This window comes from Aquarana catesbeiana, linkage group LG05 (assembly GCF_042186555.1).
Source record: "Aquarana catesbeiana isolate 2022-GZ linkage group LG05, ASM4218655v1, whole genome shotgun sequence".
In the NCBI taxonomy this organism is placed as follows: domain Eukaryota; kingdom Metazoa; phylum Chordata; class Amphibia; order Anura; family Ranidae; genus Aquarana; species Aquarana catesbeiana.
Window position 1 is genome coordinate 630122427 of NC_133328.1, and position 144179 is coordinate 630266605.

Consider the following 144179-nt stretch of genomic DNA (forward strand, 5'->3'; position numbering starts at 1 on the left):
GTTTTTTTTTCTGCATCAAAAAACGCATAGAAAGTAGGTTATATGGTTTTCAATGGCATCGTTCACACCAGTGCTTGCAGTTCCAGTGCGTTTCAGTTGCAGAAAAAAAAGTAGAAGATGCTGCATTTTTTCTGCACTGGACTGTACTGGAACGCTGTAAAAAGCATCAAAAACTCACGGGAACGCACCAAAAACGCACTGCAACACCCATGTTCTTATTTAAGGTTAAGAAAAAAAAGGAGGGGAACTGGACTGGACTGCATCAAAAATGCGCATTTAAAAAAGCATCTGGAGCGCATCCGGACTGCGTTTCTATGATGTAAACTGGCCCGGATGTGTTCCAGGTGCTTTTCTGCATGTGCGTTTTTGATGCATTCCAGTGCGTTTTTGATGCAGTCCAGTGCTTTTTTTTCCCCCCACTTTTTTCTTAACCATAAATAAGGACAAGTGTGTTGCAATGCGTTTTTGGTGCATTCCGGTGCGTTTTTGATGCGTTTTACAGCGTTCCTGTTCAGTCCAGTGCAGGAAAAATGCAGCATGTTCTACTTTTTTTTCTGCAACTGGAACGCACTGGAACTGCAAGCACTGGTGTGAACGATGCCATTGAAAACCATATAACCTACTTTCTATGCGTTTTTGATGCAGAAAAAAAAACGCACTGGACTGCATGTGGTGTGAACCGGCCCTAAGTGTTAGTGGTCAGGATAAGACTATTATCATTGATTATAATTTGAATGATTATTCTAAATTTGCAGAAAATGTAATGTACACTATTGCAGCTTGCCAATACTTAGATGTGCTGACTGCATTGGTTTTCATTTTTCAGTCTTTTTTTTTTGCAGTTTTTACCTAGAGATCCTGCCAGTAACACACTTCCTGTCCTAGGATGACACCACTCACTCATGGTACTGTACACTGTAGATTTTTAGGTACTGTCGTTTTTTGGCGCCATTCCACGAGCTTACGCAGTTTTAAAGCGTGACATGTTGGGTATCTATTTACTCAGCATAACATCATCTTTTATATTTCACCATATGGGTAATATATTGTGTTTTAAAATTGTGTGTGTATTAAAATACATTACTTTTTTTTTTTCTCAAAAAAATTTGCATTTAAAAAGACGCTGTGCAAATATAAAAATATGCAACACCCACCATTTTATTCTCTAGGGCCTCTGCTTTAAACAATCTATGATGTTTGGGGGCAGTTTTCTAGCAAAACAATGCTGATTTTTACATATAGGAGAGGAATGTCAGAATTGGCCCGGACTGGAAGCGGTTAATATCAGACTGCAGAGTGCACAGGACAGCACTGGATTTCTGGCAGGATTCACAGGGTGATTTGTACACTAATTGAATAGTTATAACAATATTCTTTCAAGTGTATATTTAATAGACCAAAGTAAAGGAAATAAGTGAAGTTGGTTGTTATCTTCATTGTAGTTTATTGTTGCTGTCAGACAGAAGTGTACAAAGCTGTAAAGCTCTAATTGGCTCAGAGTGCTGCCCCTCCCCCCCATGCTGCTGTGTAGGTGATTACAGGAAGTGATATCAGGACCAATTCAGATATATACAACAGTTCTATGCTTAAAAATAAGCTTTTTAATGAATACATAATTGCATTAAAGTAGAACTGAAGGCAAAACTTGTTTTTTCATTTTGGATAGATCAAGGGAGGGTTATAACCCCGTCAGATTTTTTTTTTTTCTGCCATCTGTGTCCCATTGTTGAGATTTCCCTTCACTTCCTGTCCCATAGCCAAACAGGAAGTGAGAGGAAATCCCTGTAAATCAAGGGAATTTCTTGGGACCCCCCCAGGTCACGGCGATTTTTTAGTAAAATACGTGCATCCCACCCCTGATGACTGGCAGGAAACCAAGAAACGCGTCGGGTTATAAACTAAGGGTGCCGAGCTAAGCCTATTATTATCTTGAGTTCAATTAACTTTTTCTCTGATTTTGTATTCTTATCGTGTGATTTATGTAAAATTTGGATTGTCATATATTTTTTGACTCTCGTATTTTTCTGCAAGAATTGTATCAGTTTATGTCCCTTGATTTGTCTGCATAAAATTGTGATTATTAATACAAATATTTCATCTTTTATGATTATGCCTGTATTCTATTTATTCTACTTGTGTAGGCCTAAAACAATCATGGACAACCCGGACGGGTTAACGACATCAAACTAAATCCAAATGAATATAATTTAATGTATATTTATCACCTACAATGACATGCTTCATTTAAAGTCCCATCTCCGTTCTCCAATTTTCTGTAATATAACCAGGGATGGAAGCATGCCATTGATACATGAAGGTAGTGACAGGCCACGTTTTCCTAATTAGAATCAAAGCAGGTTTAAGAATTCGGTTAAATTCAAATTTGAATTACGTTATTTCGGACCAATTTTATTTCATTATTTTGGAGGATTCCTTTACATTTGCATTACTGATAAGGTTTATTTCAAATATGTGAAGTGTTCAATATTATAAAAGAAATATCTAAATTCAACATTTTGCTGCGTACATGTACAATACTGTGCAAAAGTTTTAGGCAGGTGTGAGGAAATAATGTGAAGTACAAATGCTTTCAAATATATACAATACAGCCGTGGTCAGGGGCGTTGCTAGGTCTACAAAAGATCTGGGGCTAGAGCCCATAGCAATGTAGTAAAGAAAGTCATACTCTTGGGCGGGCATACACATGTATATAATATACGTGTGTGTGTATATATCCCCAGAGAGCCCCGCCTTACATCAGGGTCCCCAGGGAGCCCCCCTACATTAGGATCCCCAGAGAGCCTCTCCCTTAAATTGGGGTCCCCAGAGAGCCTCCCCCATGCATCAGGGTCCCCAGAGGGCCCCCCACTTACATCAGGCTCCCCAGAGAGCCTCCCCTCCCCTTGGAGACCCCTGCAGAGATTCGGAGCTATAGCCCCAAAAGCCACCCCCTAGCGATGCCACTGGCCGTGGCCAAAAGTTTTGAGAATGACATTTTCACAAAGTCTGCTGCCTCTGTTTTTATGATGGTGATTTGCATATTCTACAGAATGTTATTTAGAGTGATCAGATTTGTCCCTCTTTGCCATGAAAATGAACTTGATCCCATAAAAAAAACATTTCCACTGCATTTGTGAAGAAGACTTCAGGGCGTCCAAGAAAGTCCACCAATCGCCAGGACTGTCTTCTACAGTTGATCAAGCTGGGGGATCGGGGGCACCACCAGTGCAGAGCTTGCTCAGGAATGGCAGCAGGCAGGTGTGAGGACATCGGCACACACTGAGAGGAGAAGACTTTTGGAGGATGGCCTGGTGTCAAGAAGGACAGCAAAGAAGCCACTTCTCACCAGGAAAAACATCAGGCAAACTGATATTCTGAAAAAGGTACAGGGATTGGACTGCTGAGGACTGGGGTAAAGTCATTTCCTCCGATGAATCCCCTTTCTGGTTGTTTGGGGCATCCGGAAAAACCTTGTCGGGAGAAGAAAAGGAGAGCGCCACCATCAGTCCTGTGTCATGCCAACAGTAAAGCCTCCTGAGACCATTCATGTGTGGGGTCGCTTCTCAGACAAGGGAGTGGGCTCACTCACTATTTTGCCTAAGAACATGAATAAAGAATGGTACAAAAACATCCTCCGAGAGCAACTTCTCCCAACCATCCAATAATAGTTTGGTGAGGAACAATGCCTTTTCCAGCATGGTGGAGCACCTTGCCAAAAGGCAAAAGTGATAACTAAGTGGCTTGGGGAACAAAACATCAACATTTTGGCTCCATGGCCAGTAAACCCCCCCCAGACCTTAATCCCATTGAGAACTTGTGGTCAATCCTCAAGAGACAGGTGAACAAAACAACACAAATTCTGACAAACTCCAAGCATTGACTAGACTCCAAGCATTGACAAGAATGGGCTGCCATTAGTCAGGATGTGACCCAGAAATTGATTGACAACACTAACCCCCCTAATAAATTTTTAACCCCTTGATCACCCCCCCGTCACCAGTGTCACTAAGCAATCGTTTTTCTGATCGCTGTATTAGTGTCACTGGTGACGCTAGTTAGGGAGACAAGTATTTAGGTTCGCCGTCAGCGTTTTATAGCGTCAGGGACCCCCATATACTACCTAATAAAGGTTTTAACCCCTTGATTGCCACCTAGTTAACCCTTTCACCAGTGATCACCGTATAACTGTTACGGGTGACGCTGGTTAGTTCATTTATTTTTTATAGTGTCAGGGCACCCACCGTTTATTACCGAATAAAGGTTTAGCCCTCTAATCGCCCGCCGGTGATATAACTTACGTTTTAGGGTCAGATAGGGTCTGCGCCGCCCCAGGCAGCGTCAGGTTAGTGCCAGTACTGCTAACACCCACGCACGCAGCATACACCTCCCTTAGTGGTATAGTATCTGAACGGATCAATATCTGATCCAATCAGATCTATACTAGCGTCCCCAGTAGTTTAGGGTTCTCAAAAACGCAGTGTTAGCGGGATCAGCCCAGATACCTGCTAGCACCTGCGTTTTGCCCCTCCGCCCAGCCCAGCCCACCCAAGTGCAGTATCGATTGATCACTGTCACTTACAAAACACTAAACACATAACTGCAGTTCGCAGAGTCAGGCCTGATCCCTGCGATCGCTAACAGTTTTTTTGGTAGCGTTTTAGTGAACTGGCAAGCACCAGCGGCCTAGTACACCCCGGTTGTAGTCAAACCAGCACTGCAGTAACACTTGGTGACGTGGCGAGTCCCATAAGTGCAGTTCAAGCTGGTGAGGTGGCAAGCACAAGTAGTGTCCCGCTGCCACCAAGAAGAAGACAAACACAGGCCCGTCGTGCCCATAATGCCCTTCCTGCTGCATTCGCCAATCCTAATTGGGAACCCACCGCTTCTGCAGCAGCCGTACTTCCCCCAAAAGTGGGGAAAGATGGTAGTTGCGCTGTGATGAAGGGGGGGAAGCTACAGAGATGACTAAAGTGGCAAAGTGAACTAAAAAAGCAGAAACGGGCCAATGCATGAATGGATCCTACATGCTAAAAGAACATGGTGGGGATGCAGTGCAGTGCAACGTAGCTGATCAACATGACTATAATGTTGCGGGCAGACAAAGCCTAATATATAAAGGTAATTGTGAAACAGTGACTTCTTGAATATAGCAAAGCAAAAATGCATATACTAACACAAATAGGATGAATAATGACACAATGCAAAAAAAAATATATATATATATATATATATATATATATATATATATATATATATATATATATATATATAATGCAAGAAAAATATATGTGAGCTAGTGCCCCATTAGCAAAAACGTGCCAAATCCTGGTGAACTACAAGTGACAAATCCCTAGGGCAAACATGAATATTAGTTCTATCATCCAGTCCAAAAAACAAAAACTCGTGATGAGAAACACAAAACAAGTCCAATCGTGAAGGGAAGGGGGATCTTCAGTGAGGACACCTCCGTGTTTGCAAGCCGCTTACCTTACAGCTGTAAGGTGTACAGCCTGTGTTGCAAATGACCCGCAGGTGTAGACGTACTTCCCCCATTCACATCCCCAACCAAATGCAGTCGGCTGCATGAGAGGCATTTTCTTTATGTCCTCCCGAGTACCCCTACCCAACGAACCCCCCCAAAAAAGATGTCATGTCTGCAGCCAGCGCGGATATAGGCGTGATACCCGCTATTATTGTCCCTCCTGTCCTGACAATCCTGGTCTTTGCATTGGTGAATGTTTTGAACGCTACCATACACTAGTTGAGTATTAGCGTAGGGTACAGCATTGCACAGACTAGGCACACTTTCACAGGGTCTCCCAAGATGCCATCGCATTTTGAGAGACCCGAACCTGGAACCGGTTACAGTTATTTAAGTTATAGTTACAAAAAAAAGTGTAAAAAAAAAAAAAACACAAAAAAATATAAAATAAAAAAACAAAAATAGTTGTTGTTTTATTGTTCTCTTTCTCTCTATTCTCTCTCTATTGTTCTGCTCTTTTTTACTGTATTGTATTATGCAATGTTTTATTGTTATTATGTTTTATCATGTTTGCTTTTCAGGTATGCAATTTTTTATACTTTACTGTTAACTGTGTTTTATTGTTAACCTTTTTTTTGTTTTCAGGTACGCCATTCAGCTGCAGCGCGGATTTATTTATCTTGACAGCAACAGCGTTTGCTCCAACGATACATAAAGCCGTGACTCCAGCGCTGTCGGAGGTGATATATGCCGAAGCATGGGGGCAGCAGTCACGGAGGAGCGATTTGCTACTAACTTTAGGGGCGGATACCCCCATGCTTTGGCATATATAAACGGTGCATGTATGCCCATCCTTAGAAGTGGGTGGATGAAGGGAGGTATTCTAATGGTGGGCATACCCACCGATCAATCTCTTTTTTTCCTTCAGCCCACAGTATATGCCCAACAAGGACCAGCAACGTACTGGTATGTTGCTGGACTTTGAGTGGTTATACCAGAATGATGCCTGCAGGTTTAGGTATCATGTTGGCATCATTCTTTTCAGCCAGCGGTCGGCTTTCATGTAAAAGCAATCCTAGCAGCTAATTAGCCTCTAGACTGCTTTTACAAGCAGTGGGAGGGAATGTCTCCCCTCCCACCGTCTTCCATGTTTTTCTCTGGCTCTCCTGTCCCAACATGGAACCTGAGAATGCATCCGGTGATTCGGCCAGCTGACCATAGAGCTGATCAGAGACCACAATGGCTCCAATCATCTTTATGGACTAAGAAACCGGAAGCTACAAGCATTTCATGACTTAGATTTCGCCGGATGTAAACAGCGCCATTGGGAAATTGCAAAAGCATTTTATCACACTGATCTTGGTGTGGTCAGATGCTTTGAGGGCAGAGGAGAGATCTAGGGTCTAATAGACCCCATTTTTTTCAAAAAAGAGTACCTGTCACTACCTATTGCTATCATAGGGGATATTTACATTCCCTGACATAACAATAAAAATGGTTAAAAAAAAATAAAAAATGAAAGGAACAGTTTAAAAATAAGATAAAAAAGCAAAAAAAAAAAATAAATTAAAAAAAAAAAAAAAAAAAGCACCTCTGTCCCCCCCTGCTCTCGCGCAAAGGCGAACGCAAGTGTTGGTCTGGCGTCAAATGTAAACAGCAATTGCACCATGCATGTGAGGTATCACCGCGAAGGTCAGATCAAGGGCAGTCATTTTAGCAGTAGACCTCCTCTGTAAATCTAAAGTGGTAACCTGTAAAGGCTTTTAAAAATGTATGTAGTTTGTTGCCACTGCACGTTTGTGCGTAATTTTAAAGCATGTCATATTTCGTATCCATGTACTCGGCCTAAGATCATCTTTTTTATTTCATCAAACATTTGGGCAATATAGTGTGTTTTAGTGCATTAAAATTAAAAAAGTGTGTTTTTGCCCCAAAGAATGCGTTTGAAAAATCGCTGCGCAAATACTGTGTGAAAAAAAAAATGAAACACCCACCATTTTAATAATGTTTGGGGGTTCAAAGTAAGTTTCTTGCAAAAAAAATAATTTTTTTCATGTAAACAAAAAGTGTCAAAAAGGGCTTTGTCTTCAAGTGGTTAGAAGTGTGGGTGATGTGTGACATAAGCTTCTAAATGTTGTGCATAAAATGCCAGGACAGTTCAACCCCCCCCCAAATGACCCCATTTTGGAAAGTAGACACCCCAAGTTATTTGCTGAGAGGCATGTCGAGTCCATGGAATATTTTATATTGTGACACAAGTTGCGGGAAAAAGACAATTTTTTTTTTTTGCCACTAAATGATATATTGCTCAAACATGCCATGGGAATATGTGAAATTACACCCCAAAATACATTCTGTTGCTTCTCCTGAGTATGGGGATACCACATGTGTGGGACTTTTTGGGAGCCTAGCCTCATACGGGACCTCAAAAACCAAGCACCGCCTTCAGGCTTTCTAAGGTTGTAAATTTTTGATTTCACTCCTCACTGCCTATCACAGTTTCGGAGGCCATGGAATGCCCAGATGGCACAACCCCCCCCCCCCCAATTGACCCCATTTTGGAAAGTAGACACCCCAAGCTATTTGCTGAGAGGTATGGTGAGTATTTTACACACCTCGCTTTTTGTCACAAAGTTTTGAAAATTTAAAAAAGAAAAAAAAAAGACATTTTTCTTGTTTTTCTTCATTTTCAAAAACAAATGAGAGCTGCAAAATACTCACCATGCCTCTCAGCAAATAGCTTGGGGTGTCTACTTTCCAAAAAGGGGTCATTTGGGGGGGTTTGTGCCATCTTGGCATTTTGTGGCCTTGGAAACTGTGATAGGTAGTGAGGAGTGAAATAAAAAATTTACACCCTTAGAAATCCTGAAGGCGGTGATTGGTTTTCGGGGCCCTGTACACAGCTAGGCTCCTAAAAAGTCCCACACATGTGGTATCCCCGTACTCAGGAGAAGCAGCAAAATGTATTTTGGGGTGCAATTCCACATATGCCTATGGCATGTTTGAGCAATATATCATTTAGTGACAACTTTGTGCAAAAACAAAAAACAAAAAAAAGTTTGTCATTTTCCCGCAACTTGTGGCAAAATATAAAATATTCCATGGACTCAACATGCCTCTCAGCAAATAGCTTGGGGTGTCTACTTTCCAAAATGGGGTCATTTGGGGGGTTTGAACTGTCCTGGCATTTTATGGCCTTCAAAACTGTGATAGGTAGTGAGGAGTGAAATCAAAAATATACGCCCTTAGAAAGTCTGAAGGCGGTGCTTGATTTTCGGGGCCCCGTACGCGGCTAGGGTCCCAAAATGTCCCACACATGTGGTATCCCCATACTCAGGAGAAGTAGCTAAATGTATTTTGGGGTGCAATTCCACATATTCCCATGGCCTGTGTGAGCAATATATCATTAAGTGACAACTTTTTGTAATTTTTTTTTTTGTCATTATTCAATCACTTGGGACAAAAAAAATGAATATTCAATGGGCTCAACATGCCTCTCAGCAATTTCCTTGGGGCGTCTACTTTCAAAAATGGGGTCATTTGGGAGGGGGGGGGGTTTGTACTGCCCTGCCATTTAGCACCTCAAGAAATGACATAGGCAGTCATAAACTAAAAGCTGTGTAAATTCCAGAAAATGTACCCTAGCTTGTAGACGCTATAACTTTTGCGCAAACCAATATACGCTTATTGACATTTTTTTACCAAAGACATGTGGCCGAATACATTTTGGACTAAATGTATGACTAAAATTGAGTTTATTGGATTTTTTTATAACAAAAAGTAGAAAAATTCTTTTTTTTTTTAAATTTTTGGTCTTTTTCCGTTTATAGTGCAAAAAATAAAAACCGCAGAGGTGATCAAATAACATCAAAATAAAGCTCTATTTGTGGGAACAAAAGGACGCAAATTTCGTTTGGGTACAGCATTGCATGACCGCGCAATTAGCAGTTAAAGGCGACGCAGTGCCAAATTGTAAAACGTGCTCTGGTCAGGTCGAACTGAGCAAAGCAAGCAGGTACTTGCGGTTGGCAGACAGGCAGAGTGGTTCTATGACAGTCCAAGTAAAAGGCTGGCTGAGCTCAGGAATAGTCCAAAAATCCGGTCCAAGGTCATACACAGGGAAATCCAAGCTGGCAGAACAGGGCAGACAGAAAGGGGGGCTTGATCAGGAATTACACACATATCACTCTCTATCACAAGCATGCGAGTGACTGTTTGGCTGGCTTATAACAGGTTTGGTTTCCACCCAGAGACTGACCACATCAATCGCCTTTGATTGACAAAGACACGGAGAATGCAAAAGCCAAAACCAGGATGCTGGAATGAGGAGCAGGAGCGCTAGTTGCTCCTGACAGGGATGCAGAACCTGATTGCCTCCTGCAAGCTTTGCATGAAAAACCACCACCCCTCCCTTAAGGTCCCCCAGACATGATAAAAATTAATTGATATGTGGCACTAACTAACCTGTCTAACAATATGATGATATAAAATATATACATCAAAAACAATCGATGAATAAACAATGAATAATAAATAATGGATATAGCAGCTGAATAATTAAATGCAAATGAATAACCAAATCTTAAGAAATGAAATAATAGATAACCCTCCTACATTGAGAAATTCTTCAAAAGTGCAATATAAAGTGTATAAGTGAGTGACACAGCTGAAAAATATATACCAGTGAATGTCCAAAAAATTCCAATACAGTGCAATTAAAAATAAAGTGAAGACAGAGATCCACTGAACCATATAGTAGAAATCCCAAGAGCAGGGATCAGAACTCCTTGCGGCAGTCCATATGTGAAAAAAAAGCGCAAGTGCAACTAACGATCGATGTGAAAGAAAAAAGAACAATGTCTATGCCATCCAATCACAATCTGGAGTGCGCCACCTGTTTCCCTCAGCCTCTCACCTCTAGCAGCGCCCCCCACGAGCCAAGTTGAGCTTGGATCAGCAAACAGTGCAGATTTCCTCAAACGATCGACCGCCAATGGTCACCTCCAAGGAACACACGGTATCTAGGTATCCAGAAAATAGCTTCTGTCTCTGATCTCCAGACTCAGCGGCTGTAGTGAGGGTATGTATTAAAAGAAAAAGGTGGCTCCATTGTGTAGTACTTTCAATACAATTTTTTTAATCCAGCACACGTAGTAACTTACATTTAAAAACACGGAACTCAGCAATAAGAACGAATACTTCTGGTCTCGGCCGTGACCAGAAGTAGTGATACCCGGCTCCTCTCTGACGCGTTGCGTGACTGCTCACGTGATTTTATCAAAGGGTCAAGGAGTCAGGTGTCAATGTGCCAGTTTATATGGTCTCTTCCGCTGTCATGGCAACAGCGAATACAATAAATGACATATCTTCAATTAATTCAATAAAAAATAAAACATCATAAAAAGTAGAATATTCACTAGGAATTAAAAATAAATATAAATATTAAAAAACTGATAAAAAATTCCGACATGTTGATTTTCTAATCAATCACATAGTGAATTCATACAACACATTACAAGCGCCATCTGGTGGTTGGAAGGATAAATAGAAATACAGAGAATCCTCCAAGACTCACTGATGACATCTAGTGGAAATGTGATACCTAACACTTCTAGAGGAAATTCTTAAAAATAGAAATAACTGAGACCTCCAGGTCTCACTGATGACATCTAGTGGAAATGTGATATCTAACATTTCTAAAATTAAATCCCTAAAAACCTAAAGACGTCATCCAATAACCAGTAATATAAACAACAATAATAAGAACTGGTCTGACTGATGACAACTACTAAAATAAGGGTCTAGCAGCTCAATAGCTCAGGGCAAAACTCTCCAGCACCATCTAATGGTAGAATAACGAATTCCACCAAAAGGACAATATAGACAATATATATATATTTTTAAAAAATAAAAATGCATAATATTAATAATTTAATAAAAAACTATTTAAGTCAAATTCGACATTATGTCCTAGTGGTGTCAAGGTACATAATTCATATATCCATCGGGACTCAGCTTGGCTAATCTTAATTACTTTATTATCACCCCTCCAGTGGGGTTTGTATTTTTCTATTCCACAGACTTGTACTGATGAGGGGTCACTATTATGATATTTTGTCTTGACAGACTATGCTTCTCAAAGCCTTTTTTGATGTTCTGGACATGTTCCCTCAGCCTCTTCCATAATTCCCTCTTCGTTCTGCCAATACATTGGATATGACAGGGACACTACAAAAGATATAGGACACCTTCACTGCGACATGATATAAAATCTTCTATTATATCGTTTTTTGAAGTCACAGTTGACGTGAAGCTAGATTTCTTTTTCTTGCTTTCTTTTGTGTGTCGACACGTGTAACAACTTCTACAAGGGTAGCAACCTTTACCTTGAAAAAGGAGAACCTTTTCTTATGCTGGGGGGTCAAGGGCATTTTTTGCCAAATAGTCCCTAAGGGTTGGAGCCCTCCTATAGGTAAATTTTGGTCTTTCCGGGAGAATAATGCCTGTATGGCGATCTGCTCTAACAATATTCCAATACTTTTTGAAAATTCTCTCAATTTGCTTGTGTTGGATGTTGAAATCCATAACAATAGGTACCTTATCTTGATTGGCTGTATTTTTTATGTTATCTTGTATCAATTTTTCTCTAATAGTGAGACATCCCGTATTTTTTCTTAAATAAACTCAGCATAGTAACCTTTTTGAACAAATCTCTCCCCAATCATTTCTGTTTGTTTCAAAAATACTTTCCTAGTGGTACAGTTCCATCTTAATCTGATTAGCTGACCCTTTGGTATATTATCTAGCCACAGGGTATGATGACAGCTATCAAGGGGCAAATAGCTGTTCCTATCAACTGTTTTAAAATAAGTTTGTGTAATCAATTTGATTCCTTCTCTTTCTATTACTAAATCCAGCAATTTGATTTTTTCATCACTTCTCTCCCAAGTGAGCTTTATATTTGTATTGTTGGTGTTTAAATTAAAACAAAAATCAATGAGGCTCTCTCTGTTGCCACTCCAAATTATAATAATGTCATCTATATATCGTTTGAATAATGTAAGTTGATGCGGTACATTATTATATAGTGACACTTCTTCCCATTCTGACATGTACAGGTTGGCAACACTGGGCGCATACTTTGCGCCCATTGCAATTCCACAGATTTGCTTAAAATAGCTGCTATTATACCAAAAATAGTTGCAATCTAGGCTGTATCTCAAACAGTCTAGCAGGAACCTCCTTTGTTTACATTTCAAATCACTTAAACTTCTAAGGGCCCATTTGGTTGCTTGAATGGCCTCCTTGTGATTAATAATTGTATAAAGGGATGCAACATCAGCTGTTGCTAGATAAACAGGTCCATCCATCAAGGTAATATCATTTAGCAGTTGAATGAGATATTTCGTATCTCTCAGGTATGACCTGGTTTTCTTCATCACAGGTTGTAGAAACCAATCAATGTATTCCCCGATTCGTGCACCCACAGAGTTGATCCCATTTATGGGTCTACTTGGGGGTTTGGCATTATCCTTATCAATCTTTGGTAGTGTATAAACAACAGGTACCCTACATACATTCGGCTGTAGATATTTAATTTCTTTTTTATTCAACAGACCCTTTTCTGATCCCTTCTGGATCACCTTGGCCAAGACCTTCCTATATCTCATAGTGGGATTACTTGGCAATTTCTGATACGTTCCAACATCACTCAACTGTCGATTTAATTCATCATTATAGTCAACTTTCGATTGGATGACTATGGCCCCTCCTTTATCCGCTTGTCTAATCACAATATCTTTTCTTGATTCCGTTTTTTTTATACCACTCTTTATATCTCCTGGGTCAAAGGCCTTTTTTAATTTCAAATCTTGTAAGTACTTCAAAACCATTCTTTTAAATACCTCAACATGTCCATCATTCCCAGCCGGTGGATTAAAGAGAAATTTGTTCCTGAGATTGCTGAATAGCATACCGTTGGTTTCCGGTATGTTCCTACCTCTACCTTCTCCAGGGTTACTGAGCATGTATTTTCTTATGTTGAGATTTCTAACAAATTTGTTGATATCAACATAAGCATTGAATTTGTTAAGATTCTTTTTAGGAGCGAATTTTAACCCTTTATCTAATACTTTGATTTCTTCTTGTGTTAATTCTTAATTTAAACACCAACAATACAAATATGAAGCTCACTTGGGAGAGAAGTGAGGAAAAAATCAATTTCCTGGATTTAGTAATAGAAAGAGAAGGAATCAAATTGATTACACAAACTTATTTTAAAACAGTTGATAGGAACAGCTATTTGGCCCTTGATAGCTGTCATCATACCCTGTGTATAGATAATATACCAAAGGGTCAGCTAATCAGATTAAGACAGAACTGTACCACTAAGAATGTATTTTTGAAACAAGCAGAAATGATTGGGGAGAGATTTGCTCAAAAAGGATACCATGCTGAGTTTATTGAAGTAAAAATATGGGATGTCTCACTATTAGATAGAGAAAAATATACAAGATAACATCAAAAATACAACCAAACAAGATAAGGTACCTATCGTTATGGATTTCAACATCCAACACAAGCAAATTGAGAGAATTTTCAAAAAGTATTGGAATATTGTTAGAGCAGATCGCCATTTAGGCACTATTCTCCCGGAAAGACCAAAATTTACCTATAGGAGGGCTTCAGGCAGTGAACTATGTTGGATTGTGTGGGTCACAGCATCGGAAGTCTATGAATACTATATTCTTAACAGTTAACTTTAAACTTAACAGCTATCAGGTAAGAAGACTCAGATAAGTTTGGAAATACAATCGGTTTTATTTAGAGTGGTAATACACAGCCACGACAGGGAGCTTCAGAAGCAACTTAAGCTTAGTAGCACTACACAGGGATAAAGTTTATAGAAAACGTAAAGATACTTGCAGTGAGTGGATCCCTGGAGATGGGGTCACCCAGTGGCTTCTTGAGAGATGTACTGGTCTCCTATGTGGAAAGGAACAGGTAAGGTTTTCTTCGGGCAAAGTAAGTAGACTGTGGGTAGGGCAGAGGAGAGTCTCTGACTACTAGAGATGAAGGGGCTCTGTCCGGCCCAACAAGTGGAAGTTGGAGGGGCTCTGGCCAGCCCAAAAGTGAGGTGGAAAATGGGGCTCTATCGGCCCAAAAGAGAGATGGTAGTCGGGGCTCTGACCAGCCCAATAGAGAGAGATGACGGCAGTCTTCTGTTGGAGATCTTTACCTGGCATCAGGTTCTTAGCACAAATGTCAAGGAAATGGCATCGGCTGTTTAAGTAGGGACAAGAGGAGGAGCCGGGTGATGTCGTTGTGACGTCCTCAATCTGCAACGGAGTTTGTGGAGATATCAGAGCTCCCAGTGGAAAGATAAGAATATTGCAGGAGAAATGTTGGAGCCTCCAGTGGAGGGATAAACACATTACAGGAGAAATGTCGGAGCCTCCCTTTGAGGGATAGAGACATTACAGGAGAAATGTTGGAGCCTCCAGTGGAGGGATAAAGACATTACAGGAGAGATGTCGGAGCCTCCAGTGGAGGGATAAAGACATTACAGGAGAGATGTTGGAGCCTCCAGTGGAGGGATAAGCTAAATGGAAATTGATCCTCTTACGGGACTTTAAAGGGAACACCTACTCACGGGTCGTAAAGAGTATGAAAGATATAAGATTGTGTTGAAATTAATTAGGTGTTTAATAATAGTATAGATCTTCAAATAGGTCTGTGGTACATAGGGTAAATATGCAGCATGCGTGATACATACAAAAAAATAGCAATACAAGATGCAAAAATTCACAATCATAGAACTCCAATACACATGGAACACATATGCGGGGAGTACCCGACGCGTTTCGAGATATACTCTTCTTCAGGGGTATCAGATTGGAATCAGCAAACAAAGGGTATGTCTATAAATTAAGAAAACAATTATAAACCAATTGTAAGGATATTGTGATCAAATATAAACATAGATATAAACAATCAGAGAGGTGATTGTTGTGGTACAATTGTGTGGTGCCGGCAGGAGGATTGTTCAGGGCACTGGAGAAGTAAGGTGCCTAACCAGGGTGCACGCCCTCTGTTGGGGAATTTCCCCCTGGTGACTGCGCCATGCGTGGGCATACAAGCTTTGCGGGTGGTGGACTAGGAACAGACCATACCTCTACGTTCAGTGGTTTTACGTCCCCCCCATACCCCTCTCCTTTTTTAATATGGATGCAGCATTAGACACATGCCCTCCAAGCAATACTATATGGTCAGTATCTACTATTTTTCTCCATGTATATTGTATATTTGTACCATAACAATCACCTCTCTTCATATATCTATGTTTATATTTGATCACAATATCCTTACAATTGGTTTATAATTGTTTTCTTAATTTATAGACATACCCTTTGTTTGCTGATTCCAATCTGATACCCCTGAAGAAGAGTATATCTCAAAACGTGTTGGGTATTCCCCGCATATGTGTTCCATGTGTATTGGAGTTCTATGATTGTGAATTTTTGCATTTTGTATTGCTATTTTTTTGTATGTATCATGCATGCTGCATATTTACCCTATGTACCACAGACCTATTTGAAGATCTATACTATTAATAAACACCTAATTCATTTCAACACAATCTTATATCTTTCATACTCTTTACGACCCGTGAGTAGGTGTTCCCTTTAAAGTCCCGTAAGAGGATCAATTTCCATTTAGCTAGTCAAACTTGGGATGTGGGTTCACCCTACCCCTTAGACCAACTCAGCACCAATCCTTGTTTATTCAGTGGAGGGATAAGGACATTACACTCCAACCCTTAGGGACTGTTTGGCAAAAAATGTCCTTGACCCCCCGGCTAAGAAAACGTTCTCCTTTTTCAAAGGTAAAGGTTACTACCCTTGTAGAAGTTGTTACACTTGTCGACACACAAAAGAAAGCAAGAAAAAGAAATCTAGCTTCATGTCAACTGTGACTTCAAAAAACTATATAATAGAAGATTTTATATCATGTCGCAGTGAAGGTGTTGTGTATCTTTTGGAATGTCCTTGTCATATCCAATATATTGGCAGAACGAAGAGGGAATTATGGAAGAGGCTGAGGGAACATGCCCAGAACATCAAAAAAAGGTTTTGAGAAGCATAGTCTGTCAAGACAAAATATCATAATAGTGACCCCTCATCATTACAAGTCTGTGGAATAGAAAAATACAAACCCCACTGGAGGGGTGATAATAAAGTAATTAAGGTTATCCAAGCTGAATCCCAATGGATATATGAATTAAGTACCTTGACGCCACTAGGATATAATGTCGAATTTGACTTAAATTGTTTTTTATCGAATTATTAATATTATGCATTTTTATTTTTAAAAAATATATATATATATATTGTCTATATTGTCCTTTTGGTGGAATTTGTTATTCTACCATTAGATGGTGGTGGAGGGTTTTGCCCTGAGCTATTGAGCTGCTAGACTCTTATTTAGTAGTTGTCATCAGTCAGACCAGTTCCTTATTATTGTTGTTTATATTACTGGTCATTGGATGACGTCTTTAGGTTTTTAGGGATTTTATTTTAGAAATGTTAGATATCACATTTCCACTAGATGTCATCAATGAGGCCTGAAGGTCTCGGTTATTTCTATTTTTAAGAATTTCCTCTAGAAGTGTTAGGTATCGCTCCGGCACCTTCAGGGCTTAAAGCCACTTAAATGGGGTCATAAACTCATAAAAACTGCCTGAAAGTAAGTTAACCCCTCGGACTATCATCTGTGCATGCCGAATTCTCAAAAAAAGAGACGGAAGAGTCAACAGAACTCTCTCACTCACTATCTGCTCAGATCAAAGGAGAAGAGCATGGCTAAATATGGGCTGGCACCCTGCCTACATCATCTGCCGCCCATCCCCCTGCTAAAGACCTACAACAGACGGACACAGGATCTTCAAAAAGCAGTGAGTACTCACCCTTATCTAAATCAGATTTGGACAACAGCTTAGAAGCTTTATACTCTAAACTGCTCACTAAATTCCAAACAGAGATACAGAAATCCACTTGTACCTTATCCCAGGAAATAGCAGCAATAGGAACACGTACTGACCTGCTAGAAAATAAGCATGATGAACTATCAATTGCTTATAATGATCTCTCCAGAGAACATGAATCTCTTGCATCAGCTTTTTCCCAGTTGCAGGCGCATGTGGAAGATTTGGACAATAGGAACAGAAGGAACAATCTTAGAATAAGAGGAGCTCCAGAATCTGTCACAGATTTAATCGCATACTCCACAAAATTATTCCAGTCTCTATTACCAGAGCAAAACCCCGAATCCTTCAAATGTGACCGCATACATCGTGCACTTAGAGCTAAACCTCCGCCTGATAAACCCCCCAGAGATATTGTACTTTGTATGAAAGATTTCCTAATTAAAGAAGAAATAATGCGTGCCGCACGGAGCACCAGAAACATCACGTTAGATGGAGTCCAGCTACAGATTTATCCGGACATCTCGCAAGCAACGCTTGATAGACGCAGAAAAATGAAAGAAATCACCTCAGTTCTCTCTACAGCAAGGATCCGCTACAGATGGGGTTTCCCCTTTAAATGAATAATTCCTCATAACGGTACCACCTACGTAGCCACCAACATCACCGAAGGTCAAGACATCCTGATAAAATTAGGTTTTCTAAACCCCAGCAACCTCCCACATACTCCTTCTACAACCCGCCCAGCACCTATTTGGAACACCCCGGCTTCACGTGGAGACAGACGCAGATACAGACACGATCCCGCTCAATGGAGCTAGAGAAGAGCTACTAAAACTTTTTAGTTCCCCTTTTCATTTTCTCATAAAGCTTTAACAGGAAGACAATTTTTTTTTTTTTTTTTTTAATTTTCAATTTTTATTTTTTTATATTTTTATATTTTTTCTGGAGTTTTTTCTGTGTGTTTTTTTTCTACTTCCTCAATACACTGCTTATTATAGGTAATTGTGCATCAGCCACTATATTTATGCAGATGTGGGAATTTTGACACATGCATTTTTACGTATTTTTGCAAACTCATATTATTTTATTTTATTTAATTCTATTTAAATTTTTTTATATATATATATATATATATATATATATATATATATATATATATATATATATATATATATGTGTATGTATATATGTATATATATATATATATATATATATATATATATATATATATATATATATTTCAGTATTATTTACAGTTTATTACATAACTGGTATGTGTCTACTCAACCTTACTAATTATCGAGGCCTTGCAATCACATACATCTATGAGTAACTAATGGTAATTCAGTATTAATTCAATGTATGTCATCATAATAAGGCAAATATATTCAGATGGACTTTCTAAGCTCATCTGAATAATGGCACTACACTGACATCTACTGTTGCTGCATGGCACTACAAGCCTTAAATATCTTAGTCTCAATGCAGTTTTGTTATATATTATACCATACCATAACACTGCCATCTTGTGTCATATATTAGAAAGACATACCAATTAAAAGAACCATACCATAGGCACTTTTTGCTCTCTTACAGGTATGCTTCTCACAATCCTCACTAGACATGTGCCCATGCAGCAACATGGTTTGCATCTCTTATACTAACCAACAATTTGGCCGGACCTTTAGTAGATCAATATACCTATTGGATATAACAGTTAATACTACTATTACACACTTCATTCCCCGGTATAGTAGTGGTAATGCATACTATTCATTATGTTTTAGTATACAACCGTACAGTAGATCTAAAGTTTGATCTATATGTGTGTGTTCTTCAACATCACTAGATTTTTGGATCTATTCCTAGTTTTTTTTTTTTTTCTTCCATAGCTCCCTTTCCCTCAGGTATCAATAATAGATACATTTACACCGTCTTTAAACTCTAGAATACTAGACATAAGCTGCACAGTTATACTTTCCTATGACATTGGAGGTGGCGTCCCGCCTATGCCGACATGATTGACCCCCTCTCAGTCTCTACATATTCTCTCATTAGAGAAATGTTTTCTATTTTTCCTAAAAGATTATTCATATATCTTTTTATGTTCTTATTAATGTTAACTCTTGTTAGACGCAAAAATTTTGTCTCATATACTCAAAGACTGAGTTTAAATTCGATGGTTCGATTTAACTTTCTCGGTCGGTTGGAAAATGATTTTCTTTCCAACCCCATACAGTTTGTTCACTACAAATTTTGTTTACTCTTAATTAATGTTATGTTACTCTTAGACACTATACAGAAAAATGATGGTACAATTTTTTTGTTATGCCTCAAACTGCACTTGATTGTAAAGATTATTCACTGGATTAAATCCTTGTACGCTTATTTCACAGTATATATCCCTATTACAATTTGTCAATTATACACCATATTTCCCTTATTTTATCAAATCTTATTACTTCCTGATGAGCCCCCAAATTTGTTTCCAACCACATGACTATAACAATCTTATCTCACAACGTCCAAGGATTTAATTCACCACATAAGAGGAAAAAAGCATTCTTGCAATATAAAAAATTAAATGCCAAAGTATTATTGTTACAAGAAACACATTTCATGAAAGATGGACACCCCACATATTTCCATAAAGCTTTTAATCAATCCTTTTATACCACATTCACCTCCAAAACTAAAGGTGTGGCAATTTTTATCCACCATTCTTTTCCATTGGAGGTTCAACAGGTTTATAAAGATCAAGATAGTAGGTACATCATCATAAAAGGAATGTTATCCGGTAGAGAACTAACGATTGCTAACATATATGCACCAAATGATTCACAAACTACTTTTTTCACAAATTTCTTTAATATACTACAACAATACCACTCACCACATATTATTTTGGGTGGTGATTTTAATTCGGCCTACCAACCTAACTTAGACCGCAGCAAACAAAATCAAAACTCCAAAACTTTCTCAAAAACAACTATAACGCACATAAATAGTCTACAACTAATTGATACGTGGAGATCATTGAATTTAGGTGCTCGTGAGTATACTTTTTACTCACACCCACACGATTCATACTCACGTATTGATTATATCTTTTGCACTCCAATAATCCTTGCCAATTCCCACGATGCCTCAATACACCCGTGTGCTTGGTCAGACCATCAAATCACAACGTTTAATACTCAATTTATAGGCCTCACTTCTACTCCATATTCGTGGAGAATTAACGAATCAATTCTAACAGACCCCATACACAACCAGGAGATCGCTTTAGAAATAAAAGACTATTTCAATCTAAATTCCACCCCAGAGATCTCTCCAACTTCATTATGGTTAGCACATAAGGCTGTTCTGAGAGGCCTTCTCATCAAAAGAGCAGCAAGATGTAATAAACTAAAATGGGAAAAAATCCATACCCTTACTAAAGATCTTCACAACCTATACAAAATTCATACCAACACGCATGACCCAAACATATATACATTAATATCCCAAAAACGCAATGAATTAGACTCATTACTCACATATAAAGCGGAAAAGTCCCTTAGATGGTCAAAAGCAAAATTTTTCCTGTCAAGTAATGCATATTCTTCAATGTTTGCCCGCAAGCTTAACCAATCTATAAAACCCACCCATGTATATAAACTTAAAAATAACTCAAACCAACTAGTCACTCATCCACAAGAAATATTATCTATCTTAAAAAAATTCTACTCTGACCTACTTTCAGCTCCTAAATCATCGATCCCGCCCACAGCAATTTCCTGGTTGGAGAAAATCCCATTTCCAAAGCTAACCCAAACACAAATAGAAGCTTTAAACGCCCCATGCACAGAGGAAGAAATACATCATATAATAAAATCCCTTAAAAAAACCTCAGCTCCGGGCCCAGATGGTTTCACCTCATTCTATTATAAACAATATCAACAATTATTAACACCAAATTTAGCAAAATTATATAACAACATTCTTAAAGGAGAACAGTTCCCAGAAGAAATGCTTCTTGCAAATATGTCTCTTATCCCAAAACCAAACAAAGACCACACATTGCCACAAAACTACAGACCAATTTCTGTAATAAACAATGACCTTAAGATATTCTGTAGATTATTATCCAATAGACTTGCATTAATAATTCCCTCACTAATCTCCCCCTACCAATCAGGGTTCATACCTGGTAGACAAATTACAGACAACATTAGATTAGCCACTAACATAATACAAGACGCAAATATCAACTCCAAATTTGTTTTACTTCTTAGTCTCGATATCAATAAAGCATTCGATAGTGTATCCTGGGATTTCCTTGACTTAGTTCTGAAAAGATACGGCTTCTTAGGAGAATTTCTCCACGCCTTTCACGCTCTTTATCATAACCCGTCCACTAGGATTAGATTACCAGGCTGTAATTCAGACTTTTTCAGACTAGGCAGAGGAACAAGACAGGGTTGTCCCCTATCTCCCTTATTATTCGCATTAGCGCTTGAACCCTTAGCTACAGCAATATTGCACAACCCAGATATAAAAGGTTATAATTCTAACAATAATACCTATAAATTGAGTATGTATGCGGACGACATGGTATTATTCCTCACACAACCCAATATTGCTTTACCAAATTTACTACATACATTTAAAACATTTGCCTCACTATCTGGCCTAACAGTGAATGTCACCAAATCTATAGGTATGCCAATTAACATCCCATCATCCCAATTAGACTCCTTACGTTCCTCATTCAATTTCTCATGGTCAATGGACTCTCTCCCTTATCTTGGTATATTTCTTACACCAAATATTAATGACCTTTCCTCAAAAAACGACACCCCATTAATACAAAAAATGAGATTGATGCTCAAATTATGGAAATCTTTTAAAATATCGTTTCTTGGCCGAATTACAGCGATTAAGATGACAATCTTACCAAAAATCTTATACCTATTTAGAGCCCTCCCAATCAGATTAAATAAAGTAACTATTACTAAATTTCAAACAGAAATCAATAAATTTATCTGGTCAGACTCCCGTCCACGTCTATCTAGATCAGTATTACACAATCCACAGAAAAACGGTGGTCTGGGTCTCCCAGACTTCTGGCTTTATTACCTAGCCGCCAGATGGTCACAAATAGCACAATGGCACATTCCCAACCCCAAAGTCCCATGGGTTAGATTTGAAAAAGACTCCATCCAACCATATTCTATCGCAAGTATATTATGGGGTAATAAAGTATCAACTCACATCCTAGACAACCTAAATCAATTAGTCTCACATTCATATCAATTATGGAAAATACATAACAAAAAATACAACTTAACCTCTAACACACCTCCACTTGCATCTTTTATTGGTGACCCAAAATTCCACCTTACCTCCAATGAGAGAGGAGACTTTTCATGGTGGACAAATAATAACCTAATATCCCTCTATAATTTTTTAGAAAACAACAACTTCACTTCATTCTCTTCATTGAAATCTAGACATCAGATCCCCAATACCGAATTTAATAAATTTCTCCAAATTAGACATTTTTTTAGTACATATTTCCAAACAGTAAACTCACTCCCACCATCATTTTTTGAAAACATTTGTCTAAAAACACCTAGGAGAGCAGGCCTGATATCTGAAATCTACTCTAATCTAGTCAATAATGCAGAACAATCCAAACTTCCCTATATGCTCAAGTGGGAACAAGAATGTGATTTCTCATTTACAATGGAAAACTGGGACAAATGTATCTCTAACTTACACAAATGCACCAGATCAATCACGATCAAAGAAACTGCAATCAAACTTTTCACAAGGTGGTATTATACCCCAGTTAAAATTCATGCTATTTTCCCTGACACCCCCCCATACATGTTTCAGAGGTTGCAATTCAGCAGGATCCTTTTCTCATATCTTCTGGGATTGTGATAGAGTTACTCAGATATGGAAACAACTGGAAAAATTTGCCTCCAAAATCTCAAATAACAACATAAACCTCACTATATATAACTGTCTCCTATTTTCCCCTATCATCGGTCTTTCCATACATAATATGAGATTGATCCACACAATATGTGTTGCTGTACACTGGTTGATAGCACACCATTGGAAATCCCCCACAATTCCTCTTTCACATTTGAAAACCAGAATTAACAATATTAATTTAATGGAAAAAATATTCCACACAATACAAAACACTAACCAATTCTACACAAAGAAATGGGACCCATGGTTTAACCATGCTAATCTCTTCTTTAACCCTGAATAATTCTACCAAATACTGAAGTACACTGAAGAGTATTATATGAATATACAGTTTAATGTATAATAGGAATTGCTATATTTATATATAAATTTATACTCTATTCAAGAACCGCTTAATATATATTGTTATTCCTTTTTGTAGAAATTACTTTGTACATTTTATGGCATATGTCAATAAGCTTTTTGTACTATTTCTTTGTACCAAATAAAAAAAGTTTGTAAACAAAAAAAAATTCAAACATAGGCCACTGCTTATCATACACTGTGCTTTAGCAAACTAAATGCCCATCAGTTAAAATGGAACTACAGTAGACTCTCTCAGTCAACAATTCCTGATGACGCACGCACGAGCGTGAAATATATTGAAAGCGAGGCTCGACACGCAATACATGAGTCCTCTGTTTCTGCATACGGCTGAGACGCAAGCTGAGACGCACGCCGAGTATCACACACACATGCATGGTGCCGGACCGGCTTCTGCTCCTCACTACAGCTGCATCTCGTTTTTGCTGTACCTTACACCAAATGAACTGGATTTGTAAGTGTTATTTTAAGCTATTAAAAAGACGTTATTACACTATCCAAGCCTTTCTGTGGCTTTTTATGTGGAGCCACTGTTTGCAGATGATTTGGATGAATTGGATGTGAGCTGCTTATACTAAGGAGTAACACTTATATATATATATATATATATATATATACACCATCCGCGTTGGATTGAGACCTGGATGATCCACAAATAGCATACCTATGCTGCAAAACCTATGAAGAGACACATCGGATGAAAGAGGTTTCTTTGTATACTAGATGCCTGGTGGTCACTTGGTGGCCAATGCAATCTGGTGAGCGCTTTGATATACTACTTCGGGTGAAGCACTTTATTTGAAGCATTTGCACTTTAGTACTACCGTGTTTCCCCGAAAATAAGCCTGAGTCTTATATTCATTTTGGCAACAAAAGACACAGAAAGGGTTCTTTTCGGGGTAGGTATTATGTAATGTGCGGTCTTCTCTCCCCCTCTCTCTCCCCACCTGACAGGAACCCCCAGTGTGAACTGAGTTAAAATGCTTGTAAAATCATATAATCCACTCTGTTACAGTAGTATATAATGTACAATGTGTGTGTTTCTGTAAGCTCTCTTCCCCGCATTTATATTACAGAAACACACACATTGTACATTATATACTACTGTAATAGATTGGATTATATGATTTTACAAGCATTTTAAACTAGGGCTTATTTTCTGGGTAGGGCTTATATTGCACCCCTCCTGGAAAATAATGCTAGGTCTTATTTTTGGGGTAGGTCTTATTTTCGGGGAAACGCGGTACACGGTGTTTGGAGCACATATAGAAGATTCATGATTCATGTCTTATAGCAATGTTTGATAGTACCATGGACTTTTATTTACGTTAATTTAATTTATTATATATTCACTTCATTATTATTCAGCCTGTTTGTGATTGCACTACTGTTGCGCCCTTTACTGTTTCACCTCTTCCAATCATCAAACTCTTTTAGGCTCCATTCACACTAGCGCGTTTTTTGATGCATTTTGCAGAAATGCACGGGAATTTTTTAACATGGGTTCCTATGGAACATGTTCACATCAATGCCTTTTTGTTTCTCTGCATTTTTGGAAAGGGTCGGGGACTTTTTTTCATGCAAAATGCAGCGTTTTGCATGTAATAGAATTCAATGGACAAGCATCAAAAACGCAAGTGCACCGTTTTTGATGCGTTTTTGGTGAGTTTTTGCCTTTTTTTTTTTTAAATTTTTTTTTAAGACTGTAAAAAAAAAATGAAAAAAAAAAAAAAACGCAAATCGCAGCAAAAACGCCGCAAAAACGCTGCTCAAAAACATGGCAAGCATGAAAAAAAACCCTCCAAAAACGCTCAAAAGCAACATGCATAGGTGTGAATCGAGCCTTAATCCTTATGCTGCATGCATTAATTTAGTTAGTTCCTTATAGTTTATTTTGAACATGTGAAAAAAAAAAACAAAACATAAAAAATAAAAGAAGTAATCATTTAATAGTAGACAATCACAAAACAGCTACAAGAGGAAAAAAAAAAAACTATGAAAAAAAATGTAGTTTACATATCCAAAAATGAGTGGAAAGAAGTACAAACCCATCACTATAAAGTTATACAATAATTAATTATTCAAATATAATATACTATAATCTAACTACACAATCATACACATATAATATATGCATGTATACCCAGACCAAAAATAAATCAAAAACAATATTATTAAACAAACAATAATAGTTCAAACACCTTCATTCTTATACCTTGTAAAAATCATCTCTTTATACCTCTTTTTAAACTGGTTTATGCGTAGACATTTGTTGAGCTCCACATTGAAATTGTTCCACAGTTTGACTCCACAAATAGAAATACAGAAGCTTTTCCTAGTTGTCCACACAGAGTCTTATGCCGCGTACACACGAGCGGACTTTACGGCAGACTTTGCCCAGCGGACGGGATTTTGTCGGACAATTCGATCGTGTGTGGGCTCCAGCAGACTTTGTTTTCTCAAAAGTTGGACGGACTTAGATTTGAAACATGTTTCAAATCTATCCGACGGACTCGAGTCCGCTCGTCTGTATGCTAGTTCGACGGACAAAAAGCCACGCTAGGGCTATTGGCTATAAACTTCCTTATATTAGTCCGGTCGTACGTCATTGCGTACGAATTCGACGGACTTTGGTTGATTGTGTGTAGGCAAGTCTGTTCATTCAGAAAGTTTGTTGTCAGAAAATTTGAGAACCAGCTCTCAAACATTTGTTGTCAGAAATTCCGCCAGCAAATGTCCGATGGAGCCTACACACGGTCGGAATTTCTGACAACAAGCTGACATCAAACATTTGTTGTTGGAAATTCCGTGTGTACGCGGCATAAGATATTACCACCATTGAAAATTAACAGGATAGATAGGGGTGTTTCACTCGTGCAATTAGTCATAAGATAGTTAAAACAGATGGAGCCACTGGGTCCCATCAAATGCAGCCACTGTGCCCCATCAAATGCAGCCACTGTGCCCCATCTAATGCAACCACTGTGCCCCATCAAATGCAGCCACTGTGCCCCATCTAATGCAACCACTGTGCCCCATCAAATGCAACCACTGTGCCCCATCAAATGCAACCGCTGTGCCCATCAATTGCAAGCACTGTGCCCCATCAAATGCAACCACTGTGCCCGATCAAATGCAACCACTGTGCCCCATCAAATGCAGCCACTGTGCCCCATCAAATGCAACCACTGTGCCCATCAAATGCAGCCACTGTGCACACAGACACACACACAAACATACACACAGCCAGACACACACAGACACACACACACACACATACACAGACACACTGACACAGACACACTGACACACACACACACAAACAGACACACACACAGACAGGTAAAGAGAGAGAGAGAGAGAAGTGAGGAGTCTGCAGCATGCCTCATTTCTCTTACCAGCATGGCAGGTGCCTACTTAGGTCTGGAAGCAATTTCTGTGACTGTGTAAGGCGTCGTACACACGGTACAAAAATCAGAAGGGAAAAGTCGTAAGACGAGCTGTCGGCAGATTTTCGGATCGTTTGTACGGTGCTTTCGACAGACGATTTGACTTTTTCACCAGACAAAAGCTGGATGTGCAGGCTATAAAATTTTTGTCGGATGTGAACTCAACATCTGATTTTCGGATGGTCAGTATAGAAATCGTCACACAAAAGTCTAAAGTACAAACATGCATGTTCGAAATCAAGGAGCGTCAGGGAAGAGGTTGGTCTTGTAAACTACCGTTCAAAATCTAGAATTAACATTCGTGGCACGGCAGCTGATGAAATGTTGAAATGCAGTGCACATTCTCATCTTTTTTAATGGGATAATAATGAATCTGCTTTGCTGGTGATACTGATGTAGTTATGCCAAACATATTTTAAAAGACATTTGTTTAGAACGATCTGAAAATCGCGAATCAACGATCACCAAAATTCTACTAACACAAAATTAGCAGAAGGGTCCCAAAGGGTGGCACATAAGAAATGAACTTCCTCTTTATACTCTCATAGTATGTCATTACCTTCGTGTTTGTCAAACAACAATTTGGGGATAGTTAATATGCTAGACAAAATCCTGCACACGCGCTTTTGACAAACTTCAGACGCTCGGTCGTCCAACAATCAAACCGTGTGTACGAGGCCTAAGGCTCAGTAGAAAGCTGCAGGGGATTAGTTAGGAAAGGGAAGGCTCCTCTACACTCCTGATTCCAGCCTGTGCATCCTCCAGCACCTCCCTCTGCTCCTCAGCCGTTCTCCCACGCAGCACAATTTATAGATTGCGGTTATATCACTCCACCAGGCACCATTTGTAAAGGAGTGGGCGGTGCCGGCTGGATCTAGAGAGGAGGCATCGGTAAATGCGGCTGCCGCCACTGCCGCCACTCTTCTTATGAAAAAAAAAGCCCCAAAGCTCCTAGGCTGTACGCCCACTTGGGACCCTAAAAAATGACCATAATTTTTTTCTTCCCTACTCCATGTGTGCAGAGTGTGACAGGACACAATGGGTCCCCATGACCTGGAGGCCCGTGTGCAACGAACACCCTACACACATGGAGGATACGCCACTGGGCATACCCCATATGTGGCCAGTATATACAATAAATTAGAGTGAAAAAATATAAGACATCTGCTGTAAATAGATATTTAAATTTTTAAAGCAATATCTATCAAAATGCACTATATTAGTGCACCCCCCGCCAAACATAACTGATTGGTGGGGTAAAAATGGCTAAACATAAACTAACTAACATAAACTAACTATACTACAAATAGTATCATTACATATGTATAATAAATTTCCATGGACTACCTCAGCCGAGGCATAAGGACTTCTTCCAAGCCTGCAAAGAGAGTAACTAACATACTTACAGTGAGACTGTCTTCTCCTCAGAGACTGTCTTCTCACCCGAACATGCACCTCTCACTAACTATCATGTAGAGATAGCTTGTACATCCAGCCCACTAAGGGCTGCTCTTGACATGTTTTCCCATTGTGTTTCTGTAATAGACAAACAGAAGAACCTACAATTCTACCTGGCTAAACACATTCTAGAGTGTTCCAAGTAGGAACCGTGTGGCTAATAATAGGCAAAGTCCCCCTATAATACCAGGGTACTGTTGTCCCTGCAGGCCAGGGTAATTGGCTTACTGCCCTCCGTCTATCTTCTTTTTGCACCGATTTGTTTACCTCCTCCCAAACTCATAGACCCCCTAACTGAGTATGAACAGCTGTGCTTCCTCTCTGAGACATCCAAACATCTACTTTCTTCAATTTATATATTACCACATACATTGCTACATGATCAACTTCCAATATACACCAAGAGGTGGTCCGCGGATCTAGGGAAAGAGCTAACGACGGCTGATTGGCAAACCTTGTTTCACTTTACGCATAAATCATATCAAATCCATATCTTGTTACACGCAAGAAAAAAAATTTAAACTCCAACTTCCAGACGGTACAGGGACCCCCACTCCCTACACAAAATATTCCCATCGGTACCTGCCTGCCACCTGTTGGCTGTGCGGCTCAGCTGAAGGAACTTATCTCCACATTTGGTGGGAATGCACCTGGATTCAACCCTTTTGGTCTCAGATTTTTTCCATATATTGTAGTCTTTATGATGACTCCTTGACACCACAATGGTACTATTATCCATGCTTCCGGGATCGGTGGCTTTACAGAAACGGAGCTTGCTGTGTTTTTTACTGTCAGCTGCCAGACAATTGATCCCTTTATTCTGGAAAACCAGTGGCGGCCTGTCAATTAGGGTGCCGGGCACCGCCCCCACTCTCCTCTCCACCCCCTATATGCAGTGGATAGATTCATGCATAGCATGAATCTATCCATGGCTGCCGCCCCCTTTTCATGTGTCCGTCCCCTTTCGGGCCACCGGGCACATGAATTACAGCGAGCAGGGTTTTTTTTAAGCACATGATTAGAGCCATAGACTCTAATAGGCTTCAAAATTGGGTGGGCTTGGGATGCTGAGGATGCAATCCGATCCCACCCAGGTGTGATCCTCCTCCCGGGCCAATCGGAAAACAGGTATGAAACCCGTTTCCCGATTGGCCAAAACGCCAGGCGATCCTATTGGACGCCTATCGCTGGGAGGAGCAGAGAGGTGGCGCACCACGGAGATGACTCCAGGAGAGGGCACTGGAGCTCGCCACGCTGGAAGATGGCCACAGCAGCTCCAACCGCTGCTCTCACCGCCCGCATTCACGGTAAGGACAGCGGGTGGCAGAGGGGGGGTGTTAGTGCCGCACGGGGGGGGGGGTGGGTCGCTGGCAGTTGTGCTAGTGCCGCTCCACTGGACTCTTCGGGACCCACCCTTTTCTCTTCCTCTCCGCTCTTTTTTCCTACCTTTCCTCTTCTCATCTCTTCCTTTTACTCTTTTGAACTTCTCCTTTTGATGTTTTTTTTTCCTCTTTGTTTTTTTTTTTTATTATCATAAATCCATGTTCTTAGTATGCCAGATACATCTACCCTCAAAGGTGTGTCACGCACAAAGCTGTTACATCTGTTTTTAATATATATCTTTGTGACGGATCTCGGATACCACGGCTGGGCACCTCCGCCAGACGTGTCTCCTGTTCTCCAAGCGCACCCGCAGCCGGCAGAGAAAGGGATGCAGCTTACATAGAGACCTCATCACATGATCCCAATGCCATTTTACCCCTAAGTCTCTCGTTCTCTGCTGGGTCATAGTCTTTGGGTAGGAGGCCAGCCCACAGCCCCCTCCAAAACACACAGAGTGAAAGTGGGTTCTGTCACATTTCTTCCCTTTTAAAAAATGACTAACAAGGTCCCTGACCCTCAACTGGTCTGGACCTGTGTTAGTCACAAACCCCCACCCCAGGCAAACTGCAAAAGGAACAGTACGACTCTGGCGCTGGGGAGAACATTGAACACGGTGACAGTGGTTTCTGTCACAATCTTGTACTGCTGACTAAGAGGGTATTCCTCTGTTGTTATCTCACTTCTGTGTACAATTAAAAATATATTTGTCTTTAATAATAGGGTACTGACTCTTTCCTATTAGCCGAACCCACAGGTTAGGATGAAAAAGTGTGGAGTCCCCTCCTCCATTTGCAAGGATAGAAGGGAAGGGGATTTGGGACAGGGCTTTTAGCCCAACAGCAACACTATTAACTGCAACAATGGTTCTTCAGGCTTGGTAGCCTCTTTCAAACAGCACATGCAGTTCAAACAGGTAATGAACTCAGCATCATTTTGTAATAGTGATCAGAATGTGGTATCCGGATCATCCTTCTTTTAGGACCCTGAATATTGATAGCCCACACTTGACTCTTCTTGTATGGGCGATTGAGTACCACACAATCAATGTAGATGGATCTCCCCAGACTCCAGTTATCCTAATGGACAAAAATGTCTCTCAGAGCTGTGGCTTGGATGAATTGTGTTGTGGCTTAGGAACATATAGGAAGTCCCAGACAGCTTCTTCACACCAAGCCTTTCTCTTGCTCTCTATTTCCTCCATTATTTCTCTAGGGGCATATGGGTAATCATAACGTATTCCATGGCTATCTTTTGCTGCACATACCTCTTAAAGTGAGATAACCTGGGGAGCTTTTGCCTGTTGCCTCTACCAGGTGGGGCATACGGGCTCTTCACCTTGGTGATCAGATTAGAATAAGCTTCTTTCTGAGCTTGAGCCCGAGCATAAGTATGAGGTGGGGACAAATCTTGGACCCTAGTGGCATAGGCCTCACAGAACCCAAGGTTTCTGGCACACCTCATACGAACAACCACTGCCTCAGTTTCTTCGCTATATAAACTTGGACATGTCAGACTCTTCCTCTCTTCAGTTCCCCAGCTCCTCTTCTGCTCTCCACTCACTGATTCCCCGATTTCCTCTTCCTGGGATCCAAACCGGCATTCAAATCTGGGTGACCCCAACATCAATGATCCCTGGCTCTTCCTCCTCTCCTAAAGAGCTGGAGATCCCCAGTCTCTGGACCCATCGAGCCCCTTCTGCCCTTTTTAGAGCCGGACCTTCAGATTTGCGACCACAACCACTCAATATTGAACCTCACAGACTAAGTCAGAAATGCCATTAAAGTTTAAGTGCATGTAAAGGCAGGCATCCCAATACTTTTGGCAATATAGTGTATATACGTACAGGTATTTGTAACCACCTTCTTACTCCTCATCCCAGTCAGGTTTGTCAGAGTACAGATCTGTTAGCAGAAGAGAGGACCCGACAGATCAAGCATTTCCTTTGGGGGTAAGTGCTACACTTCTTTTGGGATAGCCAAGTGAAACCCTCTTAAACCCTCAATGTACTTTGAAAAAGTGATGTCTTATACCACCCTAAAACGGGAATGTTTAGCCATTTCAATGGAGAAGAGAAAAAAAGTATATTAATTTAATTATCTGTCTATTTCAATACCATCTGTTAAAACAAAAAATTTTATTTATCTGAACCCAACTGGACATTGTTTCTTTTGTGCCAGGAAAAAGAAGAGAGTATAAACTAATCATCAACACTGGTGTGCAGCTTGAGGCTGGGTTCACACCATTGTGAATTGGATGTGGGTTGCCCACATCCAATTCACAATAGCAGGAGATTTCTCTAAGGAGCCGGTTCACATATCTCCGCAGCAGGTCTGGTGCATTTTGCACAAAAATGCTGTGCGTCTTTTGGTCTGTTTCAGGTCCGAATTAAGCCCAAAATTCGGGCTGAAATCTGACCCAAAACGGTGGACCAGCACGCACCGGACCCCTGCTGTGAGCCACATGCGGCGCATATGTGAACCGAGCCTCAAGGTTTAGGGCAGATGCTGACCTAGAAGGGGGCAAACTGAGGAAGATTTCACTTATAGGTCTGAGTGTACAGGACATGGGATCCCAAGAACATTTGTAGAGGGAACCAGCAGAAAACCAACCTATGGACTGCAGAGGTTGTCATGGGGGATCTCGCCTCCACTGACTAAAGTCAATGTTCAAGTTAGTTGTTGTAGCTGTAACTGTAAGCTTTGGGCCCAATACAAGCTTGTGACCACCAACATTGTGTTCCGAGACACAAGGGAGATCAGGTCTATCACCCATCCACACATGAGCTGCACACAACTTGTTTTTACAATATCATAACATAAGTTTATAATATGCATTACATATATTATGTATTTTAATACTTTGCTTTGTATATCAAACACATTTTTTTTCTTTTTATGCAAAAACAGAAATACTTTCCATCCGAGTGCTTTTCATCCTTCAAGATTATTTCTCCAATTTTTACGAAAAAAAAAAATATTAACAATAATTCCCTGCTTTCTTTTTCTTTGTGTAGTTGCAAACAATGTGTAATGCCCCGTACACACGGTCGGACTTTGTTCGGACATTCCGACAACAAAATCCTAGGATTTTTTCCGACGGATGTTGGCTCAAACTTGTCTTGCATACACACGGTCACACAAAGTTGTTGGAAAATCCGATCGTTCTAAACGCGGTGACGTAAAACACGTACGTCGGGACTATAAACGGGGCAGTGGCCAATAGCTTTCATCCCTTTATTTATTCTGAGCATGCGTGGCACTTTGTCCGTCGGATTTGTGTACACACGATCGGAATTTCCGACAACGGATTTTGTTGTCGGAAAATTTTATATCTTGCTCTCAAACTTTGTGGGTCGGAAAATCCGATGGAAAATGTGTGATGGAGCCCACACACGGTCGGAATTTTCCGACAACAAGGTCCTATCACACATTTTACATCGGAAAATCCGACCATGTGTACGGGGCATTAGGCTGTTAGAAATACATTCTAAAATATACATTGCACTCTGGCATCCCTCAGAATATGTTCTGTAGGACAAAACATGTAGGGGTGGAGCCAAGCAGTTACGTCATCATGCCGCCTTGCATGTTTGAAAACTGCTACACTATCTAGATTCTTTCTCTGCACATGAGACGTGGATATGCTACTGTATATGTGGTTACCATTACATAAAAGGAGAAAGCAATCCATTCTTCTGTGATCAGTATAAAGTGATGTGACACCTCCTGTGTGATGAGGTCTATCCTTTTGGTAAGCAGATTTGTTTGGTGGTGGTTGGAGCACTGAAGCTGGTGAAGGTGTTAACACGATTGAGTTTCACGGTGGACTTTTTCCCTGAGTTTCATTCATTTTGGACTTTTTGTGACTATTCATGGTTGGTTTTACTGGTCGCATAAATGCAATATGTCATTTGGAATTAATTTCTTTTTTTTGTATATAAATTTTTTATTTAGAAAAATATAGTGGTACAAGATAATATTGCACATCATAAATGCAGTAGACAATACAATTGTATGCATGTAGTCAAAGGATTATTGAAATTTGGAATGAATTTCTAACAGTGCAACACATTGTACAATTGATATTGAACTTAGATACCACTGTGTTCAGATATCTATGAGTTCTGCTGTTTTATTGACTATTCTTATCAATTTGTATTTTATTTTTATTTTATAGCTCACGTATTGGTTCTATTTGTATTGTTTATTGATAAACTTTGTAGATAACCCCTGGTTTAAATATTTGTCGAGGCGTTCCTCTAAAGAAGATCTCCTCTCCATTAATTTGTCTGTGAATGTTGCAGATTACATGGTGGGTGAGGCTCGGGGCACGGCCCGCAGTTGGGCTGATGCAATTACTATATTTTTATTATCATGTAGCCATTTGGGGCCCTGAGGCTCAGCTCCCGGGGGAAGCTTGATGGTAAATTTCTGGAGCACAGCAGAGAAGAGAAGGAAGAGCTCCATTCGAGCCAAATTCTCCCCAGGACAAACACGCTTTCCTGTGGAAGAGACGAGGAAGAGTTGCAGATGTAAAAATTGCAAACAAGTAAATAAATAATTATTAAAAAATACCAAGCTCTATGAATACAGAATGGATGTGGTGTTTAGGTTTAGACAACCAAAAGACAGTGCTATCAATAGATTTTTTTTTTTTATATGAGAAAAAAAAAAAACGTGCTTAAAAATGATCAAGATAGGAAGCAACAAAGAATAAAATGAGCAGCAACTCTACTGTGTGAATAGAAAAAAGGATACTCCTGTGCTATCACTAAAGGTAAAGATAAATATGTGCAACTGCTGCAAACACTGATAGGTGAATCTGGGACCAAAACATTTACAATATACGTGAATGGTGCTGCGCTGTTGTTATTGGGACTAAAAAAATATATAAAACACTGAAAGTCAACAAGGTGGCAGTATAACAAATATCAACTGCATATACCTTCTAAAGTGCAATGGTGAAATACTGCAATTGAACACAAGATGGCAGTGTAACTCTGATATCAACTGCATATACCTTCTAAAGTGCAATAGTGAAACAAACGTCCAGTGCAAATATGCGAAACCATAAAATCAAACAATGCTTGATAAATGCATAAAGTGCAATAATAAAAAGTCTCTGGAATAATCATGTATGTAAAAGTGACGTATCGTCACGTATCGTTTCGGGTCACATGACTTCATCAGGGGATCACGTAATCCCCTGATGAAGTCACGTGACCCGTTAGGATTGGCTGACAGGCACAACCGGAAGTGACACAGGTGACCAGCTCAGCGCTCGTGGAGATTTGCTTGCTGTACCTCACTCAAAATGTGTTACCTTGGTATTGTGTTTTTACCGAATACATTTTATAAGACATACTACACTATTTGGGCATTCCTCTTCCTCCCCCTCTCTACCCTACTGGGGTGAATGTGGAAGTGTAATACAGCGGAGTCACCATCCATTATTGCGGATTGCTGGATTAATACAAGGAGGACCTCTCAGGTTATTGGAACCACCAGGCACCCACACAAAGGACCCACAGAGGAAATCTGATTACTGATATGTCTCCATTTTGTTACCTTACAGCCGTAAGGCAATAGGCCACCCCTTATAGAGATGTCACTGCATGGGAATGAAGAGACACCCACAACACTTTCTTAGTTTGTATGTTTAAGATTGGAACATCACGTTTTACTTTTATTAATATGATTATTCCAGAGACTTTTTATTATTGCACTTTTATTTATCAAGCACCGTTTGATTTTGTGGTTTTGCATATTTGCACTGGACGTTTCTGTTTCACTATTGCACTTTAGAAGTTATAGGCAGTTGATATCAGAGTTACACTGCCATCTTGTGTTCAATTTTAGTATTTCACCATTGCAATTTAGAAGTTATATGCAGTTGATATTAGAGTTATACTGCCACCTTGCAGTATTAGTAGTATTTATATATTTTTTTTTAGTCCCAATACCTTTGTTTACGACAGCGCAGCACCATTCACATAAAAAAAAAAAAGCCTGCTTACCAGCAGTACTGGACCTCTTTATTATAAAAAGGCCAGTAACCCTTTTGGCCGATTACCCCACCAGGGCCTTTTAGTGATGTTCCTGCAGACTCTCAGAGGGCCTTTAAAAGAATCCTCTGGCTGTAGTGTCTGTGGTGTAAAACTCTTTGTTGTTTACGGCCTTATTTACAGAACGGGGAGGCCTCGCCAGGAGCAGCAGTGGCCGTGGTCCTGTGGACCACGGCCACTGCTGCTCCTGGCAAGGGTTGAGTCCCTGGCACGGAGGCCTCCCCACTCTGTAAATAAGGTCGGAAACAAAGAGTATGACATCACGAACACTTCAGCCGGAGGATTCTTTTAAAGGCCGTCTGAGAGTTTGCAGGAACATCACTGAAAGGCCCTGGTGTGACTTGTTATCCGTTTTATCACTCGATGGGGACTCTTCTTTTATGTTGTATTTTTATTATTTTGTGAGGTTCAATATCTTTTTTGTTTAGCGCGACTGTTATATAGAACTGTCAATAGATTTGGCAAGCCCAAATCAGTATGTAAGGTTTGGGCCATTGGCCACTGGAATCAATGTGAAAGGCCATGTTAAAGGTGGTTTTTAAAGTTCGTCATTTTAAAGAGTGCAGTGGGCTTTAAATGGTTCCTGAGGGTTAGAGAAGCTTCTTTCAGCTTGGGGGTGCTCAGTGAGTGCAGGAAACACTGAAGGCCACTGCATTTTTTTCCCTGATGAAAATACAATCCAATCCAAGAAATCATCTAAGTTGGGATTCAGTGGGCAGAACAATGCCCTTTACACATTGGTGAATAAGGAAAGAAGGGGAAAAAGGAGCATGTTTCCTTAGTAGGCTCTTTGGAGAACAATGGGCAGCTTATATCTAAGATCTACTTTATATACAAGGAGAAAAGTGCCAATCCAGCTGTATAAAGTCCACAAAAGATTTTTATTGGAAGATCAGTAAAAATCCAACATACTACAAGGGACTTTGAAGGTTCCATATTATTTAAAATAATTTGCTGCATATTGGGGATGGGAATGGGGGGGGGGTAATTTGCCAAAGGTGCTTCCCTATTCTCTCCCTTCATAGCAGTATGTGCCCAACAACAGATGGAGTTTAAGGACTGTTCCACCTTCTCCAGAAAGACAAAAGTCATCCTTTCACTGGTGATATTATCTGAGACGAGGAGAAAACATTGTAGTGGATCTTTTTTTCGGAGGGGTGGATGGTCAAAGCTTTGAACATCAAACAAAAATGTAATTGTGTAGTTGACTTAAAGAAGCCTATGTACCGCCAGATCTCCCAGAATCCAGCAAACACACAATGGGGGCGTTTTACTAAATCTGGTGCAGCTCTATACAGAAACTAACCGGCTTCCAGGTTTTATTGTCAAAGCTTAAAGCGGTTGTTTAGTCAATTTTTTAACTTTTACCTACAGGTAAGCCTATAATAAGGCTTACCTGTAGGTAAAAAAAAATCTCCTAAACCTGTACGGTTTAGGAGATATTCCCCTTGCTATGAGCCGCTGACTGCAGCGGCGTATGCGCACAGAGGATTCTCGGCTGAAGGCCCGGCAGATGCCGGACCTTGCCGGGAAAGAAATCTCCCGCGCGCATGCGCGGGAGTGATGACATTGCGGCTCCAGCCACTCACAGCGCTGGAGCCGCAATACCCGGAAGACACACCGAGGCAACATGTCAGCTACCTCGGCGTGGACCAGGTAAGATCGACGCCTCATTCTAAGGTAAGTATTTCATAATGAGCTAGTATGCGGTGCATACTAGCTCATTATGCCTTTTGCCTTACAGGGGTATAAAAAAAAAAAAGTGTCAGCGGGTATACAACCGCTTTAATTGAACAAGCTGAAGTTAGAAGCTCATTTGCTGCCATGCACAGCTGAACAAGATTCTGGGTGCTCCGGTTTTAGTACATCTCCCCCAATATGTTCTACAACATGTATGAATTCATTGCAACTTTATCTCAACTTGAAATAAAACCAATCACTGGAAAAAAATCAGTCCATTAGATTAACACCAAGATGTGAGTCCTGGGAAGTGCAGAGGGTGGTAGTGAGGGGCACTTTTAGAAGGATGTGAGGAACAAGGATGAGATGTGAGAACAGCTGAGGGGCTGATGTCATGGAGCGGTTTCTTGACCCTCATAGGTTATGGAAGACAATGAGAGGAGTTGAGAATATCCTACTGTGCATTTAAACAGGAAAGAAGGTGTCCCTAGAACAGCACTTTACTGGCAGCAGGGGGACTTTTTTTGGTGCTGGTGCCACTTTATATCAACCCCATGCATGAGGAAGAATAAGATCTGGGCCAGAAGATTGTTCCCTACCTGTGTATTTTTGGGATTTTAGGTATAATTGTTATGGTGAAGGCCTAATGGTATGAATCTCTCACCAGCTGAGAATGGCATGAAGGCCGCCCGTTTGCGGAACTGGCCCTCCTCATCCAGGAAGTGCCCGGGGTTGAATTGTTCCGGCGTCTCCCACTGCAAGGGATCATTAAGCACCGACGTCAGGAACGGGGTGATGATGGTGCCCTGGTAAAGGAGAGAGACAGAGTTACTGTTATACATGAGCACAAATCTCATCATACAGGCTCAGCATCGACTTTATCATGTCAGAGGCTGTGACAAGCTGAATACTCAAACCATTTGTATATATTATATGTCAGTGTAATGTAATGAATGACTAGGGAATAGACAGGTGCCTGAGCAGAAACAGAATTGTTTCTCACTCCCTTTTCTACAACACAGTATATTACATTCTGGTGCATAATAAAAGAAGCAAACTCAGAATTAACTCGCTACATGTAATTTGATTTTGTATACACTGATTACCTATAAATGTGACCACTGATAGTTTAAGCGAACATGGATTATGTCGTGGCACCAGAAAGTGGGTGGGATATATTAGGCAGCTAGTGTGTTTGATGCGTTGAAAGCAGAAAAAATGGGCAAGCAAAAGAATTGAGTGACATTGACAAGGGACTAATTGTAATGGTAGACCACTGGGTGAGAGCAGCTCCAAAACCGCAGCTCTTGTGAGATGTTCCCAGTCTGCAGTGGTCAGGACCAACCAAACGTGGTCCAAGGAAGGAAAAAAGCGAACTAGCAATAGGGTCAAGGGCAGCCAAGATTCATTGATGCACATGGGGAGCAAAGGGTGACCCATATTGTCTGATCCAATAGAAGAGCTCAAATTGCTTAAAAAGTTAATTCTGGTTCTGATAGAAGGGTGTCCGAACACACAGGGAATCGCAGTTTGTTGTGTATGAGGCTGCGTAGCCACAGACCGGTTGGGGTGCCCATACTAACCTGTGTCCACAGCCAAAAGCACCTACAATGGGCACGTGAGCATCAGAATTGAACCATGAAGCAATGGAAGAAGGTGGCCCGGTCTGATGAATCACGTTTTCTTTTAAATCATGTGGATGGCTGGGTGCATGTGTGTCGCTTACCTGGGGAAGAGATGGTACCAGGATGCAGTATGGGAGGAAGACACGCCGACAGAGGCAGTGTGATGTTTTATCTAGTGGAGTCCATGCCTTGCTGGGTCAGGGTTGTTTTGGTGGCAAAAGGGGGACTTACTCAATATCAGGTGGGTGGTCATAATGTCATGGTTGATTGGTGTATTATTAACTGCTCTCTATGAGACCTCTCTTCACAGACTGTAATGCCTCCTTGCTTTCCACCACCTTTCTTTGTCACTGTAGTCAGGTACCTTTGGGAGGGTGTATCCACGAAACTGGATGTCTTTGGTCACAGCATGGAAGAGAGCAGTTGGGGCCAAGTCTAACACTCTCTGTATTTCATGGATTACTGCATTGGTGTATGGCAGTTGTAGTCTGTCTTCGATCCCAGGTAGACGCTGTGACTGCAACAAGTCATCAATCTCATGCTGAACCTTCACTGAAAGGAGATTATAGAAGAAGATTTGGATGTTCCACATTCTGAGGTTATTAAGAAGACACCCTAATTTTTCAGAAATGCTGCTGCACCTGCAAACCAATACTGAATCTTGCTGAAAGCGAAGGTGGTCGTTGACCAGAGATGGTCTCACGATTTTAGAGTGCAAAAGAGGGGCATTTGGTGGTTCGCATTACCTAATTCAGTGGCCTTTGGGTGCCATAAACATGCCTAGATATACTTTGCCCAATATTATTAGGAACACCTGTACCCCTACTTATTCATGCATTTATCTAATCAGTTAATCATGAAGCAGCACAGAAATGCATAAAATCATGTAGCTACAGGTTAGGCAAGTTCGATAAAGTAAAACTGGAGTCAAAATGTTTAATTGAGTTTTAGATAGATGGGAGAGGGTTTAGAGTTCGTGTCGGGTTTTTATTGCTGTCTGTATTCCTGCATCCAAATAACCAACAGTGCAAACAAACGGCAACTGCCCCAACCTAAAACTGGTGGGAGGGCACACTGGACACCTTTGCTGCCATTTTGCCATCTGCTGGGTGTCCAGTGCATCCCTGTGCCTTTAAGGAGGAGTGGGCCCCTCCAGGCAAACCTGCCCTCGATCCAGCCATTATTATATATGTGCTCCAACTATGGAGGCTGTCAAATTTATAGTGTTAGGACGGCTAATATTGGGGTGCCTTGGCATAGCCTCTGCAGCTTATGCATGTATTTGCAAATGTGTCCAAGCTAAACCTCTGTTTTTAATGTGAACTGTTAGACAGGACAGTTCAGTTCATTACAGGCTGGTCGGTAAGTTGAGCTGGGAATTTTTCTTTATTCCATGTGCTCCTTGCTGTTGAGGCCAGTTATAGGTTGGGTCAATTGCTGTTTGTTTGTATTGTTGATCTAGATTTTACTCATAATGGTAAGGAAACCAAAAACATCCCTTGAGAGGCAGTTCTGCAGACAGAAAGTCCTTGCTGGTGAGAGATTAGAGAAGAATGGACTGGAGAGCAGAAATGCATCTCAGAATGGACAACACATTGAACTTTGAAGTCGATGAGCTACAATAGCAGAATACCACAATGGGTTCCACTCCTATCAGTCAAGAGGAGGAACCCATCCAATACTGTGCCCACTGCACAGGATCAACAAAACTGGACATAAGACTGGAAAAATGTATCCTAGTCGAATGAATCTCAATTTCTACTGAGGCACACAGATGGAAGGCCCATCCATGCATGCATAAGTCATTTTTTACTTTTCCCAAACTTTCTTATGGATGGGTTCTGCCAGGTGTTATATGAAGGTCTGTGTTAATTTTGGGTACATTTCTTATCACTACTACCACAGGAAGTAACTAGAAAAAAAAACTCCTCTACAGACCATGCTGCACAGGCCATTATTGATCTTACTCTGGACATCAGGATAATGGGCCATGAAGGCCAGGCAGAATTTCAGTGTAGAAGCGGTGGTCTCAGAACCTGCTGCCAACAGTCCCACCAGGACATTCAGGAGACTCAAATCACAGAAATCTGGGTCCTCTTCGTGCTCCTCCTGAGTGGACACAGAGAGAACCATGGTCAGATAACTGCACAAAATAAACACTACAACCGTAAGGAAATTAAGGGCCCTTTAATATGTATGCCCAATGTTTTTTACATGCATGAGCTTAAGCGCATTTTTATTCAAGTTTACACCTACTTTTGTGCTTTGAATGTGCAATTTGTTGGTTCATTTGTTGTAGGGAGGAGATGAGGAGGTAGAGGAGAAGATGGGGGGGGGGGTAGGCAAGAGAACAGGAGAAGATGAGAGGAAGGAGAGGAAGAGGAGAGAAAGGGAAAAGGCAAAGAGATGAAAAGAGAAGAAAATGAGAGGATGAGGAGAGGGAGAAGGAGATGGACAGGAGAAGCATAAGAAAGAAAGCGAAGAGAAGACGAAAAGGAAAGCAAAAGAGCGGAATAGGGAAAGAAAGAGAAAAGAAATAGGAGAAGAAAGGGAGAGAAGAGGATAGGGAGAGGACAAGCAGAAGAGAGGGAGAGGAGAAAGAGAAGAGGAAGATGACAGGAAGGGAAAAGGCAAAGAGAAGCATAGGAAGATGGAGCAGTTATGAGAAGCAGACAAAAGAAGAGGAAGAGAAAAAGTAGGAGAAGAAGAGTGAGAGGAAAGAAGAAGTGAAGGAGAGGTAGAATGGGGTGGATAGAAAGGGAGAGGAAGAAGAGAGGTGAAGAGAAGGGGAGGGAGATGGAGAGGAGAAATGAGAAGCAGAGGAGAGACAGAACAGAAGAAGAAACAGAATAGAGGAGGAGAAGAAAGGGAGAGAAGGGAGGTAGAGAAGTGAAGGAAAGGAGAAGAGAGTTAGACTGGGTGGATAGAAAGGGTGAGGAAGAGGAGAGGAAGAAAAGATGTGCAGAGAATGAAAGGAAGTTGGAGAAGAGACGTGAAGAGAAGTAGAGGAGAGAAGAGGAAACAGAATAGTGGAGGGGAGGAGAAGAAGAGGGAGAAAAAGAAGGAGAAGAAAGTAGAAGAGAAGTGGGGGAGAAATGAAAGAAGAGGAGATGTAGATTGGGTGGATATGAAAGGAAAGCAAGGGCAGAAGAGAGGAAAAACAAAGAAAAGCAAAAGCAGAGGAAGTGATTAGATAAGAAGGGAGAAGAGGCAAAGCACTTTAAAATGTTATCTTTAGTATAAGCACCTCTTTCATCTTGAGCAGAAAATGATCGATAAAATCTTAGGGGGCCTCGGGCTTCAATGTGCGCTTATGCTCCTCGATGTATTTTAGCAAAAATTTCTGCAGGTAGGTCCTTTCTTTAAAGAGGATCTTTGGCAATATTGGCAGTTTGAGGAGGATCGGGAAGACATTGCAGAACTGACCAGTGGCGATAAAAAGAGAGAGAGAAAACAATGAATGTCTTGATGTGGAACTCTGGAGTGTTTTCAGTGGAAGAGCCTTTTCTGTAAACATATCCAACAATCTCACAAAGATTAAATGCCTGCATAGTGGCTGACTAGCTGGATCATTGGCAGTTGAGCAAATCCGGGGACAGGGTGAAGAGTTAAATAGAATGTACTTGACTAAATGTGCAGTTACACTTTACAGTATACAGTTTCTAAAGCCAAAACTTTTTTTTTCTTTTGCTGAAGTAGGGAAGGGTTATTCTTCATGTCAGTTTTTTTGTTGTCTGACCCCTATTAGAGAGATCTCTCCTTACCGCCTTACGTGATTAAAAATCTATTCAAAAAGGGAGAGGAAATTATCACCTAAACAGATGTCACTAGATGTCACCCTTACCCTTACTCCACACACAAAAGCTAACCTGTGAGCGGGGCCTCACTTTGCCCATGCACGTGGGGCTAACGTTATGCCCGGAGTGTGCTCATCAATGCCCGGGACCAGGCGGAGACTGTGGTCATGTGAAAAGTCTAATATAAAGGCAGTTCCCCAACTCAAATGAGCCATCACTGTGGGCAGTAGAAATACAAGAGTTCCTCTGAAACGTAGCATCCCATAACACTATCCACTGTAACTTTAATAGTTGTTGCAGTAAGACTGATGCGCTGAGCCTGTTCCCACTCCATCAGTCCAGCATACCTCTTACATCCACCCAGTAACAGAATGGGGTCCCGCCAAGCACATAATGTGGACCTCATACATGCTCCATCTTAACTTCTTCTCCTCCATACTTCGGGGATAGGTCATGGATCTCCATAGTGCTGGCCTGCTACTGGTTGCTATGGGAGACAGGCCATTCAGGAGGGAGCCAAGGCAATGACCCCCTTGCTACTGGATGACCTGCCACCCTCCCAGGTACCACGCCTAACGACTGGACAGATTGCTTTGCGACTTGGACTTTTACATCTTTACTCTTAGCAACCACATTACTCTCATTGAAACACCTACCTGCGTAGTGTAACTTCATACCCACTTGTGCCTTCCAGACCCTGGTTCTTCTGGGAATAAGCCAGAATCATCATGCACCCCTTTGAATAACTTCAGACCAGGCTCAAAACAGTTAATATAACTTTTACTAACAAAACTTCAGTCTTACAGTCCATTGTGAACAGTTTAAATCCTTAGCATTAACTACAAGTAAGTGGCTGCCCAGGAATACATCTGTGAGGTGATAGTCCTTGCAGGTAAAGTCCATTTCTGGTGATCCTCCAAAACTTTTGGTGTCTGTAACGGACTGCATGGCAAGTCAGTCCCTCCTCCAACTCAAGTCTAGGTGGGAAAGAGCTCTCTGGACCTCAGCCTTCCCCCTTTTAATACCAAAGGTGGGATGGCCTAGACCCAAAAGCCCAGAAACCAAGAATGGACAGTTTAACCCCTTCCTCCCCCAGTCTGGGCCAGCCACTAACTTATTAACAAGTGTCCAACCTGCTTACAAACCCAAATGCCGCGTACACACGGTTGGACTTTTCAGCTATAAAAGTCCGACAGCCCGTCTGACAGACTTTCGACAAACTTTCGACAACCGGACTTGCCTACACACGATCACACCAAAGTCCGACGGATTCGTACGTGATGACGTACACCGGACTAAAATAAGGAAGTTGATAGCCAGTAGCCACTAGCTGCCCTAGCGTCGGTTCTTGTCCGTCGGACTAGCATACAGACGAACGGATTTCTGGGTCCGGCGGAGTTACGACGTAAAGATTTGAAGCATGTTCCAAATCTAAAGTCCGTCAGATTTGTAACTGGAAAAGTCCGCTGAAGGTCCGGTGAAGCCCACACACGATCCGATTGTCCGCCGGATTTGGTCCGTTGGCGTCTGTCGGACAAGTCCGGTTGAAAAGTCCGACTGTGTGTACGCGGCATTACCCTCACTCCCAAACGTTTAAAACAAACCTTTTTCCTAACTCCAAATGCTAAAACTAATCCTTACCCTCACCCCAAAACCTAAACCTAACCATTACTATCACGTCAAACCCTAAATCTATCCCTTTCCCTTAATTTAAACCCAACCCTTACCTTCACACCAAATGCTAAATCCAACCCTTACCCACACTCAAAACATTTAAGCTAACACTTGCCCTTACTCCCAACACCAAGACTAACCCTCACCCTAAACCTAACCATTACTGTCACTTCAAACCAAACCTGTACCTTCACTCCAAACACTAAAACTAACACTAACCCTAAACATCACTCCAAACCCTAAACCTAACAATTACCCTCACTGCAAAACACTAAAGCTCCCCCTTACCCTCACTCCAAACACTAAAGTTAACCCTTACTCTCATGCCAAACCCTAAACCTAACCTTATCCCTAACCATCACGCCAAACCCTAAATCTAACTCTTATCCACACTGCAAAACACTAAAGCCAACTCTTACCTTCACTCCAAACCCTAAACTAATTTTTTGCCCTCACTCCAACCACTAAAGCTAACCCTTACCCTCACTGCAAAACAATAAAGCTAACCCTTACCCTCACTCCAAACTCTAAACCTTACCCCTACCCTCACTGCAAAACACTAAAGCTTATCCTCACTCTAAACCTAGCCCTATCCCTTATCTTGACTCCAAAACCTAAACTAAACCCTTACCCTTACTCCAAGCACTAAAGCTAACCCTTACTGCAAAACCCTGAAGCTAACCCTTACCCTCACTTCAAACCCTAAACCTAACCCTATCCCTTACCATTACTCCAAACCCTAAACTAAGCCCTTACCCTTAATCCAAGTACTATAGCTAAGCCCTACCCTCACTTCAAACCCTAATCCTAACCAATAATGTCACTTCAAACCCTAAATCTATCCCTTACTTTAAACCCAACTCTTACCTTCACTTCAAACCCTAAAAGTAACATTTACCCTCACCATAAACCCTAAACCTAACCTTATTTCAAACCCTAAACCCAACCCCTTACTTGCACTTCAAACCTTAAAACCTAACCCTTACCTTCATTTTAGACATGCAACTTAACCCTTAACCTCACTTCAAGCCCTAAACCTAGCAATTAACCTCACATTAATCGCTAAACCTAACCATAAGCCTCAATCTAACCCCTAAACCTAATGAATAATTTTAGTGTAATTCCTAAATTAAATTATATTAGTATCTAAGGCCAAAATGTCAAGGTTTTATTAAGGACATTTCCTTAATAAGACTTCCCTTCTTGTAGTCTTGTAATCACATTGAGAAGAGAACGGAAATCTCCCTAAAGTAGGAACGTCCATAGACAGGTGTCACCACAACAAGATTTCCATTCTATTTCTGTCCTGGTGTCAGCAGGGCAAACTGAGAGGGTGAATCTTTTTTCTTCTATTTTCATCTGGTGATCCAGCCACTAACAACCTTCCTGTTCATGAATAAGCGCTAGCAGCAGTGCAAAACACGTTAACTGTGTTTCCTTGCTCCCACGGTGTTCTATGTTTGCTGTATATGGTGATTTGAAGATTATTAAAGTCTGCAGCCCTTTGGATCCTATTGCACTTGTTCCATATGGCTGGATGAGCGGTTCTTGCACCTGAATACACAGGAGGCAGAAAGGGACTGTGTGGTGGACCCACCTGGAGCAGCAGCATACACATTTTACAACATTCCTGATGTTTGCAAATGTCAATGTTTCTACAGTATGGAGGAGCAGTGTTGTCACTCTAGAGCAGGAAGTGTGTTAGGACTAAGGATCATCTAACCCATCTACTCTTAATACTACAGAGGAAAAGTCTTGTATAGTCTACAGAGAAGACTGGGAGATGTGCTAACAGATATAGCACCCTCTAGTTAGTGTGCTAGAGAGATAGCATTTTTGCTAGTGTAGGTAAGTTGTCAGGCTTGGCTGGCAGCCAAGCCTGTGTGTTTTTCTTCTGGGTCAAGGTTGAGTGACTCAGGCAGAGCTGGTGACTCACAGGCAGCATCACTGAGACCTCCCACTTCTTTCCAGAATGTAGTGGAAAGTTCTGGAAAGGAGAAGAGAGGAGAGGTGGCGCTGCCTGGGGTATTGTGAGGAGCCCTGACCAATCCCCAGTCTGGATTGACAGGGCCCAGGCCTCATTAAATACTCAGGGTCAGCCCAGCTGGTGAGGAGTTGTTCGGGTGAAAGCTGGAGATGGAGTGCTAAGCTGCTGTGGCTTTCGAGGGAGCTCCCCAGTCGGGGGGGGGGTGACCTTGGGTCTGGGGCTCGGGTGTGGACAGGACCCTTCAAGACACACGGAGGTGTCCTGGAGCGAGGAGAGGACAGCAGGAGAGCACTGCAAGGCAAAGTATCCAGGGAGCTACAACAGGTTGCAGCCAAGAAGGCTGGCGAGGGTCACACAGTTGGGACGGACTGGGAAGGCATACCTAAGAGGATTGGGAGATTGCAGTCTGGGATGGGTGCAGAGCCAGTGGTGTGGACTGTGGTGGCACGGGCAGTGGAGAGAGGCAGCTGCAGCCGGGAGGGCTTGCAGGGCCTGAAGAGGTGGTACTGGGAGCAGTAGCCACGTGGACAGCTAGTATTGGGACTACCTTCATTTTTGCTACACCATAGGGGCCCGCGGTCCCTGCCTGCAAAGAGCATTTGCTTTGGGCCTGACTGAGTTAGTGTCCATCCTGCACATCAGTGCTAGCTGGTCCTGGAGAATGAGTTCAAGATCTAAGTAAAATGCTGGAAAGTGAGCTCAGGAGTCAGGTCAAGTGCTGGAGAGTGAGAGCAAGAGCTGAGTTGTGCTGGAGGAAGTTGTGTATATACACAGGAGGTGTATATAATTCCTCAATCCCTAACAATTTCTGAAATCAACTGGGCATCTCATAAATACCCTATCCCCATCCAAGTTTAATCCCCTCAATAAAAATACAAAACAAAGTGCATGGACTGTTTTCTGTCTGAGAGGGACTGAAAATTGTGTGCCTGGCTGGGCAGGGTGACAGACCGACTACAATTACCACCAGCCCCTACGGAGGGGTACCGCTACACAGACAGCACAAGCAGAGAGCACAGGTCTCTGGAATTTGGAAGGATCATATGGCAACCAGTGTGCCTAAATCATCATCCACTATTTCACCCGACAATTTTCCTATAAGGATGATAAATCCTGTCAATGATAACCTACCATATGAGATGGGCACAAACTGTTTCGAATGTGTCGGCTGGTGGAGGCCATCAGCTCATGTAACTTTGGGTCTTTATAGTCAAAATGTTCCCCGAACAACACAGAGCTCATAATATTCCCAACTGCGCAGGCCACGATCTCTAGGGGATTAAATGGTTTTCCTTAAAAAAAAAAAAATTATATATAGTTACTTAGCTAGTCTGCTAAAAAAAAAAAAAAAAAAAAAAAAAAACACAAGTCCATCTAGTTCAACCAATAAAAGGAAAAAGAAAAATTAAATATAATATAATCACACACACACCCAAGCCTATACCCACAGTTGATCCAGAGGATGGCAAAAAAAATAATAAAGCATGATTCAATTTGCTCCAGCAGGGGGAAAAAAATCTTTCCTGATCCCCCAAGAGGCAATTGGCTATTCCCTGGTTCAACTTTGGCTATAAATATTAGTATCCAGTTATATTATGTACATTTAGGAAAGAATCCAGACTTTTCTTAACCACTTGCCTACTGGGCACTTAAACCTCCTTCCTAACCAGACAAATTTTCAGTGCTCTCACATTTTGAATGACAATTACTCAGTCATGTAACACTGTACCCATATGAAATTGTTGTGCTTTTTTCACACAAATAGAGCACTCTTTTGATGGTATTTAATCACCACTGAGCTTTTTATTTTTTGCACTATAAATGAAAAAAGACCAACAATTTTGAAAAGAGAATGCATTTTTCTTCGTTTTGGTTATAAAATTTAGCAAATTAGTATTTTGTCTTTATAAATTTTGGCCAAAATTTATACTGCTACATATCTTTGGTACAAAATAACCAAAATAAGTGTATATTATTTGGTCTGTGTGAAAGTTATAGAGTCCACAAGCTATGGTGCCAATCACTGAAAATTGATCACACCTGATGTACTGACGGCCTAGCTCATTTCTTGAGGCCCTGAAGTGTCCGGAAAGTACAAAACCCCCTCAAATGACACATTTTTGAAAAGTAGACAGTCCAAGGTATTTAGTAAGAGGCATGATGAGTTTTTTGAAGAAGTTGTAATCTTTTCCCACAATTCTTTGCAAAATGAAGATTTCTTTTTTTCACAAAATTGTCACATTAACAAGTGATTTCTCACACACAGCATATGCATACTTGCAACTACACCCCAAAATACATTCTGCTACTCCTCCTGAGCATGGCAATACCACATGTGTGAGACTTTTACACAGCCTGGCCACATACAGAGGCCCAACATTCAGGGAGCACATCAGGTGTTCTAGGAGCATAAATTACACATTTAATTTCTTGACTTCCTCTTACACTTTTGAAGGCCCTGGAGCACCAGCACAATGAAAATGCCCAAAAAATGACCCCATTTTGGAAAGTAAAGACCCCAACATATATTCTACGAGGCATTTTTTTTCTACACATTTTTGAAAATGAAAACGCATTTTGTTTTTTTACACAAAGTTGTCAATTTATAAGATATTTTTAACACATAGCATGTACATAGCAAAAATGACATTATAATTCTGCTACTCCTGTGAGACTTTTTCACAGCCTGGCCACATAAAAAGGCCCAACATGCAGGGGGCACCGTCAGATATTCTATTGACATACATTTCAAATCTAATTTGGCTACCTATTACACCTTTGTGAGGCACTGTAGTAGCACTGATGGTCACTGTAGTGGCATGGATGTGGCAGGAATGAGCACTGATGTGGCACGGATGAGCACTGATGTGGCACGGATGAGCACTGATGTGGCACGGATGAGCACTGATGTGGCACGGATGAGCACTGATGTGGCATGGATGTGCATGAATGAGACATTTATGAGCCATAGATAGGGATGGATAAGCTTGAATGAGCCATGGATGAGCATGAATGAACCATGAATGGGGATGGATGAGCATGAATGAGCCATGAATGGATGAGCATGAATAAACCATGAATGGGGATGGATGAGAATGAATGAGCCATGAATGGGGATGGATGAGCATGAATTAACCATGGATGGGGATGGATAAGCCATGGATGAGCATGTAAGAGGATGGATGGATGGATGAGCATGAATGAGGATTGACGGAGCCATGGAAGGGCAAAGATCAGTGCTGTGGGAACTTCAGATCCAGCCTGCAGCGCTGCTGCACCACCTCCCTCCTCTACTCACACACTGTATCTATCGGTGAGAGGAGAGGAGCTGAACCGGACATGCTCTGGTTTGTTGACAACTGATCACTCAGTCATTGGACGGAGCGATCATGTGGTAAAGGGCCGCTGTCATTGGCCCTTTACCCCGATCCGTGACAGTCATGGACATTGTACTCCCTCCCAGAGTTATCCGACCGCGCTGTAGCCGTCATTCGGCTATGGCCCTTGACCTCTGTAATGACCTTAAAGTGAATAACTCAACACCAAGTTCACTATATCGACCACTTATGTATTTATACATGGTGATCATATCCCCCCTTAATCTCCTCTTCTCAAGAGAGAATAAATTCAGTTCCTCTAATCTTTCCTCATAGCTGAGCTCCTCCATGCCTCTTACCAGTTTAGTTGCCCTTCTCTGCATTTTCTTAAGTTCCCCAATATCCTTTTTGACAACTGGAGCCCAAAACTGAACTGCATATTCCAGAGGTCCTACTAATGATTTGTACAGGGGAGCAAAATGATATCTCTCTCTCTGGAGTCTATACCTCGTAATACAAGAAAGGACTTTGCTCGCTTTGGAAACCGCAGCTTGACATTGCATGCTATTATTAAGCTTATAATCTACCAAAACCCCCAGATCCTTCTCCACTATGGATCCCCCAGTTGTACTCCCCCTAGTATGCATGATACATGCATATTCTTAGCCCCCAAGTGCATAACTACATTTATCAACATTATACCTCATTTGCCACACAGTTCCCCAATTAGACAGAGCATTGAGGTCGGCTTGTAAGTTGGAGACATCCTGTAAGGACGTTATTCCATTGTCTAGCTTGGTGTCATCTGCAAAGACTGAAATGGTACTTTTAATCAAGCGAAAATGAACATGAACATGAACAAGCTAAAAGGTCCGTAACGAGTAATAGCTAACTGGGATGGAATTAGGTGGAAGCATAGTCAATGAACCAGCCAAGGGTCAGTAACAAGTGGTAGTGAAGATAAGGACAGCTGCAGGAACACAAGGAGCAAGATATCAGCTGGAGAGAACAATAATCTGGCAAGCAGAAAGTGAAATGACATGGTTTAAAGTGGTTGTAAAGGCTGAAGTTTTTTTACCTTCATGCATTCAGAGCATGAAGGTGCAAAACCTTTAGTATGCAGATCCCCCCCCCTTTATACTCATATGAGCCAGATCCAGTGATGTGCAAGAGAGCATAAGCTCTCCCAGGTCTCTCCATCCTCATTGGCTGAGGCACAGCAGTGGGAGCCATTGGCTTCCTCTGCTGTCAATCACAGCCAGTTAGGAGGGAGTGGGGGTGGGGCCGAGTCACACAGAGGCAGCTAATTCGTAAATTAGAAAATTTGTATATTCGGAAATTCGTACATTTGTAAATTAGAAAGTTCGGAAATTTGTAAATTCGAAATTTGAAAATCCAAAAACCCGAAAATTTGAAAATCTGAAATAGTAACTAACTATTAAATTATAGGTATTGTAATTCCCTTTCAAGTTTGGCTGTTAATGAACGTAACAAATACAAATTTATCTGAAGTTACGAATTATCCGAAATAACGAATGCCGCATCTAAACAAATGGAATGGAACAAATTAATAATAAATAATAAAGTTTTTTATTGTTATTTATTATTAATTCATTATGTTCCATTCGTTTGGATACGGCATTTGTTATTTCGGATAATTAAGTTAATTATTATTTCAGATTTCTGAATTTCCGAATTTCCGAATTTCCGAATTTACAAATTTACAAATTTACAAATTTCCGAATTCTCTAATTTATGAATTTATGAATTTACTAATTTACAAATTCACTAATTTATGAATGTACGAATGCACGAATGTACGAATTTACCAATTTACAAATTTACGATTGTACGAATTTATGAATGTACGAATGTACGCATTTACGAATATTCAGAAAAATTTGTTAAACAGGTTTTCGTTAATTCAGATATTTCCGAATTAACGAATTTGTTGAAATTCGTTAAAAAACGAATTTGGAACGAAATGAATTGCACATGTCTACACAAATAGAGCTTTCTTTTGGTGGTAATTGATCACCTCTGGGTTTTTATTTTTTTGCGATTAACCACATGCCGACCGGGCCATAGCCGAAAGACGGCTACAGCGCGGTCGGCTTATCCTGGGGCGTGCACCCAAGAACTTCCGTGACTGCCAGGTCCAGAGGACCCGGCGCATCACGGATCACGCTAATCGCGGCCGTTTACCATGTGATCGCTCCGTCAAATGACGGAGCGATCACATGTAAACAAACCGGCGTCATGGCATGATGCCGTTTCCTCCCTCCCCTCTGTGTACCAATCGGTACACAGGGGGAGGGATCGGATGGTAGCAGCGCTGTGGGCTGCATGTGTAGTGCCCACAACGCTGCTCAGTGACAAATACAGTCACATCCAGCCATCCTTCCATGCTCTAATGCCCTGCACTATTCTGCAATACTCTGCACTACCCCGCAATACCCCGCACTACTCCACAACACCCCGCAATACTCAGCCATACCCCGCAATACCCAGCCATACCCCGCCATACTCAACCATACTCTGCCATGCTCAGCCTCTGTATGTGGCCAGGCTGTGGAAGTCTCACACATGTGATATCGCAATACTCAGGAGGAGTAGGAGAATCTATTTTGGGGTGTCATTTTTGGTATGTACATGCTATGTGTTAGAAATATTGTATAAATGGACAACTTTGTGTTAAAAAAAAATGTGTTTTAACCACTTCTGCCCGCCGTCATATGACATCCTTGACTTTGTGCGGGTATATCTGAATGATGGGTGCAGCTACAGGCATCATTCAGATATCAGCTTTTTCAGCCAGCGATTCCCTACACCATAAGAATGATCATAGGGGCTGTTCCACTGCTTGATCGTTCTTATGGGAGGCGAGAGGGGACGTTCTCCCCTTCCCGACGCCCTCCGGTGCTACTACCGACTCACCGCTACAGTCGAAGCCAGGATCGTTTTTTTTTTTTTTTTAATTTCAGGCTTCCCAGCCTAGAGGTGAGATGTGGGGTCTTATTGACCCCATATCTTACTGTAAAGAGGACCTGTCATGCCATATTCCTATTACAAGGGATGTTTACATTCCTTGTAATAGGAATAAAAGTGATCAAAAATTTTTTTTTTTTTGGAAAAAAGTGTCAAACTAAAATAAAGTAAAATGAACAATAAAAAGAAAAAACATTTTTTTAAAGCGCCCCTGTCCGTGTGCTTGCATGCAGAAGCGAATGCACACGTAAGTCCCGCCCACATATGAAAACGGTGTTCAAACTACACATGTGAGGTATTGCTGCGATCGGTAGAGCGAGAGCAATCATTTTGGCCCTAGACCTCCTCTGTAACTCAAAACATGTAACCAGTAAAAAATTTTAAAGCGTCGCCTATGGGGATTTTTAAGTAGCGAAGTTTGGCGCCATTCCACGAGCGTGTGCAATTTTGAAGGGTGACATGTTAGGTATCTATTTACTCGGCGTAACTTCATCTTTCACATTATGCAAAAACATTGGGCAAACTTTACTGTTTTGTTTTTTTTTAAAGCACAAAACTGTTTTTTTTCCCAAAAAAAAAGCGTTCAAAAAATGAAATAAAAAGTTGCAACAACCACCATTGTATTCTCTAGGATCTTTGCTAAAAAAAAAAATATAATGTTTTGGGGTTCTATGTAATTTTCTAGCAAATAAATGATGATTTTTACATGTAGGAGAGAAATGTCAGAATTGGCCTGGGTGCTCCAAAACGCCTGGAGGTGCTCCCTGCATGTTGGGCCTCTGTATGTGGCCACGCTGTGTAAAAGTCTCACACATGTGGTATCACCGTACTCGGGAGTAATAGCAGGATGTGTTTTGGGGTGTAATTTGTGGTATGCATATGCTGTGTGTGAGAAATAACTTGCTAATATGACAATTTTGTGAAAAAAAAAAAATCTTGATTTTGCAAAGAATTGTGGGAAAAAATTACAGCTTCAAAAAACTCACCATGCATCTTTCTAAATACCTTGGAATGTCTTCTTTCCAAAAAGGGGTCATTTGGGGGGTATTTGTACTTTTCTGGCATGTTAGGGTCTCAAGAAATTATATAGGCCGTCAGTACTTCAGGTGTGATCAATTTTCAGATATTGGCACCATAGCTTTTGGACTCTATAACTTTCACAAAGACCAAATAATATACACCAATTTTTACTTATTTTTACCAAAGATATGTAGCAGTATAAATTGTGGCCAAAATTTACGAAGAAAAATTACTAATTTGCTAAATTTTATAACAGAAACAAAGAAAATTTCATTTTTTTAACGAATTTTCAGTCTTTTTTCTTTTATAGCGCAAAAAATAAAAAAACGAACGGTGATTAAATACCACCAAAAGAAAGCTCTATTTGTGTGAAAAAAGGACAAAAATTTCATATGGATACAGTGTTGCATGACTGAGTAATGGTCATTCAAAATGTGAGAGCACCGAAAGCTGAAAATTGGTCTGGTTAGGAAGGGGGTTTAAGTGCCCAGTTGTCAAGTGGTTAAACAAAGAAAAATTGAAAATTTTGAGAGAAAAAAAAAAACTGCATTTTATACTTTCTAATACAAAACATATCCAATAAAAAAAAAATCTATTTAGGCTAAAATATATTCTGCTACATGTCTTTAGTAAAAAAAAATTCCAATAAGTTATACTATTTTGGTTTGCGTGAAACTTATAGCGTTTGATATAGATACTGGATTTTTTTTGTTCGTTTTATAATATTTACTAGTAATGGCGGTGATCAGCGACTTATAGAGGGACTGTTATCTCATCCCTAGTCAAGAGGAAGAGATCAAAAATAGATTTAAAGAACAAAAGAAGTTACTAACAAAACATCTCAATAGAAAGTGGGATGTGGGAAAGTGGAATGTGTCTTTCTTGGAAACATATCGTATTTGCCAGCGTTAGGGATGAGCCGAACACCCCCCTGTTCGGTTCGCACCAGAACATGCAAACAGGCAAAAAATTTGTTCGAACACGCGAACATCGTTAAAGTCTATGGGACACGAACATGAATAATCAAAAGTGCTAATTTTAAAGGCTTATATGCAAGTTATTGTCATAAAAAGTGTTGTGGGACCTGGGTCCTGCCCCAGGGGACATGGATCAATGCAAAAAAAAGTTTTAAAAACGGCCGTTTTTTCGGGAGCAGTGATTTTAATAATGCTTAAAATCAAATAAAAGTGTAATATCTCTTTAAATTTCGTACCTGGGGGGTGTCTATAGTATGCCTGTAAAGGGGCGCATGTTTCTCGTGTTTAGAACAGTCTGACAGCAAAATCACATTTCAAAAGGAAAAAAAGTAATTTAAAACTACTCGCAGCTATTAATGCATTGCCGGTCCGACAATACACATAGAAGTTCATTGATAAAAACGGCATGGGAATTACCCACAGGGGAACCCCGAACCAAAATTAAAAAAAAAAAAAAAAAAAAGACGTGGGGGGTCCCCCTAAATTCCATACCAGGCCCTTCAAGTCTGGTATGGATATTAAGGGGAACCCCAGCCAAAAAAAAAAAATGGCGTTGGGTCCCTCTCAAAATCTATACCAGACCTGAAGTCTGGTATGGATTTTAGGGGGAACCCTGCACCAATATTTAAAAAAAAAAAAAAAACGGCATGGGGTCCCCCCAAAAATCCATACCAGACCCTTATCCGATCACGCAACTTGGCAGGCCGCAGGAAAAGAGGGGGGGACGAGAGAGCGCCCCCCCTTCTGAACCGTACCAGGCCACATGCCCTCAACATTGGGAGGGTGCTTTGGGGTAGCCCCCCAAGACACCTTGTCCCCATGTTGATGAGGACAAGGGCCTCATCCCCACAACCCTGGCTGGTGGTTGTGGGGGTCTGCGGGAGGGGGGGCTTATCGGAATCTGGAAGCCCCTTTAACAAGGGGACCCCCAGATCCCGGCCCTCCCCCCTGTGTGAAATGGTAAGGGCCTACCATTTCACTAAAAAACTGTCAAAAATGTTAAAAATGACAAGAGACAGTTTTTGACAATTCCTTTATTTAAATGCTTCTTCTTTCTTCTATCTTCCTTCGGTTTCTTCCTCCATCTTCTTCTTCTTCTGGTTCTTCTGGTTCTTCCTCCAGTGTTCTCGTCCGGCATCTCCTCTGCGGCGGCGGTGTCTTCTTCCCTTCTCCTCGGGCCGCTCCGCATCCATGATGGCATGGAGGGAGGCTCCCGCTCTTGTCTTCATCTTCTTGTCTTCATCTTCTTGTCTTCATACGGTATTACTGCACATCCAGCGGGCTGACAGATAAACAAAATGGCTAGAAGACCAGACCCCATCATGGCTCCAAGAAGAAGGAGGAAATATTAAGCCAGTTACGGAAGGGGGTAGTCTTATACGGCGCGTATAGCCCAAAACCTATGTTTTAACTGGAAAATTTCCAGTTGCCTTATATGCTGGCAAATACGGTATATACGGTATATTCATCATAGAATAGTCCCAAGAGGTTTACGAGACAGGATAGTACCAGCATAACATCTCCATAATGAGAGGTTCCTCCCAAAATGGAAGGAACTTTGCATTAACCATGGAGCAGCTGCCATGGATTTGATAGTAGAGAAGGAAAAGGCCCAATTAGTTGAGCTAATTGCACAAATTGAGGAGCGTGCACGAGGATTGGACTCCTTTAAAGAAATGGAGGAATTTCAGAAGCAGAACGAAGTGCTTAAGAAATAGAAAGAACACAGTTTAACCTTAAAACGACTAAACAGTCTAAGTTTAGAAGAGACCTAAATTATTTGAAAGGGACGAGATTTTTGATTTAACAATCCGACGTTGGAGGAGTAGATCTAGGAAACGGGGCCCACATTCTTCATCTCGGTTAGGGGGCAAAAGATTGTTGAGTGACACAGACGAAGAGGGTAAAGTCATAACAGTAACTTTTTTAAGAGCAAGTGGGGGCGGGAGACACCGAAGATGGGAAGATGGCCCCCAATCCTCAAAACGCCAGTAGAGTCAAAGAAAATTAATGTAGGGAGATTAGATACTAATTTGGAACCAGATATGAAGGTGATCAACTTGTCTGCCTTCCCTTTGGCTCAAAGACACATATGCCTTGTCACGGTGCTACTGGTGTGAGCCCAGTCAAGCAGGTGACACAGGATCCCCCAGGGCGTGGAATATAAGGGCCAGCCGGTATTCTGCCAGGGACCCCCTCACAGGAGTTTGGACTTGCGTGCTGACCCCAGGTCACGACCCCCAGGTTCACCCTGCTCGCAAGGAGAGTACCTGAAGACACTGGCAGACACGGATGGATGGAGGGATGGAGCAAAAGGAGAGCCAGATAGCGAGTCAAGGTCAGGGTGGGCTGCAGACAACATAATCAGGAGAACTAGCCGAGATGGTACACAAGAGATCAGTTCACGAGAAGTCAGGTTAGGAAAGTTAGCACGAAAGGCGCTCAGGAACAAGTATTGCTCAAGCAACCAGAAACTGGTCTGAGTGGAATGTAAATAGAGAGGCACATGGGAGGCTGGACGGGAAGTAGCAGGAAGGAAGCTAAATTAAGCATCAGGTGAAGCCGGCGACACCCATAGCTGCTAAGTGCAGCAAGAGCTGAACACAAGCTTGTGGAACCACAGGTGCCAGCCGACCGCAGTACAGCAGTAAAAGCAGTACAGCAGTAAAAAAGGTAAAACACGTATGCAGCCAGTAAGACACAGATCAGCTCCGCAGTTGATCTGTGACACGCCTGCTGCAGTGGGGATGTCCTTTTCCCCCAGTTAGCAACATGGACGAGTTTACGGTTTTCAAAGAGGTTACCCTGTTCTCACACAGTCTTAAGATCTTTATATAAAAGGAGAGATACCTCAGATGTCAGAAAGCCCCAAATAGAAGTAGATGACCAAAAAGCCCTAGACATTTGGGAGAATAAAGATTCCATGGAAACACGTACACCCCAAAGAAAGGAAGGTGGACTTAAAATACGATCTAAAAAGAGGCCACATCTTAGTAAAAAATAAATCGTTAAGCCTCTTTTGGGACATGGTACAGACCAACACAAAGAGGTATTGAGAACCTTCCATGTGAGGAGCGGAAAAGCACTTCGAGATCTTAGAGAAGCAAACCACATTATTATAAAAAAAGGGGGACAAGGGTGGCAACATCGTCCTAATGAAAGAAACTTCTATGAAGGAGGTTAAGCAATTACTGGGTGACATGACAATGTACACGAAACTTGACCATAATCCCTTCCCAGACGTAGTGTGTGAACTAAATGAGAGACTAAACGGGGCAAAAGAGGTTGGTCTTCTAAGCAAACGAGAGTTTGAACATCTCCTTGTGAAGGAATTCAATATGCACACATTTTACATTATACCGAAGGTGCACAAATGATCAAGGGCACCTCAATGGGGGCATCTTGGGCGCCGGCCTATACCTCTATTGGAGGCATAGGAACCTACACCTACACCTGGGGATTATGGGTGGAGGAAGAGGTGTTCACCTCGCCGATGTACCTTGGACACGTACACACCTGGCTAAGATACATACACTGGAAAAAAGGAAAAAAGAAACTGCGCTTTGGTAAGGTTTACAAAAACCAAAATTGAGCTGCAATTCCACTATGTAACATAAACACAGTCTAGACAAATAGGAAAACAATTTGAATCGCGCTAGAGAGGACTTGTGTCCTGGCATATGGTCACCAATCCACAATAGTCCTTAAACTTGTATAAATAAACAATAAATGAAGTGAAACATAAGTGATAACAAAGTATTAGTCCATTGACCATAAATTGCTTAATAAAAAATATATGAAATTGAAACTTAAGTCCATGTGCAAACAATAAATCACCCATGTGATATATATGAATTCATGTCAACGAAAAAAAGCTTGCTGTAAAAAGGAAAGTGCTTGATCCACCACCAGAGGTAAACAATGGCCGCTTACCAGAGACCCATGATCCCCCACTACAGAGGATCAATGAGGACTGTTAGAAGTAAGGTGTTCCGGATGACATCCGATGGACCGAGAGCCTTAGAGTGTAGTGGTACAACAGGGACCTTGGTATCGTAGTGGAGAAATTCAAGCTGACAGGGGCTGGGAATTAAGTTTCAATTTCATATATTTTTTATTAAGCAATTTATGGTCGATGGACTAATACTTTGTTATCACTTATGTTTCACTTCATTTATTGTTTATTTATACATGTTTAAGGACTATTGTGGATTGGTGACCATATACCAGGACACAAGTCCTCTCTAGCGCGATTCAAATGGTTTTCCTAAGATACATACACGAAGTGCTGGTGGTGTGGAAAAGGAGATATTCAAGATCTGCATAAATTCATAGGCCAGTTGAATGATAGCAAACACAATATACGTCTTACATATATGTATGATCGTAGACAGATCTCTTTTCTTGACCTCTGGATTAACATTGAAATCAATTATTATGTTCCACAAAGAAACAGCGGCTAACACCCTACTTCGAGCTGATAGCCATCATCCCATTTGGCTAAAAAATGGGATCCCAGCTGGTCAGCACCTACGTATCAAGCAGAATTGTACTAAACCAAATGATTAAAGAAAGGATGGAGAGGAACTTTATAAGAGGTACTGCGAACAAGGGTACTCCCATAAATAAATCCGCAAGGCAAAAAAGTAGAGTAGCCAGCTATAGCAGAAAGCCTCTTACTAACTATTGAAGGAAAAAAAGGAGAAAGGAGAATCTGGACTGGTGAGGCTGATAACACCATTTGGAGCACAGTGGCGTACCGTACGGAAAATCCTCCACACACATTAGGGGATCCTGATGAATAGTCCTGGATTTGCCAACATAGTGGAACCTGCTCCCAAGATGGTGGCCCACTGGGCAAGGAATCTGGGTGACATCCTGATACACTCAGAATTTATAAAAGAATCAACTTCAAACTGGCTTTTTAGAATACCCCAGATTGAAGGGAATGTTTCCATGTGGCAGGTGTTAAATTTGTCCTTTGGTTAATAGAACTGACACTTAGTGATGCAGTAGGTCAAAATAACTATGAGATAAGGGACCTGATAAATTGTTCCATCACAAGAGCGGTATATATGCTTAACTGCCTGTGTCCAAAAATATACATTAGGGAAAACTAAGAGATCTTTAAAGATCTGAATAGGTGAACATATGAGAGGGATCAAAGAAAAGAACCCAGAAAAACCTCCTGTGGCAATACATTTTGCTTCTCATCATGGAGGAAAAATTGAGGGCATGAAAATCAAGGGAATATTTGTTCTTAAATTACCCCCAAGAAGTAGTGATTTTATCCTCATATTATGGCAAAAAGAAAAATGGTGGCTATACAGTAGAGGCTAAGTTACCAGACACAACTTTGATTGAATACAGAGATGAATCTCCAGGTGTTCCTAGAGACTTGGGGACTATCCATTAATTATTTGGTCTAATTTTTTGGTCTGTTTTGTCCCTCTTGTTTGTGTGATTTTTCTGATTATTTATTCCATTGCCCCCTTTTTGTGAGATCTAATTCTTCCTCCTTAGTATCATCATTATGGGGATGTATTAACAAATGTTGCACTAGGACTTTCAATGAGATTATCCCTAGAACTATTCTTGCAGGTAGTAGCAACTCCTAGGGATCGCTAAGGGAACATTATGAGACGAAGAACCAAAACCTCGTACTGTCCCTTTAAAGTTGTGTTTGAGGGGTAGCACTCCCGCAAAGGGGTTAGTGTTATAAGGGACAGGCAGTTGCTGGCCCCTCTCCGTCCAGACGAATATAGGCTACGTTGTAGCAAAAAGCCAGTATCACATAAAGCCACTCGTGGTATGCCCCGGTCATGGGAAACTGGGAGCTAATTTGATATGCGCACGGCCACTTAGGGGGAGGGAGGGGGAGGGAGGGTGCTACAGTCTAACCACAGTAGGGAGCTGAAGAATTGCACATGGAGGGAATTACTGCAGGAGTCGCTCACCAAATGGATGGAGGTGAAGCCTCCCGGGGTCGCCATCTATGCTCCTCCTCCAAGTCCCTTACCATTTTCAGCAGCCACCTGTGCATTTAAGTGAAGATGGCCACACCCCCCGCCCCGCCCACCAGCTCGGTCACCCTGTGTAGCTGCGGGCTGGGACAGGGACCATCGGGTCTGCCAGCCAGAGGAGGTTGCACGTTCGACACAAAAGCTGCACTGCACCCAGAGGAGAAACCAAAGGTAGCCTATAGTTCCCTATGGGCTCCCTGGTTGCATACATAGGATGTGCCCGTTCGGGCCCCCTGGGTAGGAGGGGCGGCTGGGCAGCACATAGAGGAACCAATATGTCCATTTATCTCCTGCCACTGCTGAATGCCTGCAGGAGGAGAAGCAGGAATTCAGTGGACGGAGACAAATGGACAGTTCGGTTCCTCCATGTTCTGCCCAGCCTCCCCTCCTACCCAGGCTGCCCTGGCCCACCGGGCAAATGCACGGTGTGCCCTATGGCCAGCCCAGGCCTGACTATAGCTTTGTCAACATCCATGCTTGGCTGCTATACCCATACCACTGGCTTACCTCTGCAACACAGTGTGATCGCTGATTGTTTCTTGCTCCTTCATGAAGACTGCCGCTGCCTATCCTGCTGACATTATAGTGCTTCTGATACAGTTATACTGACAGCTCATCTGTCGGCCCCTATGAGCAGAAGTGACATTCTTTGGCTTACGCAATACTTCCGTTTTAGCCATTGCAATATCCCACCGGATTGTACCTTTTGATTGGTGCTCAGCCTCATTCGACTCAACCTATGGACATCCCCAACAGGGTTGCCTTGTTCACTTTGCTACAGCGAATAGTGCTTTATGAGGTACCTTATCCAAAAGGGTGTTACACTTGAGTGAGGGGTCCACCCGACATGTTTCGGCGTACAAAGCCTTCATCTGGCCAGATGAAGGCTTTGTACGCCGAAACATGTCGGGTGGACCCCTCACGATTACCGCGACTGATTCTATATGAGCTGTTTTTGATCTCCTACCATGTGAGTGTTCTACTTTTACCATTTTAATAAATTGTTGCTTTTAAACGTTATCATGCCATGTGAGCTTTTTTTCTCGCATGATTTTTGAAACATCCACTGGGCCTGTTGGACTGTCTTGGGGACGACTAAAGCTGTGGTGAGACCCCTTCCCCCCCCCCTGTTGGAAGCTGAGGATAATTTGACGATTCATCTCGCCAGACCTGGTGGTCATTAAGCTTTCTGAGACTTGTAAGACGTATGTCTTCTCAAGTCATCTGATTCTGGTAAGCCTCTTTTGATGCTCCGGTGATGGTCCTGTCACTTATTCTGACCTTCCACCCATCTGTGATATTCTACTCATTCTTTTGCCAGAAGTGAACAATTCCGTTTACGCGAAACCCCAGGAGTTCTTTTATTTTTTATTTTTAGCACTTTTATCTTATGGACTTTTTGGTGGTGGTTTTCTACTCCACTATTTATCATTAACATAATTGTTAATTTTTTATGGACTACAATATTTGATTTGCCACACATGTATGTTCTTTAGACTTATTGTCTAATTTCATATTTTTGATTCACGTTATTTATTCACTGTAGTCACTTTTTATGTCAACTTGTATCACTTAGTGTTACAACATCTTTTTGTTTGTTAAGGTAAAAACTGATACACTGTTTACATGTGCACATAGCGCTACACTATATTTTGTATTATTTTTTGCCTTTGCCTGTGTCTAGAGGTGTGTTAGCTGCTAATTGTACACTTTAATTTTTATTTTTTAATATTGTTTGGTGCAGCACTGTACTTATCTCCATATCGTGACAAACACACTGTAACCTGGGTGGGTTGGATCAATGCTAATAGCTTTTGCCCGCTTTTTTAATCGGCTGGCATATGCTGTGTCCAAATTCGGTAGCTCTGTTCCTATGATCCGCTGTGCTGTTTTCACCGCACGAAACAGGCACTTCTTATCCTCCACCCTGCAGCTGGCATGCCACACTGCAGCGCACTGGAGAAGAATACTTAATGGTACAATGATAGAAATTGACCAGAAGTCTGAGTCAGGAACGTCCTTCAGAAGAAGGAGGGGGATTGTGCCCGTGCAGCTTCGTGATCCCGATGCGGCTCGTGTCACCTGGAAACGGCGCATCTCAGTTCGGCAGGAGGGCTCTGTAACTGGCCCTCCTGATCACATGATGGCTGTATCCAATCACAGCCATCATGCGATGTGAATAGAGAGCCGGTTGCTAGGCGAGCGGCTCTCTTCTCCTCACACGGAAGTTGTCAGTGAGGAGAGGAGAACGGATCGCTACAGCCGGCCGGTGATCAGCGAGTATGAGCTTTTTTTATTTTCATACACTGATCACTGGCCCAGTGTCCCCAAAACAGTGTCCCCAAAACAGTGTCCCCAAAACAGTGTCCCTACACAGTAAAAAACACCTGTCCCCCACATATGTCCCCGTAAAATCATATGTCCCTGATCATCTGCATACATCTGTCCGTGATCACAAAAACCAATTATTATACACTTATCAGTAATTTTTTTACCAAAGACATGTAGCAGAATACATTTTGGCTTAAATTTATGACAGAGTTCGATTTTATTGGATTTCTTTAAAAATAGAAAGTAGAAAATATTGGGGCTTTTTTTTTTCAAAATTTTCGCTCTTTTTTCGCTTATATCGCAAAAAATAAAAAACTAAAGTAGTATAAGAATAAATACCACCAAAATAAAGCTCTATTTGTGTGAGCAAAATGATAAAAATTTAATTTGGGTACAGTGTTGTATAACTGCACAATTGTCATTGAAAGTGCAAGAGCGCTGAAAGCTGAAAATTGGCCTGGGCAGGAAGGGGGTGAAAGTGCCCGGTATTGAAGTGGTTAAGGTCTTTTATAGCCCATTTTTATTAAAAGTTCAGCAAACCCAAACTTGAGTTTACCTCACAGCGGTATTCAACTTTCCTTCATCAACATAAATGACATTCAGCCCTTCCGGCTTGTACTTGCAGCACTGCCGCTCTGGCCTTACACTCCAGGCCCTTGTCTGTCTCCTATGGACTAGTCGCTCAGCAAACCTGTGCACACAGCTAGCAGCCCCCTGCTGCACTGCCTCCTATGTGGAGCCCTCCTGACTCCTGGGCCAGACCTCCTGTCTGCCGGGGTGTAGTCCAGAATCACGGTCAGGCCATTACTAAAAGCCCAGCACACACCCGACCAATTAGTCTGCTGGCTGTTCTGAATACCTGGACTCAGGATTTCCTCCCACCCGGATCACTTTGAAATCTCCAGGCTCCAGGTCCCAAAACTGACTTTAGAAAAAAAAAAAAAAAAAACTGAGGAATCTGAAAAGCCAGTTTCCTCTTCATGCCACAAGCTCCCTGGAGCCCCTCAACCCGCCTGGTTAAGAATTCTAGGTCACAACCTCTTTCTAGACCCTGGCAGGGCAATGCTTTGCCACAGTAGTTATGCGTCTTTACGTTTTGTGTTTGTCTGTCTATCTATATGCACCTTATTTGTTTGTGCTGTGTTTGATCAGAGGGACTCTATATTGCTTGGAGTCATATGTTTTTTAGTAATACTACATGATTGATATTTAAGCATTCAATAAAGTTTTTATTTTTGGAATATTAACCCTACTATGACCCACTGTCACTTTAGTAACCCCTTATTTTCCAGTGTTTTGTAGTATATTATTAAGTATTTAGTTATTGTGTAACACCTTAACAGGTGACTGGTCTATGGGATTTATTTTTTTTTTGTTTACAAAAGTTTTATTTGGAAGTTCAAAGAAACAATCAAAAAGTACATTAACACATTGTGTTTTACAATTATATAAACTGTGACATAATAAAGGGACACACAACATTAAATTGTCAGCATGGAGGTAAAATTATTAACAAATTATTTGTACAGGGATGACATGCGGTATAGCACAGTAGAAAAATATATAATCGTAGAGAAACAATATAGTATCACATTGAATATTTATATCGGGTTCCAGTAAGACCATTTTCTTTTGTGAATGTGAATTGTATCATTTAGAGTATGGTATATCCATTCAGAGAGTTTAAGTGATTCCATTCTATCTCTTACTTGTTGCCAGGATAGCGTATCAGTTTTCCAGTTATAGGCTATCATCCATTGTATAGAACTGCATAAGGAATGGAATAATCTCATACATGGAGAGGGAATGTTTGGTATGTTGGCATACAGTAAGCATATCTGAGGGGTGGGTATAATTTTTTGTTTAGAGGAGTTTTCTATTATCTCAGTGGCTTTGAGCCAGATTTGATTAAGATGTTTGCATCCCCAGAATGTGTGTAAAAGAGTGCCCGAATCAGAGCATCCCCTGAAACAGTTTGGAGAGATGGATGGATAGTATGTGTGAAGTTTGGAGGGAGTTAAGTACCATCTGGTAAAAATTTTTATTGGGGTCTCTCTGTAGGAAATAGCTTTATTACTTTTGCGGAGATTATCTGACATGGAAGTCCAATCCTCCATATTGAGTACAACATCCATGTCTGTCTCCCAATGAAGCATCGGTGTGGATTTATCTGGCAGTCCAAAATCTCTAAGATAATTATATAATCTTGAGATGAGGCCTCTGTCTCTGGGAGATGAGATGCATATTTGTTCAAATGTAGTGTGAGTGGGGTGTGTGGTGAGTGAATAATATTTGGCATAGAAATTTTTAATTATATGGTAGTGATGGAGTTCGGTAATGGGTAGGCCATGTGTAGTTTGTAATGTAGAGAATGGAACAAATTCCCATTTTAGTTGGAGGGATCTAAGTGTGGTGATGTTTTTGTTGATCCAAAGGGAGAAGGATTGGCTATTGTTATAAGCATATGGGAATCTAGGGTCACCTAGAAAGGAAGCTAATGGAGGGGTGTCAGATGATAGCTTGAATATGTCTTTGCATTTATTCCATATTTGATAGAATTGAGCAATGATAGTATTATGTTTAACAAGTTTGTTGTATGAGGTGTAATTAGACCATAATATTCCTTGTATATGTAGCGGGGATATAGAGATGGTTTCGAATTGTTTCCAAGGTAATTCATTAGTAGGTATGAACCATTGAGTAATTTGTATTAATCTGGCAGCAAGGTAATAAAGCCATAAGTTAGGTAGGCCTAAGCCTCCTGCTGATTGAGGTCTATGCATAAGGGTATAACTAAATCTGGGTTTTCTATCCGCCCATATAAATTTATTGATTTCTCTTTGAAGGGAGATCAATTTGGATTTTGGAACATTAATTGGTAGGGCACGGAAATAATATAGGAGTTTGGGAAGGATCGTCATTTTAATGGCGCATATTCTGCCCAGGAATGATATGTGAAAAGATGACCAAGATTTCAAAAGAGTAGTGATCTGCGAAAATAGTGGGATATAGTTGGATTTGTACAAGAGCTTATGTGATGAGGGGATTGTGACACCTAGGTATTTAAATGACTGAGGACACCATACAAATGGGAAATTTTTTGAAAGTGAAGATTGTGTTTCTTGGGTATAATTAATTGGTAGGGCAGAGCATTTGTTGGTATTAATTTTGAGACCTGAGATGGTGTGGAAGGATTGGAGTTCTTTGAGGAGAGATGGGATGGAAGTAAGGGGTTCTGTAAGAAAAATAAGTGCGTCATCAGCATATAAGCTGAGTTTGAAATCCTTATTTCCTTTAGTGTATCCTTTAATATCAATGCTGTTTCTAATTTTGTGGGCTAGGGGTTCAATTGCGAGGGCAAATAATAATGGCGATAAGGGGCAGCCTTGTCTAGTGCCTCTACTTAGGGAGAAAAATTCAGAGATATGTCCAGGGATTTTGATTCTAGTTTGAGGATGGTGATATAATGCGTTAAATCCTTGCAGGAATTTGTCTGAGATTCCATATTTGGGTAGGAGAAAGTTAAGGTAAGACCAGCTAACGCTATCAAACGCTTTATGGATGTCTAAACTAAGGAGACATACTTGGCGGGCGTGTATCTTAGCATCTTGTAAAATATTGGTTACTAATCTAACATTATCAATAATTTGTCTTCCTGGGATGAAGCCAGTTTGATCAACATGTATTAGATTTGTAATGACCGTAGCCAATCTGTCAGAAAGCATTCTCCCAAAGATTTTAAGGTCATTATTAAGGACTGAGATAGGGCGATAGTTTTGGGGAAGGGAGTGGTCTTTCAGTGGTTTAGGGATAAGGGAAAGGTTAGCTAGGAGCATCTCGTCTGGGAAGTGGTTGCCGTTGAGGATATGATTAAAAAGTTTGGTCAGGTAAGGTGTTAATGAGGAAGTGAATTTTTTATAGTATGAAGATGAGAATCCATCTGGGCCGGGGGCGGTGGATGTCTTGAGGGATTTGATTATTTTGGTTATCTCCATCTCTGTACATGGAGCATTAAGGAATTCTATTTGTTGTGAGTTTAGGATAGGTAATTGTATATCATCTAGCCATGATTTAGTGGATTGGCTAAGAGGGGGTTGTGAACCGGATAGGAGATCTTTGTAAAATGTGGAGAATATTTTAAGGACTTCCTGAGGGTGGGTGATCATGTTACCGGTTTGATCTCTTAATTTGTAAATATGTGGGGGTTTGTGTTCATTGTTTAGTTTTTTGGCAAACATAGTTGAGGGGGAATTACTATGGAGTAGAAATTTAGCTTTTGAAAATCTGAGGGATTTTTCTGTATTAGCGGATAAGATAAGGTCCAAGGCCTTACGTTTGTCTTGTATTTGTTTTGTGATTTCGTGAGTTGGGTTGTGTTGTAATTTGTTATATAGAGAGTTTAGGTCTTTAGTGAGATTTTTGATGTTGGAGATTCTTTCTTTATTTTTGTTTGCCGCTAGGCTGATTAGATGACCTCGGATAACGGCTTTATGCGCTACCCAAAGTGTTGTAAGGGGGGTGTCGTCTACAGCATTTTCTATAAAGTAGTTTTCAATATGTGATGTAATAGTTTGTATTGTTGATGGGTCAGTTAAAATTGAATCATTTAGTCGCCAGTTGTAGGGGGAGGGCAAAAGTCCAATATGTGATGTGTCAAATGAGGTGATGTCATGGTCTGACCATGGGCAAGGATGAATAAGAGCTTTGGATGAGTTGGCTAATAAGATAGGAGTGCAGAAAATATAGTCTAGTCTGGCATAGACATCATGAGGATGGGAGTAGTGTGTATACGCTTTGATTCCAACGTTGTGGGCCCTCCAAGAGTCGACCAGTTGGAATTTATTTAGAGAGCGGTTCAATGATTTAGAAAAAGCTTTGGAGGAAGAAGATGTCTTGCTTCTATCAAGGGTTGGATGTGAGGTTAAGTTAAAGTCTCCTCCCAAAATTATGTGGGGAGAGCTATATTTTTCAAGATTTTCGAAAAAGTTTATAAAAAAAGTTGATTGAGATTCATTAGGAGCATATATAGAAGCAATAGTTATTGTTTTGTTATTTATTTGTCCTTTAATAATGATATAACGGCTATCTGGGTCTTTATATATATTTTGTATATCAAAGACAATGGTATTACGGATAAAAATGGCCACACCTCTAGTTTTGTTATGGAAAGTAGTATAATAATATTGGTTGTAGGTCTTGTTAAAATAGTTTGGGTGATTAGTAGTAGAGAAGTGTGTTTCTTGCATAAGAATGATGTCAGCCCCTAGTCTCTTATAGTGTTGAAAGGCTTTTTTCCGTTTATGGGGTGAGTTAAAACCTTGTACGTTATGTGAAAATACTTTAAGAACCATTGGTTATGTATAAATGAAAATGTTTAAGAAAAAAGTCAAATCTGTATATATCGAGTAGCATATAAGTGTATAGTTCTGAAGTATATTCAGAAAATGTTATGTCTAGGCTATTTAGGAGATGTAGAGAGATGTGTGATGATTTTTGGTGAAATAACCTGAGTTGTACATCATACCCCAAAATCATCCCACAGTAGCAGAGATAAACATTATATTGTTTAATCTGTTGTAACTGAAAAAAAAAACAGTAACTTCCAATTTTGAAGAAAAATTTTCCATTGGCCTTAAGGGCGAATATAGTATGTAACAACAACAAAAAATAAAAAAACATTGGGACAAGAATTTTCTTGTCACTGAACATCATTTTTGAAGGACAAATATGTCCTAAACCTGCAATCATGGCCAGGTGCATCACCCCTACGAGTAAGGATGCTGCAGTTAACCGCGAAAGCAGGAGGGGGGACAATCTAGCGGCGGCGGACCACATAGGCTTTTAGATTAAGCTAAACTAAAACAGTAAGAGTTTGTTACCAGGGGGTGCATAGGTTAGGAGAGGGGAGGGGAAGGGGGGAATTGGGGGGAGGGAAGGGTAGGGGGGAGAAAGAAGGTAGTGATGTGAGGGGGAAAAAAAAAAAAAAAAAAAAAAAAAAAAAAAAAAAAAAAAAAAAAAAAAAAAGGGGGGGGGGGGGGGTTGGAGAGTTCGATCCGTCTTCAAAGGATAGAGGATAACGGAGATGTATGTGATACAGTTTATGATGACAATCGAACCAAGAAGCTTGATAAATGGTGTTGATTGGAGAACAAAACGAAAAAAGAAACCAGAAAGATCAAAAGAAAAGAGTCATTCTTCTATTTTTCTCTTCCTCCCTTTCTTCCTCTTCCCACTCAGCAGGTAAACAAAAAATTTTTCCAGTATGTGGTTAAGCGTGGAGTGTATTCAGTGTGCTTGATCTTGAAATGGTTGGCGCCAACTTCTTCGGTCGTTTGTGTTACGTCTGGAGGACGGTGTAGACCAAATTGGAGAGGGTCTTGGAGTTGATGGAAAACGATTAGGAGGTTCTGGTTCCAGTAGGCCCAATTTTACTAGCAATTCTTTGCCTTCAATGATGTTGTACACTGTGTGTGTAGAGCCGTTGTATGGAATTGTGAGTTTAAATGGGAAACCCCATCTATATTTTATTCTTGCTGCTTGCAGAATATTAGTGACCTCTTTCATCCTGCGTCTTCTGTCCAAAGTGGCGGGGGAGATATCTGGATAAATTTGTAATTTTTTTCCATCCAGGGTAATATTGGGCGAGTTTCTCGCAGCGCGCATGATGTCCTCTTTAACCAGGAAATCCTTCATGCACATAATAATGTCTCTGGGAGGTTTATCAGGAGTGGGTTTAGGGCGTAGTGCTCTGTGTATTCTGTCGCATATAAATGCGGATAGCGGTTTGTCTGGGAGGAGGTTGTGAAAAATTTTGGAGACTGTGGGCATGAGATCTGTGACCGATTCAGGGACTCCACGTAATCTAATGTTATGTCGTCTGTTTCTATTGTCGAGATCTTCAACTTGAGCTTGCATAAATGCAAAGCTGTCAGCAAGCGATTCATAATCTTTCCTTAAATCATTATGGGCTAGTGAGAGTTCATCATGTTTTGTTTCAAGGATGTCTGTGCGCCTACCAATGCCTGCTATCTCCTGGGACAAGGCCTCAGTGGATTTGTGTACTTCTTTTTCTATCTTGTCTACCAGTTTTTCAAAGATTGCAGTCAGACTGGCATCTAAATCAGCCTTGGAAAGGGGAGAGGTGTACTCACAGTTCCCGTTGTTTGTTTGGAGGTTTGGATGTTTGGCTGGATGGATGGATGTTTCCCCTGTGTGCTGTGTGCTGGCACGAGAGCCGGCGCCGGCGCCATCTTGGGACATCTTCCTGCCTTGTCTGGAAGCAGAGTCAAGGAGAAAGTTCGTCAGGTTATGTTTAGAGGGTTTTAAATGCCTGGATCTCCTTGTAGGCATGGGCGGGAGTGTTGCCTCGGTAACGGCGGTGTTTTCGCCGCCTTTCGTGCTGTCTGGCCCCGGTGTTTTTAGCCTTCTGTGAGCGGGTCCGACGGAGCTTGGGCTACTCGCGTCTTCCCCTCATCGCGCCGCGCATGCGCCCCCGGTCTATGGGATTTAATTAGACATGTGCAATTTTTTTAGTTCTGAATTAGTTTAAATGAATTTCGACAACGAATTAATGAAAACCCATTTAACAAGTTTTTCCCAATATTTGTAAATTCGAAAATAAGAACGAAAATGCAAAAGAACGAAAATCAGAAAATTCAAAAAAATCTAAAAAATAACTAACTTATAATAACTTAACTATTACTTGTAGCAAGGTCCCAGGCCTCCTTCGGTCTAGTGAGAACCTCCAGAGCCAGAGATAGCTGACATCCTTCTGTATATGGTGGGTTGTGAGGCATAGTGGGTGCAAAAGCAGTTAGAGTCATTGGGCACCAGCCACTTCTTGGATGCAAAGGAGATTTTTATTTCTCTGAACAGAACTTTGGGAGAGAGGGTTAGGGCCAAGACACCCTTAGGTAGTTGCAAGATTAATTGGCAGACTCTGAGACTTCAACAGGAGGACAGCCATGCAGGGAAAGGCATCCAGCAGGATGCCACATCTGCATGTGTAGGAATGCTGTCTCCTATGGCAACAGTCTTTAACAGTTCCTAACACAAAGTGTAACAGTTCCTTCACTTCCACTACAATCACCTCTTGTAGTTCTTCAGCCTACTGAGCTCCCGGTCTCTCACTAGACTAGATAATTCACTGCCACTGAATCCCTTGAGCTCTTCCAATCTTCATGGTAGTATCTTCCTCAAGCGTCACCCCCCACCTCTCTGCTGGGTCCCTAGCTTGGCACTCAAGATACTTCAAGCTTCACCCCACTGGCCTGCTCGGTCCCTGGCTTGACACACAAGGCTGCTCTGCAATTGTCACCTCCGCTGGCTGGGTCCCTGGCTTGATACCCGCTGAAGTTTCCTGATTCTTCACCATCCCAGGTTGGTGAGAATACTGCTCTGGTACTTACTTCAGCTACTCACTGTGGTCCCTGGTAAATAGGTGGTTGGTCCCTTAGTGGCAACAGCTTCCTCTTTACCTCCGACCATGACAGGTTCTCCGGTCAGCAGAACCATCACTTATGGTTGGACTGCAAGCCTCAATCCCAACCCTGAGCTGCTCTCTTGCTTCTGGATAGGCCTTCAGACAGCCTAGCAGCCAGATGTGCCCGGGATAGGCCCAAACTCCAGCCTAGCAGCCTGGGCAATACAACACACGTCCACCCTGACAATCATCCAGGTGGTACAGAACCCCAATCACCTGACTCCACCCAAATATATAGGCTCCCCCACCAGGCCAAGGGATCCAAGAAAACCCCTGTCCATTGGCTGGGATACCCCATATACGCATAATCTGACCTTGCATTGCCCTTCTCATATCTAATGCCATCATGAACCCGGCCACCTAGCGGCAAAAGAGAAATGCAGCAATTACAGACTTAGAGTGAAATCAATTTATCCTGAGCAATTAGCCAAGACAGCTATACCTAACAGGTAAATTTAGGAGCAACCCTGCCTAAACACCAGGGTGCTACATCCTAACTATTAAATTATAGGGTCCAAGAAAATTGAAACACCACTCAGGTTGTGGATGAGCAAATCCTTGCAGGTGCCAGCCCCGGCTCACTACCGATAGTAATCAATGAAGAAAAAGAGGAATGGCCGCACACCACAGAGGGACGAGTTCTGTAGAAAATACTCTTTGTCACCATGCCAGAGGAAAATACAGGAGCATATGTTGACACGTTTCACACAGGTAACTCGTGCTTGTTCACTTGTGTATTTTTGCATTTTGTATTTTGCCTCTGGCATGGCGACAATAGAGTATATTTGTAAATTCGGAAACTTGAAAATTTGCACCTTTTGCCAACTCTTGGCAAAAGGTGCTCGAAAGCTGTAGCTGCAAATTCAGAGAGCGGAGTGCATCAGAGGAAAGAAAAAAACGTCCCCCTCACCCGATCACACCGCCTCTTACCAACAGGTATGGACCCTCATATAGGAAGGTCAAAAGCACAGTTGCAATATACTCCTAAATGAACGAGTGTCAGGTGGGAATGATTCGACGCACTCCTCTTAAAAGGCACACTGTTAATCTCTCGATAAGCTTCTCTAGGAACTCTATTTACTTGATCCAACCCATCTTTTATATTTTACCAAAAATTGGGTATTATGTTGTGATTGCGTGCAATAAAATTCATTATAGTGTATATATTTCCTGAAAATAAAGTTTTTATAAACAATTGTGCAACATTATAAATTGCAACTGTCACCATTTTATCCTACAGAGCCTCTGCTTTCAGGAAATACAGTATCTCACAAAAATGAGTACACCCCTCACATGTTTGTAAATATTTTATTATATCTTTTCATGTGACAACACTGAAGAAATGACACTTTGCTACAATGTAAAGTAGTGAGTGTACAGCTTGTATAACAGTGTAAATTTGCTGTCCCCTCAAAATAACTCAACACACAGCCATTAATGTCTAAACCACTGGCAACAAAAGTGAGTACACCCCTAAGTGAAAATGTCCATTTTCCCTCCCCGGTGTCATGTGACTCGTTAGTGTTACAAGGTCTCAGGTGTGAATGGGGAGCAGGTGTGTTAAACTTGGTGTTATCGCTCTCACTCTCTCATACTGGTCACTTGAAGTTTAACATGACACCTCATGGCAAAGAACTCTTTGAGGGTCTGAAAAAAAGAATTGTTGCTCTACATAAAGATGCCTAGGCTATAAGAAGATTGCCAAGACCCTGAAACTGAGCTGCAGCACGGTGGCCAAGACCATACAGTGGTTTAACAGGACAGGTTCCACTCAGAACAGGCCTTGCCATAGTCGACCATAGAAGTTGAGGTCACGTGCTTAGCATCATATCCAGAGGTTGTCTTTGGGAAATCGACATATGAGTGCTGCCAGCATTGTTGCAGAGGTTGCATCAAATTGGTCTGCATGGCTGTCATCCCAGAAGAAAGCCTCTTCTAAAAATGATGCACAAGAGAGCCTGCAAATAGTTTGCTGAAGACGAGCAGACTAAGGACATGGATTACTGGAACCATGTCCTGTGGTCTGATGAGACCAAGATAAACTTATTTGGTTCAGATGGTGTCATGCATGTGTAGCGGCAACAAGGTGAGGAGTACAAAGACAAGTGAAGCATGGTGGTGGGAGTGTCACAGTCTGGGGCTGCATGAGTGCTGCCGGCATTGGGGAGCTACAGTTCATTGAGGGAACCATGAATGCCAACATGTACTGTGACATACTGAAGCAGAGCATGATCCCCTCTCTTCGGAGACTGGGCCGCAGGGCAGTATTCCAACATGATAACAACCCCAAACACACCTTCAAGATGACCACTGCCTTGCTAAAGAAGCTGAGGGTAAAGATGATGGACTGGCCAAGCATGTCTCCAGACCTAAACCCTATTGTGCATCTGCGGGGCATCCTCAAACGGAAGGTGGAGGAGCGCAAGGTCTCCAACAACCACCAGCTCCGTGATGTTGTCATGGAGGAGTGGAAGAGGACTCCAGGGGCAACCTGTGAAGCTCCGGGGAACTCCATGCCCAAGAGGGTTAAGGCAGTGCTGGAAAATAATGGTGGCCACACAAAATATTGACACTTTTGGACCCAATTTGGAAATTTTCACTTAGGGGTGTACTCACTTTTGTTGCCAGCGGTTTAGACATTAATGGCTGTGTGTTGAGTTATTTTGAGGGGACAGCAAATTTACACTGTTATACAAGCTGTACACTCACTACTTTACATTGTAGCAATATTTCTTCAGTGTTGTCACATGAAAAGATAGAATAAAATATTTACAAAAATGTGAGGGGTGTACTCACTTTTGTGAGATACTGTAATTGAGGTTTTAAGCAATTTTCTAGTAAAAAACTCAGAGTTTAACATGTGTGCAAAAAATGTAAAACTTTGCTCTGGACACAAAATGGTTAAATCATTCTGTTCCCCATGCCTGATTTTGTCACTCCACAGTGTTTACTTCTGATTCAACCCATTACACTGTACCTCCTGGCTCAGTTTCAAAGCTGATCCTTATTGTGCATGACCGCTCCATGTGCAAGTCACCCAGAACCAGCTAATCATCTGGACCGAATGCCAAAAGCCTTGCCTAAAGTCAGCCTCAGCCCCATACACATACCAGCACACTGCTGAGCACTCTGCATATCAGCCAGTGAGCTGTAAGTATGCAGCACATGTGATTTTTCACTCCAGGCGGCTTAAGTTCTTGACCCCCTCACTCTCCTTTCTTGTCCATTTTCTTGCAAAACTATTTTTCTTTTTGCATAAGTACATCTCCCCTGTGGTAGTGCCCAGAGCCCCATGTGCTTTTTTGCCTATCCCTTGGCTATTCGCCTTAAAACTTTGAAAGGTAATTTGAAAGATTCAGCTCCTATTGGACTTCAATGGGATTCAGATTTGGCATTTGAACTTCAGATAGGTTTAGCCAAACCTCAGTGAGGTGGTCAGTGGGATAAATGCTCCTTACATTGGTGATCAGTGGGAAGAATGCTCCTTACATTGGTGACCAGTGGGAAGAATGTTCCTTACATTGGTGATCAGTGGGAAAAATGTTCCTTACATTGGTGGTCAGTGGGAGGAATGCTCCTTACATTGGTGATCAGTGGGAAGAATGTCCCTTACGTTGGTGATCAGTGGGAAGAATGTCCCTTACGTTGGTGATCAGTGGGAAGAATGTCCCTTACGTTGGTGATCAGTGGGAAGAATGTCCCTTACGTTGGTGATCAGTGGGAAGAATGTCCCTTACATTGGTGATCAGTGGGATAAATGCTCCTTACATTTGTGGTCAGTGGGAAGAATGCTGCTTACATTGGTGATCAGTGGGAAGAATGTCCCTTACATTGGTGATCAGTGGGAAGAATGTCCCTTACATTGGTGATCAGTGGGAAAAATGTCCCTTACATTGGTGATCAGTGGGATAAATGCTCCTTACATTTGTGGTCAGTGGGAAGAATGCTGCTTACATTGGTGATCAGTGGGAAGAATGTCCCTTACATTGGTGATCAGTGGGAAGAATGTCCCTTACATTGGTGATCAGTGGGAAAAATGTCCCTTACATTGGTGATCAGTGGGATAAATGCTCCTTACATTTGTGGTCAGTGGGAAGAATGCTGCTTACATTGGTGATCAGTGGGAAGAATGTCCCTTACATTGGTGATCAGTGGGAAGAATGTCCCTTACATTGGTGATCAGTGGGAAGAATGTCCCTTACATTGGTGATCAGTGGGAAAAATGTCCCTTACATTGGTGATCAGTGGGAAAAATGTCCCTTACATTGGTGATCAGTGGGATAAATGCTCCTTACATTTGTGGTCAGTGGGAAGAATGCTGCTTACATTGGTGATCAGTGGGAAGAATGTCCCTTACATTGGTGATCAGTGGGAAGAATGTCCCTTACATTGGTGATCAGTGGGAAAAATGTCCCTTACATTGGTGATCAGTGGGATAAATGCTCCTTACATTTGTGGTCAGTGGGAAGAATGCTGCTTACATTGGTGATCAGTGGGAAGAATGTCCCTTACATTGGTGATCAGTGGGAAGAATGTTCCTTACATTGGTGATCAGTGGGAAGAATGTCCCTTACGTTGGTGATCAGTGGGTAGAATGCTCCTTATATTGGTGACCAGTGGGAAGAATGTCACTTACATTGGTGATCAGTGGGAAGAATGTTCCTTACATTGGTGATCAGTGGGAAGAATGTTCCTTACATTGGTGATCAGTGGGAAGAATGTGCTTTACATTGGTGATCAGTGGGAAGAATGTTCTTTACATTGGTGATCAGTGGGAAGAATGTTCTTTACATTGGTGATCAGTGCGATAAATGCTCCTTACATTGGTGATCAGTGGGAAGAATGTCCCTTACATTAGGGGTCAGTGGGAAGAATGTCCCTTTCATTGGTGATCAGTAGGAAGAACGTTCCTTACATTGGTGATCAGGGAGAAGAATGTCCCATCCATTGGTGGTCAGTGGGAAGAATGCTCCTTACATTGGTGGTCATTGGGAGGAATGCCTCTAAATACTATCCCTGCCAGACAAGGATCCTGTCCCTATGCTTGCCACTTGCATAAAGTGCGCCAAACCCGGGAGCCGAAGTCTTAAATAGATTCTGCCTGATCCAAGATGGCTGCTGGAGTGTCAATGACAGTCAGTGGAAAGACTGATCCTTGCAGTGGTGGTTAGTGGGAAGAAGGCCTCTTACATTGGTGGTCAGTGTGAAGAACACTCCCCTTACAGATAGCTAAAAAGTTCACTGGTGTTAGTGGTTACATATCTGAGAGGCAGAAGCTACTCATTGCTCAAGGAACCCCTAACAACTGCTGGAGAAACCACCGAGCATTACACAATGCATTTTTTTATACTGACACTATATGCCTGGTGCATATATGGTACACTGTATTAGGAATGAGAAGATATGATTTTTAAGATTTGTATTCTAAATTTTATATTTGACAGCATGAGCTACTCAACCCAATTATTATTAAATATATTTGACAACCCAACCCCCCTCCCCCTTTTTCTCTTTTTGTACCCTACTGTTTTTTTAAAGTGTCTATGTGCACACTATTGGTCTGATTAAGTCACAACTACTCATGAAATGTGTTATTTTGGCACTTCGGTTTTTACTGTAGCACCCTTCTAGGGAAGTGCTAGAATAAAGTATAGTTTTTGATCTTTCTGCTTACGAGGAAGACAGTCAGGTAAAACTTAGGGTGCTCTCTGCCTACCAGGGAGCAGGATCTATTGGTTAGGTCTGCTCATTGTTCTCTGGTGCAGCTCAGCTTGTTTGACTGTCCCTCACTGGTATAATAGGGAGGCATATTGGACAGTAGGGGACCTGACAAATGAGTGTACAGGCTTTGTTACAGTCCTGGCAATACTGTATTAAAGCCCCAGGCACATGTGCTCAGAGTTAGTTAGGCCGGGAAACAGAGTCCAGGAGGGAGGCGGCTGTCCTTTCCTCTGCAGAGGTGGTTGGGCGGCCCTGGGTGGTCGACTCAAGGGCCTAGAGAGAGCTGAACCCAGAGGTCCGGCAGAGCTGACTGGAAGGGAGACACCAGGAAGGATTGGATTCTGCCTACTGTGAGTACAGATCTGTGACTTTGGGGCCTGTCGAGTGAGGGCGTCCCCTTCAGCTAGAAGAGTCAGTGGATGGGTGACCATCGCCCCCAGCTACATCACCAACCTCATCTGCAGATATCGCCCAAATCGTCCCCTCCGCTCCTCCCAGGACCTCCTGCTCTCTAGCTCCCTTGTTACCTCCTCTTATGCTCGTCTTCAGGACTTCTCCAGAGCCTCTCCCATCCCCTGGAACTCCCTGCCCCGGTATATCCGATCAGCCCCTAACCTGTTCACCTTTGGGAGATCCCTGAAAACTCACTTATTCAGGGAATCCTATCCCACACCCACCTAACAACCCCATCAAATCATTCCCCGCAACTATTACCTTTTGTACCACCACCCCCTCCCTTTAGAATGTAAGCTCCACGAGCAGGGCCCTTCTGTCCCTTCTGTATTGAACTGTACTGTAATTGTGCTGTCCCCCCCTCTACATTGTAAAGCGCTGCGTAAACTGTTGGCGCTATATAAATCGTTAGTAATAATAATAATAATAATGGGTGTGAGTAAAGGGGAGGCTAGGGAGTGTCCTGAAGATAATGTAGTGCATCAAGTCTGCTGATAATGAGAGCAAGAAGACTTAACCCTTCCATACGAGTGGCTGTATCGTTAAAGCAGTGTGACCGCTTCCACAAATAATCCGGTGAGGGCAAGTGAGAGTTGTCCGTATCCATTGTGAATAGTTCACTGTGAATCAGATTACTCCCTTCTCCCATCCAAGTTCCAAAATAAAATACAAAAAACTCAAAAACCCAAATACCCCGGACTGGTCATTGAGTAACGAGCAAGCGGGTGTAAGGGTGGGACAAGTGGAAACCCCCTATCAACCAGCTGCTGGTAACCAGAGAGAGGCCTAAGAAGTCAACACTCAGCAAGCCCTACGGGGACAGTGCTACATTAGCAAGGAATCCACATCTGCTTTGACCCGATTCTTATCTACTGGGTGCATTTGCTCCACCATTGTTTTTTCTTTTTAGGATATCCTTCCTCTCACCATTTTTACCATTTTGAAGCTCCATGAGAATCACCCCATTTGGGCTGCTCTGGAGCATCGAGAGCGACCTGCAAAGACTTGCATGGAGACAGAAGTGTTCTCCACAAGCGATTTACCCTAGGTTGCACACACCACAGTGACCCACAGAAGATTGGTGTGCTGCTCAGGCTCATGTAGTAATTAGGAGAGCCATGTGGATGTTGTAAAAGTTCACTGCTGCAGGAGTGCTGGCGAGTGAATGGAGCTCATCCCAGTTCCTGTAAGCACTAGAGAGATGAAGGAAAGAGTCCCCGGTGTCGCACTTCCATGCGTGTTGTGTGATGGTGGAAGAGACAACTTTAGCCTTGGCTCCCGCCAGTTCACGCCCCCAACGCATTTCATTCCACCCCCAGAGCTCAGTCATGGGGATAGAGAACCCATACGCATGGGGTAGTATAAGAGTATCCTCAGTCGTCACTCACAAGAGCTGGCAAGTGTGTAAAGTTAATCGTCGTGGGCTGTTATGTGGTGATAAAGAAGTGAGAAGGGGGGGGGGGTGAAGGGAAAAAAGAACAGGAAAGAGAAAGAATGTGCTTGGAGTAGAAAGGTGAAATGGAGATCTATATGAAACTGGGAAATGTAAGTGTATAATAATAGAAGATAGTGCTGCGTGTACAAAGAAATAAGATATATGAATTAAAGTGAAAACAAGAATGAGAATAAAAATAAAAGTGAAAATAAAAATAAGTATCAAATGTGAAAAGAACAATAAAAATAAAAATATTATATAACATTTTTTTTAAATGAAAAAAAAGCTGCAAATATGAAGCGAGACTGTGGAAGGAGTGGTGATATGTGAAGAAAAAGGTACGGTAAAAGATAAAGAATAAAGAAACATGAAAAGTGAAATATGAAAAGTAAAAATAATAAAAGATGTATGTGGGTACAATGTGGTGAATGTGTAAGAGTGTGCCAAATGATGAAAAAATAATAAATCGTGCAAAATAAAATGTGGGATAGAGAAAATAGGTAAACGTGTGTTAGTAGGAAAATGTGCGGGGAGGGAAGGAATAAAATTGTAAGATGGAACAGTGACACAATAATGCAGGGTGGAATAAGATGGCCCAGCTCTTTATGGTGAAGAAAATATGTCAAAAAATATAAAAAAAGAACATTCTCTCATAGAACCAAAAATATAGTATCTTATACTCCCTATTAAGCTAATTAAAAACCATAAAAACTTTTATTTCAATGTTCTTATCTAAAATTATTATGTTTTTAAGGAGTTATTTTCTGGGTATAGGCCCAATCTGATCGCTCCTAAGTTCCCAGGGATCCCATCAGATAAGGGCGGGGTTGACACCTTGCTGTCCACAAGGGTACTTTTGTTTTTTGTTAATGTATGTGTTTTTTGTTTGTATGGTTAATGCTTGGTCATGTCTCTTCCTACAATAGGCTCTCTGGATCTATGCAGCTCTTGTTACAGGCTATTAACGTTCATATGCGTCTCTTTGATAGCATGATGGAACCATCTGATGGCCACACGTGACATGTCCACTTTTAATATCTTATCCTGGAATGTCCGGGGGCTCAATTCCAAATTTAAAAGAGCAGTACTATTTAAGCATCTCAAATTACACTCCCCCAACATGATACTGCTTCAGGAGACGCACCTTATGGGCAGCAAACTATTGGCACTAAAGAAGCCGTGGATCCAGAGAGCCTTTTATGCCTCCTATTCCACCTATGCCAGGGGGGTCTCGGTGCTGTCAGCAAATCCTTTTCATGCGTAGAGGAACAGATTTACACCGACCCCCAGGGCAAATACATGATAGTGGTTTTCACAGTTTGGGGCACGAGATATATTGTTGTAAATATATACATCCCTCCTCCCTTCTCAACATCCACCTTATACACTATCCTGGAACGGGTTACCCCATACTGCCCCACCAGGTTGTTACTTATGGGCGATTTTAACGCCATCCTAGCTCCAGACTTAGACAGACCATTCCCCCCCAAACAATGCTCCTCAGACTTATCTACTTGAGCACAAGCAATGGGAGTGACTGAGGTCTGGGAGGTGGAAACACCTCTCGACTAGGGCCTACTCCTGCTTTTCCTACAAAACGTCCTCACGCATTGACTTGGCTTTTGCTAATCCGGCTATGATGTCAGACATGCTAGACGCCACTTACCTACCCAGTGGGCTGTTGGACCACTGCCCCCTCCTTCTTAACATCCACTCCCCGCCTCCCGAACCTCCACCCTTTGGCACCTGGGAACCCATTGGCTCTCCCACGCCGACTTGACCAACATTATCCCGCCTCGCCTTATCGAATACTGGGAACTTAATGCAGGGTCCTCCTTCCCAGAGGTCACTTGGGATGCCTTCAAGGCCTTCACTAGGGGTCAATACATCTCCTCAATAGCTGGGATCCATAGAGAACAAGCCGCTACCACAACTGAGCTACAGAACAATGTAGATAACCAGATTGAGGCCTACATGACTGATCCCACTGGCTCTGGCTTTGATATCCTTAACGCAGCAAAACGGGAACTACACCTCCATCTAACAGAACTAGATCTCTACCATAACAAGCAAAGATTTTTTGAACAGGGGGACCAAAACGGTCCCCTCTTGACAATGTTAGCACAACATAACCTGCCCCTCATGGTGATACCCAGCATAGTGTCTCCTTCGGGCGAATCGGTCTCTTCTCTCCCGGACATATTAGACGTATTTCGGCAATACTATAGCTCTGCCCTGAATGGACCCCCTGGCACTCGGCTGGCTTTCGGATGCCGAGAGAGAAAATTTGGTGAGACCCATTACCCCGGAGGAGGTTTTAAAGGCCATCGGATCCTTTCCCACCAGAAACTCCCCAGGCCCAGATGGTCTCCCTATAGAGTCCTACAAAACCCATGGGGACCTGCTTGCCCCCAAACTGGCCCAGCACTATTCTCACTGTCTGATGGAGGGCGTCCTTCCCACCTTCACGAGTCATGCACATATAATACTAATCCATAAAGCCCCTAAGGACCCCACATCCTGCGCCTCATATAGGCCTATCGCCCTACTTAACACAGACTTCAAAATTTTAACCAAATTGCTTACTATGAGACTACAACCCCTACTGCCGTCTGTGATAGAGACTGACCAAAGTGGTTTTATGGATAACAGAGCCACTGATGTCAACCTACAATGCTTATTTACCAACATACATGCACAACACCTCAATAAGGGTTCCCGGGTGGTGGCCTCCTTAGACATGGAAAAGGCCTTTGACACTGTGGAATGGCCTTTTCTGTGGGAGGTCCTCTGTAGAATGGGGTTCCCCTTGTTATTTATTACGTGGTTACAGACACTTTACAAGCACCCCATGTCAGCTATCAAGTTGGGGGGGTACGTCACAGCCCTTCCCTCTGTCCAGAGGCACGTGACAGGGCTGACCTCCCTCTCAGGGCCTTTTCACCATCGCGGCGGAACTGCTGGCGGAGGCCCTACGCACCTCCCTGCACATCAAGGGCCTTTGCTGGTTGGAGGAGAGGGTCGCCATGTATGCGGACGACCTCCTTTTCCTCAACGATGCAGACTCCTCACTCTAAGGGGCACTGCAGATTCTGAACTCATTCTTCACTGTCACAGGTCTCAAGGTTAACTGGTCAAAGTCTCTTTTGTTCCCTATAGACCCTGCAGCTCGTACCCCCACCCCCTCCGATATACCCCTACAATGGGTTGAGAGCTTGAAGTACCTTGGGGTGGTAGTCTCAAGGCAGGCTTCAGATTTCTTGCCCCTGAAGCCATCCCCAGTGGTTCAAGAGACACGGCTGAGACTGAAGGCATGGGAGTCACTACCCTTATTGCTAGGTCGGATAAATCTGATAAAAATGAAAATCCTACCCAAATTTACCTACCTACTTCGCTAATCTCCGCAATGGATTCTCAAAACCTTTTTTTACCCGGCTAAATAGCCTCTTCACCTCCTTTATCTGGGGAGCAAAGTCCCCCAGATACGGATGGTCAACACTTACACGCCCGTCCTCACAGGGAGGACTGGCGTGCCCTGACCAATATAAAGATTTCCTGGCCACCCAGCTAGTTACAGCGGCTTGGTGGCTCACACCCGATACGACAAACCCCGCCACCTTTGTTGAGGTGGCGGTGGTGAAATCGTTAGAAGCACTGAAATTTTTACTTTTCCGTGACCCAAAGGCCCCATACCCGCTGACCTCCTCTATGCGCATCACTCTGCGTGCATGGGGGGCGGGACTTAAAATTGAAAGATACCCTAAAAATGCATTTTCTCCAGCTGCCCCCTTGTGGTTGAACCCCACCCTGGAGCATATTTACAAATTACCCGAACCCCACGCTTGGACTAAATTCAACATTAAAACCATGAACCAAGTAATCTCCAATCAATCTCTGGCCCCACTCCCCAAATTGATCTCCGATTTCAACATCCTGCAGAGCAATTTTTTTTAGATATCTACAACTCTCCCATGCCTTCAGTCTTCAATTCTCCAGTTCTCCCCTCCAGATCGTCCAGTCCACATTAGAGGACCTCCTCAGGTCTGGATTTATGCAAATAAGCCCACCTCGCAACTTTACTCTCATTTGATAATGACCTCCCTCCCTACTCTGGAAAAACTCAGAAACAAATGGCTACATGACATTCCCGACTTTGACAATGACGATTGGGATGACATATGGGACTTCCCTTTCAGATCCCTGGTCTCCCTGAGAGATTGACTAATACAGTTCAAGATGGTCCATCGCGCATATTTTACCCCGCACAGATTGCACAAAATGAACCCCGCCTCCCCCCCAGGATGCTGGCATTGTGGAACAATACCTGGTGACTTTACTCATTTTTTGGACCTGCCCAGCCATTGTTGAATATTGGAAGGAGATAGTAAAGGTCATAACGCAGGTCACCACCATATTGCTCCAACACTCCATAGCAATATGTATATTGGGCCTGATAGAACAAATAACCCCTGGTCGGGCAACTTCTCTTTTATGCCCGCAAAGCCATAGCCCTCAGCTGGCATAAACCTACTCCTCCTATCTCCCTGTGGAAACAATTGGTCAACAACAGCCTGCCTCTTTACAAAGATTGTTATGTTGCCCACAAAAATATGACAAGGTTTGGTCCAAATGGCTGGCGGATTCCTCCACAGCCTCAGACTCACACCCCACTTAACCTATTATCTTCTGCTAATTAATAGGAATCTGCAATTGTGAATGTAACATATATTTATGAGATGCGCGTTTTAGCTCCACGCTGTCCTCCTACCCATGGAGCCAGCCTGCTGCGACCACCGTGATGCCTTAAGTTCCCTGCCGTGTTTCATGTAACTGTTTGCCTTATATCATAATTCTGTACGTACCAAAGTTAACACTCGTCATGACCAGTGTATGTTGTTTTTCTGTTAAATGTTTTAAAACTCAATAAACAGATTTGCAAAAAAAAAAAAAAAAATATATTATGTTTTATGAATAGTACTTCCATAGGTACTGTATTTATCGGCATATAACACGCGCCGGCGTATAACACGCACCCCAATTTAGGAGGGAATTTTAAGGAAAAAAAACTTTTAGGAGGGAAGTTGAAGGGAAAAAAAACTTACATTTAAATGCCCATCAGTGCAGCCTTGTCAGTGCAGCCTTGTCAGTGCAGCCTTCCCCAGTGCAGCCATGTCAGTGCAGCCTTCCCCAGTGCAGCCATGTCAGTGCAGCCTTCCCCAGTGCAGCCATGTCAGTGCAGCCTTCCCCAGTGCAGCCATGTCAGTGCAGCCTTTCCCAGTGCAGCCATGTCAGTGCAGCCTTGTCAGTGCAGCCTTGTCAGTGCAGCCTTGTCAGTGCAGCCTTGTCAGTGCAGACTTCCCCAGTGCAGCCTTGTCAGTGCAGACTTCCCCAGTGCAGCCTTGCCCCAGTGCAGCCTTGCCATTGTGGGCTTCAAAATCGCCGACCGCGATTTGAAAATGGCGCCGCCGGCGCCAAAATACACAGAGCCGGTCCTCGGCTCTTTCCGGCGGCTCTCGTTCACTTTCGGCTCCACTCGTAGTCCCGAGCGGAGCTATCCGAACCTAGCCGAGTAGGTTCGGATAGCTCCGCTCGGGACTACGAGTGGAGCCGAAAGTGAACGAGAGCCGCCGGAAAGAGCCGTGGACCGGCTCTGTGTATTTCGGCGCCGGCGGCGCCATTTTCAAATCACAGTCGGCGATTTTGAAAATGTGACAGGTCGGGATCGCAGGGGATCGGCGTATAACACGCACCTGCGATTTTCCCCTGGTTTTAAGGGGAAAAAAGTGCGTGTTATACGCCGATAAATACGGTAATCAGCACAAATGACTGGACAGTTCTTTAGAAGTGACTTGTTTCAAGCTGACCTTGAGCTGTTCAAATCCCTATAATCCAGCCTTTCCCAACCTTTTTAGCATGGGGGGGACTCTTGAACTAAATTTCCAGGCTCAGGGAATAACCATTAATTTCTATATCGAAAATTCACAGCACATTAGTGTGATGGACACTTAGAAGAATTTTCCTTTTTTTACATTTGTATTCAATGAAAAGTTCTCCCCCTAGATAGCTAAAAAGATCATTGCTGATATTGGTTACTCAACTGTTCTGACAATCTTACCATAGCCTTCGCTGGGGATGTGTAGTGTGGGGATAAATGGGCGAGCACTAAACTCCTCAGCGTGGTTCAGCAGGGCATCTTTTACCACCTCATAACCGCAGAGGACCACCACTGGCTCCGTCAACTTCCAGATAGTGAACATTGAGCCATATTTTTGGCTAAGCTGTCAAAGGTAAGAGAAAAGTGGAAAGTTAAAGTTCACTGACAGGAATTTTTCTGCTGTTGTGAGTGAAGGAACCTGAAAAAAACTGAGGGACAAAAATTATCTTCACGGTTTCCTTAGACAACCTAAAATTTTGCATCTTGTAAGTAGAGATAAGTAGATTTATGAGAAATTCAATCAGTTATAGTTCTGCCAAGAACCTTAGAAAAAAAAACTCAAGAACCTTTGAAGTTAAAATTTTCCATGTATGTAAGTCAATGGGGATTCAAATCAGGTTTCAAAAAGTGTGTATTACAGAGCAAACAAAGGATTGTACAGGATGGTTTTGGGAAGCTCCTGGAAGCCCTGCCTAATGATGGGACCAACGGGCTACATGAGTTACTTCCTTTAAAAATTCTAAAAGGGATACTAAAACAAATTGGTGGGACCTGGTGGCACTGGCAGTCAAGCGAAGGTGGCTCAGGCAACAATAGAAGTAGCTACCAGAAGCCTTTTGGGAATGTGTACAGGTGAAATTAACAACAAAAGTTGAGTTTGGATTTAAATGTGAAATGTGCTCCAAATCTATCACCACCTAAAATTCAGGATCAACTCTGCTTGTAAGGTGTCATATCAGCATGATGTAAAGAATTTGTAAAGTTCAGAATTTTATGTCAAAATACAAATATCCTCACATAGGTGAGCTTTAAATAACTTTGTGAACATCATTTTATAAAGGCCAGAATACATATTCATCACAATGTTCCCAGCAGTCTCACATCTTCATAAATAAGATCTGATTTTTTTTGCCCATTTTCACTACATTTTGAAATTGCAAGAATCACCCATACCCGTGCCGTCCCTTCAGAGCTCTGTGCTGCGGCTGTGACTCCTGCGTGCATGTGTGGTTGTGACGCCATCGTGGCCCAGCCAGTCAGATGGGCGGAGTACGCCAACCCGGAATTAAGACTGGGTGATGATGGAAGCCCTGTCAGGTGACAGCGCGCTACTGGAGGGCTTCATTCTAAGGTAAGCATTTCATAGTGTGCTAGTATGCAATTCATACCAGCACATTATGCCATTGTCTTGCAGGGTTTTTTTTTTTTTTTATGGTTGCGGTTTACTACTGCTTTAAAGCCCATCTCTCACAACTATTTTCTCTTTAAATTCCTGAAGCACCATATGATTTTTACCGATTGGTAAATGGAAAAACATTAAAAAGGAGAAGTAGGGCCAAAGCTCTTTTGGCCCTACCTTTCCTGTGGGTCACAGGAGTGCACTTCATTCTGCACTCCTGTGAGCCATTTTCAGCCGACAGTGGGCTAAAGCCTGCTGTTCGCTGACATCACCCATTCGGTCCAGGCTCTGGATCGTTGCCAACTTTAACGTTGGGATACACACAGATGCCCACCGGCAGCTGGCTCAACCTCCCAGTGAGAGACTGAGACAGCCATTCCTGCCCCCTGCACAACCTGGTGCTCCAGTGAGTGCTGGAGGGGCAGATCAAAGAGCCGGTGACTGACAGTCACCGCTCACTGAAGACCAAGAACTGAGTGATTAGCAGTCTGATCACTCAGCTCTTTGACTTAGAGGCCAATGCTGCATCCACCAAGGTATAATAGTTTTTTTTTTTAATTCCCATACTCTTAAAATATACTGCTCTCCAATTCCAGTGTTCTGAGGTGGCAAAACTAAAGAAATGGCCACACCCTTCGTGCTGGCAGAGCTGAGCAATGGCCACACCCTTCGTGCTGGCAGAGCTGAGCAATGGCCACACCCTTCGTGCTGGCAGAGCTGAGCAATGGCCACACCCTTCGTGCTGGCAGAGCTGAGCAATGGCCACACCCTTCGTGCTGGCAGAGCTGAGCAATGGCCACACCCTTCGTGCTGGCAGAGCTGAGCAATGGCCACACCCTTCGTGCTGGCAGAGCTGAGCAATGGCCACACCCTTCGTGCTGGCAGAGCTGAGCAATGGCCACACCCTTCGTGCTGGCAGAGCTGAGCAATGGCCACACCCTTCGTGCTGGCAGAGCTGAGCAATGGCCACACCCTTCGTGCTGGCAGAGCTGAGCAATGGCCACACCCTTCGTGCTGGCAGAGCTGAGCAATGGCCACACCCTTCGTGCTGGCAGAGCTGAGCAATGGCCACACCCTTCGTGCTGGCAGAGCTGAGCAATGGCCACACCCTTCGTGCTGGCAGAGCTGAGCAATGGCCACACCCTTCGTGCTGGCAGAGCTGAGCAATGGCCACACCCTTCGTGCTGGCAGAGCTGAGCAATGGCCACACCCTTCGTGCTGGCAGAGCTGAGCAATGGCCACACCCTTCGTGCTGGCAGAGCTGAGCAATGGCCACACCCTTCGTGCTGGCAGAGCTGAGCAATGGCCACACCCTTCGTGCTGGCAGAGCTGAGCAATGGCCACACCCTTCGTGCTGGCAGAGCTGAGCAATGGCCACACCCTTCGTCACAACTGCCCTCATATAGAAAAGTGCTAATCTAGAGATGGGGCATGTCTGACCAGGTCTGTAAAAATGGTGATCATTACTACAATTTGCATATCTAGTTCTCTGACTTCAGCTGGGATTTACCTCCCCTATTTCTCCCCTATTTCTCAAACTCCAGGATACATATGCTGTACTGAGAGATAGGCACTGAATGAGAGGAACAGTAAAACAAAATTACTTTGTAGCTCTACACAGGAAGTAGAGCTTGTAGAGGTACTGTATATAAGTAAATATGGCTATCCCCATGTACATTGAGTGGTGTAACAGAAGGTCCCAGATATTACAGCCCTTAAATTGTAAGAACCAGGCGAGACTAGCCCAGTTACAAAACTGCAACATGGAACGGTTTATTGAAACACAGGTACATAGAGATATTCAAACTTCTCCTCAGTAGACTGTCCAATCTGAAAGGAGAGCTGTTGGAGGAATTCGCCCCCTCCCCTCTCACAGCTAATCTACATACACAGCCCATAATATCCAAGGCAGACAGACACAATAGAACAATCGAATACTGCCACACCCCAAACGACCCAATACAGAGCACACCATAGTATGAGACAATGGGGGTTATTTACGAAAGGTAAATCCACTTTGCACTGCAAGTGCACTTGGAAGTGTAGTCACTCTAAATCTAAGGGGTAGATCTGAAATGAGTGGAAACTCTGCTGATTTTATCATCCAGTCATGTGCAAGCTAAAATGCTGTTTTGTATTTTCCTTGCATATCCTCCTCGGATCTACAGTGACTTTCAGTGCAAAGTAAATTTGCCTTTAGTAAATAAACTCTCTCTCTCTCTCTCTCTCTCTCTCTCTCGTGAGTCCAGATCAGACTGGGGTTCTTGGTCACCCTGTACCCCTATTAGAGACACAGGGTGACTTGGACATAGGAGCTGCATGGACAGCTGAAACAAGGGTTTCTCAACCTCCTCAAGGGATTCTGCATTCCACGGGCCCTACACCCAAAGTGACTCCCGTCACAAGTGGAAGTACTGACTTCCTTTTATAGTTGGTTAATGAGGGTCAGTCAGGTGTCCAGGCTACAAAGTGGGAGTTTTGCACTGTCTATAGATAGTAATGACGAATTCCAGCAACTCAAAATGTTTTACATATTCTAGACATGTGCAATCTGTGACCCAAGCACAGCCATGAGCAGATTACAGAAGCTTAAAGTGGACCTGAACTCAAAAGGGGATCTTCTATATTATAAGGAATATCTAAAAATAGTATTGTGTTCTCTCTTAGGCCATTGTCGTTTCCAATTCCATCTGAGAACTCTTGAAGACCTCCAGGGGGAGAATGGCCAAAGATGCCATATTTCTATGAAATCTACAAGGAAGTTTTTTATCCTCAGTCTAATTAACCGCTTCCAGACCGCCTTCTGCACCTTTACTGCAAGGCATCCCAGCTGTGCGATGTACCTGTACGTCGCACCGTGCAGTAGCCTCTGTGGGCCGCGTGCACCGATTTACCAGCGGGGGAGACAATCAGTGGGTCTGGCAAACATCACGTTTCGCCAGACCCACTGATTGGCTTCCCCACTGGTCAATCAGCACGCACCCGCAATTGTTCCCCAGAGAAGCAAAACGGCGATCTGCCTATGTAAACAAGGCAGATCACAGTTCTGTCAGGGGAAAACATGGAGAACACAGATCTCTGCGTTTCCCCAGGCAGACCATTCCCCACACAGTTAGCAAGCATCCCCTAGGGACACAGTTAACCCTTTGTTCGCCCCTGATTTTAACCCCTTCCCTGCCAGTGTCATTTATCATTTGTCATCTTTCTTTAGCACTGATCACTGTATTAGTGTCACTGGTCTCCAAAAAGTGTCACTTAGTGTCAGATTTGTCCGCCGCAATGTCGCAGTTCTGCTGAAGATCGCTGATCGCCGGAATTACTAGTAAAGAATAAAAAAAATCCTAAATTAATCCCGTAGTTTGTGGACGCTATAACTTTTGCGCAAACCAATGAATATACACTAAGACCCCTTTCACACCACCTAGGGCGTCAGCAGCAAAGCGGCGCTATTTTTAGCGCCGCTTTACCGTCGTTTTAGTAGCACTATTTGGCTGCTAGCGTGCTGTTTTTTAGCCCCCCCCCCGCTAGCAGCCGAAGAGGGGTTAAATCCACCCGCAAAACGCCTCCGGAGCGGCGCTTTTCTAGCAGTATTGCAGCGTTGTCCCATTGATTTCAATAGGGAGCAGCGGTGGAGGAGTGGTGGAGGAGCAGTGAGTTCACCGCTCCAAAGAAGCTGCTGGCAGGACTTTTTCGGACGCCCTGCCAGCGCACCGCTCCAGTGTGAAAGCCCTCAGGCTTTCATACTGGAGTGCATGGAGCAGCTGTTTTAGGGCGTTTTGCAGGCGCTATTTTTAACGCTATAGTGCCTGAAAAACGCCCTCAGTGTGAAAGGGGTATTATTGGGATTATGTTCACCAAAGATATGTAGTAGAATACATATTGGCCTAAATTGATGAAGAAATTAGATTTTTTACATTTTTGTACAGGGTAGGTTGTATAGCAGAAAGTAAAAAAATATATATATATTTTTTTGTTTATAGCGCAAAAAACAAAACAAAAAAAAACGCAGAGGTGACTAAATACTACCAAAAAAAAGCTCCATTTGTGGGAAAAAAGAACATCAATTTTATTTTGATACAACGTTGCACAACCACGCAATTGTCAAAGTAATGCAGTGCCATATCGCAAAAAATGGCCTGGTCATGAAGGGGGTATAACTTTTTCCATGGCTGAAGTAGTTAAAGTGGTTAAAGAGGACAACCCCTCACACGCCTGGTTTTCACCTTCTAGTCTCTACTCCACACCACCAGACCACTTAAACTGCCTGCTCTCTTTTATAACTAGGGGAAAATGTCACCAATTGCAAGAAAGAACAGGAAATGGGTCAACTATAAATGTCTGAACTGGGCAGCACATCCCCACTTGACATTCCCGCCAAGAAAGTTGACATTTATTGCCCAGCATGCTCTGCCCAACAATCTACAGAGGTCACTTACCAAGGCGTAGTTTGTATCGGCCGTAAGCTGATTTATATACTTCGGGGTGCCCAAGAAAGGCAGCGGGGTGGGTCCAGGAGGCAGTGACCTGTACTGTCTGTGCTGTCTCCACCATGAGAGGACAAGGTGGAAAGTAATGAGGAAGGTGACCAACACAGCGAGGATTGCGGAGAATTCCATCTTCCTGAAAGAGATAGACAGATACGGACATGAACTAGGAGAGGGAATAACATTCTTCTCACCTTCCAGCCCACATTCATCTCTTCACATTGTCCAACTGTGATTGAGGGTCAGTTAAATTTAATAAATTCTTTGTGTCACATTATTCCTTCAGTGCCCAGGGTTGCCATCTGTACGGGATTCACCCGGACAGTCCAGGTTCTGAATTATCTGCCCAGTTTTCAGACTGCCTGAAACCCGGACAGACCATTTGGGCAGGGGGAGCTCCATTAGCATAATTGCCGCTGTGGAGACAATCACAGCAGCAGTGTCATTGCTTCTCAATAAATACACGCACTGTGTTGGTGTGTGTGTTTGGAATCTGAAGCTCCTTTCTGCCCCCTCCAGGCTCCTGCAGAGTCTGTTATCTCAGACCCCCCCCCCCCCAGGGTTGACAACCACGTTATTTTACTGACAAAACATGGAAAATTTACAGGTGGGGCACATTTTTTTACTGGCAACCCAAGAAATGACAGAATTCCTACTAATACAGTGACTATTTAACCGCTTCCCACCGGCCATCAAATGACGGCTGAGCGGCGTGGCTCTCATTCTGGGTGGACGTCATATGACGGCCCTCCAGGACAACCGCTCCCGTGCATGCTTCGGGGCGCACATCGCGGCGATCGGTGGTGCGGTGTGTCAGTCTAACACACCACTTCACCGATCTCAGTAAAGTGCCTCCCACGGAGGCTCTTTACCACATGATCAGCCGTGTCCAATCACAGCTGATCATGATGTAAACAGGAAGAGCCATTGATCGGCTTTTCCTCACTCGCGTCTGACAGACGCGAGTAGAGGAGAGCTGATCAGCTGCAATCCTGACAGGGTGGTCTGTGCTGATTGTTTATCAACGCAGCCCCACCTTGGATGCCCACCCAGGACCACCAGGATGCCGCCAGGACCACCAGGGATGCCACCACACTGGACCACCAGGTATGCCACCCTAGGCCACCAGGGAAATGCCAATCAGTGCTCAGACAACTGCCAATCATCATCCCCATCCCCAATGCCTGACAGTGCCAGTGCCATCAGTGATGCTTATCAATGCCATCTATCAGTGTCGCATATCAGTGCCCAGCAGTACCACCTATCAGTGCCACGTATCAGTGCCCAGCAGTACCACCTATCAGTGCCCATCAGTGCCGAATATCAGTGCCACAAATAGGTACCCATCAGTGCAGCCTTTCAGTGCCCATCAGTATCTCCTATCAATGCCCATTAGGGCTGCATATCAGTGCCACAAATCAGTGCCGCCTATCAGTGCCACCTCATTGGTGCCATCTCATCGGTGCCACCTTATCAGTGAAGGAGAAAACTTACTTATTTACAAAATTTTATAACAGAAACAAAAGAAAAACTTTTAGGTATTTTCTTTTTATTTGTTTAGCGAAAAATAAAAAACGCAGAGGTGATCAAACACCACCAAAAGAAAGCTCTATTTGTGGGAAAAAAACGATACAAATTCTGTTTGGGTACAGTGTAGCATGACCGCACAGTTGTCATTGAAACAGACACAGCGCTGAAAGCTGAAAATTGGCCTGGGCAGGAAGGGGGTGTAAGTACCTGGTATTGAAGTGGTTAGACAGTATAAACATGATATGGAAACGCTGACAGTACCTATAACAAAGTAATTAGCTTGATTTACACTTAAAAAGTCAACACAGCATTAAATTATCAGCCCCTGATATGTACTGGCAGTTGTAAGTGTCAGTAAATTTACTGGCGGTTGGCAACCCTGGACCCCCCCCCCTCTCCAATCACTGGTGCGGTGTTCTGCGAGAACGGGGAGGCGGAGCTGAGGAGATCACTGTGGCAGGGAAGGAAGCGAGCGGAGTTTTTATTTTTCTAAAGGAAAGTTTCCATGGGTTGAAAGGGTCAGGAGGATTTATTTTGCATCTATTGCATTGAAGGGTTAAGATAAGGAGAATCATGTGGGGGGGGGGGGGGGCGGGAGACTGCAGCCTGAACACAGCTGACAGCACACATATCTATCTATATGTAGCAATAACTCACGGTGGAGCTGCTGGTTTAAGCGGGCTTGTTACCTTCACTCTCCTTCCCTCTGTTTCACCGGCACCGGGTCTAGGGTTCCGTTGAGTTTACCTCTGGACGATACACGCACCAACACTTGAGTACGTTTTCAATGCTTTATTTAACAACTTGACAAAGGAAGTAGCAGGAAAGAGGCGGAAAGGAAACTGCAGAAGAAACTCAAATATCTTCTTGTAGGATTCTTGACAAATGTCCTGATAGGATTTGGAAATTACTATAGAATGCGCTCCCCTCGTGGGACACACTCCTCGCTCGCCTGGATAGGCCTCATTTGCCTAGCAGCCAGTACGTAGCACGAACAAAAGTCTCTGCCACAGACTTGTTAGGGGGGTAAACCTGTACGATCCTCTGCCACAGGATGTATTGGTTTTCTGCAATGAACGTCAGTCACAGTGCCTGAACCTTTAAGCCAACCCGGCTACACTATACTGTATAGTTACTTCAGGATACGTCCTCCAACCGAGTCACCAGGCCCCTCTCCAGACCAGCACGCTGCGTGATCCTTCCATGACGGGTCCTCCCCTGGGATTTTCTCGGTTGTCCAGCTTCTTCACTCGGGATAGACAGCTCAGGACCATTCCTCGGCTGCTGTGGTAGGCCCCAAACAAGCTTCTGGGCCCACCTCTGCACCGCAGCAACGTGGGCCTCCGGAACGGAGGACCACGAGATAGCTCTCTAACGCATACCTGTCGGCCAGGAGGGCCAGCAGGTGGCTGTAAAACGAACCCCAAAAAAATGGCGTTTGTCCCATATATACCCTCGCCCAGAATGCAACTCGGAGGACCACCTCCACCGAGTTGTCTCTGGAACAGAAGAGCATCCATACGCTTCGACACGTTGCCTTTCCAACACTAACCAGTGGTAACAGCAACACCCACTGGTCAGCATGGAAACACACGCAATGTCAGCCAAACTGGAACAGAGGAAAACCTAACCTTCTTAACGAACAAATTACTAAATTTACCTAACATATGGTAGATTGAAAATCTACCAGCGCTACATATACAAACATCCCCCATCCTCTGTCCAGATTATGTGAAGTTAATTTATGATCATTCACTTAACCCTGTGTATATGTGATGAGTCTACACTTCTGATTGTACGGACTCAGAGCCTGGATAACACGGGTTATATGAATGGTCATTTTTTTATTATAGACATTACTATCTGACCACTTCTCAGCCCCCAACTCCCCCCCCCAGCTTACATCACCCCCAGACCACTTCATACATCCAACTGACATACATCACTCCGAGCTGCTTCTTACCCCCCAGCTGGTGGACATCGTTCCATAGTCACCCCACAGACACTGCAAGAAACCCCTTCCCATTCTACCCCCATCATCCCCTCCGCACTCCCCTCCTGTACATGCTGCCCCCATCATACCCTCCGCACTCCTCTCCTGTACATACTGTCCCCATCACACCCTCCGCACGCTTCTCCCGTACATACTGCCCCCATCACATCCTCCACACTCCTCTCCCATACATACTGCCCCCATCATTACTTCCATACTCCTCTCCTGTACATTCTGCCCCCATCATCCCCTCCTCACTCCCCTCCTGTACATACTGCCCCCATCATACCCTCCGCAATCCTCTCCTGTACATACTGCCCCCATCATACCCTCCGCAATCCTCTCCTGTACATACTGCCCTCATCCAGGGCCGTTTTTAAAGGCAGGGCAAAAGGGGAAGCTGCCCTGGGCCCTGTCATTGTTGTGGGGCCCAAAGCAGCTGCCTCATACTTGCCAACTATCCTAATTTACCCTCCCTCGTCCCTTGAGGTTTTAGTCCCGTGCTGTGTCCCAATATCTCAGTGTGAAGTGCTGCTACTAATGCTGCCCAGCTTTGCCCTATTGTTGTGTACAGATGACTCACCTGCAGACTCTGTGTTTACATGTAAATTAACGGCATTCATATGTAAATAGCGGTGACATTCATATGTAAATAGAGGTGGCATTCATATGTAAATAGCGGTGGCCAGCGGCATTGATATGTATATCATGCCCCCCTGAGGTCATATCCACAGTAATCTCTAGCAACCAATCAACAAGCAGAAATCATGTGCTGTAACCTCTAGCAATTAATCAGTGAGCCGTAATGTGTGCTGTAACCTCTAGCAACCAGTCAATGAGAGGTAATGATACACTGTAACCTCTGGCAACCAATCGCAATAGCTACCTGATCATATTCCGTAAACTGATTTTGAGTCTAGCTACTATTTATTGTATGTCTCAGAGCAGGTGGAGAGCGAAACTGCATGGGGGGGCCCCAAGAAAAGTTTTGCCCAGGGTCCAATCAATATTAAAGATGGCCCTGCCCCCATCATACCCTCCGCACTCCTCTCCCGTACATACTGCCCCATCATACCCTCCGCACTCCTCTCCCGTACTTACTGCCCCCATCATCACCTCCGCACTCCTCTCCTGTACAGACTGGCCCCCATCATACCCTCCACAATCCTCTCCTGTACATACAGCCCTCATCACACCCTCTGCACGCCTCTCCCGTACATACTGCCCCCATCATCCTCTCTGCACTCCTCTCTCATACACACTGCCTACATCATCCCCTCTGCACTCCTCTCCCGTACATACTGCCCCCATCATCCCCTCCGCACTCCTCTCCCGTACATACTTCCCCCATTACACCCTCCGCACTCCTCTCCCATACATACTGCCCCCATCATCCCCTCCGCACTCCTCTCCTGTACATACTGCCCCCATCATCCCCTCCGCATTCCTCTCCTGTACATACTGCCCCCATCATCACCTCTGCACTCCTCTCCTGTACATACTGCCCCCATCATTACCTCCGCACTCCTCTCCTGTACATAATGCCCTCATCACACCCTCCGCACGCCTCTCCTGTTCATACTGCCCCCATCACACCCTCCGCACGCCTCTCCCATACATACTGCCCCCATCATTACCTCCACACTCCTCTCCTGTACATACTGCCCCCACCATACCCTCCGCACTCCTCTCCCGTAAATACTGCCCCATCACACCCTCCACACTCCTCTCCCGTACATACTGACCCCATCATCCCCTCCGCACTCCTCTCCCGTACATACTGCCCCCATTATACCATCCAGAAATGTTATTTAAATCACAAAACTATATGTATAGTGTATACTAAATAAAAAAATGCCATTCATTGCATTGTACAGAGGTAATTAATTTAATGTACTACGAAAAAAAATATTTGCTGTGCGCTGCTAAAGTGTTCGGATTTGGCTTGAAGAAAAGGTGGCAACCCTATTCAGGGGTGAGGCTAAACAGGGGAGGTTGAGTCACTGCTGGGAGGGAGAAGTAGACAGGACGGAGCTGCTGAGTCATTGCTGGGTGTCAGGGCTGGGCTCAGCCCTTCCTTCTCTGAGCTGGCTGCTCAGCTGTCAGCTAATTGAAAGCTCCTATCTCTCCACATTTACTCAGCTGTTGATGATATCCTGCTCGTCAGTCCGTCCTACTTAAGCCGTCCAATCCAGAGGAGCTCTGCCATCGCCTTACCATACCCCTCGTTGCCGGGTTTACCCTTTGTCATTCTCGGAGGATAAGGCCATGGAGGAGTATGTTGCAGACACACTCTCGAGGTTTCATCCGCAAATCCTCGTCTCCTGCTGGTTCTGGTTTCTTCTTTGTGAAGAAGAGTGGTGAACTGAGACCTTGTATTGATTATAGCGATCTCAATCGTTTCACGATTACGGAATTATTTGACTGCCTCAAAGGAGCAACGGTTTTCACGAAGCTTGATTTGAGAGGGGCATACAATCTCGTGAGGATTAAGGAGGGCGACAAGTGGAAAACTGCATTTAGTACCAGAACAGGCCATTATGAGTACCTAGTAATGCCTTTTGGCCTTTGTAACACCCCGGCAGTTTTCCAGGAATTTATTAAGGACGTCCTCTGAGATTTGTTGCAGTTATGTGTGGTGGTTTATCTCGATGATATCCTCTGCAGCGTTTCCTGGGCTTTGCTAACTATTATCGGAAGTTTATTCGTAACTTCTCGTCTCTGGTCAAGCCCTTACTGATATGACCAGAAAGGACGGTAACCCACAGAGTTGGTTTCCGGAGTCCATTAAGGCTTTTGAGATTCTCAAGGCTGCCTTTGTTTCTGCTCCTGTGTTGGCACATCCTGATCCTACGTTACCTTTTATCCTTGAGGTTGATACTTCTGAGACTGGTGTTGGCGCCCTTCTGTCTCAACGTCCTACTTCTGAGAGCGCTATGCATCCCTGTGGCTACTTTTCCAACAAAATTGTCACCTGTGGAGTGCAATTACTACGAGATGGGTGACAGAGTTGTTGGCGATCATTTTAGCCCTGAAAGAATGGAGACATCTCCTCGAAGGTACCACTGTGCCAATTCTCATTCTTACTGACCATAAGAATCTCACATTCTTGTCTGAGGCTAAACGCCACTCTCCCAGAAGGGCACGATTGGCTCTTTTCTTGTCAAGTTTCAATTACATGGTCTCATTCTTACCCGGTACGAAGAATGTAAGGGCTGATGCCTTGTCACAATTTTCCTCCACTTCCAAGTTGGAGTCTGTTCCGGTTCCTGTGATTCCTCCTGATTGTATTCTGGCTACGGTTTGCACCAGTCTCACTTCTCCTTTGGGTGACAAAATTCTTGCTGCTCAGGTCCATGCTTCTCCTGAGAAACCTTGTGACCGCTGCTTTGTCCCAGAGAGTCTCCATACTGCCGTGCTCCAGACTTGCCATTCTCCCAAGGCAGCTGGCCACCCTGGGAAGTATCAACTCTTTTGGGCCATTTCCCAACAATTCTGGTGACCTAGTCTACATGCTGATGTAACTGCCTTTGTAGCTGCCTGTTCCGTGTGTGCTCAGACTCAGAGAAAGACTCCATGACACCTTCCAGTGGGCCTCCTAAAACCCATACCCAATGGAGAGAGGCCCTGGACCCACCTGTCTATGGATTTCATTGTGGAGTTACCCAACTCCCAGGGCAACACAGTTATCCTTATCGTGGTTGACCGGTTTTCAAAGATGTGTCATTGTATTGCACTTAAGAAGTTGCCCACTTCTAAGGAACTGGCTTCCATTTTTGCTCGGGAGATCTTTCGCTTATATGGGCTACCCAAGGTGATTGTCTCGGACAGGGGTAGTCAGTTTGTATCCCAGTTCTGGTGAGCCTTTTGTGCACAGTGGGGAATTCAGCTTTCTTTCTCCTCTGCGTATCACCCGCAGTCTAATGGGGCCACAGAACGAGCCAATCAGTCCTTGGAGCAATTTCTATGTTGCTATATTTCTGACCATCATAGCAACTGGTCAGACCTATTACCATGGGCAGAGTTTGCTCACAATGAATTCTGCTTCCCGATTGTCCCCGTTTATGTCGAATTATGGTTTCCAACCTTCCATGTTGCCTGACTCGTTTGTTCTGCAGAGTATTCCTGCGTTAGAGAAGCATCTCCGCGCTCTTCGTTCCACTTGGGCACAAGTCCAGGAGGCTTTGCGACATGCCAATTATAGGTACAGACTCCATGTTGACCGCAGACACCTGCCTGCGCCTTCCTACCAGGTTGGGGACAGGGTCTGGCTGTAATCTCGCAACCTCCGACTTCCTGTTCCCTCACTGAAGTTCGCACCTCGGTTTATTGGGCCTTTCCCTATTCTTCGCAGGATTAACCCAGTGGCTTACGCATTAGACCTTCCTTCCAATATGCATATTTCGAATGTATTTTATGTCTCCTTATTAAAACCTTTGGTGTTCAACTGCTTTAGCACCTCGGTGCCACGTCCTCACCCTGTACAGGTTGAGAACCATGAGGAGTTTGAAGTACAGTCCATTGTTGACTCCCGTAGGTTCCGTGGGCGCATACAGTACCTGGCGCATTGGAAAGGGTACGGTCCGGAGGAACGCTCTTGGGTCCTATCCGCGGACGTACATGCCCCTGTCCTCCTTCGTGATTTCCATAGACGTTTTCCCCTCAAGCCTGGTGGTCCTCCGAGGGGGAGGGGTCATTGAGGAGGGGGTACTGTCAGGGCTCAACCCTTCCTTCTCTGAGCTGGCTGCTCAGCTGTTGGCTAATTGCCAGCTCCCATCTCTCTCCACAGTTACTCAGCTGTTGATCATATCCTGCTTGTCAGTCCTGCCTACTTAAGCCGTCCAGTCCAGAAGAGCTCTGCCTTCGCCTTGGTCAACATCACAGAAACTGTCTCCTGCAATCCTGTTCAAGACTTGCTTTGCTGGCATCACTTCTGACTCCAGATCCTGCTTGCTGTTCCACTACATTGATCCCTGACTTCTGGCTTGACTGACTACCCTTTCTGGTTTCTGAACTTTGGCTAGGTTTTGACTACGTTTGTTCTTTTTACTTTTATTATTAAACAAGTGTGATTTAACTGTACTTCTGTCTTGGGCTGATTTCATGGTTTCTGACACTGGGAGGGAGAAGTAGACAGGACTGAGCTTCTGAGTTATTGCTGGGAGGGAGAAGAGGACGGGACTGAGCTGCTGAGTCACTGCTGGGAGGGAGAGGAGGACAGGACTGAGCTGCTGAGTCAGTGCTGGGAGGGAAAGGAGGAAAGGACTGAGCTGCTGAGTCACTGCTGGGAGGAAGAAGAGGGCAGGAATGAGCTGCTGAGTCACTGCTGGGATGAAGAAGAGGGCAGGAATGAGCTGCTGAGTCACTGCTGGGAGGGAGAAGAGGACAGGACTGAGCTGCTGAGTAATTGCTGGGAGGGAGAAGAGGACAGGACTGAGCTGCTGAGTCACTGCTGGGAGGGAGAGGAGGACAGGACTGAGCTGCTGAGTCACTGCTGGGAGGGAGAAGAGGGCAGGAATGAGCTGCTGAGTCACTGCTGGGAGGGAGAAGAGGACAGGACTGAGCTGCTGAGTCACTGCTGGGAGGGAGAAGAGGGCAGGAATGAGCTGCTGAGTCACTGCTGGGAGGAAGAAGAGGGCAGGAATGAGCTGCTGAGTCACTGCTGGGAGGGAGAAGAGGACAGGACTGAGCTGCTGAGTCACTGCTGGGAGGGAGAAGAGGGCAGGAATGAGCTGCTGAGTCACTGCTGGGAGGGAGAGGAGGACAGGACTGAGCTGCTGAGTCACTGCTGGGAGGGAGAAGAGGGCAGGAATGAGCTGCTGAGTCACTGCTGGGATGAAGAAGCGGGCAGGAATGAGCTGCTGAGTCACTGCTGGGATGAAGAAGCGGGCAGGAATGAGCTGCTTAGTCCACTGCTGGGAGGGAGAAGAGGACAGGACTGAGCTGCTGAGTCATTGCTGGGAGGGAGAAGAGGGCAGGACTGAGCTGCTGAGTCACTGCTGGGAGGGAGAAGAGGGCAGGACTGAGCTGCTGAGTCACTGCTGGGAGGGAGAAGAGGGCAGGACTGAGCTGCTGAGTCACTGCTGGGAGGGAGAAGAGGGCAGGACTGAGCTGCTGAGTCACTGCTGGGAGGGAGAAGAGGGCAGGACAGAGCTGCTGAGTCACTGAGCTTAGCTGCCAAATCACTGGGGGAACCTTAAGGCTGCTTTCACACTGAGGCGCTTCACAGGCACTATAGTGCTAAAAAATAGCTCCTGCATAGCGCCTGTAAAGAGCCTGTCCTCTCACTCCAGTGTGAAAGCCTGAGTGCTTTTACACTGGGGTGGTGAGCTGGCAGGACACCAAAAAAAGTCCTGCAAGCCGCATCTTTGAGGCGCTGTTGGAGCGGTGTATACACTGCTCCTACAGCGCCCCTGACTATTGAAATCAATGGGCAGCGCTGCCGAAGTGCTATACCGCCGACACCCAACGCCTCAGTGTGAAAGTAGCCTAACTGTGGATTAAATGCTGGCAGGAATGTAGGGTGTGCTATGCTGGGAGGGAAAACTAAGTAGATAAGTTAGTGGAAGAGGGAGCTTGGCTAATAGTTAATTTGTGCGTGCGTGTGTGTGTGTGTGTGTGTGTGTGTGTGTGTGTGTGTGTGTGTGTGTGTGTGTGTGTGTGTGTGTGTGTGTGTGTGGGGGGGGGGGGGGGGGGGGGGTGAACTGGTTCAATCCTTCAAAGGGAAGCAGGCTGCTAAATCACTGCAGGGTGGGGGGAACTGAGGGATTTTCGAGACATGTGTAGAATGAAAAAAATAGTTGTTTAGTTATTTACATAAATTCAGTTAAATTCGTTTTCGGAATTAGTTTAGTTTATTCGTATTCAAATCGATTTGAAAAGTTTTGGAATTTTAAATGTTTTCCAATTTCCAAAGAGAATAAAATAGAAAATAAAAGAATATAATATAATAGAGTAGAACAGAACAAAATAGGATTGAAAACAGAATAGAATAAAAAAAAAAAAAATGAATAGCATTAATTAGAAAGATCATCATCTGCCATCTTCTGAAATTCGAATAGCATAGTAAAGAATAGAATTATAACCATTTTCCAAAATTCAAATAGAATCAATTCGAATTTGAATAGAAAGAATAGAGTAGAACAGAATAGAATAATAGTATAGAAAAAAAAAACACCACAATAGAATGACTATAACCACCTTCGTATTCTAATATATTCTTTTCTTTCCTTTTCAAATTCAAATTGATTCTATTTGAATTTTGGGAAATGGTTATATTCTTTCTATTCTGTTTTTTTATTGTTTTCTTTTTGTTTATTCTATTATATTGTATATTCTATTATATTCAAATGTATTCTATTTGAAATTCAAATTTTGTAATATGGTTATATTCTATTTTATTGTTTGTTTGTTTTTTAATATATATAACACTATTCTGCTTTCTATTCTTTTTTCGCAAGAATTTTATTAGCATTTTTTTACAACAAAAATGTCAATATGGTAAAGGTTTCTAATGCCGCGTACACACGGGTGGACTTTTCGACCGGACTGGTCCGACAGACATTCCGACGGACTTTTGACGGACTTCCGACGGACTTTCTAACGAACGGACTTGCCTACACACGATCACACCAAAGTCTGACGGATTCGTACGTGATGACGTACCACCGGACTAAAATAAGGAAGTTGATAGCCAGTAGCTGCCCTAGCGTGGGTTTTTGTCAGTTGGACTAGCAGACGAGCGGATTTCTGGGTCCGGCGGAGTTACCACGTAAAGATTTGAAGCCTATTCCAAATCTAAAGTCCATCAGATTTGCGACTGGAAAAGTCCGCTGAAGGTCCAGTGAAGCCCACACATGATCGGATTGTCCGCCGGATTTGGTCTGTCGGCGTCCATCAGACCAGTCCGGTCGAAAAGTCCGACCGTGTGTACGCTGCATTAGTCTCCAATTTTATACAATTAGGATAGCAGGCAACTTATTGCAAATATTCAACAGTATCAAGATAATTGAGTATTGTTATATTAAATAAAATATTCTAATCTTTTCCATTCAAAATTCTAATTGATTCTATGTGAATTTTTGGGAAATGGGTATATTCTATTTTGTTTTATTCTTTTCTATTCTAATATAGTCTATATTCTATTCTTTTCATATGTATTCAAATTTAAATGTATTCTACTTGAAATTCGAATTTCAGAAGATGGTTGTATTCTATTCTATTTGTTACTACTATATTCTAGTCTATTCAGTTTTTTTTTCTATTCTATTTTGTTCTCTTTTACTCTATTCTTTTATTTTTTGTTATAAAAAAAAAATTGAATATTATATATTTTATTCTCGTTGGAAATTTGAAAACTATTCGAATTCAAAGTTCGTCCGAACCTTTTTTTCGTTATTTCGGATCCGTTTAAATTCGTTACTATTGCAATTCGGAAATTCGGATAAATCCAAATGTCCGAAAAACAAAAATGTGTCCGAATTTCAATTTACAACGAAACGAACCACACATGTCTAGGAGTTTGTCCTGGCAGGGTCATCTGAATCAGATCAGTGCTGGGAGTAAGATACAGGGGGAGCTGACTCTCAGAAATGATTTTGGGAGGGGGGAGCAGGAGCAACTGAGCTGCTTGGTTACTGCTGGGAGGAGGGAGCAGGAGGAACTGAGCTTCTGAGTTGCTGTTGGGAAGGGGCAGCAGTAGGGACTCAGAGCGGGAATTTAATTTTTGACAGCATAGGAATATCACAGCAGCTGCACACTGAAGTGAAAAGGTCACGTTATTATTGTTAAACTACAACAGGGGTCTTCAAATGAAGGCCCTCAGGCTACAAGTGGTCCCCTACAAGATTTTGCCCAGCCCACAGTTGATATGCAGAGTCTCTGCTTCTCCTCCACCCCCAAAACAGCAGTGGGGTCACCAATGTAAGGTGGGGACTCTGGCGGAGACCCTGAAGTAAGTAAGGACTTTGATGGGGACACTGATGTAAGGGAGGACTGTAATGGGGACATGATTGTATAAAGTGGACCTGAACTCAAAATGGGAATATTCTGATTGGGACCCTTAGGTAAGGACTGAGGGGGACACCGATTTAAGGACGGACTCTGAGGGGGACACCGATTTAAGGACGGACTCTGAGGGGGACACCGATTTAAGGACGGACTCTGAGGGGGGCACCGATTTAAGGACGGACTCTGAGGGGGGCACCGATTTAAGGACGGACTCTGAGGGGGGACACCGATTTAAGGACGGACACTGAGGGGGGACACCGATTTAAGGACGGACACTGAGGGGGGACACCGATTTAAGGACGGACACTGAGGGGGGACACCGATTTAAGGACGGACACTGAGGGGGGACACCGATTTAAGGACGGACACTGAGGGGGGACACCGATTTAAGGACGGACACTGAGGGGGGACACCGATTTAAGGACGGACACTGAGGGGGGACACCGATTTAAGGACGGACACTGAGGGGGGACACCGATTTAAGGACGGACACTGAGGGGGGACACCGATTTAAGGACGGACACTGAGGGGGGACACCGATTTAAGGACGGACACTGAGGGGGGACACCGATTTAAGGACGGACACTGAGGGGGGACACCGATTTAAGGACGGACACTGAGGGGGGACACCGATTTAAGGACGGACACTGAGGGGGGACACCGATTTAAGGACGGACACTGAGGGGGGACACCGATTTAAGGACGGACACTGAGGGGGGACACCGATTTAAGGACGGACACTGAGGGGGGACACCGATTTAAGGACGGACACTGAGGGGGGACACCGATTTAAGGACGGACACTGAGGGGGGACACCGATTTAAGGACGGACACTGAGGGGGGACACCGATTTAAGGACGGACACTGAGGGGGGACACCGATTTAAGGACGGACACTGAGGGGGGACACCGATTTAAGGACGGACACTGAGGGGGGACACCGATTTAAGGACGGACACTGAGGGGGAACACCGATTTAAGGACGGACACTGAGGGGGAACACCGATTTAAGGACGGACACTGAGGGGGGACACCGATTTAAGGACGGACACTGAGGGGGGACACCGATTTAAGGACGGACTCTGAGGGGGACACCGATTCAAGGACGGACTCTGAGGGGGACACCGATTTAAGGACGGACTCTGAGGGGGGCACCGATTTAAGGACGGACTCTGAGGGGGGACACCGATTTAAGGACGGACACTGAGGGGGGACACCGATTTAAGGACGGACACTGAGGGGGGACACCGATTTAAGGACGGACACTGAGGGGGAACACCGATTTAAGGACGGACACTGAGGGGGAACACCGATTTAAGGACGGACACTGAGGGGGGACACCGATTTAAGGACGGACACTGAGGGGGGACACCGATTTAAGGACGGACTCTGAGGGGGACACCGATTCAAGGACGGACTCTGAGGGGGGCACCGATTTAAGGACGGACTCTGAGGGGGGCACCGATTTAAGGACGGACTCTGAGGGGGGCACCGATTTAAGGACGGACTCTGAGGGGGGCACCGATTTAAGGACGGACTCCGAGGGGGGCACAGATTTAAGGACGGACTCCGAGGGGGACGCCGATTTAAGGACGGACTCCGAGGGGGACGCCGATTTAAGGTCGGGCTCCTATGGGGACGCTGATTTAAGTAAGGGCTCCTATGGGGACGCCGATTTAAGTAAGGGCTCCTATGGGGACGCTGATTTAAGTAAGGGCTCCTATGGGGAGGCTGATTTAAGGGCTCCTATGGGGACACTGATGTAAGGGGGGACTTTGATGGGTATTTTGATGCAAGGAGGACTCTGATGAGGCTAAGTAACTACTGGCAATATTTGCAACTGCAGAGGTTGTGAAGGTTTCTTTTAAAAAACTAATTTGCGATTTGTTAAGAATATGTAGATACTTAAATGTTTAAAAACCTGGCAACAGCTTTAGATTAGGGTAAAATGAGGGAATAAGGCGAGTTTAGTAAAGATTTGACATTTCTTGCTTAGAGTTAGCAGTTTCTATTATTTGCTGCCTGCAACTGATGTATCAATTTGCTCCCATCAGCAGGGCCGCTGATAAGCCAGTCCAGTCAGCCCTCCTGTACTGGGCCCGGGCCCCATCAGTTAAAAAAGGGGGGCCTGAGCACCTGCTGAGCAGGAGGGCCGGCTGTACTGTCTTATTACAAACACCAATCCTTTTATGCCTCCCCCAGCAGCACTGCCAGCTTTTCCTCTTCACACTCCCTCCGGCTGCACTACAGGGGAATTGGTCCTAGCACATGTGCCCCTTCCATCTGCTGTCTGGACCCCTGTGCCCCTTTTCTGCACAGCACTCCCGGCTTTCATCCCCTCTTCTCCCATCGGCAGCTGCTATGGGCACACAGGGGAATGTTTCAGGCTGGAGAGCAGGGAAGGGGGTTGGTAAATATGGCATTTACTGGCCCCTTTCCTTTTCTGAATGAACATAGTGAGTGATCGGTGCCAACCGCTCCTGTGTCCATTCACCACTGAAACAGTGAACTGTGTATACTATACTTCAGTTTGTGAGTGAGTAGAAAGCCTTCTATTTATTCTTCTATGCAGCTGAGGCTGCAGAGAAAGGGACTAATAAATCTATGTCCTCAATCACTTTCAGCCGGGGGGGAGGAGCCCTGTCAAGTAGGCTGTATGGGACCCTGTGATTTCTAACAGCAGCCCTGTATATCAGTCCATTAAACCTGCAGCTGGCTGCACAGCTCTTATGACTCGGGCACGGCATCCACACTGACATATAGATTTAATTTGTGAATAAAGGAGAATTCCAGGTAACTATGAATGGAAAGAAGAATGAGCATATAGGTGTTAGGAGCAATGCGGTCAGGGGCGGCCTGCCCATTAAGGGCGAACAGGGGCCTCCCCCATCCATACATCTGACCCCTTTCAGGATGCCGGGCACATGGATTCCAATGTGGGGGTGGGTGTTTTTTTAAAGCACCAATTAAAGCCATAGGCTTCAAAATAGGGTGAATGCAGTCTGGAGACAACCCAGTTGTGTAAGAACAGCCAATGAATATTCACTGCATGCAAGAGAAGCACCGCTCTGATTGAAGCCTCTGGTGAGAGATAATAGAAGACCGACACACCTACTCCAGGTGCTCAGGCTTGGGATGTCCTCCTTCCATCAAACTGAGATACTTGAGAATAAAAAAACAAAATGTAATATTCTTCTGTAATATTTTATTATAACATGACCATTAAAATGTGACAACTGACGCGTTTCGTCACTTAGCTTTTTTCACAGCAACGTCCCCATAGGAAAATACAACATATAAAAATAGTGCAAAAAATAAAAGCATAATGCATGCCACAACCACTATTTAAATGATGTCAGTAATTGAAGGTAAGCGAGAACACCGTTGCAGGTGCATGTTTCTCAGGAAGTGATAACAAGCAAGACATATCATAACATGAATCACTGAGAAAGAAAAGAAAAAGGAAACACGAATCAGTATAAGAAACCACAGTTTAAAAAGATATAAGAAAAAAAATTTAAATTAAATCGTGCTCCACAGGTAAAGAGTCCACAATCCGTGATTACATTAATTGTGGTACTAACAATGTGGTCTATTCAGTAGAGTGCACTCCCTGCAATCTACAATATGTAGGGTGCACCACAAGACCATTGAGAACACGGATAGGAGAACATTACCATGGAGCATCTTATCCATCAGACAAGGGACTCTCCAATGTGTCAAAACATTTCAAACATCTCTATGCAGGGAATATGTCTGCTTTTTCTTTTTGTTTATATGTTGTATTTTTCTATGGTGACTGTGCTGTGAACAAGGCTAAGTGCTGATACGCTTCAGCTGTCACATTTTAAGGGTCGTGTTATAATAATAGATTACAGAAGAATTTCCAGAGTTGCCGGCATTTCATTTTCTATTCTCAATGAATATTCACTGTTCTCACACAATCTCCTCTATGCCAATAAAGAAGTGGGTCTGAGAAGTTTCCTGATTGGCCGAAAGGAGAAGCATTTTGGTTGGCCGTTGAGAAGGGAGGAGACGGAAGCCACCGAGCAGGGGAAGGAGAAGCTGCTCATGATGCCCACTGCCATGATGCCCGCGAAGTAGAGCAGGGGAAGCCGCCCATGATTGCCCGCCATGGATGGGGTAAGTGCACTGACCAACCAACCCGACAGGGGGCGGCTGCGGGTGCGCGTTTTGCCGCCCCCCCCAAAATAAATTACCACCAGATGCCACTGAATGCGGTAGTAGTGGAGCAATGCTTTTCGGTCCGTGTGCACTCTAGGTCTTGTGCTATATTATATCACAATAGGTTCAGCCCAATATAAAAGTGACAAATAAATGTTAAAATTGCACCCTCTGATATACAGTGCTTTGCAAAAGTATTCACCCCCTTGGCTTTTTACCTGTTTTGTTACATTACAGCCTTTAGTTCAATGTTTTTTTAATCTGAATTATATGTGATGGATCAGAACACAATAGTCTAAGTTGGTGAAGTTAAATTAGAAAAATATATACATAAAAGTATTTTTCAGAAATAAAAGACTGATTATTGTCATGTGCGTATATATTCACCCCCTTTGTTATGAAGCCCATAAAAAGGTCTGGTGCAACCGATTACCTTAAGAAGTCACATAATTAGTGAAATGATGTCCACCTGTGTGCAATCTAAGTGTCACATGATCTGTCATTACATATACACACCTTTTTGAAAGGCCCCAGAGGCTGCAACGCCTAAGCAAGAGGCACCACTAACCAAACACTGCCATGAAGACCAAGGAACTCTCCAAACAAGTAAGGGACAATGTTGAGAAGTACAAGTCAGGGTTAGGTTATAAAAAAAAAATATCCAAATCTTTGATGATCCCTAGGAGCACCATGAAATCTATCATAACCAAAATGGAAAGAACATGGCACAACAGCAAACCTGCCAAGAGACGGCCGCACACCAAAACTCACGTACCGGGCAAGGAGGGCATTAATCAGAGAGACAGCACAGAGACCTTAGGTCACCCTGGAGGAGCTGCAGAGTTCCATAGCAGAGACTGGAGTATCTGTACATAGGACGACAATAAGCCGTACAGTCCACAGAGTTGGGCTTTATGGCAGTGGCCAGAAGAAAGCCATTACTTTAAGCAAAAAACAAAATGGCATGTTTTGAGTTTGCGAAAAGGCACGTGGAAGACTCCCAAAATGTATGGAGGAAGGTGCTCTGGTCTGATGAGACTAAAATGGAATTTTTGGCCATCAAAAAAAAACGCTATGTCTGGCGCAAACCCAACACATCACCCAAAGAACACCATCCCCACTGTGAAACATGGTGGTGGCAGCACCATGCTTTGGGGATGTTTTTCATCAGTCGGGACTGGGAAACTGGTCAGAGTTGAGGGAAAGTTGGATGGTGCTAAATACAGGGATATTCTTGAGCAAAACCTGTAGCACTCTGTGTGTGATTTGAGGCTAGGACGGAGATTCACCTTCCAGCAGGACAATGACCCCAAACACACTGCTAAAGCAACACTTGAGTGGTTTAAGGGGAAACATGTAAATGTGTTGGAATGGCCTAGTCAAAGCCCAGACCTCAATCCAATAAAAAAAATCTGTGGTCAGTCTTAAAGATTGCTGTTCACAAGTGCAAACCATCCAACTTGAAGGAGCTGGAGCAGAGCAGTTTTGCAAGGAGAAATGGGCAAAAATCCCAGTGGTAAGATGTGGCAAGCTCACAGAGACTTATCCAAAGACTTGGAGATGTGATAGCCGCAAAAGGTGGCTCTACAAAGTATTGACTTTAGGGGGGTGAATAGTTATGCACATTGACTTTTTCCGTTATTTTGTCCTATTTGTTGTTTGCTTCACAATAAAAAAAGAAACCCGTCTTCAAAGTTGTGGTCATGTTCTGTAAATTCAATTCCTCAAACAATCCATGTTAATTCCAGGTTGTGAGGCAACAAAACACGAAAAATGCCAAGGGGGTAAATACCTCTGCAAGGCACTGTAAATATACACATATAACCAAACTGTGGAAAAAGCAAAAACACAGGTATAGCACCCAAACAGTTACAATGTAATCCACTTTTATTATATTCTTATACCGCAGGATTCATGCAGCAAGTGCTCCGAATCAGTTCTGACTCATTACTAAATACAGTATGTGCCAATTTTTTTTTCAATCTACTTTTGTGCCAACAACCCCATTCCTCCCCCCCGCAGGTATTTCTGACAAAGGTCAAAAAGCATTTGCAGGTATAAATCCAATAGTTTTGCATTAGGAACATTTGCAGTTAAACATTAGGACAGCAAGGAAAAACTGCATAATGTAAAATCCTTCAACACTTTATGTATAAAAAAAAAAAAAAAAAACGCATTAAAACTCACATTGGGGGGTCCTCAAGCAGCACTTTTTAATCAGCATGCATGTAGCCTGTATAGTCTACGCCCTCCTGGTCTTCTGCGACTTATAAACAAATCTATCCCTAACTGGATGACATCCCAAGCCCCGCCTACTCATTGCGTTTCTTTCCCTAATTGTTTTCTTGGGAGTGACCTATGAGATGTCACCCTAGAAGACCTCTGCGTACAATACGCCCTTTGTCTCCTCCGCCCCTTTTCTCTTAACTCTTTAGTTAGGTTCCAAGTCATATTATACATAATGATAGATGATCCAATTACACAAATTCCCTCTAGAGGTAACCAACTACAGCAACATGATACAAATGAAAAAATAAAACCTTCCCTCCATAATGGTTATAAACATAATTGCACTGATCTACCTTTAGGACATTAACAAGTGATTGTAGACTATATTGCACTCTTCTACCCTTCCAAAATGAACAAGGGGACAAATATGCATGCAAAAGCAACCAACAAAATATATATATATATATATAAAATATACAGTATGCACACCAATTAAAAAAAGACCATACAATGCCTTCAACCTGACTTTTTTGCTTAACATATAGGCTGGGATTCAAACCGAATTGACTTAACATTGGATTTGTATACGGCTAATCTACCATTAGGGATTGGCCGAACGGACCCCTGTTCGGTTCGCACCAGAACTTCCGAACACCGCGAAAGTTCGGACCCGAATAACGAACCCCATTAAAGTCAATGGGACCCGAACGTCAAAAATCGAAAGTGGCCATTTTGAAGGATTATATGCAAGTAATTGGGCATACAATGGTTATAGGGGTCCGGGTCCTGCCCTGGGGGACACGTATCAATAAAAAACAAAGATTATGAAAAACGTCATTTTTAAATGAGCAGTGTTTTTTTTATTTTTGAAGTGAAAGCCTAAAAAGGAAAAATTCTTTCAAATATAGTGCCTGTGGGGTCCCCTTAGTCTACCTGTAAAGTGGCAGATCTGTACCACGTCTAGAATCTGCTGCAGCAATAATTGCATTTAATAAGCCAAAAAAAAAAAAAAAACACATTTTCTCTGCAAGCTGCCTTTATTTTGCTCAGCAACAGCTGGAGAGCCAGTGTGTACGATGAGGCCACAATGTAGTGCACTAGGTAACAAGATTAGAGATTTTCTGGATACATTCTGGTGTCACTTTGACTTTGTATAGAAGTAACGGGTGCGTAAAAATTGGTCTTTGGGTGTCGGGGGCACCTTCCCACCGTAACCCTTTAGAGGTACTCTTGATGAAAGCAAGAATTGGCCTTGCTATAAAAATTGCGATGATATGCACTTGTCAAACAAGTGCTGAAAATTGGTCTTTGGGTGTTAATTGTGCCCATGAAACCTATACCAAAAACATTCTTCCAGATGAAATGATTGAACGCCCTCAAAGCTAGGCAGCCTTGAAGTCCTGCAGAGATTCCACATCCCAAAAAGACTTAATCAGTGATATCGGAATCAGGGGCTTCATAACTGGTAATCTAGGACTGATTCATTTTTATAAAAGTCAAACGGTCCACGGAGTCTGTGGACAGACGCGTTCTATGATCAGTAACGAAACCTCCTGCAGCACTGAATGCCTGTCCTGAAAGCACGCTGGATACAGGGCAGCTTAACAACTCAATAGCACACTGTGCAGTGGATTGCTGTCTCCCAGGGGCATACTTTAATACTCAAATCTTAAATATACAGCGATATGCTGTTAGGCTGTATATAGCCATCAGCACTGCTGAAACAAATTCAAGGATTCATTGTTGGATACCTTTTGGGCCCCCCCTCCCCCTCTGATGGGGACACTGATTTAAGGACAGACTCTGATGGGGACACCCCGACTTAAGGACAGACTCTGATGGGGACACCCCGACTTAAGGACAGACTCTGATGGGGACACCGACTTAAGGACAGACTCTGATGGGGACACCGACTTAAGGACAGACTCTGATGGGGACACCGATTTAAGTAAGGGCTCCTATGGGGACGCCGATTTAAGTAAGGGCTCCTATGGGGACGCCGATTTAAGTAAGGGCTCCTATGGGGACGCCGATTTAAGTAAGGGCTCCTATGGGGACGCCGATTTAAGTAAGGGCTCCTATGGGGACGCCGATTTAAGTAAGGGCTCCTATGGGGACGCCGATTTAAGTAAGGGCTCCTATGGGGACGCCGATTTAAGTAAGGGCTCCTATGGGGACGCTGATTTAAGTAAGGGCTCCTATGGGGACGCCAATTTAAGTAAGGGCTCCTATGGGGACGCTAATTTAAGTAAGGGATCCTATGGGGACGCTAATTTAAGTAAGGGCTCCTATGGGGACGCTGATTTAAGGGCTCCTATGGGGACGCTAATTTAAGTAAGGGCTCCTATGGGGATGCTAATTTAAGTAAGGGCTCTTATGGGGACGCTGATGTAAGGGCTCCTATGGGGACGCTGATTTAAGGGCTCCTATGGGGACGCTGATTTAAGGGCTCCTATGGGGACGCTGATTTAAGTAAGGGCTCCTATGGGGGCACTGATTTAAGTAAGGGCTCCTAAGGGGACGCTGATTTAAGTAAGGGCTCCTATGGGGACGCTGATTTAAGTAAGGGCTCCTATGGGGACGCTGATTTAAGTAAGGGCTCCTATGGGGACGCTGATTTAAGTAAGGGCTCCTATGGGGACACTGATGTAAGGGGGGACTCTGATGGGTATTTTGATGCAAGGAGTACTCTGATGAGGCTGAGTAACTATTGGCAATGTTCGCAACTGCAGAGGTTGTGAAGGTTTCTTTTAAAAAACTCATTTGCGATTTGTTAAGAATATGTAGATACTTAAATGTTTAAAAACCTGGCAACAGCTTTAGATTAGGGTAAAATGAGGGAATAAAGAGAGTTTTTTTTATTTTTTTTAACAAGGTTGGTCTTTATTGGAAAAATGAATGGTTCACATTACATTTACAAGGCATGAAATATTGCAGTGGATACAATCATGAGAGGACAGTAATACAGCGGCAGTACCCAGTATATAACATTCATATTAGAAGATCACAGATCCAATCCCAACTAAACAGATACGTAGTTGTATCTGCATGATAGTGTGATTTACATAGGATCAGACCATGGCTTCCATACCTTCTCAAATTTTTGGGGACATCCTCTATTCATATATGTTAACTTATATAATGGTAATACGGCATTAACCGAGGCCATCCAAGACCCCATTGTGGGCGGGAGGGGGGAGATCCACTTCAGCAATATCTCTTTTTTGGCATAAAAGAGTAATAAGGAGAGTAGAAGCTTAGTATACCTAGGTCTTTGGTCATCATCCTGTATGCCCAGTAGGGCCAGCTCTGCCGTTCTAGGTAACTGCAGCTGAAGACGTATGTCTAGAAAATCAAAGATGTCAGACCAATATCGAGAGAGTCTGGGGCATGTCCAAAACATATGTATATAGGTGCTGTCTGTGGATTGGCATCTTGAGCAATTTGGGGATCTCTGCGGGTAAATTCTGTGCAGTCTCTGAGGCGTAAAATAAATTCTATGTATGAACTTGGTCTGAGTCAATTTATCTCTGGAAGATATCACTAGTTGGTAGTTATCCTTAAAACATTCCTCCCAAGTTTCCCTGTCCAAAGATGGGATATCGACCTTCCATTTTTCCCATAGTGCGTCTATTTTTTTAGAGTCCGCTCGCAGCAGCGTTAAGTATAGTGCTGAGAGAGGTTTCTGGAGGGTTTCCTGAGCTAGGAGTCCTTCCACCGCGTCCACAAGGATAGGCGGTGTCTGGAATTGAGCCCCGAAAGCGTGTCTCATTTGATAGTAGCGGAACAGCATCCCCATAGGAAGGCCATGCCTCTCTCTGGAAAGAAATCAGGGCCCCGGAGGAGACAATATCTCCCAACACCTTAATCCCATAACGGGCCCACAATTGTGGGTCTGAAATTGTCCCAAAGTGTGGGAGGCACGGATTTCCCCATAATGGGCAGTAGGGGGACCATTTATCCGGAGCTAAAAAATGTTTTCTAGCCACCCCCCATACTCGCAAGGCGGCCTTAGTGGGGCCCAGAGGGGCAGGGCTAGATGAGGCTCCCTGATACACCAAATTTCCAAGCTCCTTAAAGGAGCCCACAACTGCCGCCTCCAGACAGACTGCAGCATTGGCCTTAGACTGTTCAAACCACCATCTGATTGTGACCAGCATGGCCGCCCAATAGTACACTAACCAATTGGGTAGGGCCAAACCTCCACAACTGACAGGGAGTTGAAGGGTCGATCTAGCTATCCGAGGGGAGGATCCTCTCCACAGGAAGGATCCAATGCAGGCATCTCTATCTCCCTGAAAAAAGATTGGGGTAACCATACCGGGCAGTTTCGAAAGAAATAGTTGAGCTTAGGTAAGTAAATCATCTTTAAAACGTTTATGCGTCCTAGCAAGTTAAGAGGGAGTTCAGTCCATTTGGTGCAATGGTCTCTTAAGCGTGAGAGTATAGGTTGAAGATTAAGCCTACGATAGGAGTTCAGGTCGCGCAATATTTTAATGCCTAAGTATGTAAATTCCTCCATCCACCTCAAAACAGGCTGTTCCTTCAATTCCCTGGCCTGTACGTCCAGGGAGAAGAGTACAGACTTCGACCAATTGATACAGATCCCCGAAAAATGTCCAAACTCATCAAAAATTTCCAGGGCCGCCTGGAGTGAGGAGTCCGCATCTTGCAAATATAAGAGGGCGTCCTCCGCGTAAAGGGATATCTTCTCCTCCAGAGGGCCAACATGAAATCCCCCAATACGACTAGATTCACGGACCAGTGTTGCCAGTGGCTCAAGAGCCAGGGCAAACAGGCTGGGGGACAATGGGCAACCCTGCCTGGTTCCCCTCTGGAGGAGAAAGGCATCCGACAGGGAATCATTCACCCTGATTCTAGCTCTAGGAGCTCTATACAACAATCCCAACCAGTGAAGAAACTTGGGGCCCACCCCAAACCTACGCAGCACCTCCCATAGATACTCCCACTCCACGGAGTCGAAATCCTTCTCCGCGTCGAGAGAGGCTATGACTCTTGTGCCTGCATTATCATGAGTGGCAGCCAGGTTTAGGAAAAGACGGCGTATGTTAATGTCGGTGCCCTTCCCCGGCATAAACCCAGTTTGATCTATATGAACAATGTCCTCCATCACTGTGCCAATCCTCCTGGCCAGAATTTTAGCCAGAAGCTTGGCATCTGCGTTAAGAGAAATAGGCCGGTAAGAGGCACATTCTTCAGGGTCCTTGCCGGGTTTGGGCACCAACACCACAATTGCCTCAGAAAAAGAGTCCGGTAGTGTATTCAAGGAGATAGACTTCTGCATCAGTGACCTAAACCTAGGCGCCAGGAACTCCTGATAGACAGAATAGAATTCAATAGGAATTCCATCTGGCCCAGGGGCCTTCCCTTGCTGCATGGATCCCAGGGCTTCTTGTACCTCCTCCAAGGAAATATCCTGGTCTAACTCAGCACTTTTTTCTGGTGTCAGAGAAGGAAGGGGGATCTGGTCCAGATATTGGGACAATTGTGAGCAATCAAAGGTTGCTCTAGAGGAATACAGAGTTTGGTAGAATTCCAGAAACCTCACACTGATATCCGCCGGGGCTGTTAGAAGTCTTCCACTTAAATCTTTCAGTCTACCAATGCGAGTAATGGTATGCTGTCCCCTGGCAAGCCAGGCCAACAGCCTACCATTTTTGTCTCCGTATTCAAATACACGCTGTGCACTAACATAGATTTCCTGGTAAGTTCATCCTTACAGAGAGAAAGTTCTCTCAAAACATCCTGCCAGTGAACATAATGGGACTGATCAGGATAACGCACAAATTCCGCCTCCTTCTCCCTGGAACGTTCCTCCAGCAACCTCAGAGACTGCACCGACTGTCTTTTTTTAGCAGATATACGGGTCATGTATTCACCCCTCAACCAAGCCTTAAAGGCATCCCATTGTACCATGGGCCCAGCAGAACCAGCGCTGTTTATCCAAAATCCACATAACGCCTCCTGAAGTTCTTCCTGGATCTCCGGGTCCGCAATCCAGAACTTAGATAGTCTCCATATCCGCTCGCCCACCACTGAAGCAAGTCGGATAGTTACTGAAACAGGGGCATGGTCTGAGATACCTCGCGAGAGGATCTCTGCAGAGACCACCCTCCGCAAAAGTTCGGGGGAGGCAAAAGCCAGGTCTATGCGAGACATAGTTCGGTGCGTAGTGGAGAGGCAGGTGAACACCCTATCAGAGGGATGAAAATGTCTCCAGAGGTCTGTCATGTGGAAAGTAGATGCCCAACGGGCAAGGTCTTGTTGCTGGGAACCAACGGACTGCATCCTATCCATTCCTCCATCCATAGTCATGTTAAAGTCTCCTATAAATAGGACATTGTTAACGTTGAACAGTGTGACTTGTTGCATCAGATTATGAAGTAGGCCCACTTCTGCTGGGGGGGGGGGGGGAGATAAACTCCTACGATGACAATGGGATTCTCTTCAATCAGAGAGTGTAGGATAATGTATTTACCTCCGGGGTCGAGGCGAACGTTTAGCAATTGGAATTGTAGGGTCCTGTGAACTAGCACACTAATACCCCTGGCATAGTTTGAATAGGACGCATGATAGTGGGAGCCAACCCATGCCCTCTTTAAACCAAGAGTGCGGGAACCAACAAGGTGCGTCTCCTGTAGGATCACCACCTGTGGATGGAGTTTACGTAGGTAATTAAGTACTAGGGATCTTTTCACTGCTGAGTTCAGTCCCCGCACATTCCAAGATACCACTAAGCAATCCGGCATGACACAGGTACAAGTAAAATAAAAGGAACAAAAATAATACAAAACCACATTTCCTCTAGTAAGGAAGCATGGCCCCAGACCCCCGGAGGGGACAAAAAAACCCCTCCGAGGCCTCTGGGGACGCGCCCCACTGCATCATACAATATATCCCTGCATGAGACATGCGCGTAAGGTGGACACTTATAGCACATTAGACCAACCATAACCTGAAAATAAAAAAAGGGTTAAAGCCACTAAACAGCTCTTGTTTCCCAAAAACAACGCATCCCCCCACCCCGCACCCCCCGAAACATGGAGGAGCACATGAGTCCCATAACCCCAGAACAGTTAACTGGTAACTTAAGTTGAGGTCGTGCAACCAGGGCAAACCATCACAACACCCCAAGAAAACAGTGGAGCAGGTGTGTGAAATCTTGTCTCAGAGCCAGTGGAGTGAGTTTAAAAGGAGAACAATAGTAAAATCATTGCGTTCTTCTCCCGTCTTAACAGGGGCACCTTCTTCATGGACCGTTACATTAACATAAAATAAAAGAGTGTGGAGTTCAAAAAATTGAAAACCGGTGAAAATAAGTGAAAAAGAAAAATAAGGAAGCCGACCAGCATAGGCATCGGAGAGTGGCTGCAGCCTTAGGCAGGCCTCCCGCAGCACAGCATCAAGGTAGATAGTACCAAAGCTGGTCTTACTAGGCCGCAATCTGAATGTTAGTATGCATTCCTCTCGGCGACACTCTTCAGTTAGGTACATATATGCAAGCAAGCCAGGAAGGACTACACGAGGAGGGTCAGTCAAACAGTTCCAGGATAGCGAAAGTTAGTAGAACAGTACAGGATTGTAAAGTAGTAAACTGCAAGTTATCCCAGGGAGACCTATGGTGGAAGGGTCTCCAGCCAACCGGATGCATCCTTAGGGGAGGTGAAGAAGCGGACCGTCTCACCGTCAACCACCCGCAGCTTAGCAGGGAATAGTATACTGTATTTCATCCCTCTCCTTCTCATCTCCGCTTTGACTACGTCAAAAGAACAACGCTGTCTCTGAGTTTCGATGGTGTAATCCGGGAACAGCAGTAGTCGCACATTTTTATAGGGGAGCTCACCTGCGGCTCTGGAGGCCCTGAGTAGTTCATCCCTGTCCCGAAAATTTAGCAGGTGGAGAATGAAGGTACGTGGGGGTGAGCCCTCAGGTCCCGGGCGGGGGGGCACCCGGTGGGCTCTTTCCACCACAAAGTATGGGGAGAGCTGAGCTGCTGGCAACAAGGATCGCAAAAGTTCCTCCGCAAACAGGGCCGGGGAGCGCCCCTCCACCCCCTCTGGGAGCCCCACAATCCTAAGATTGTTTCTCCTGCTGCGGTTTTCCGCATCTTCCGCACGATACTCCAGGGCTCTAACCTTCATCTGAAGTGTGCGGATGGAGGCACCATGATCCATGATCGTGTCTTCCGCTTCCCCAATCCGCCTCTCAGTCTCCGAAACCCGCGACCTGATCTTGTCCAAGTCCTGTCTTATGATACCCACATTTAGCTGAACCTCCTCTATCTTAGAGGCTAAGGTAGTCTGACAGGAGGCGAAGGCCGATTGGCAGGAGTTTATAGCCTCCATAAGATCTATCAGTCCCGGTGGGGTATCAGCAGGGCCTGCCTCGTGTTCAGTCTGCGACGCCATGTTGCTATGGCGCGCAGGGGATCTTATGGAGCGGGCTATCGGGCTCTCTTCCTCCAGGTTATTCGGGGGGAACTTCGATTCCTTACCCCTCTTTTGGTAGCCCGGAGTCCTGGCAGGCATCCAGATAACGCAGGGATCTTCTAGGACATGTAATAAAGCAGTGCGGATTAGATTAGCGGATCACACTCCGGAGAGCTCGTAAGAGACGTCCGCTCAGTCCGCCATCTTGGCCACGCCCCCGAATAAGGAGAGTTTAGTAAAGATTTGACATTTCTTGCTTAGAGTTAGTTTCTATTATTTGCTGCCTGCAACTGATGTATCAATTTGCTCCCATCAGCAGGGCCGCTGATAAGCCAGTCCAGTCAGCCCTCCTGTACTGGGCCCGGGCCCCATCAGTTGAAAAAGGGGGGCCTGGGCACCTGCTGAGCAGGAGGGCCGGCTGTACTGTCTTATTACAAACACCAATCCTTTTATGCCTCCCCCAGCAGCACTGCCAGCTTTTCCTCTTCTTACTCCCTCCGGCTGCACTACAGGGGGATTGGTCCTAGCACATGTGCCCCTTCCATCTGCTGTCTGGACCCCTGTGGCCCTTTTCTGCACAGCACTCCCGGCTTCCATCCCCTCTTCTCCCATCGGCAGCTGCTATGGGCACACAGGGGAATGTTTCAGGCTGGAGAGCAGGGAAGGGGGTCGGTAAATATGGCATTTACTGGCCCCTTTCCTTTTCTGAATGAACATAGTGAGTGATCGGTGCCAACCGCTCCTGTGTCCATTCACCACTGAAACAGTGAACTGTGTTTACTATACTTCAGTTTGTGAGTGAGTAGAAAGCCTTCTATTTATTCTTCTATGCAGCTGAGGCTGCAGAGAAAGGGACTAATAAATCTATGTCCTCAGTCACTTTCAGCCGGGGGGAGGAGCCCTGTCAAGTAGGCTGTATGGGACCCTGTGATTTCTAACAGCAGCCCTGTATATCAGTCCATTAAACCTGCAGCTGGCTGCACAGCTCTTATGACTCGCGCTCGGCATCCACACTGACACATAGATTTAATTTGTGAATAAAGGAGAATTCCAGGTAACTATAAATGGAAAGAAGAATGAGCATATAGGTGTTAGAAGCAATGCGGTCAGGGGCGGCCCGCCCATTAAGGGCGAACAGGGGCCTCCCGCATCCATGCATCTGACCCCTTTCAGGATGCCGGGCACATGGATTCCAATGTGGGGGTGGGTGTTTTTTTAAAGCACCAATTAAAGCCATAGGCTTCAAAATAGGGTGAATGCAGTCTGGAGCCCACCCAGGTGTGTAAGAACAGCCAATGAATATTCACTGCATGCAAGAGAAGCACTGCTCTGACTGAAGCCTCTGGTGAGAGATAATAGAAGACCGACACACCTACTCCAGGTGCTCAGGCTTGGGATGTCCTCCTTCCATCGAACTGAGATACTTGGGAATAAAAAACGAAATGTAATATTCTTCTGTAATATTTTATTATAACATGACCATTAAAATGTGACAACTGACGCGTTTCGTCATTTAGCTTTTTTCACAGCAACGTCCCCAAAGGAAAATACAACATATAAAAATAGTGCAAAAAATAAAAGCATAATGCATGCCACAACCACTATTTAAATGATGTCAGTAATTGAAGGTAAGCGAGAACACCGTTGCAGGTGCATGTTTCTCAGGAAGTGATAACAAGCAAGACATATCATAACATGAATCACTGAGAAAGAAAAGAAAAAGGAAACACGAATCAGTATAAGAAACCACAGTTTAAAAAGATAAAAAAAAAAAAAAATTAAATTAAAATCGTGCTCCACAGGTAAAGAGCCCACAATCCGTGATTACATTAATTGTGGTACTAACAATGTGGTCTATTCAGTAGAGTGCACTCCCTGCAATCTACAATATGTAGGGTGCACCACAAGACCATTGAGAACACGGATAGGAGAACATTACTATGGTGCATCTTATCCATCAGACAAGGGACTCTCCAATGTGTCAAAACATTTCAAACATCTCTATGCAGGGAATATGTCTGCTTTTTCTTTTTGTTTATATGTTGTATTTTTCTATGGTGACTGTGCTGTGAACAAGGTTAAGTGCTGAAACGCGTCAGCTGTCACATTAAGGGTTGTGTTATAATAATAGATGACAGAAGAATTTCCAGAGTTGCCGGCATTTCATTTTCTATTCTCAATGAATATTCACTGTTCTCACACAATCTCCTCTATGCCAATAAAGAAGTGGCCTTCTTGCAAAAGTATTCACCCCCTTGGCTTTTTACCTGTTTTGTTACATTACAGCCTTTAGTTCAATGTTTTTTTTTTAATCTGAATTATATGTGATGGATCCGAACACAATAGTCTAAGTTGGTGAAGTAAAATTAGAAAAATATATACATAAACTATTTTTCAGAAATAAAAGACTGATAATTGGCATGTGCGTATGTATTCACCCCCTTTGTTATGAAGCCCATAAAAAGCTCTGGTGCAACCGATTACCTTTAGAAGTCACATAATTAGTGAAATGATGTACACCTGTGTGCAATCTAAGTGTCACATGATCTGTCATTACATATACACACCTTTTTGAAAGGCCCCAGAGGCTGCAACGCCTAAGCAAGAGGCACCACTAACCAAACACTGCCATGAAAACCAAGGAGCTCTCCAAACAAGTAAGGGACAATGTTGTTGAGAAGTACAAGTCAGGGTTAGGTTATAAAAAAAATATCCAAATCTTTGATGATCCCTAGGAGCACCATCAAATCTATCATAACCAAAATGGAAAGAACATGGCACAACAGCAAACCTGTCAAGAGATGGCCGCACACCAAAACTCACGTACCGGGCAAGGAGGGCATTAATCAGAGAGGCAGCACAGAGACTTAAGGTAACCCTGGAGGAGCTGCAGAGTTCCACAGCAGAGACTGGAGTATCTGTACATAGGACGACAATAAAGCTGCACACTCCATAGAGTTGGGCTTTATGGCAGAGTGGCCAGAAGAAAGCCATTACTTTAAGCAAAAAACAAAATGGCATGTTTTGAGTTTGCGAAAAGGCACGTGGGAGACTCCCAAAATGTATGGAGGAAGGTGCTCTGGTCTGATGAGACTGAAATGGAATTTTTGGCCATCAAAAAAACGCTATGTCTGGCGCAAACCCAACACATCACCCAAAGAACACCATCCCCACTGTGAAACATGGTGGTGGCAGCACCATGCTTTGGGGATGTTTTTCATCAGTCGGGACTGGGAAACTGGTCAGAGTTGAGGGAAAGTTGGATGGTGCTAAATACAGGGATATTCTTGAGCCAAACCTGTAGCACTCTGTGTGTGATTTGAGGCTAGGACGGAGGTTCACCTTCCAGCAGGACAATGACCCCAAACACACTGCTAAAACAACACTGGAGTGGTTTAAGGGGAAACATGTAAATGTGTTGGAATTGCCTAGTCAAAGCCCAGACCTCAATCCAATAAAAAAAAAATCTGTGGTCAGACTTAAAGATTGCTGTTCACAAGTGCAAACCATCCAACTTGAAGGAGCTGGAGCAGAGCAGTTTTGCAAGGAGGAATGGGCAAAAATCCCAGTGGTAAGATGTGGCAAGATCATAGAGACTTATCCAAAGCGACTTGGAGATGTGATAGCTGCAAAAGGTGGCTCTACAAAGTATTGACTTTAGGGGGGTGAATAGTTATGCACATTGACTTTTTCCGTTATTTTGTCCTATTTGTTGTTTGCTTCACAATAAAAAAAGAAACCCGTCTTCAAAGTTGTGGTCATGTTCTGTAAATTCAATTATGCAAATCCTCAAACAATCCATGTTAGTTCCAGGTTGTGAGGCAACAAAACACGAAAAATGCCAAGGGGGTAAATACTTCTGCAAGGCACTGTAAATATACACATAAAACCAAACTATGGAAAAAGCAAAAAAACACAGGTATAGCACCCAAACAGTAACAATGTAATCCAATTGTATTATATTCTTACACCGCAGGATTTATGCAGCAAGTGCTCCGAATCAGTTCTGACTCATTACTAAATACAGTATGTGCCAATTTTTTTTCAATTTACTTTTGTGCCAACAACCCCATTCCTCCCCCCCGCAGGTATTTCTGACAAAGATCAAAAAGCATTTGCAGGTAAAAATCCAATAGTTTTGCATTAGGAACATTTGCAGTTAAAACATAAGGACAGCAAGGAAAAACTGCATAATGTAAAATCCTTCAACACTTTATGTATAAAAAAAAAAAAAAAAAAAAAAGTAATTAAAACTCACATTGGGGGGTCCTCAAGCAGCACTTTTTAATCAGCATGCATGTAGACTGTATAGTCTACACCCTCCTAATCTTCTGCGACTGATAAACAAATCTCTCCCTAACTTGATGACATCCCAAGCCCCGCCTACTCATTGCGTTTCGTCCCCTAATGGTTTTCTCGGAAGTGACTCATGAGATGTCACCCTAGAAGACCTCTGCGTACAATACGCCCTTTGTCTCCTCCGCCCCTTTTCTCTTAACTCTTTAGTTAGGTTCCAAGTCATATTATACATAATGATAGATGATCCAATTACACAAATTCCCTCTAGAGGTAACCAACTACAGCAACATGATACAAATGAAAAAATAAAACCTTCCCTCCATAATGGTTATAAAGATAATTGCACTGATCTACCTTTAGGACATTAACAAGTGATTGTAGACTATATTGCACTCTTCTACCCTTCCAACATGAACAAGGGGACAAATATGCATGCAAAAGCAACCAACAAAATATACCGGTATATAAAATATACAGTATGCACACCAATTAAAAAAAGACCATACAATGCCTTCAACCTGACTTTTTTGCTTAAAATATAGGCTGTTATTCAAACCGAATTGACTTAACATTGGCTTTATTTGTATACGGCTAATCTACCAGTAGGGATTGGCCGAACGGGCCCCTGTTCGGTTTGCACCAGAACATCCGAACACCGCGAAAGTTCGGGACCCGAACGTCAAAAATCGAAAGTGGCCATTTTGAAGGATTATATGCAAGTAATTGGGCATACAATGGTTATAGGGGTCCGGGTCCTGCCCTGGGGGACACGTATCAATAAAAAACAAAGATTATGAAAAACTTCATTTTTAAATGAGCAGTGTTTTTTTTTATTTTTGAAGTGAAAGCCTAAAAATGAAAAATTCTTTCAAATATAGTGCCTGGGAGGTCCCCTTAGTCTACCTGTAAAGTGGCAGATCTGTACCACGTCTAGAATCTGCTGCAGCAATAATTGCATTTAATAAGCCAAAAAAAACAAAAACATTTTCTATGTAAGCTGCCTTTATTTTGCTCAGCAACAGCTGGAGAGCCAGTGTGTACGATGAGGCCACAATGTAGTGCACTAGGGAACAAGATTAGAGCTTTTCTGGATACATTCTGGTGTCACTTTGACTTTGTATAGAAGTAACGGGTGCGTAAAAATTGGTCTTTAGGTGTCGGGGGCGCCTTCCCACCGTAACCCTTTAGAGGTACTCTTGATGAAAGCAAGAATTGGCCTTGCTATAAAAATTGCAATGATATGCACCTGTCAAACAAGTGCTGAAAATTGGTCTTTGGGTGTTAATTGTGCCCATGAAACCTATACCAAAAACATTCTTCCAGATGAAATGATTGAAAGCCCTCAAAGCTAGGCAGCCTTGAAGTCCTGCAGAGATTCCACATCCCAAAAAGACTTAATCAGTGATATCGGAATCAGGGGCTTCATAACTGGTAATCTAGGACTGATTCATTTTTATAAAAGTCTAACGGTCCACGGAGTCTGTGGACAGACGCGTTCTATGATCAGTAACGAAGCCTCCTGCAGCACTGAATGCCTGTCCTGAAAGCACGCTGGATACAGGGCAGCTCAACAACTCAATAGCACACTGTGCAGTGGATTGCTGTCTCCCAGGGGCATACTTTAATACTCAAATCTTAAATATACAGCGATATGCTGTTAGGCTGTATATAGCCATCAGCACTGCTGAAACAAATTCAAGGATTCATTGTTGGATACCTTTTGGGCCCCCCTCCCTCTCTGATGGGGACACTGATTTAAGGACAGACTCTGATGGGGACACCGACTTAAGGACAGACTCTGATGGGGACACCGACTTAAGGACAGACTCTGATGGGGAGACCGTCTTAAGGACAGACTTCGATTTAAGTAAGGGCTCCTATGGGGACGCTGATTTAAGTAAGAGCTCCTATGGGGACGCTAAGTAAGGGCTCCTATGGGGACGCTAATTTAAGTAAGGGCTCCTATGGGGACGCTAATTTAAGTAAGGGCTCTTATGGGGACGCTAATTTAAGTAAGGGCTCCTATGGGGACGCTAATTTAAGTAAGGGCTCCTATGGGGACGCAAATTTAAGTAAGGGCTCCTATGGGGACGCTGATTTAAGGGCTCCTATGGGGACGCTGATTTAAGGGCTCCTATGGGGACGCTGATTTAAGGGCTCCTATGGGGACGCTGATTTAAGGGCTGCTATGGGGACGCTGATTTAAGTAAGGGCTCCTATGGGGACGCTGATTTAAGGGCTCCTATGGGGACGCTGATTTAAGTAAGGGCTCCTATGGGGACGCTGATTTAAGGGCTCCTATGGGGACGCTGATTTAAGTAAGGGCTCCTATGGGGACGCTAAATTAAGTAAGGGCTCCTATGGGGACGCTGATTTAAGTAAGGGCTCCTATGGGGACGCTGATTTAAGTAAGGGCTCCTATGGGGACGCTGATTTAAGTAAGGGCTCCTATGGGGACGCTGATTTAAGTAAGGGCTCCTATGGGGACGCTGATTTAAGTAAGGGCTCCTATGGGGACGCTGATTTAAGTAAGGGCTCCTATGGGGACGCTGATTTAAGTAAGGGCTCCTATGGGGACGCTGATTTAAGTAAGGGCTCCTATGGTGACACTGATGTAAGGGGGGACTCTGATGGGTATTTTGATGCAAGGAGGACTCTGATGAGGCTGAGTAACTATTGGCAATGTTCGCAACTGCAGAGGTTGTGAAGGTTTCTTTTAAAAAACTCATTTGCGATTTGTTAAGAATATGTAGATACTTAAATGTTTAAAAACCTGGCAACAGCTTTAGATTAGGGTAAAATGAGGGAATAAGGAGAGTTTTTTTTTTTTTTTTAACAACAAGGTTGGTCTTTATTGGAAAAATAAATGGTTCACATTACATTTACAAGGCATGAAATATTGCAGTGGATACAATCATGAGAGGACAGTAATACAGCGGCAGTACCCAGTATTTAACATTCATATTAGAAGATCACAGATCTAATCCCAACTAAACAGATACGTAGTTGTATCTGCATGATAGTGTGATTTACATAGGATCAGACCATGGCTTCCATACCTTCTCAAATTTTTGGGGACATCCTCTATTCATATATGTTAACTTATATAATGGTAATACGGCATTAACCGAGGCCATCCAAGACCCCATTGTGGGCGGGAGGGGGGGAGGTCCACTTCAGCAATATCTCTTTTTTGGCATAAAAGAGTAATAAGGAGAGTAGAAGCTTAGTATACCTAGGTCTTTGGTCATCATCCTGTATGCCCAGTAGGGCCAGCTCTGCCGTTCTAGGTAACTGCAGCTGAAGACGTATGTCTAGAAAATCAAAGATGTCAGACCAATATCGAGAGAGTCTGGGGCATGTCCAAAACATATGTATATAGGTGCTGTCTGTGGATTGGCATCTTGAGCAATTTGGGGATCTCTGCGGGTAAATTCTGTGCAGTCTCTGAGGTGTAAAATAAAGTCTATGTATGAACTTGGTCTGAGTCAATTTATCTCTGGAAGATATCGCTAGTTGGTAGTTATCCTTAAAACATTCCTCCCAAGTTTCCCTGTCCAAAGATGGGATATCGACCTTCCATTTTTCCCATAATGCGTCTAATTTTTTTAGAGTCCGCTCGCAGCAGCATTAAGTATAGTGCTGAGAGAGGTTTCTGGAGGGTTTCCTGAGCTAGGAGTCCTTCCACCGCGTCCACCACAAGGATAGGCGGTGTCTGGAATTGAGCCCGGAAAGCGTGTCTCATTTGATAGTAGCGGAACAGCATCCCCATAGGAAGGCCATGCCTCTCTCTTAGGTCCTGAAAAGAAATCAGGGCCCCGGAGGAGACAATATCTCCCAACACCTTAATCCCCTAACGGGCCCACAATTGTGGGTCTGGAATTGCCCCAAAGTGTGGGAGGCACGGATTTCCCCATAATGGGCAGTAGGGGGACCATTTATCCGGAGCTAAAAAAACGTTTTCTAGCCACCCCCCATACTCGCAAGGCGGCCTTAGTGGGGCCCAGAAGGGCAGGGCTAGATGAGGCTCCCCGATACACCAAATTTCCAAGCTCCTTAAAGGAGCCCACAACTGCCGCCTCCAGACAGACTGCAGCATTGGCCTTAGACTGTTCAAACCACCATCTGAATGTGACCAGCATGGACGCCCAATAGTACACTAACCAATTGGGTAGGGCCAAACCTCCACAACTGACAGGGAGTTGAAGGGTCGATCTAGCTATCCGAGGGGAGGATCCTCTCCACAGGAAGGATCCAATGCAGGCATCTATCTCCCTGAAAAAAGATTGGGGTAACCATACCGGGCAGTTTCGAAAGAAATAGTTGAGCTTAGGTAAGTAAATCATCTTTAAAACGTTTATGCGTCCTAGCAAGTTAAGAGGGAGTTCAGTCCATTTGGTGCAATGGTCTCTTAAGCGTGAGAGTATAGGTTGAAGATTAAGCCTACGATAGGAGTTCAGGTCACGCGATATTTTAATGCCTAAGTATGTAAATTCCTCCACCCACCTCAAAACAGGCTGTTCCTTCAATTCCCTGGCCTGTACGTCCAGGGAGAAGAGTACAGACTTCGACCAATTGATACAGATCCCCGAAAAATGTCCAAACTCATCAAAAATTTCCAGGGCCGCCTGGAGTGAGGAGTCCGCATCTTGCAAATATAAGAGGGCGTCGTCCACGTAAAGGGATGTCGGTGCCCTTCCCCGGCATAAACCCAGTTTGATCTATATGAACAAGGTCCTCTATCACTGTGCCAATCCTCCTGCCAGAATTTTAGCCAGAAGCTTGGCATCTGCGTTAATAAGAGAAATAGGCCGGTAAGAGGCACACATTCTTCAGCGTCCTTACCGGGTTTGGGCACCAACACCACAATTGCCTCAGAAAAAGAGTCCGGTAGTGTATTCAAGGAGATAGATTTCTGCATCAGTGACCTAAACCTAGGCGCCAGGAACTCCTGATAGACAGAATAGAATTCAATAGGAATTCCATCTGGCCCAGGGGCCTTCCCTTGCTGCATGGATCCCAGGGCTTCTTGTACCTCCTCTAAGGAAATATCCTGGTCTAACTCAGCACTTTTTTCTGGTGTCAGAGAAGGAAGGGGGATCTGGTCCAGATATTGGGACAATTGTGAGCAATCAAAGGTTGCTCTAGAGGAATACAGAGTTTGGTAGAATTCCAGAAACCTCGCACTGATATCCGCCGGGGCTGTTAGAAGTCTTCCACTTAAATCTTTCAGTCTACCAATGCGAGTAATGGTATGCTGTCCCCTGGCAAGCCAGGCCAACAGCCTACCATTTTTGTCTCCGTATTCAAATACACGCTGTGCACTAACATAGATTTCCTGGTAAGTTCATCCCTACAGAGAGAAAGTTCTCTCAAAACATCCTGCCAGTGAACATAATGGGACTGATCGGGATAACGCACAAATTCCGCCTCCTTCTCCCTGGAACGTTCCTCCAGCAAACTCAGAGACTGCACCGACTGTCTTTTTTTAAGCAGATATACGGGTCATGTATTCACCCCTCAACCAAGCCTTAAAGGCATCCCATTGTACCATGGGCCCAGCAGAACCAGCGTTGTTTATCCAAAATCCACATAACGCCTCCTGAAGTTCTTCCTGGATCTCCGGGTCCGCAATCCAGAACTTAGATAGTCTCCATATCCGCTCGCCCACCACTGAAGCAAGTCGGATAGTTACTGAAACAGGGGCATGGTCTGAGACACCTCGCGAGAGGATCTCTGCAGAGACCACCCTCCGCAAAAGTTCGGGGGAGGCAAAAGCCAGGTCTATGCGAGACATAGTTCGGTGCGTAGTGGAGAGGCAGGTGAACACCCTATCAGAGGGATGAAAATGTCTCCAGAGGTCTGTCATGTGGAAAGTAGATGACCAACGGGCAAGGTCTTGTTGCTGGGAACCAACGGACTGCATCCTATCCATTCCTCCATCCATAGTCATGTTAAAGTCTCCTATAAATAGGACATTGTTAACGTTGAACAGTGTGACTTGTTGCATCAGATTATGAAGTAGGCCCACTTCTGCTGGGGGGGGGGGGAGATAAACTCCTACGATGACAATGGGATTCTCTTCAGAGAGTGTAGGATAATGTATTTACCTCCGGGGTCGAGGCGAACGTTTAGCAATTGGAATTGTAGGGTCCTGTGAACTAGCACACTAATACCCCTGGCATAGTTTGAATAGGACGCATGATAGTGGGAGCCAACCCATGCCCTCTTTAAACCAAGAGTGCGGGAACCAACAAGGTGCGTCTTCCTGTAGGATCACCACCTGTGGGTGGAGTTTACGTAGGTAATTAAGTACTAGGGATCTTTTCACTGCTGAGTTCAGTCCCCGCACATTCCAAGATACCACTAAGCAATCCGGCATGACACAGGTACAAGTAAAATAAAAGGAACAAAAATAATACAAAACCACACATTTCCTCTAGTAAGGAAGCACGGCCCCAGACCCCCGGAGGGGACAAAAAAACCCCTCCGAGGCCTCTGGGGACGCGCCCCACTGCATCATACAATATATCCCTGCATGAGACATGCGCGTAAGGTGGACACTTATCATAGCACATTAGACCAACCATAACCTGAAAATAAAAAAGGGTTAAAGCCACTAAACAGCTCTTGTTTCCCAAAAACAACCCATCCCCCCACCCCGCACCCCCCGAAACATGGAGGAGCACATGAGTCCCATAACCCCAGAACAGTTAACTGGTAACTTAAGTTGAGGTCGTGCAACCAGGGCAAACCATCACAACACCCCAAGAAAACAGTGGAGCAGGTGTGTGAAATCTTGTCTCAGAGCCAGTGGAGTGAGTTTAAAAGGAGAACAATAGTAAAATCATTGCGTTCTTCTCCCGTCTTAACAGGGGCACCTTCTTCATGGACCGTTACATTAACATAAAATAAAAGAGTGTGGAGTTCAAAAAATTGAAAACCGGTGAAAATAAGTGAAAAAGAAAAATAAGGAAGCCGACCAGCATAGGCATCGGAGAGTGGCTGCAGCCTTGGGCAGGGCTCCCGCAGCACAGCATCAAGGTAGATAGTACCAAAGCTGGTCTTACTAGGCCGCAATCTGAATGTTAGTATGCATTCCTCTCGGCGACACTCTTCAGTTAGGTACATATATGCAAGCAAGCCAGGAAGGACTACACGAGGAGGGTCAGTCAAACAGTTCCAGGATAGCGAAAGTTAGTAGAACAGTACAGGATTGTAAAGTAGTAAACTGCAAGTTATCCCAGGGAGACCTATGGTGGAAGGGTCTCCAGCCAACCGGATGCATCCTTAGGGGAGGTGAAGAAGCGGACCGTCTCACCGTCAACCACCCGCAGCTTAGCAGGGAATAGTATACTGTATTTCATCCCTCTCCTTCTCATCTCCGCTTTGACTACGTCAAAAGAACGATGCTGTCTGAGTTTCGATGGTGTAATCCGGGAACAGCAGTAGTCGCACATTTTTATAGGGGAGCTCACCTGCGGCTCTGGAGGCCCTGAGTAGTTCATCCCTGTCCCGAAAATTTAGCAGGCGGAGAATGAAGGTACGTGGGGGTGAGCCCTCAGGTCCCGGGCGGGGGGGCACCCGGTGGGCTCTTTCCACCACAAAGTATGGGGAGAGCTGAGCTGCTGGCAAGAAGGATCGCAAAAGTTCCTCCGCAAACAGGGCCGGGGAGCGCCCCTCCACCCCCTCTGGGAGCCCCACAATCCTAAGATTGTTTCTCCTGCTGCGGTTTTCCGCATCTTCCGCACGATACTCCAGGGCTCTAACCTTCGTCTGAAGTGTGCGGATGGAGGCACCATGATCCATGATCGTGTCTTCCGCTTCCCCAATCCGCCTCTCAGTCTCCGAAACCCGCGACCTGATCTTGTCCAAGTCCTGTCTTATGATACCCACATTTAGCTGAACCTCCTCTATCTTAGAGGCTAAGGTAGTCTGACAGGAGGCGACGGCCGATTGGCAGGAGTTTATAGCCTCCATAAGATCTATCAGTCCCGGCGGGGTATCAGCAGGGCCTGCCTCGTGTTTAGTCTGCGACGCCATGTTGCTATGGCGCGCAGGGGATCTTATGGAGCGGGCTATCGGGCTCTCTTCCTCCAGGTTATTCGGGGGGAACTTCGATTCCTTACCCCTCTTTTGGTAGCCTGGAGTCCTGGCAGGCATCCAGATAACGCAGGGATCTTCTAGGACACGTAATAAAGCAGTGCGGATTAGATTAGCGGATCACACTCCGGAGAGCTCGTAAGAGACGTCCGCTCAGTCCGCCATCTTGGCCACGCCCCCAAATAATGAGTTTAGAAAAGATTTGACATTTCTTGCTTAGAGTTAGTTTCTATTATTTGCTGCCTGCAACTGATGTATCAATTTGCTCCCATCAGCAGGGCCGCTGATAAGCCAGTCCAGTCAGCCCTCCTGTACTGGGCCCGGGCCCCATCAGTTGAAAAAGGGGGGCCTGGGCACCTGCTGAGCAGGAGGGCCAGCTGTACTGTCTTATTACAAACACCAATCCTTTTATGCCTCCCCCAGCAGCACTGCCAGCTTTTCCTCTTCTTACTCCCTCCGGCTGCACTACAGGGGGATTGGTCCTAGCACATGTGCCCCTTCCATCTGCTGTCTGGACCCCTGTGCCCCTTTTCTGCACAGCACTCCCGGCTTCCATCCCCTCTTCTCCCATTGGCAGCTGCTATGGGCACACAGGGGAATGTTTCAGGCTGGAGAGCAGGGAAGGGGGTCGGTAAATATAGCATTTACTGGCCCCTTTCCTTTTCTGAATGAACATAGTGAGTGATCGGTGCCAACCACTCCTGTGTCCATTCACCACTGAAACAGTGAACTGTGTTTACTATACTTCAGTTTGTGAGTGAGTAGAAAGCCTTCTATTTATTCTTCTATGCAGCTGAGGCTGCAGAGAAAAGAGAAAGGGACTAATAAATCTATGTCCTCAATCACTTTCAGCCGGGGGGGGGGAGGAGCCCTGTCAAGTAGGCTGTATGGGACCCTGTGATTTCTAACAGCAGCCCTGTATATCAGTCCATTAAACCTGCAGCTGGCTGCACAGCTCTTATGACTCGCGCTCGGCATCCACACTGACACATAGATTTAATTTGTGAATAAAGGAGAATTCCAGGTAACTATAAATGGAAAGAAGAATGAGCATATAGGTGTTAGGAGCAATGCGGTCAGGGGCGGCCCGCCCATTAAGGGCGAACAGGGGCCTCCCCCATCCATGCATCTGACCCCTTTCAGGATGCCGGGCACATGGATTCCAATGTGGGGGTGGGTGTTTTTTTTTGAAGCACCAATTAAAGCCATAGGCTTCAAAATAGGGTGAATGCAGTCTGGAGCCCACCCAGGTGTGTAAGAACAGCCAATGAATATTCACTGCATGCAAGAGAAGCACTGCTCTGACTGAAGCCTCTGGTGAGAGATAATAATAGACCGACACGCCTACTCCAGGTGCTCAGGCTTGGATTGTCCTCCTTCCATCGAACTGAGATACTTGGGAATAAAAAACGAAATGTAATATTCTTCTGTAATATTTTATTATAACATGACCATTAAAATGTGACAACTGACGCGTTTCGTCACTTAGCTTTTTTCACAGCAACGTCCCCATAGGAAAATACAACATATAAAAATAGTGCAAAAAATAAAAGCATAATGCATGCCACAACCACTATTTAAATGATGTCAGTAATTGAAGGTAAGCGAGAACACCGTTGCAGGTGCATGTTTCTCAGGAAGTGATAACAAGCAAGACATATCATAACATGAATCACTGAGAAAGAAAAGAAAAAGGAAACACGAATCAGTATAAGAAACCACAGTTTAAAAAGATAAAAAAAAAAAAATTAAATTAAATCGTGCTCCACAGGTAAAGAGTCCACAATCCGTGATTACATTAATTGTGGTACTAAAAATGTGGTCTATTCAGTAGAGTGCACTCCCTGCAATCTACAATATGTAGGGTGCACCACAAGACCATTGAGAACACGGATAGGAGAACATTACTATGGAGCATCTTATCCATCAGACAAGGGACTCTCCAATGTGTCAAAACATTTCAAACATCTCTATGCAGGGAATATGTCTGCTTTTTCTTTTTGTTTATATGTTGTATTTTTCTATAGTGACTGTGCTGTGAACAAGGCTAAGTGCTGAAACGCGTCAGCTGTCACATTTTAAGGGTTGTGTTATAATAATAGATTACAGAAGAATTTCCAGAGTTGCCGGCATTTCATTTTCTATTCTCAATGAATATTCACTGTTCTCACACAATCTCCTCTATGCCAATAAAGAAGTGGGTCTGAGAAGTTTCCTAATTGGCCAAAAGGAGAAGCATTTTGATTGGCCGTCGAGGAGAAGGGGGGAGACGGAAGCCACCGAGCAGGGGAAGGAGAAGCTGCTCATGATGCCCACTGCCATGATGCCCGCGAAGGAGAGCAGGGGAAGCCGCCCATGATTGCCCGCCATGGATGGGGTAAGTGCACTGACCAACCAACCCGACAGGGGGCGGCTGCGGGTGCGCGGTTTGCCGCCCCCCCAAAAAAAAAAATTACCACCAGATGCCACTGAATGCGGTAGTAGTGGAGCAATGCTTTTCGGTCCGTGTGCACTCTAGGTCTTGTGCTATATTATATCACAATAGGTTCAGCCCAATATAAAAGTGACAAATAAATGTTAAAATTGCACCCTCTGATATACAGTGCCTTGCAAAAGTATTCACCCCCTTGGCTTTTTACCTGTTTTGTTACATTACAGCCTTTAGTTCAATGTTTTTTTTAAAATCTGAAATATATGTGATGGATCAGAACACAATAGTCTAAGTTGGTGAAGTAAAATTAGAAAAATATATACATAAACTATTTTTCAGAAATAAAAGACTGATAATTGGCATGTGCGTATGTATTCACCCCCTTTGTTATGAAGCCCATAAAAAGCTCTGGTGCAACCGATTACCTTCAGAAGTCACATAATTAGTGAAATGATGTCCACCTGTGTGCAATCTAAGTGTCACATGATCTGTCATTACATATACACACCTTTTTGAAAGGCCCCAGAGGCTGCAACGCCTAAGCAAGAGGCACCACTAACCAAACACTGCCATGAAGACCAAGGAACTCTCCAAACAAGTAAGGGACAATGTTGTTGAGAAGTACAAGTCAGGGTTAGGTTATAAAAAAAATATCCAAATCTTTGATGATCCCTAGGAGCACCATCAAATCTATCATAACCAAAATGGAAAGAACATGGCACAACAGCAAACCTGCCAAGAGACGGCCGCACACCAAAACTCACGTACCGGGCAAGGAGGGCATTAATCAGAGAGGCAGCACAGAGACTTAAGGTAACCCTGGGAGGAGCTGCAGAGTTCCACAGCAGAGACTGGAGTATCTGTACATAGGACGACAATAAGCTGTACACTCCATAGAGTTGGGCTTTATGGCAGAGTGGCCAGAAGAAAGCCATTACTTTAAGCAAAAAACAAAATGGCATGTTTTGAGTTTGCGAAAAGGCACGTGGGAGACTCCCAAAATGTATGGAGGAAGGTGCTCTGGTCTGATGAGACTAAAATGGAATTTTTGGCCATCAAAAAAACGCTATGTCTGGCGCAAACCCAACACATCACCCAAAGAACACCATCCCCACTGTGAAACATGGTGGTGGCAGCACCATGCTTTGGGGATGTTTTTCATCAGTCGGGACTGGGAAACTGGTCAGAGTTGAGGGAAAGTTGGATGGTGCTAAATACAGGGATATTCTTGAGCAAAACCTGTAGCACTCTGTGTGTGATTTGAGGCTAGGACGGAGGTTCACCTTCCAGCAGGACAATGACCCCAAACACACTGCTAAAGCAACACTTGAGTGGTTTAAGGGGAAACATGTAAATGTGTTGGAATGGCCTAGTCAAAGCCCAGACCTCAATCCAATAAAAAAAATCTGTGGTCAGACTTAAAGATTGCTGTTCACAAGTGCAAACCATCCAACTTGAAGGAGCTGGAGCAGAGCAGTTTTGCAAGGAGGAATGGGCAAAAATCCCAGTGGTAAGATGTGGCAAGCTCACAGAGACTTTTCCAAAGCAACTTGGAGATGTGATAGCTACAAAAGGTGGCTCTACAAAGTATTGACTTTAGGGGGTAAATAGTTATGCACATTGACTTTTTCTGTTATTTTGTCCTATTTGTTGTTTGCTTCACAATAAAAAAAGAAACCCGTCTTCAAAGTTGTGGGCATGTTCTGTAAATTCAATTATGCAAATCCTCAAGCAATCCATGTTAATTCCAGGTTGTGAGGCAACAAAACACGAAAAATGCCAAGGGGGTAAATACTTCTGCAAGGCACTGTAAATATACACATAAAACCAAACTATGGAAAAAGCAAAAACACAGGTATAGCACCCAAACAGTAACAATGTAATCCAATTGTATTATATTCTTACACCGCAGGATTCATGCAGCAAGTGCTCCGAATCAGTTCTGACTCATTACTAAATACAGTATGTGCCAATTTTTTTTCAATCTACTTTTGTGCCAACAACCCCATTCCTCCCCCCCGCAGGTATTTCTGACAAAGATCAAAAAGCATTTGCAGGTATAAATCCAATAGTTTTGCATTAGGAACATTTGCAGTTAAAACATAAGGACAGCAAGGAAAAACTGCATAATGTAAAATCCTTCAACACTTTATGTATAAAAAAAAAAAGTAATTAAAACTCACATTGGGGGGTCCTCAAGCAGCACTTTTTAATCAGCATGCATGTAGCCTGTATAGTCTACGCCCTCCTGGTCTTCTGCGACTGATAAACAAATCTCTCCCTAACTTGATGACATCCCAAGCCCCGCCTACTCATTGCGTTTCGTCCCCTAATGGTTTTCTCGGGAGTGACCTATGAGATGTCACCCTAGAAGACCTCTGCGTACAATACGCCCTTTGTCTCCTCCGCCCCTTTTCTCTTAACTCTTTAGTTAGGTTCCAAGTCATATTATACATAATGATAGATGATCCAATTACACAAATTCCCTCTAGAGGTAACCAACTACAGCAACATGATACAAATGAAAAAATAAAACCTTCCCTCCATAATGGTTATAAACATAATTGCACTGATCTACCTTTAGGACATTAACAAGTGATTGTAGACTATATTGCACTCTTCTACCCTTCCAACATGAACAAGGGGACAAATATGCATGCAAAAGCAACCAACAAAATATACCGGTATATAAAATATACAGTATGCACACCAATTAAAAAAAGACCATACAATGCCTTCAACCTGACTTTTTTGCTTAAAATATAGGCTGTTATTCAAACCGAATTGACTTAACATTGGCTTTATTTGTATACGGCTAATCTACCAGTAGGGGTTGGCCGAACGGGCCCCTGTTCGGTTTGCACCAGAACATCCGAACACCGCGAAAGTTCGGACCCGAATAACGAACCCCATTAAAGTCAATGGGACCCGAACGTCAAAAATCGAAAAGTGGCCATTTTGAAGGATTAAATGCAAGTAATTGGGCATACAATGGTTAGAGGGGTCCGGGTCCTGCCCTGGGGGACACGTATCAATAAAAAATAAAGATTATGAAAAACGTCATTTTTAAATGAGCAGTGTTTTTTTTATTTTTGAAGTGAAAGCCTAAAAATGAAAAATTCTTTCAAATATAGTGCCTGGGGGGTCCCCTTAGTCTACCTGTAAAGTGGCAGATCTGTACCATGTCTAGATTCTGCTGCAGCAATAATTGCTTTTAATAAGCCAAAAAAAACAAAAACATTTTCTCTGCAAGCTGCCTTTATTTTGCTCAGCAACAGCTGGATAGCCAGTGTGTACGATGAGGCCACAATGTAGTGCACTAGGGAACAAGATTAGAGTTTTTCTGGATACATTCTGGTGTCACTTTGACTTTGTATAGAAGTAACGGGTGCGTAAAAATTTGTCTTTAGGTGTCAGGGGCGCCTTCCCACCATAACCCTTTAGAGGTACTCTTGATGAAAGCAAGAATTGGCCTTGCTATAAAAATTGCAATGATATGCACCTGTCAAACAAGTGCTGAAAATTGGTCTTTGGGTGTTAATTGTGCCCATGAAACCTATACCAAAAACATTCTTCCAGATGAAATGATTGAATGCCCTCAAAGATAGGCAGCCTTGAAGTCCTGCAGAGATTCCACATCCCAAAAAGACTTAATCAGTGATATCAGGGGCTTCATAACTGGTAATCCATGACTGATTCATTTTTATAAAAGTCAAACGGTCCACGGAGTCTGTGGACAGATGCGTTCTATGATCAATAACGAAACCTCCTGCAGCACTGAATGCCTGTCCTGAAAGCACGCTGGATGCAGGGCAGCTCAACAACTCAATAGCACACTGTGCAGTGGATTGCTGTCTCCCAGGGGCATGCTTTAATACTCAAATCTTAAATATACAGCGATATGCTGTTAGGCTGTATATAGCCATTAGCATTGCTGAAACAAATTCAAGGATTCATTGTTGGATACCTTTTGGGCCCCCCCCTCTGTGGCCTTTTTACCAACCAGGAATATTATCCATATGTCCCTGCTTATAGACTCAGCTATACCCAATATATTTTTTAGCTTCTAAGTGCATCACCTACCCTATCGTGACTGCATATGACAGTGTACTTCAAAACCAAAATAGAGAAACATATTCTCTTATCTGTCTTGTCTGTGAACCTTGGCCGTGTCCTGAGGAAGCCTAGCGGCGAAACGCGTAGACATACAAGGGCTCACTGCACAATAAACATAGATGTATATATGCTATAATTTTTACTATAATCTCATATCTTTTCTATGTAATGGTTAACAATAATAAAACTGAATTTTTTTATATTGTTTCTTCTCCATTGTTTCTTAGCCCATAAAGTCCGCCCTCCTGGTAATACCTTATTTCTGTGTCTAGCACACTGGGCAAGTTCTGGCCAGTGGTCTATTCTCATGACCCAGTAAGTCAGTGGATAGTTAGCTGGAAAGCTCTCCATCTCTGTTTTGGCCCCTAGGTAATCGTCCACCATGTGATACAGATGCTGCCAATGGGATGTGGAAGCTGACAGCCCTGGGCGGCGAGAACTACAAAAATTCCAAAATGCCTCACTTAGGCGGACGCCTTCTCCAACGCTCCTCTCTTGACCAAAAGATGACTCAAAACTAAGATTTACACGACACTGTAACCTACTGGAGTCAGGAAAAACGTTCAATAAAATATTCTTTAACGTGTCCTCAAGAGGATTTTATCTTCTGCACTCTGTGGGGATGGGATGAGTTCCGAGACCTTCCCCTTATGACGGTGATTAAGGGGGACACCACCATTCCTGGCTCCAGCTGGCGTGCTGTGAACCTCTGGACCTGTCCCTACAAGCTGCAAGAATCTCTGCTCCGGTGTGGTTCCTGTCCCCTAAACACACCAGCTGAAGCACTGCATGGCACCTTTTAGCCTGACTCTGGGAATAGCCCTTTGAACGCTTAGGGGGTACCTGATGTTCATAGGACAATTCTGCAGAGAAGGGCATGGAGGTGACGGAGGAGGAGGGGTAGAGCTCACAGGTCTGGCATCATCACCACCAGCTGTATGGAGACGCGGGGGCACAACAAGCTGCAGCACTGAGCCCTGTCCTGCATCCTTTCGAGATGCAAGCAGAATTACCCAGTGTGCTGTGAACTAAATATATCATCCCTGTCCATGCTTGCTGGACCACGTGTCAGCAGTAAAGTGGATTTTATGGCTGACTGCCTTGCCGAACTATGCCAGAACATTCCCTTCCATGTGATGGTAGAGAGATGGAATGGCCTTACGTGAAAAGTAGTAGCGACTGGGAACCTGCCATTGTGGTACAGCACATTGTGCGAATTCATGGTAGGGGGCAGAATCCACCAGGCTGAAAGGCAGAAGTTGGAGAGCCAACAGCTATGACAAGCTTGCATTTAGATGCTGGGCACGTGGGTGGCAGGGACTGTTTTTTTTCTGCTGCAGCAGATGGGGCAGAGAAATTTGCTGGCTACAGTCTACAGCTGGTGGTGTGCTATTGGCAGATGTGCTGCTAGGACCTGGGACACCCTGTGCTATACCATCATCCCTGTCAGTGGAGGCTGCTGAGAGTTAATGACTCAGTATAGCAGGAGCAGACTGAAGTGGGCAAGGAGGAGGATGAGGAGGGACAGATTTGTGCCCCTTTTGTGTGACTTTCAGGTGCTCTTGCCAACAGGCTGAGTGGTTGGACGTTAAATGCCTTGTTAAGCATGGGGTACCCAAATGGTTGGTGTTTTTGCCACGTTTGATGTACCCGAGACACAGTTTGCAGCTAGCAACAGTGCGATCTGCTGCAGATGTGCTGAAAAAGGCCCAGACAGCTGAGCTTTGGGGAGTGGGCCGGGAGATAACAGCTTCAGAATGTGATGGAATAGGGTGGCTTCTCTATTCTTTCTAGATGTTGGCCTCCTTGGGGATGTGTCGCCTCACCTTCAGTTTCCTCCTCTGCTCTATCTGGCACCCAAGTCGCATCAGTGACCTTATCATCATCTCCATCTCCTCCATCTTCATCATTACCACTGGAGACAACTTGACAATACGCTGCGGCTTGGGGAACATGAATGCCAATTTGTCTACCAGTGTTCCTCCCTCTCTCTAGGCTCATGTTCCTGCCATCCTCAACCACAGAACCAACATCTGAATCCAGTAATGGCTGGGCATCATCAAAGAGCAAGTGGCTGATGTTGTGGTCAAAAACCTCAGCTGACTCCTCAATGGCTGATGGTTGGGCTATGGAGGAATAGATGTTGACAAGGAGGCAGGTTTATCCACTCTGGCAACTGCAGGGGACTGCACACTTGTCTCTGCTTGCGTGACAGAGGATGAGGAAGGTTTAGTAAGCCAGTCCACCACCTCCTCTGCATGCTGTGGCTGGATAGCACGGGCAAACTCACTTAACAGAGGAAACGATGCCCTGCTTGAGGACTGACCACCACGTCCACCTTTGCCTGTGGACACATATGTTGCTGGCCCCCTTATGCCCCGTACACACGGTCGGATTTTCCGATGGACAATGTCCGATCGGAGCGTGTTGTCGGAAATTCCGACCGTGTGTGGGCGCCATCGGACATTTTCCATCGGATTTTCCGACACACAAAGTTGGACAGCAGGAGATAAAATTTTCCGACAACAAAATCCGATCGCGTCAATTCCGACCGTGTGTGGCCTGTTCTGACGCACAAAGTGCCACGCATGCTCAGAAGAAATTCCGACACGGGACAGCTCGTTCTGGTAAACTTAGCGTTCATAATGGATACAGCACTTTCGTCACGCTGCAATGTTCAAAATGGTTTAATACAGCGCACTCTCTTCTTCTTTATAATGTCACAAGAATTAAAGTAGTTTTGATGCTCATATTCACACACACTTCTCACAAACTTCTTTCGTTACTATTTATCGGGATTCCCTCAATATATTTTGATTTCTCACATCTGACAACATCATTTTTTTTTTTTTCAGTTTAATGTAGAATCTTTTTTTGTGTTTCTCTTTTTTTTTTTTTTTTTTTTTGGTGATTTTGATTTGTACTCCCGAAAATGTTTGTGTGTTTTTTGTGACAAGTTCCCACAACACCACTAATATGTTGTTCTATTTAATCTGTAGGAGATTGTTTGGTGTTGGTGTCCCTTGTTAATTTCACATTGTACTAGAAATGTACCTGAATCGTCACCAACAAACTGTCCTTTTTGGATGAAAACACACACAGGAGAGTAGAATTTACCTAAAAATATTTTATTAAGGGGTCACAACTATAAACAAAGAGGGAGGCAACGCTGGAGAAACTGCAGAAGTGGGCAAAGCCTTGGACCCCCAGGGCAGACATCAATTATTTAAAAGCAAAATTGGTGGCCTGAGGAGTCCATATCTAAGGGAGGGCAGTCTGGTCCAGAAGTCCCAGACATCCGGAAAGCAGCAGATGACATCTGTGTCCCCAGGCTGTGGTCATACGAGAGACTGCATCTTCTGTCAGACCAGACTGAACCCAGGGCCATCACTCTCAGGTCTTCTTTCCACGCTTCCTTACACGCTGTGGCTGTGGTGGTGGAGTTGTGGGAGGAGGAGGATCGTTGATCTCAATGACATCCGTCTTGTGTGTCAGTTCCCCACTCTCCCCCTTACGAAGGACTTTATAAATCAGGTCCTCAGAGATCTTGCGTTGGCCCTCCTGCATGCCCTGCAATTTGGTGGCAGCCATGCAGGCAAAGGCCTCTTCAGGACTGGGGAAGGCTCTGAGGGACGCCGAAGCCTCCTGGATCAGCCTGTATGCTGAATCCTGCACAGGACTGGGAGTGGCCTTCCTGGCCCTTTTGTATGGAAGGTGGAGGGGAGGAACCTGAGACTCAGTCATTCCCTGCGACTTGTCCCAGGCTTCTCTTGGCTGACACTTAGCCCCGCCTCCTCCTGGCTGCCACTAATCCCCACCTCCTCCTGACTGCCACATTCCACAGCCTCCTCCTGGCTAAGGTTTTCCTGTGTATGAAAAAGGGACATAGTTTTAGTATTGTTTTCATCAATCACACACAATTTTCACCTCCTGACTGCTGCAAATTCAATGTTAACAAATATAACAGACTATCCTTCTGAGCCCAGCATTTTGCATTCTTGTCCCAATTTTGGGTGCCCACTACTGTCTATTGATATGTAAAACACTTTCAAGCAGCAATTAGTGATCAATAATAACATCTAGTAAACATCATTTATTTATTGACCAGAAATCTGTAGAAGAATGCTATACCTGACTCCAGCTGGGCTCCTCCACTTCTTCCTTGCTGGAAGGCCCAGGTTGGACATCAGAAGCCTCAGCTGGTATAGAAGGAAGCGTGGAAGGAAGAGTAGAGAGAGATTCCCTGACTTCAGTGTGGTCTGACAGAAATCGCAGTCTCTCGTAGTACCACAGCCTGGGGACATAAACGTCATCTGCTGCAGCTCCGGACCTCTGGGAATCTGTGACCTTCTTGCGCTCCCTAAGATATGTGCTCCTCAGGCCACCAATTTTAGCTTTTAAATAAGGGATGGTTGCTGTGGGGACCACCGGCTTCACCAACTCCAGCAGTTTCTCCAGCGCTGCCTGCCTCTTCTGTTTGTGGTTATAATGGGGGTGCCTGACCTGCCACAGACAGGGCAGCTCTCTGTATTTGTCAATAAACAGGGGCAGGAAATTGTGGTCGTTGAACCCATCCATTTTCTCTGCAAGACACAACACAAGACAAACCCTAATGTCAGGCCAAACTCCCCTAATCTTGTTACAATATAGGCTTCAATTTCGAAGCAGTATAGGCCCAAGTTTAGATCCTACCTTCGTTAGCACGAACGGTGTCTCCGATGCTCCTTCCTCCGCTCACAGATCGTACGTATGACACGCGCGTTACGATTTATACACACTGCGCATGCGTATAACTCCGCCCGCCCGACGTTCTTTCTATTCTATTCCCCGCCCCTTTTCGTTCAGCGCAGTGGAGGAAGAGCACATGGTGGATAGACACCAGGATCGTGCTAATTACAGCAACGAGGAGGAGGAGGAGGAGGAAAGGCCGGAGCCTGAAACGTCCCGATCCAGAAGGAGATTAAAAGGACTCAAATATGTCCTTTGGGGAGATGTTGGAAATGGTGGACATCCTGAAGAAGGCCGACTATGATGGAAAGTATGGACCTTACCCCAACCACAATGTCCGAAAGGCCAAGATCATGGCGAAAGTGGTCAGGAGTCTGCATCGGAAATTCGGGGTACGACGATCGAAAGAACAGCTCAGGAAGCGGTGGTCGGACCTGGAATTACAAGAACATGAGCAGTACAGAAAGATCCGGAGAGTGCTGCAAAAAAGTAAGTATTTGTGCTGTGTTCCTATTGTTCTTGTGTTTATTACGTTCGTGCTGCTCCATGTGCTTTTGGGAACTGTTGTACAGTTTAAAATGGCAACTTTCATGTTCATGGGCACATTATTCGTTCGGATCACACATTTTTTTTTCGGACTATAAAATACCATTGTTTAGCCCATATGCATTTGGCCACCATTTTGAGGCCCTATACTTGTCTTCAAAGAATTGGGTTGTGTAGATGGCTTTGTTACTAGAATGAAATGCAAACTAGATTGTGTGTAAGGAGAGGACACTGAGCAGCTGTTTTCACATCTGGACACTGGAGCACTAGTGTGGGACCCCAGAACACCCTTTTTATTAGGGGGGCCACACAGGTGCTCCAGTGTATACTATAGGGGGTCTCCATCTGTGAAGCTTGTACAAAACAGGTAAAGTATTGCAGCTTGACAAAGGGCAATAAAAAAGCTACATCTTGGAACTCTGCTAAAATAGACAATTGTACCCCACTTCCAAGCAATGTTTCATCTTTAGAGTTCTGCCATCAAATATCTGTGTGCTAAGTATACCATTTTTGTTTTACATAGGGGAGAAAAGACTCGGAGGACACCCCTCATCCGAGGAGACCAGAGCCCCCCCCCCCCCCTTAAGAAGGGGAAATCCCAACAACACAAGATGAGCAGGAGGAAGAAGACATGGTGGAAGTAGTCACCACAACAGGTGAGTGTCTGCAACCACAGGCTCAGATAAGAGATGGATGGCGGCATTTTTTTTAGACCTAATTTATTTTGGGTTTCCTCTCTTTTTAGGTGATCGTGAGGTTGTGGATGAAGATCCTTTCACATCCGAAAGTGCCCAGATCCTGATCGGGGAGATCATGGGGTGCAATTTACAATTGGATAACATCAAGCAAAACATCAATGATGTTATTCCAAAATATAAAAACATCATTGATGTTTTAGGGCGAGTTTAAAGCCTCTCCAAAGCACTTTCTTCTTTTGTGTGCTACAATGTGCGAAATGTTTTTGTGATTTTTCCCAAAGCCAAATTTGGAGGATGCACACAGTGTGCCAACATGTGCTATCTGCCATCACGGGAGATCAATGGACGCGTTTTGGGGGTGC

General features: G+C 43.7%; 2 protein-coding genes across 2 annotated transcripts in view; one reads left to right on the forward strand and one right to left on the reverse strand.

Moving 5' to 3' along the window:
* The window catches only part of LOC141145541 (E3 ubiquitin/ISG15 ligase TRIM25-like), a 4020-nt gene extending 1918 nt beyond the window's left edge, over nucleotides 1-2102 (forward strand). The window contains exon 1 of the mRNA XM_073632307.1: nucleotides 1-2102. This exon is cut by the window's left edge and continues 1918 nt beyond it. The gene's annotated coding sequence lies outside the window, so the exon portion shown is untranslated.
* Nucleotides 2103-34025: 31923 nt separating this feature from the next.
* LOC141145543 (cytochrome P450 2C20-like) lies at nucleotides 34026-110559 on the reverse strand. Its single transcript, XM_073632313.1, has 8 exons — nucleotides 110405-110559; nucleotides 91454-91637; nucleotides 85799-85961; nucleotides 48068-48228; nucleotides 41446-41587; nucleotides 39843-40030; nucleotides 38518-38659; nucleotides 34026-34610 (listed from the first exon to the last, which is right to left on the reverse strand). Coding segments are annotated over exons 1-8 (1179 nt in total). The 5' UTR covers nucleotides 110407-110559; the 3' UTR covers nucleotides 34026-34413.
* Between the last annotated feature and the right edge of the window lie 33620 nt (nucleotides 110560-144179).

Coding starts and splice junctions, on each gene's coding strand:
- LOC141145543 (XM_073632313.1), bottom strand. Junction 41,588..48,067: donor GTTTGTGCCCATCTCATATG/GTAGGTTATCAT, acceptor GTGTCCACTCAG/GAGGAGCACGAAGAGGACCC. Junction 40,031..41,445: donor CCATTATCCTGATGTCCAGA/GTAAGATCAATA, acceptor ATCTCCTTTCAG/TGAAGGTTCAGCATGAGATT.